Source organism: Garra rufa, chromosome 25 (assembly GCF_049309525.1).
Source record: "Garra rufa chromosome 25, GarRuf1.0, whole genome shotgun sequence".
Classification (NCBI taxonomy): Eukaryota; Metazoa; Chordata; class Actinopteri; order Cypriniformes; family Cyprinidae; genus Garra; species Garra rufa.
In genome coordinates this window covers 31875467-32019645 of record NC_133385.1, presented here as the reverse complement: position 1 = coordinate 32019645, position 144179 = coordinate 31875467, and the positions used below count along the sequence as shown (strand labels likewise).

At 37.8% G+C, this 144179-nt stretch overlaps 6 protein-coding genes across 7 annotated transcripts in view; 3 read left to right on the top strand and 3 right to left on the bottom strand.

Annotated features, from left to right (window-relative positions):
- tnni2a.4 (troponin I type 2a (skeletal, fast), tandem duplicate 4) overlaps positions 1–3827 on the top strand; it is a 4122-nt gene extending 295 nt beyond the window's left edge. Inside the window, exons 1-7 of the mRNA XM_073831973.1 lie at positions 1–107; positions 1079–1111; positions 1209–1245; positions 1325–1453; positions 3096–3185; positions 3295–3471; positions 3582–3827. The exon at positions 1–107 is cut by the window's left edge and continues 295 nt beyond it. Coding sequence (XP_073688074.1) covers positions 1104–1111; positions 1209–1245; positions 1325–1453; positions 3096–3185; positions 3295–3471; positions 3582–3671 — 531 coding nt within the window. The 5' untranslated portion in view covers positions 1–107; positions 1079–1103 and the 3' untranslated portion in view covers positions 3672–3827. The remainder of the gene's footprint in view (positions 108–1078; positions 1112–1208; positions 1246–1324; positions 1454–3095; positions 3186–3294; positions 3472–3581) is intronic.
- Positions 3828–38511: 34684 nt separating this feature from the next.
- On the top strand, positions 38512–96872 carry lsp1a (lymphocyte specific protein 1 a). 2 transcript variants are annotated; one of them, XM_073831430.1, is made up of 13 exons: positions 38512–38711; positions 51986–52132; positions 60619–60991; positions 61083–61222; positions 70032–70290; positions 70376–70516; positions 76559–76602; positions 77783–77864; positions 78153–78293; positions 87707–87805; positions 88762–88854; positions 88945–89053; positions 96020–96872. In XM_073831430.1, the coding sequence occupies exons 1-13, from the start codon at positions 38653–38655 to the stop codon at positions 96034–96036; spliced, it is 1704 nt and encodes a 567-aa protein (XP_073687531.1). In that variant the 5' UTR covers positions 38512–38652; the 3' UTR covers positions 96037–96872. The 2 variants fall into 2 exon arrangements, with proteins under 2 accessions (XP_073687531.1, XP_073687530.1); XM_073831429.1 differs by having other exon boundaries at positions 70029–70290.
- Positions 92609–98454, bottom strand: prr33 (proline rich 33). The gene is made up of 3 exons (XM_073831428.1): positions 98266–98454; positions 97935–97985; positions 92609–95870 (listed from the first exon to the last, which is right to left on the bottom strand). Exon 3 carries the CDS (start codon positions 95854–95856, stop codon positions 92908–92910), a length of 2949 nt encoding a protein of 982 aa, XP_073687529.1. The 5' UTR covers positions 95857–95870; positions 97935–97985; positions 98266–98454; the 3' UTR covers positions 92609–92907.
- A 6838-nt stretch (positions 98455–105292) lies between these two features.
- Positions 105293–116346, top strand: tnnt3a (troponin T type 3a (skeletal, fast)). The gene is made up of 12 exons (XM_073831434.1): positions 105293–105359; positions 106442–106481; positions 106619–106632; positions 110100–110118; positions 110203–110248; positions 110348–110464; positions 110563–110640; positions 113776–113889; positions 113978–114090; positions 114171–114261; positions 115463–115503; positions 116086–116346. The coding sequence occupies exons 2-12, from the start codon at positions 106462–106464 to the stop codon at positions 116120–116122; spliced, it is 690 nt and encodes a 229-aa protein (XP_073687535.1). The 5' UTR covers positions 105293–105359; positions 106442–106461; the 3' UTR covers positions 116123–116346.
- Positions 116347–117903: 1557 nt separating this feature from the next.
- Positions 117904–119925, bottom strand: myod1 (myogenic differentiation 1). The gene is made up of 3 exons (XM_073831733.1): positions 119246–119925; positions 118922–119000; positions 117904–118755 (listed from the first exon to the last, which is right to left on the bottom strand). The coding sequence occupies exons 1-3, from the start codon at positions 119753–119755 to the stop codon at positions 118517–118519; spliced, it is 828 nt and encodes a 275-aa protein (XP_073687834.1). The 5' UTR covers positions 119756–119925; the 3' UTR covers positions 117904–118516.
- Positions 119926–121959: 2034 nt separating this feature from the next.
- LOC141301958 (soma ferritin) lies at positions 121960–129130 on the bottom strand. The gene is made up of 3 exons (XM_073832160.1): positions 128760–129130; positions 126358–126504; positions 121960–123247 (listed from the first exon to the last, which is right to left on the bottom strand). Exons 1-3 carry the CDS (start codon positions 128925–128927, stop codon positions 122954–122956), a joined length of 609 nt encoding a protein of 202 aa, XP_073688261.1. The 5' UTR covers positions 128928–129130; the 3' UTR covers positions 121960–122953.
- Positions 129131–144179: the final 15049 nt, after the last annotated feature.

Sequence of the window (144179 nt, the reverse complement as noted above, 5' to 3'; positions counted from 1 at the left end):
CCATCAGACTTCAACATATATATCCTATTTTCTTTTTTTCTCTCTGGGGCTCACCAGTCTTTCCAGTTCTTCTTCCAAGTGTGTCCTGCCCTCGTCTTCTCTCATAGGTGAGCGTCAATCCAAAAATCTCTCTGTAGATCTCTGAAAAGGATAAAGGACAATCATCGGTGCATGGGTTTGGATCTTTCTTGTTGGTTAGAAACACATTTGCTACATATCTGGCTCTATAGTGCTCTAACTGCTTGGTTTTGCATCCGACATGTGTCTACACTGTAAACATTTTTCACCAGTTTCAACTTAAAAACTTAAGTTTAGCAGCTGCCTTAATATTTTAAGTTAAATCAACTTAAGCCATTTAAATCGACAAGTTATATCAATGCATTTTTATTGTAATAAGTTAAAATGACTTGTAGTTTTAAGCTGATTTAACTTAAAAACTTAAGGCAGCTGCTGAACTTAGGTTTTTAAGTTGAATCTTGTGAAAACTTTTCAGTTTAGACACATATTGTTTATTAATATTCAGATTAATAGATATGCAGATAGAAGTGTGATTTACAATTAGATTGCTATGTTTTAAGTTTTATACTTTTTTAGAGACTTGCTATGGATTTTTGATTTATACATTGACAGAAAGTGATATTTTGTGTTTTGAATATTCATATTCAATTTAAATATTCAATTTAACAGCATTTAAGTACATTTTAATGATATGACAGTCTATCCTGTGTAAAGCACATGACTTGGACTGTTGTTTTTATTAGTCAGATCTGCTTACTAAGTAATGCTTGCAACCAATTTGATATATAATATAAAGATTCAAACACTATAATCTTTAATTGAATTTTAATTGAACACAGCAGCTGTGGTGTCATGTTTAATGACCTTTGGTCTGGTGCTTGAAAAGTCAAGTGTCGAATGAACTTTCCAAGAGGACGCCTTAAGACTGTTAGACTAAATTTAGACTCAGGTGTCTCTGATTGAATGTATTTCTTACCAGAGTTCAGTTTAAAACTAAAGGACTGCTTGTCCTGGGCTGCCTTGTAAATCATATCTAAAGACTAATTTCTCTCCAATCCAGAGTGAGAACACACTAAACCGCCAAGATGTCAGAGTAAGTATTCGAATTTTGATTCAGAATAATGTTCAACATACAGTAAAAACCTGTTTAAATTTGAGTGTTTAACCCTCAACTTGTTCTCATGAAACAGAAAAAAGATGACCTCCAGCCGTAGGCATCATTTGAAGGTAAGTCATGTTTTTTCACCGTCATTGACTACATTTGTATGGTTTATTGAGCTTTTTTTTAATCTGTCTGTGTCAACAGAGCCTGGTGCTCTCAATTGCCTTCGGTCTAAGGGAAGCCGAAGCCAAGCAGCTCGTTATTAATAAGGAGGCTTACATGAGTGAAAACTGCCCTGCTCTTGATCTGCCCGGATCCTCGCAAGATCTGCAGGTGCCAATGCTATATTATTATAATTGTTAAATAATATAATTATTGTATTCATTATCATATCGATATGTGACCCTGGACCACAAAAGCAGTCATAAATGTCCATTTTTTAATAAGCTTTCCATTGATGTACGGTTTGTTAGGATAGGACGATATTTGGCTGAGATACAACTATATGCAAAAGAATCTGAGGGTACAAAAAATCGAAATATTGAGATAACAGTTAAAGTTGTCCAAATGAAGTTCTTAGCAATGCATATTACTAATCAGAAAGTAAGTTTTGATAGATTTACGGTGTGTAATTTACAAGATATATTCACTGAACGTGATCTTTACTTAATATCCTAATGATTTTGGCAGAAAAATTGATCATTTTGACCCATACAATGTATTTTTGGCTATTGCTACAATATACCCATGCTGCTCACAACTGTTTTTTTTTTTTTTTGTAGTTCAGGGTCACATACTATTGTATCATTTTATAAGATTTATATAGTTTCATTTTTTTTCATTGCTTTACTGTTTGAGCTACAGGAAGGCATGCCGTTAATATATTATTAGTAGTAGTATTATAATTATTTTAATGATTTTAATCATTAATATACTTTATTTTAATATAACTGAGATACTATTATAGATTTTATTAATATTTTGAATATTTTCTGTTAATTTTGTGAACGTTTCATTGTGTTTTTGCATAGTTTTTCTTAATATTTATATCAGTTTTAGTTACTTTAGTTAGTACATGAAGTAAAACTAACAAATGTTAAAATAGCTGAAACAAAAAAAATAAAAGTTAACGTTTACTTTATTTTAAGTTACAAAAATGTTAGATAGATAGATAGATAGATAGATAGATAGATAGATAGATAGATAGATAGATAGATAGATAGAGATCATGTCAAAAGTTTACACCCCCCTTTCAGAATCTGCAAAATGTTAACAATTTTACCAAAAGTAAGAGGGATCATACAAAATGCATGTTATTGTTTATTTAGTGCTGACCTGAATAAGATATTTCTCATAAAGGATGTTTACATATAGCCCACAAGAGAAAATAATAGTTGAATATATAAAAAAAAAATGACCCCGTTCAAAAGTTTACAACCCCTTTTTTTTAGTGATAGTTGTTCATTAGTCCCTTGTTTGTCCTGAACAGTTAAACTGCCCGCTGTTCTTCAGAAAAATTCTTTAGGTCCCACAAATTCTTGGGTTTTCCAGCATTTTTGTATATTTGAACCTTTCCAACAATGACTGTATGATTTTGAGATCCATCTTTTCACACGGAGGACAACTCAGGGACTCATATGCAGCTATTACAGAAGGTTCAAACACTCACTGATGCTTCAAAAAAACATGCATTAAGAGCCGGGGGGTGAAAACTTTTTCAAATAATTTTTTGAATTTGAAGATCAGGGTAAATTGAACTTATTTTGCCTTCTGGGAAACATGTAAGTATCTTCTGTAGCCTCTGAAGAAATAAAAAAAATCTATGATATTTTAGGCAAAATAAAAAAATATTCACATCTCCATTTTGTTCAAAAGTTTTCACCCCCCGACTCTTAATGCATGGTTTTTCCTTCTGAATGTAAACTTTGAAGCTCAACTGTATCTGATAATCTATATCATACTGTATGCCTTCCAGGAGCTGTGCAAGAAGCTTCACCAACAGATCGACAAGGTTGATGAGGAGAGATATGACTTGGAGGCAAAGGTTTCCAAGGCAAACAAGGAGGTAAAAACCGCGACAGTTCAGTGATTCATCTGGTTTGTTTCTACAAAGAAACAAAGAAAGAAAATGTTCGGTTCTCTGAGCTTCATTTTGACTCCTAATGTGTTTATAGATTGAGGATCTGAAGATCAAGGTGGTCGACCTTCAGGGCAAGTTCAAGAAGCCTGCACTGAAGAAAGTGCGCATGTCTGCCGACGCTATGCTTCAGGCTCTGCTGGGCTCCAAGCACAAGGTCTCCATGGACCTGAGAGCCAACCTCAAACAAGTCAAGAAGGAGGTCAAAGAGGAGGTGGGTTGCAGATTCAGAACTGTTATCAATTTCATGGGAAAATCTCCAAGTGGAATGTGTCTGGTCTGGATCCTCCTGTGCTCATGTCCGGTGTTTTTGCCTTTCCGCAGTCTGCAGAACAGGTCGGCGACTGGCGTAAGAACATCGAGGATAAGGCTGGTATGGACGGCAGGAAGAAGATGTTTGAGTCCGAGGCTTAAGATGGATTGTGTTTATTCTCTCATATGTCTTAAAAATTCTCTGGCAAACATCTTTCTATCCTGTGAACCTCCCGTTCCAATAAAAACATTTCAAACTTTTTCCACATTGTACATTGTCCCAGTGTTGAATGGAATGGCAATAAAGATTAGTGTATAGATGTGTATTTATCTTTGTGTTTTTGCACTACTGAACAACTAATTATATTACCACATACACTAACGTTAAAGGAGTAGTTCGCTTTCAGAACAAAAATGTACAGATAATGTACTCATCCCCTTGTCATCCAAGATGTTCATGTCTTTCTTTCTTCAGTTGTAAGGAAATTATGTTTTTTGAGTAAAACATTTCAGGATTTCTCTCTCTATAATGGACTTCTATGGTGCCCCCAACTTTGAACTTCCAAAATGCAACTTTAAAGGGCTCTAAACGATCCCAGCCGAGGAAAGAAGGGTCTTATCTAGCAAAACGATCGGTTACTTTCTAAAATATATACTTTTTAAGCAGTTATTTCGTCTCAAACGCTAGCCCTGCCGAGCTAGACAAGACGAGCGCTTGAGATTAAAAAGTATACAAGTTGTAAATGTTTTTAGAAAATAACCCATCATTTCTCTAGATAAGACCCTTCTTTCCTCGGCTGGGTTCATTTAGAGCCCTTTGAAGCTGCATTTCGGAAGTTCAAACTCGGGGGCACCATAGAAGTCCACTATAAGGAGAGAAATCCTGAAATGTTTTCCTCGAAAAACACCATTTCTTTACGACTGAAGAAAGAAAGACTTGAACATCTTGGATGACACGGGGGGTGAGAACATTATCTGTACATTTTTGCTCTCAAAGTGAACTAATCCTAAGATTTTTAAAAATGTGTTTTAAAAAAAAAGTATTTCATGCTCACCAAGGCTGGATTTATTCGATTAAATATACAGTAAAATCAGTAATATTGTGAAATACGATTCGAATTCAAAATAACAGTTTTCTTTTTTAAAATACTGTAAAATGTAATTGATTCCTGTGATCAAAGCTGAATATTCAGCATCATTACTCCAGTCTTGAGTGTCACTTGATCCTTCAGACATCATACTAATACGCTGATTTGCTGCTTTAGATTAAACATGTCTGATTATTATCAATGTTGAAAACAGTTTTAAGCAACTATAGTTTTTTTTTTAAGGGATGGTTCGGAGTAGAATTGACTTCATTGCTATGCACTCCGAAGCCCATGTAAATACCCCATCCGAAGTTTTTTTTACCTTAGTCGAACATTTATGGAGATATTAGAGTTTTTCGAATTGCTTGTTACAGGAGTGAATGGTACATGTGATGTATCTCGTAAATTGCACCACTAAACGTGCAAGTAATCTTACCAAACTTGTAAAGTAGTGTAAATAGGATATTTACTCACAAAACGCTGCATCAGAACATTTGTAAGTCCACCATGAGTGTTTTAAAAACACGTTTTACCCGAGAACTACTAGTCTCAGAAACTACAAGTCGATGTCACTTCCCTGGTTTGAAAAAAGCACGTAAAAGTCCTCCTACTACATCTGTGTGCATGTCAACTTGTAGGAGGACTTTTACGTGCTTTTTTCAAACCAGGGAAGTGACGTCGACGTGTCGCCATTTGTAGTTTTTGAGACTAGTAGGGATCGGCTAAAACGTGTTTTTAAAACACTCATGGTGGACTTACAAATGTTCCGATGCAGCGTTTTGTGAGTACACAACCTATTTACACTACTGTACAAGTTTGGTAAGATTACTTGCACGTTTAGTGGTGCAATTTACGAGATACATCACATGTACCATTCACTCCTGTAACAAGCAATTCGAAAAACTCTAATATCTCCATAAATGTTTGACTAAGGTAAAAAAAAAAAAAACTTCGGATGGGGTATTTACATGGGCTTCGGAGTGCATAGCAATGAAGTCAATTCTACTCCGAACCATCCCTTTAACTTACATTTCTTCATGAGTCTTTGATGAATTGAAAGTTTCATAACATTTATCTAAAATAGAAACATTACAAATGTCTTTACTGTAACTTTCGATCAGTTTAATGCATTAAGAAAATTAAAAAACTTTTGAAAGGCAATGTACATAAAACAAATTTAACATGGCATTTTTGTCTATAATATGTGTTTATATTTAATCAAAGATCTTTAAAAGCATAAAGTAAGATTAACTTTTAACTTTTAAGTTAACTTATACTGAAGTAGTACCACAAGACAATAATAGCATCATATGGTAAAAACCATGGTACTTTTTTAATGAAATGCTACTAAATTAATCCAGTACCACTTTATTTACATGGTCCCCTAAGAATACCATGGTAATACCACAGTACCATGCCCCAAAGAATAAAACATGTTAAACATTTTTTCTTAGTTATGGTGTAAAACATTGATGGCTGAGACAGCTGGGTATTAATATGCATTCATGACTCTTACAAAACGTTTATTTTGCTACAATGGTACTGTGATGATATCAGATGGTAAAACGGTGGAATTTACATTGAATTACCTTTACCACGGTATGGGTTTTATAATGTTTGATTTTGCAGCAGATTATAAATACTTTCATACTTTCAACTTTATGTCAAAAACATGACATACCTCATAATTTCAAAGACCTTCAAAGAGTTTATGCCAGAGTTTATGTGGTTTTAATAATTGAATTTATATTATTTTGAATTTGATAATTGAATTTCTTATAATTTAATTATTATTATCCATAATTTCAACTTTTTAGGACTACTATGACTTTTATCTTCATATTTCAACCTTTTCATCAAATCATCGACTCGAATTTCGGCAGTTTTTCATAATTATAACTTTACGTCATAGTTTCAACTTTGTATCTCAAATTTTGAAAATGTATGTCTGAATTCACCTTTGAAGTAATAATAATTCACTTTTTACCTCATCATTTATTTATTTTTGCAGGTCTATTACAAATTTTACCTCAAAATGTACTTTTTAATCAAATCAGCATTATGTAATTTTGACATCTCATGATTTCAGCTTTGTATCTCAAATTATGTTTATGTCCAAACCGACATTTGAATTTTATCATTGATTTTTTTATCATAATAATATTATTATTATTCATAACTTCAACTTTTTGGGACTACTCTGACTTTTATTTCAAATTCTCACCTTTTTTTTATCAAACCATTATGACTTAGTATTATATCATTTCAACTGTTAGTCATAATTATGGCATAATTGGAACTTATGACTTTCAGAATTTCAACTTTGTATCTCAAATTTTAAAAGTTAATGTCTGAATTGACTTTAGAATTTCATAACTGACTTTTAATCTAATAATTTCAATTTTTATTGTAAAATGTTGACTTTTTAATCAAATCATTATGACTCAGTATTATATAATTTCGACTGTTTGTCATAAACATGATTTATCTCGTGATTTCCACTTTGTATCGACTTTTGTATTTGTATTATTCCTAATTTAAACATTTTGGGACTACTATGACTTTTATCTTAAAATTTAAACCTTTTAATCAGTCTCAGTATTACATAATTTTGACAGTTTGTCATAATTATAACTGTCATAATTTCAACTTTTTGTCATACTTATGACTTCTCTCATAATTTCAATTTTGTATCTCAAATTTTAAAAGTTTAAATCCAAATTGACTTTTGACTTTGAATCCCATAATTGTAATTTTTTGAAGATCTATTACAACTTTCTTGTCAAAATGTAAACTTTTTAATAAATCATTATGACTCTGTATTGTATAATTTTGACAGTTTGTCATAATTATGACTTTTCATCCCATAATTCATCTCGAAACTTTTTGTCATACTTCAACTTTGTAGCTCAAATTTTGAAAGCTAATACCTGAATTGACTTCTGAATTTGATGACTTTTTTATTCCATAATTTAAACTTTTTTGTATATCTATCACGTATATAGCAAAACTTGGCCTTTTTAATCAAATCATTGACTATTATATAATTCAACTGTGTCATAATTATGACTTATTTCATAATTTCACAAGAATTCTCTAAATGATTACAAAAATGTTAAATGTTTGTTATATTATTTAATCATAATATAACAAAGTATGCTTTAGCAGTGGGCTGTGAATATTTCTAGGGTCCTTTGTAAAACCTAACACATTTTAATGAGAACTTCCGGCAAATATTTAGATTTTAACAATAAACTATCAATCTTAATCATCCCAGCTGTTCCTACAAATATATTGGGCTTGATAATGACTTTTAATCTCATAATTAAAACTTTCTGTAGATTACAAGTTTTATCTCAAAATGTTGACTTTTTAATCAAACAATTATGACTCAGTATTATATCATTTCATAATTATTACTTTTTTGTCAAGCATGATTGATCTCACGATTTCAACTTCATATCTCAAATTCTAAGTTTATGTCTAAATTGACATTTAAATTTGATAATTGAATTTTTATCATAATTTCATAATTATTATTCATAGTTTACATTCTTGGGACTACTTTGACTTTTATCTCAAAATGTTAACCTTTTCATCAAATCATTATGACTTAACATTGTATTATTTCGACTGTCAATTATGGCATAATTGGAACTCATGACTTAGAATTTCAACTTTGTATCTTAAATTTGGAAAGTTAAGGTCTGAATTCACTAGAATTTGATAACTGACTTTTAATGTCATCATTTATTTTTTTTGTAAGTCTACAACAACTTTTATTGTAAAATGTAGACTTTTTAGTCAAATCATTATGACTCAATCTTATATCATTCGGACTGTGTCATAATTATGACTTTTCATCTCATCATTTAAACTTTTTGTCAATTATGACAAAGAATTTCAACTATCTCAAATTTTTTAAGTTAATGACTGAATATACTTTTTAGTTTGATCATTGAGTTTTTTTTCATAATTTCAACTTTTAGTAAGTCTATTACTACTTTTATTGTAAAATTTAGACTTTTTAATCAAATCATTAGGACTTAATATTATAGAATATTTCGACTGTTTGTCAATTATGGCATAATTGGAACTTACGGCTTTCAGAATTTCAACTTAGTATCTCAAATTTAGAAAGTTAATGACTGAATTTCCTTTTGAGTCTGATAATTGACTTTTAATCTCATCATTTCAATTTATTGTAAGTCAATTACAACTTTTATTGTAAAATTTGGACTTTTTAATCAAATCATGACGACTCAGTATTATATCATTTCGACTCTCATAATTATGACTTTTCACCTCATAATTTAAACTTTTTGTCAATTATGACTTCTCTCAGAATTTCAACTTAGTATTTCAAATTTTAAGTTAATGACTGAATTTACTTTTTAGTTTGATAATTGACTTTTAATCTCATGATTTAAATTTTTTGACTACTTTTATTGTAAAATGTAGACTTTTTAATCAAATCATTATGACTCTGTATTATCCAATTTTGACAGTTTGCTATAATTTCATCTTTTCATCTCATAATTTAAACTTTTGGTCATATTTATGACTTCGACTTAGTATATCAAATCTTGTATGTATGCAACAATATATCATAATATAACAAAGTATGGTATATGGGTATATTACTATTGTTTTACTTTGTAAAACCTAACACATTTTAATAAGAACTTCCAGCAAATATTTAGATTTCAACAAATAAACAAATCCATCTTAATCCTCCCAGCTGTTCCAACAAATATATTGGGCTTGACCACTTCATTTTTCACGAAGACAACACAGGAACCCTCAGCACTTTCACTACAGGACCCTGAACCATTTCAGGCTTGCACTTTCACACCCAGCCCACCCATCAGCTCCTCTTTCTGCTTCCAGGGCTCTCATCGCCTCCATGTAAGGTCAGGCCGTCCTGGATTTAATAGCTTGTGTGGTCCGGCCATGTTCAGGGACCCTCTTAGATTTCTCCAAGGAGCTCAAGTGTTGAATTGCGAGGAGCTGACTTGCTAAGTATATCTCCTGATCCCACTGCACCAAATGCAAGGAGATGCTAAACTATGTTGAGGGCACATAATTTCCACAGGCACTTAAACAGACACTCTGAAACCTAAAACAAGGGTTATAACATTTGGAAAACTGCCACCATGAGATCTGGTGTCCATTGGGTCCATTTTAACGATCGAATTACAGTTTAAAAACAACACTTGACATACATATTATTATTGTTGAGGTCATTTATTTATTTTACCCCTCTGGATACTGCATTAGAATCAAATGCAACATGGTATGAATGGTAAGAGTCTTCAGGCACTGCTGTGACACATTATTATGTCAGTAATGTCATGACCCATCTGCGGTCTCTGGCCTTTCTCCGTCACATGAACTTATGAGAAACAGCTGCTTTTAACTGGCACTAACAGCCAACATGCACAAGCCAGGGTTTAACACAGGACTATCACAGCTACTGCACTGAAGTTTTACAGTGCTGCAGATTGTTAAGGTCCGTTTACACCAAGGACGATAACTGTAGTGGTAAAGCTTCAATCCACACGGTAATGACAGGTACGGAAATCTAATTCTGCCAAATGAGAAATCAAAGGAGAAGAAAAGTCAACATTTTGAGATGAAAAGATATGGCAAAAATATCATATCACGATTTTATCACGATTCCTTGTCATGTTGGTTTTAGTATTTTGCAAGTCGTCTAAGCAGTACAGACCAACTAATTACCCTATTTTAAAACCAACGCCTTACAAAATATAAAATAAAAAGAATGGCAGATGTTTAGGCCAAAGTGAGGATAAAAATATTTGTCAATATTTTATCTTTGTTATTAATAAATGAGATGTCTCCCTTATTAGGCACACCCAATTCAGGTCTTGCAGTCTCTACTAATGAGCTGATGATTTGAATCAGGTGTATTAGATGAGAGAGACAAGCAAAATGTGCAGGGCAGGGGAGGCTCCAGGACAGGTTTGAAAACCCCTGGTATAGAACTTTCTGGGATTATAACTTTTTTCTCAAACTTTACATTTTTTAATATCATCGTGTTTTTGTCATCAACAAAATTTATCTCATTATTTTGACATTGTATCTTAAATTTTAAGTTTATGTCCAAACTGACTTAAATTTGATAAATTAATTTTTCATCTCATAATTTTAATTTACTGGGACTATTACAACTTTTATCTCAAACTTTAACTTTTAAATCTCATCATGACTCAGTATTATATCGTTTTGAACGTTTGTCATAATTATGATTTTTTTCATCTCATAATTGAAACTTTTGACATAATTATGATTTACCTCATATTTTCGACTTTGGATCTTAAATGTTGTAAGTCTGTGTCCAAATTGACTTTTTATCTCATAATTTTTAATTTTTAAGATTTAATTTTGTCCTTTCACTCATAATTTTAACTCTTTATTCCATGTCATAATTATGAAAGTTTGTCCAAATGTACTTTTAAATTTGATAATTCACTTTTTATTTCATAATTTTAATTTTTGTAGGATTACTACAAAAGGTAAAATTTTAAATCAAATCAATATGACTTGTATAATATTGACTGCTTGTCATAATTATGAATTACATATGAAACTTTTTGTCAATATTTTGACTTAATTCATAATTTCAATTTAGGATCTCAAATATTGCAAGTCTGTCTCCAAATTGATTTTTGAATTTTTTATCTCATAATTTCAACTTTTTAAGATTTAATTTGGTCCTTTTACTCATAATTAACTCTTTATTCCATAATTACAATTTATGTCATTATTATAAAAGTTTATTTCCAAATTGACTTGGATAATTCACTTCTCACATATCATAATTTCATCTCTTTTTAGGACTATTACAAGTTCTACATCTCAAAATGTAATTTTTTTTAATCAAATCACTATGACTCTGACTGACTATGACAGTTTGTCATAATTATGATTTATCAAAATGAATTACTTCAAACATGTTTAAGAAATAAAACATTTTTCTAAATTCAAAACATTCAAAACAGGCCAATCATGAAGCCCTTGTCTGCGTATACAAAACATTCTAACTGTCCATAAAACTAACAGTTCTTAACTACAGCCTAATAATTTTTGATCACCAGATTTTTCTGCAAAAAAAGCAGCTGATGGTGACACCTTCAGGACGAGAGGTGAATATTCATATCCTCTTACGTGAAGCACGCGCATTAAGAATCGATTCGGGGATTTCCCGAATCGATATCGTTGTGTTAAACTGAAGATATTTTTTACCCAGCCCTATTTCCATTACCCTTTAAATTGCACAAATTGGAAATTGAAAATACGCCTAATGGAAACGCATTAATTGCACAAAAACTCGGATATCGGAAAAAAAGTTTTTACACTCGCAAGAGGTGGATTTTCAGGCAATTCGAAAAAGGAATATTTCGCAAAACAGTAATGGAAACATTTTTTTTTTTTTCGCATTTACAGGTCACATTTGATTAAATATAGCCAAAATCCCACAAAAATCATGAGCCATGACTTAAAAATAAGTTTAAGTCGCATAACATCGGTTAATGGAAACGCCGTCATTTCGCAATACTTTTTAATCGACATTTATAAAATATCGCCAAAGTTTTGCGTACATCTGTAATGGAAACGCACCTAGCCAGAGACTGTTTAGAACCGCATCGCATATCGAAGGGGTGGTTGTTGCTGGTAACTGTATGATGACTGAAATCGCGAAATGGCCTTTAACCATTAGTAAACTACAGAACGTTATGTTGCCTAATAAACTCACCATGTTTTCTGAGAGCGCTGCACAGTGCGAGGAAATTTTGCTCTGAAACAGCTTAATGAAAATCATTCATAAATCTGATGAATCAAAAAGTAATACTGAGGTCTTCTTGTTGGTTTCCGCCAAAATAAAAGTCAACATTCTTGTTAGCATTGTAACTTTACTGTTGTTCTGTAAAAAAAAAAAAAAAAAAGAAAAGAAAGTAAGACAAAAGTAATGATAATCATTCCAACAGCTCTATTAATATTAATATTATAACATTCTCCTTTGCTCAGCAAGGCTGCATTTATTTGTACAATAAAAAACGCATGCCTGATTCAAGAAGGGAGAAGGGAGAATATTATTTAACTAACTTACACATTTTTAGTGAAATTGTGCTTTGTTAGTAGGCTATAATGTCTACTAGAATGTAAAAAATGTTCAGTGTTAAGTAAATATTTTTAAATTGTTGTTTTGTAATTGATTTTGTTTTGTAAAAAGCTCATTTTGGCTTTTTTATTTATGCAATGGTGAAAAATATGCAGTGTTTAATTTTGTTCGGCTTTGACCAAGAATTTTTATTTCGGTGCATCCCTAATAAAATAGTTACGTTTTCTTATGAGATCAGAGAAGAACTGGTTCTGCTTTACTTGGTTATTAAAGTGAATGTCACTGGACAAACAAAATGCTCTCAGGTTGAATCACTTAGCTACGAAATGTCAGCAACCACATGCAACCAATTGTCTCACATTTATATTAGAAAATGTAAAAAAATTAGTGTTTAGATTTCACATTTACACTTTAACCTTTGTATACCTTGTAATTTATAACCATGTAATTTAATTCATGCATATATAAATATTTACATGTTATGTTTAAATATTTTTAAATGGTGTATTTCTTTTCTTTCTTTTTAAAAAGAGAACAGATTTTGGATTGCAGATCCAATTGCAAATGAGCAGTAGTGTTGGCTGTGGGTTTCAGTCTAAACTGGACTGCTGGTCAACTCTACCACCATCTGGTCATTCACTGGAAATCCAGTGTCAGAAGTGAATTCATGTTAATACAAAACCTGATTATTCCAAATCTAGAATATTTTTGGGCAGTCTTGAGTGTGCCATCGACCAGGCCATGAGAATGTCATCTTGCATTTTGCTTGTGGATATTGCATTTCTGTTCCCATGGAAAGAAGGACTATTACATCAGCACAACAGGAATGTGCCTGGGTCTCATCTGGTGTTTGTGTATTTGGCCATTAGAGGGCAGATTAAGTCATATATTTGAGTGCTTTCTTTACCACATACAGGAGTCTATACAAGATAGGCAGCAATAGTAACTAAATTTCTACTTAATGTGGTGATATAATTATCAGCAAGATCACATCACTTTACTGTATAGAAAATGTTTTTAACAAAACCATAACATTTTAATATCCATTTGCCAGTTTTCTTCTTTTGCTGCATGCCTTTTGAACATGATATGAAAGCAAATACATTTGTTTCCTCAGACTGAGTCTCAGACTATAAATATGTGTTATGGTTTAAACTTGGGTATCAAAGAATGATAAACACTTGAGGGCATTCAGAAAAGGTCTGAGAAAGGAATGATGGGATTGAGATGTCATGGGACATTTTTAAAACTTATTTAACTTTTCTAAGTCCTATGATGGGAATCCAAGTCATTATTTAACATTTCTTTGCCTGAAGTGGTTAGGTTCAGTTAGCGTTTTTCCAACTGAACAAGCCATTTCAAAAACTCATATTTGAGGCATACACTCTTAAAAATAAAAGTGCCTCACGGCGCCACAGAAGAACGTTTAACATCTAAAGAACCTTTCTTTTCCTGGCGAAAGAAGGTTCTTCAGATTATACAAAGGTAAGAAAGAGATGGTTCTTTGACAGAATGGTTCTTTGTGGAACCAAAAATGGTTCTTCTATGGCATCGCTGTGAAGAACCTTTTAAAGCACCTTTATTTTTAAGAGTGTACAGTCGTGGCCAAAAGTTTTGAGAATGACATAAATATTAGTTTTCACAAAGTTTGCTGCTCAACTGCTTTTAGATCTTTGTTTCAGTTGTTTCTGTGATGTACTGAAATATAATTACAAGCACTTCATACGTTTCAAAGGCTTTTATCGACAATTACATGACATTTATGCAAAGAGTCAGTATTTGCAGTGTTGGCCCTTCTTTTTCAGGACCTCTGCAATTCGACTGGGCATGCTCTCAATCAACTTCTGGGCCAAATCCTGACTGATAGCAACCCATTCTTTCATAATCACTTCTTGGAGTTTGTCAGAATTAGTGGTTTTTTGTTTGTCCACCCGCCTCTTGAGGATTGACCACAAGTTCTCAATGGGATTAAGATCTGGGGAGTTTCCAGGCCATGGACCCAAAATTTCAACATTTTGGTCCCCGAGCCACTTAGTTATCACTTTTGCCTTATGGCACGGTGCTCCATCGTGCTGGAAAATGCATTGTTCTTCACCAAACTGTTGTTGGATTGTTGGAAGAAGTTGCTGTTGGAGGGTGTTTTGGTGCCATTCTTTATTCATGGCTGTGTTTTTGGGCAAAATTGTGAGTGAGCCCACTCCCTCGGATGAGAAGCAACCCCACACATGAATGGTCTCAGGATGCTTTACTGTTGGCATGACACAGGACTGATGGTAGCGTTCACCTTTTCTTCTCCGGACAAGCCTTTTTCCAGATGCCCCAAACAATCGGAAAGAGGCTTCATCGGAGAATATGACTTAGAATATGACCCAGTCCTCAGCAGTCCATTCGCCATACTTTTTGCAGAAGATCAATCTGTCCCTGATGTTTTTTTTGGAGAGAAGTGGCTTCTTTGCTGCCCTTCTTGACACCAGGCCATCTTCCAAAAGTCTTGGCCTCACTGTGCGTGCAGATGCGCTCACACCTGCCTGCTGCCATTTCTGAGCAAGCTCTGCACTGGTGGCACTCCGATCCCGCAGCTGAATCCTTTTTAGGAGACGATCCTGGCGCTTGCTGGACTTTCTTGGACGCCCTGAAGCCTTCTTAACAATGCAGTGGAAAGTTTTTTTCGGGATTAAGTTAATTTTCATGGGAAAGAAGGGCTATGCAATTCATCTGATCACTCTTCATAACATTCTGGAGTATATGCAAATTGATATTATAAAAACTTTTCCAATTTCCAATATTTATGTAATTCTTAAAACTTTTGGCCACGACTGTACATATGTGTAAATTAGAACAAAATGTAATCAAAAACACCTGTGCTTGCCACCTTGTTACGCCAAGAACTAAAACATGTATGTTTCTCATTAAACCTCCTGGATTTGACAATGAATATACCCAGCCTCATGACCTAACATGCTCTCTTCTCGACTTTATAGAGCCAAATATGGTTGTTTTTATTCTCTCACCAAAATTCTGGGTTTTTGAATCGCCAGTTTTCTTACACCGGTTTGGCCTTGGCCTTGATCAGCAAGCGAAAGCCTGTCGTAAACATCCACTGACGTCAACCCCATTTGCACCCAATCGCTCACTTGTAAGAAGTGAACCACATGGCATGTGATTACCCCATTAGAAAAAAGTATCACCTCCGAGCTGTTATCTCAGTCTATTGGTATGTGCTGCATGCTGTTCCTATTCCCAAAACACAGCAGGGTTAACAACCTCTGGAAACTCAATTCTTCATAGCGGGGACAGATTATTGGGGCATTAGTCTGTCAGAACATGACGCTTTGCCTTTTTGCTGTAGAGCTTTATGTTGAGGCAATACTAGAAACAATAAATACATAACAGACTATGAGTGATAAAACATCCAACTAATGAAAACTGGTGCAAAAATTGCTGTTTGAACATTGTTTTTTCACTACTCAATGATTCCCTGAGATAACAGTGAGTATTAAACCATGAATGTAGCTAATTATCTATAACTGAATTATATTAATAACCAACAAAGATTATAATCGACTAGTATCATATAGGAATTTCATTATCAATTACTCGAGTCTGTTTTGTTCTTTGTGAATGGAAAACCACCACTGTACATCACTTTAGTGTGGTAAAAGAGGCATTTTTATGGACAAAACAGCAAACGTTTATGTGAGAAAAGTCACAACGCAAGTTAATCCAAACATGCTTTACATAAAACGCTCAAGTAAACTCATAAAAATATAGTTTAACTTGGCTTACCTTGTCAGGTGCTTTAACAGATGCCAGTGCTGTTTAATGCGTTTGAGAGATGTTTTCCTTGGCGCATTATTCGTGGTTAACTTTTATATCAATATCTGACGATATTAGAAATTCCCGTGAGTATTTACATTTAGCATAATGGTCTCCCTCCCCTGCTGAAAAAACCAGCATATGCTAGTTAGGTATGTTTTGGTGCTGGGATGCTGGTTTTAGCTGGTATATGCTGGTCCTTTGCTGGTTTATGCTGGTCCCTTGCTGGTTTTTGCTGGTTTGTGCTGGTCATGTTGCTGGTTAATGCTGGTCCTTTGCTGGTTTATGCTGGTCCTTGACCAGCAACATGACCAGCATAAACCAGCAAAGGACCAGCATTAACCAGCTAAAACCAGCATCCCAGCACCAAAACATACCTAACCAGCATATGCTGGTTTTTTCAGCAGGGTCACAGTCACACTTCGCGTTGCGCATGCGTGCAAACAAACTTAACGCAATGCGCAACAGTTCAGACTACATTGCGTTACTGTTTTGCCACTTAACCAAACAATACTCGCATATTTTGCTGATTATTGCTTCTGAAAATTATTATCATGTTTTGGGCTGTGTCCTACTAATCGTATGGACCAGGAATTATAGAGAAGAGTGCAAAAACAAAAGTCTGAGGAACAAAAGGCGTTTGTGGTTGGTCAAACTGAACCAGGATTTCCAGGGCAAGATTCTTGACAACATTTAAGAACGTTTGTTCTTATCATTTCCGGTCAGGTAGGCTAGGTGAAATATTAGGCTAATCTTAATTAATACTGCTCATATGTGTCTTTACCACCTATTATTAACTTTGGTTTGTCAAAATATTGCCACTTTTCGGCCTAGTTCTTCTCTATATGATTTAGCAGCTTCCACACGTTTTTCCCATGGTTTAGACAGCATAAATGAGCAGAACAACATATTCAGTAGTACATTAACCGTGCAAGCCATGCTATTGTTGGTAACTGACCAAATTGTGACGAAAGTGCAAACTAAACTTTTTTAATTAAGAGCAAGCTTATACCTCACATCTGGGCCTCATAATTGCAACTTTATAGATTTCTCAGAATTTTAAGGGGAAAAAATTAAGTGCTTCCTTTTCTTTATGCAATCCAGAATGGCAGCATAACTGAAAGCCTGATGCGTATTCATCTCACTTTTGGTGTAAAAGGGCTTTTTTACATTTGCCAAAAATACAATTTTAAAGGTTCCATAGAATGCATTGATAGAATATTTTAAATTGTTCTCTGATTTTTGCAAGGGCAAAAATTCTCTAGAAATGGTTTTACAAGTCCACTTACAACTCTAGAATTTGTCCCTAGAATGAAATGGTCTGTTATTACCTTATATGGAAGGTTCATGAATAATAATAATGAGCTCTGCTCTGATTGGCTGTTTCACAGAGCGGCTCATTTCAGTAGCTTACACATCAGGAAGGAAACACATGGAGGAAAATATATATTGAAACTGCCGTTTTGAATGCATGATAACTTTTTAGTTTCACTTTCGAGATTTGCGATCGCATGTGCTCTGTGTAAAATTATACTACAGCGGCATCCTAAGTTCAATTCTGTGCCGGCTGAGCTACCAAGCAAGCTTTTTATGTCTGGAAAGCGAAACATATATGAGCAATATCACACAAGTAGACTTGACATATGGCTATATATCGGCACGGTTCTGATTCGCCGTAGGTAATCACAGAGTGCCGATATATAGCCATATCTTAAGTCTACTCGTGTAATATTGCATTTATACAACAGTTCGATGGCATGAGTGTGTAAAAGCCCTCTTTTGTGCGAACTACTTCCTTCTGCCACAGATTCAAATCAAAGTTTGATGGTTGGTCAGCTGAGCATAAGCCTCCGTTACTAATTCCAAAACGTCACTTTAGAACTAGTAACGAACGAACGTTGAGTTGTTTCATTGAAAGCCTATTGTATTACTGCATTAAAACCTCACTGTATTGTGTATGAGTATTATGAAAGAGAGAAATGGACTGAGAGAGTGTGATTATACCTACATCTGATGGAGCATTCATTATTCATATTCACGATGATATGACATTAGTTTGAATGTGGTTGCCTCCGCGAAGTGCATTTTAAATCCTTTAACGCACGGCAAGCCGTTGATTATCCCACTTATTCCATGGTTATAGACAAATTAAAACTAGGATTGATATTTGCAGCGCAAAATTTGACTGAATGAATAAAAAGACGGTTATTTTCGTCAGTTATGACACGCGGCTCTAGCATTCTGGCCGCTTCAAAACAGACTCAGAGATTAAATAGTCCGGTAAAATCACATTTATTTGAATGAAATATAGCATTTGTTTCAGTAGATTATCGATCGACCAAGAGAGAGGGTGAAGGCAAGAGAGATGACAGTTGTGTGTGTGCGTAACGTTACCTGCCTGCATGCTGTGCGTCTCTCTCTACAAACAACAATTCATTCAAAAACAGCAGTTTTACCACCCCGTTGCTTAGGAATATAATATAGCGATCTAGTATCTATGCTATTTTAATAAGGATCGCAGGCAAACGCTGACAAGAAGTTTATGTATGTGCGCAGCACAATGCGATCTCCGACCTCTCTCTCTCTCTCTCTCTCTGTGTGTGTTTGCGTGCATCAATTAAAGCAGCGCATTAATATAGAACGGTGATTAAACTGACTTGGAACTACCTGTGCATTAAACGGTTTTACTGCACACCTGCCAGCCAATCAGAATCCAGTATCCAGACATTCCATGGAATAAAAAGCTGTAATCATAACTGTGTACAAAAACGATTACAAGTGCTCACTGTTTTACCTCCTCTAGTGTTCATTTTCTGTTGGAAACTGCAGTGATATGTACTTATTGGTATTTATCTTGCATGAGATCAGGTAAAAAAAAGTTACACAAAAGTAAGTAAGTAATTAATGCATTACTTTCCATAAAAATAACTAAGTATCGCAATTGGTTGTTTGGGAGTAACTCTGATAATGCTGTAATGCATTACCTTTAAAAGTAACTTGCCCCAACTCTATTTAATGCTTAGTGATTTTTTTTCCTTTATTACCCTGTTCATTTTGGTAGGCCTAAGTAAAACTTTTGTTCCAGAGCTGTAAACCAGCAATGTATTTGGTATGAAATTTGTTTGTTATTCAATGATTGTTTAATGATCATTTGGTGTATTTTTCTCATTTATTCATCATGGTGAGAGTATGGCTTTGACAAAAACGTGTGTTTTGCTTGGAGTCTGTAATGGGATTGCAGCACAACGCGATGGCATGGCCTCTGGTTTTCACTCCATTTTAACAGGCTATTAAATTGTCCTGCAGCTTTGTACAAACAAGCTGGAATTTATGGAAAAATAGAGAGCAGCTCTGTTAAATTTGTCATGATATTGGCCCACAAAATCTAAACATAAAGTCCATGATGCATTTTAGGAAGGAGAGATGGTGAAGCAGTAGAGTGGTGTGCTTGTTCAATCCCTGCTTCAGCCCGGCCTCAAGCAAGACACTTAAAGGAGTAGTTGACTTCCAGAACAAACGTTTACAGATCATTTACTCAACCCCTTGTCATCCAAGATGTTCATGTCTTTCTTTCTTCAGTCGATAAGAAATTATGTTTCTTGAGGAAAATATTTCAGAATTTTCTCACATATAGTGAACTTCAATGGTGCCCCCAAGTTTGAACTTCTAAAATGCAGTTTAAAAGGGCTCTAAGGGTCTTATTTATCAAAATGATTGGTCATTTTCGAAAAAACTGACAATTTATATACTTTTTAACCTCAAACGCTTATCTTGTCTATGTCTGTGTTTTTTCCAGTTCAAGACAGTTAGGGTATGTCGAAAAACTCCCATCTCATTTTCTTCCCCAACTTCAAAATCGTCCTACATCGCTACAGAAGTACTGACCCAGTGTTTACAAAGTGAACATGCAAAGAAGATCAAAAGCCCTTTACATAAAAGGTAAAACAGCAATGTAGGACGATTTTGAAGTTGAAGAAGAAAACAAGATGGGAGTTCCCTTCCGGGAACTCGAGCCGCGTCAGGAACGCTATGGGGAACGCCATTGGCGGGCCGCACTCTGAACTGTGTATAACAACCAATGAAATGACGGGGGGTGACGTCACAGGCGCGGTGACGTCACCGACCAGGAAGTATAAAGCACGTGCGTTTGAAGCCGGCGGCAGCTTTTGTCATTCAGCGAGAGCGCTCTGTGTCTGTGTCTGTCTTGCCATTTCTGCTGTTTTTGTGTCCAGTTTGACACACTTTTATTTGAGTAGAATGGCATCTTTACAACCTATTAAGAAAAAGAGTTTGATGGTGGTTAAGCGCCCGCATAGACAGTGTGTCCCTCCCTGCCAACGCTTCATTGTTGGTGGGGATACACACAGTCTATGCGTGGTCTGCTTGGGAGCGGAGCATGCACAGTCAGCCCTCGAAAAGGCTGGCTGTGAGCACTGTGAACGCCTGCCGGTGCGTCTGCTTCGCTCCCGGAAAGCCCTCTTCGAGGAGGGGGCTTTCACTAGCGTGCCCCGTGGGTCTGGCCCCGCTGCCGCCGAGGCGGAGCGGCGGCTGCACTCGTGGGGCTCGCAGCTCGATCTGCTGGAGGGTATGGAGACGGGTGATCCCCTATCTCCGCCCTCACTCAGCGGATCGAGCGATCTCCTCCTGGATGTGGAAGCCCGCGCTGCGGTTTCTTCCCCCCGGGAGGAGGTCCCCGAGTTCCTCTTGTCTTCCTCCGAGGAGGTTGACATTGAAAGTGTTACAGAGGAACCACAACCGCCATCACGCTCGCCTCACTTTGAGGAGCTCGTAGAGGTGCTGACTAATGCGGTAGCCAAATTACACATCACATGGCCCGCAGAACAACAGCAATCACATGAGCCGCAGCGAAGCCGATTAGATGATCGCTTCCTGCGGACAAAGTCAGCACCTCCAAAACGGAGCCTTCCCTTCTTCCCCGATCTCCACCATGAGCTAGCGAGATCGTGGGAAAAGCCATACTCCTCCCGTCTTTTCTCCCCCGCTGAAAATTATGGAAATGTGGGGGGGGGCAGAGGAGAATGGCTATAGGACGATGCCACGGGTTGAACAGACGCTTGCAGGCTATCTGTCACCCGGCTCGGCGTCGTCCTTGAAGGCTCCGTCCTTACCCACCAGGCCCCTTAAAGTCACATCTGGCCTGATGGGTAAGGCATACACGGCAGCAGGTCAAGCAGGGTCTTGCCTTCACACCATGGGCATCCTGCAAGCCTACCAGGCTGACCTGCTGAAGGAGTTCAGCAGCGGCGAGGAAATTAGCGTCACAGAGATGCAAAAAACTGCAGATCTCGCTCTCCGCGCCACCAAGGAGGCCGCCCGTGCTGTTGGGCGGTCTATGGCAGCCCTGGTGGCTGCGGAGAGGCATCTCTGGCTGACCCTGTCCGACGTAAAAGAGAAGGACAGGGTCACGCTTCTGGACGCCCCCCTGCAACCATCTGGCCTCTTTGGTGCTTCGGTTGATACCGTTGTGGCCAGGCACCAGGAGGCCCGCAAGCAGGCGGCGGCGTTCAGAACTTTCCTTCCTCGCCGCGTGTTCTCCTCTGAGGCTGCTGCACCATCTAAGAAGCAGCCTCAGCCGTGTACGAGCTCCCATAGAGAGGCACAAAAGCAGAGCGTTGCCGCCCGTGCTCCCCCGGCCCAGCCTAGGGGACCCGGAAAGCAGCGCTCTAAGTCGGGGGCTTCCAAGACGAAGAGGCCTGACCTGAGGGTCGTCCTCCAGTCAAGGAAGTCCTCGGCTAAGCGGCCCTGACGGTTGTGGTTCAGGGCCGTTGAGGGCAGCCCCTCTCGAGGGGGTTTGCACCGTACCTCCAGGTGCGGGTTTCAGACCCCTTCGTGGCCCTCAGGAGATGAGTCAGCTAACCCTGCCAGTGTTACAGGGCGCGGCTATCTCCCGCGAGCATCCTCTAGCTGGTCCGCCCGGAAACGTAGCGGCCCTGGAGAGTTCGCAACCCCCGCGGGGGTTTTCCGAGGAGCTAATTCCGGCGCTTCCTGCCAGTTCGCTGTTACAGGACTCCGAGTTAGTTCCTCAAGTAAATCCAGACACCAGTCCCGAGAGGCTGGTACCCTTAGTGAACTTTCTGGTTCTTCAGCACAGGAAGTATCTCAGGTTCGCTTTCAGGGGCAAGGCTTACCAAGACAGAGTGCTTCCTTTCGGCCTAGCTCCCTCACCCCGCACTTTCACGAAGTGTGTGGATGCTGCGCTGGCTCCACTGTGACTCCAGGGCATCCGCATACTCAACTAACAGTTAGCGGTTCAGCATCGAGGTGCTGTTCTCGCTCACATGAAAGAGTTAGGGTTGAGACTCAACGCCAAGAAGAATGTGCTTTCTTCACTACAGAGGACCACTTACTTAGGCGTAGTGTGGGATTCGATCTCCACGCAGGCACGCATGTCTCCTGCACGAGTCGATTCCATACTGACCGCAGTGAATGCAGTAAAGCTAGGCCAGTCACTCACTGTCAAACAGTTTCAAGTACTGTTAGGTCTTATAGCAGCCGCTTCCAACGTGATACCTTTTGGACTGCTGCACATGAGACCACTACAGTGGTGGCTCAGGACCAGGGGGTTCTCCCCGAGGGGAAACCCACTCCGCAAGATCAAGGTCACGCGGCGTTGCCTACGTGCCTTGGCCATGTGGAGGAAACCCTGGTTCCTCTCTCAGGGACCGGTACTGGGAGTGCCTGGTCGCCGCATCACGCTAGCGACCGACGCTTTCCTTACCGGTTGGGGAGCGGTCATGCGTGGCCGCTCAGCCCAAGGCCTATGGAACGCCCACCATCTCTCGTGGAACATAAACCGCTTAGAGATGCTGGCAGTACTCCTGGCCCTAAAGAGGTTTCTCCCAGACCTAAGAAACAGACATGTGCTGGTCCGTACAGACAGCACTGCGGTGGTTTACTACATAAACCACCAAGGAGGACTCCGCTCACGCCCCTTATACAAGCTGGCGTACCGGATACTCCTTTGGTCTCAAGAGAAATTCCTCTCCCTGAGAGCAGTCCACATCTCTGGACATCTGAATGTGGGAGCAGACGTCCTGTCGAGGCAGGGGCCGAGGCCCGGGGAATGGATGCTTCACCCAGAGGTGGTGAAGCAGATCTGGAGAGTGTTTGGCCAGGCACAGGTGGACCTGTTTGCGACTCAGGAGATATCGCACTGTCCCCTCTGGTACTCTCTAGTTCCTCCAGCTCCACTGGGGCTGGAGGCCATGGCACAGACGTGGCCGAGGCTGCGTCTGTACGCCTTTCCCCCGATCGCTCTGCTCCCGGGAGTTCTGGAACGGGTCCGTCGGTTTCAAGTGCGGCTGCTACTAGTAGCCCCGTACTGGCCGGCACGAGTATGGTTCTCGGACCTGGTATCTCTCCTAGACGGCTCTCCGTGGGAGATTCCCGTCAGGAGGGACCTCCTGTCTCAGGCTGGGGGCGCAATATGCCACCCCCACCCAGAGAGGTGGAGGTTATGGGTGTGGCCCCTGAGGGGGCACAACTCATAGGAGCGGGTCTCTCAACCGAGGTTGTTGAGACCCTTCTCCAATCCAGAGCTCCCTCTACGAGGAAACTGTATGGCCTTAAGTGGAACTTATTCGCGAGATGGTGCCACGAGCGCCACCTAGACCCAGTCAACTGCCCGGTTGGTACAGTTCTGGAGTTCTTACAGTCTCGCTTATCCGCAGGGCTAGCTCACTCCACACTAAAGGTATACGTGGCGGCCATAAGTGCCTACCACGCCCCTTTAGGTGGCCTCTCAGTAGGTAGAGAGCCCTTGGTCATACGGTTCCTCCGCGGTGCGCTCAGGCTGAGGCCTCGAGTGACACCCAGGGTCCCCACGTGGGACCTCGCTGTGGTGCTAGAAGCTCTCTGCAAGCCTCCATTCGAGCCTATAGAGGAGTCTACGGACCGCGCCCTCACAATTAAGACGGCGCTCCTGTTAGCACTCACCTCCCTCAAGAGAGTAGGCGACCTGCAGGCCCTTTCAGTGGCCCCATCTCATTTAGAGTTTGCCCCAGGGATGGCCAAGGCCTTTCTATATCCCAGGGTCGGGTACGTCCCGAAGGTCCCCTCCCTAGCACCACAGCCAGTAACACTGCAGGCGTTTTATCCTCCTCCGTTCGCGGAGCCGAACCACAGGAAGTTCAATTGCATGTGCCCAGTCAGAGCCTTAGATGCATACGTCCACAGAGCTGCCACGTGGCGTAGAACAGAGCAATTGTTTGTCTGTTACGGCCCCCCAAAGAGAGGGGGCCCGGCCTCAAAGCCCACTATCAGTAGATGGATCATCGATGCCATATCTACAGCGTACGAGTCCTCTGGTCTCCCATCCCCGATGGGACTCAAGGCTCACTCTACTCGAGGTCTGTCGGCCTCGAGGGCTCTGACGGCAGGTGTCCCAATACAAGACATCTGCAATGCTGCGGGTTGGTCCACGCCCCTAACATTCGTTAGGTATTACGAGCTCGACCTCAGAGCCGCTCCAGGCTCGGCTGTACTCTCGGCCTAGTGCGCTAGGCCTAGAGGGTCAGCCACCTCCCTAGCCAGGAGGAGACTTCTCAAGGCGCATTCTTTCTGCGGAAAGAAGAGAAGTCGTTTCGCCACTCATAAGAGATCTGCAAAACTTTACCCCTTTTGTCCGTGCAAGCTAGACAAAAGCCCTTTCAGTCCCTCTTGTCCTGGCAGAACCCCCAGACAAAGGACTAAGACCCCTCGTGAGCCCGAGGGCCGAGGGGTGCCTCTCGCACTGGCTGGCGAACCAGGCAGAGGTCACGGTTCTCGTGTGCCTGAGGGCCGAGAACTGTACAGCCCTCTTGTCCGCGGAATGCTAGACAATGGCTTAATTCTCCTCGTGTTCTGACGCAGGATGCTATCAGACCGAGTGTACTCCGGTCCCTCTGGTTTCTGGCTTCCCCCAGACCAAGGACTAAGACTCCTCGTCTGCCTTCACTGAAGGCCGAGGAGTGCCTCATGCACTGGCTGGCTACCAGGCGGAGGCACCTACTGTCTTCCCCGTGAGCCCGAGGGCCGGGGATTGCAGTGCCCTCTTGTCCGCGTTATGCTAGACAATGGCTTATTCCCTCGCGTCCTGGCGGAGCTCCAGGCCGAGCCTTGGGTCCCTCTTGTCCTGGCTGAACCCCCAGACAAAGGATCACCCTCTCCTCGTGTGCCCGAGGGCCGAGGAGCCTTGAGGTCGAGCTCACCGTCCTCGTGGGTCTGCGGACCGAGGACTTCCCACACCATCTGTCCGCCGAGTGCTAGACAGTGGTCATTCGGTCCCTCTTGTTCTGGCTAACCCCCAGACAAAGGACTAAGACTCTGCGTGTGCCTGAGGGCCGCGGAGTACCTCTCGTTCTGGCTGGCGACCAGACAGAGGAAGACTACCATTCCTCGTGTGCCCGAGGGCCGAGGACTACAGGGCCTTCTTGTCCGCGGAATGCTAGACAAGGGCTCTCTCTTTTTCCACCCTGGTTGAGCAGACACTCGCAGGGCTCGGAAATTATGGGGGCGTTGGTAGTCTCGTTCCCCATAGCGTTCCTGACGCGGCTCGAGTTCCCGGAAGGGAACGTCTCGGGTTACTATTGTAACCTTAGTTCCCTGAGGGAACGAGACGCCGCGTCTCGGACCATAATTCCCGCACCCTGCGGCGCTCGCTTCATTCCTAAGAGCTGCCGCCGGCTTCAAACGCACGTGCTTTATACTTCCTGGTCGGTGACGTCACCGCGCCTGTGACGTCACCCCCCGTCATTTCATTGGTTGTTATACACAGTTCAGAGTGCGGCCCGCCAATGGCGTTCCCCATAGCGTTCCTGACGCGGCGTCTCGTTCCCTCAGGGAACTAAGGTTACAATAGTAACCCGAGACGTTTTTCGACATACCCTAACTGTATTGACCCGGATTACACAGACTACGCATGCGCAACGTAGAGACGAACAAGATGAGCATTTGAAGTTAAAAAGTATATAAACTGTCAATTTGTTTAGAAAAAGTCAGATCGTTTTGCTAGATAAGACCCTTTCTTCCTTAGCTGGGATCGTTTGGAGCCCTTTGAAGCTGCATTTAAAGTGCATTTTGGAAGTTCAAACTCGGGGGCACCATTGAAGTCCACTATATGGAGAAAAATCCTGAAATGTTTTCCTCAAGAAACATAATTTCTTTACGACTGAAGAAAGACATGAACATCTTGGATGACAAGGGGGTGAGTAAATTATCAGTACATTTTTGTTCTGGAAGTGAACTGATCCTTTAACACCAGACTGATTGTCCATATAATAAAAATATACACTTCAAAAAGCTCACTTCAAGTATTAGAGAATCGTCATCTCCTAGTGTTAAAAACATGGTTGTATGGGTAGAGGAACATTTGTGGTGGTGTGCTTTTAATTAATCTATAAATGACTGGCATCAAAACTTGCTGGTTTTATTAGGTTTTATCAATAAACAGTTAACAGCGGATGCCTGTTTTACAATTCTCTACCTTCTATGGTAAAACTCTAGGTACTGTGAATCACAGTTATAGTTGAATTTGAAGTCTTGTGTCACAACAATAACTGAACATAAAAGCTAGTTTTGTTTTTCCGTTGCAGATTTCCAATCCTGATACTTTGACATGGAGTTCTGTTGATGTCATTTTGTGAGTTGTTTCTGAAAATGTAAAAGATTGCAAACTTTTGAAAATGTTGTTGCCAGAATCCTAATCTTACCTAAATGACTAAAAAAATTCATATTATATATGATATCAAAGAAATCATCGGGTTCACTAATATATGATTTCATTAAACTCAAAACAGCGAATGAACCCTTGAGCTCCTACAGGGGGCGCTCAATAGCTCAGAAAACCAAATCCCAAATTTTGTCCCATAAATAATCTAATATTTAAACCTATAAATATCTATAATATATATATATATATACAGTTGAGGTCAAAAGTAGACCTTGCAGAATCTGAAAATGTTAATTATTTTAGCAAAATAAGAGGGATCATTGTACTGACCTGAATAAGATATTTCACTTCAAAGACGTTTACATATAGTCCACAAGAGAAAATAGTTGAATTTATAAAAATGACCCTGTTTAAAAGTAACATAGCAAGGCATCCTTAAAACTGTTACCTGAATGATCCACAGCTGTCTTTTTTGTTTAGTGATAGCTGTTCATGAGTCCCTTGTTTGTCCTGAACAATTAAACTGCCTGCTTTATCTCAGGTCTCACAAATTCTTTGGTTTTTTAGCCTTTTTTTTGCGAATTGGAACTCTTTCCAACAATGACTATGATATCCATCTTTTTACACTGAGGACAACTGAGGGACTCTCAGAAGGTTCAAACGCTCACTGATGCTTCAGAAAGTAGCTTCTGAAGGGCAGTACTAAATGAAAAAATATGATATTAAGGCAAAATAAGAAAAATGTACACATCCTCATTCCGTTCAAAAGTTTTTACCCCCTGGCTCTTAATGCATTGTGCTTCCTTCTGAAGCATCAGTCCGCATTTGAACCTTCTCTGAAAGTTGCATATGAGTCCCTCAGTTGTCCTCAGTGTGAAAAGATGGATCTCGAAATCATACAATCATTGTTGGAAAGAGTTCAAATACACAAAAATGCTAAAAAACCAAAGAATCTGTGAGATCTGAAGGACGTTTCTGAAGAGCAGTAGGCAGTTTAACTGTTCAGGACAAACAAGGGACTTATAAACAACTATCACTGAACAAAACAAAAAAAAGCTGTGGATCATTCAGGTAACAAGTTACAACACAGTATATCGAATCAAGTGTATGTAAACTTTTGAACAGGGTCATTTTTATAAATTTAACTATTATTTTCTCTTGTGGACTATATGTAAACACCTTTCATTTGAAATATCTTATCCGGGTCAGTACTAAATAAAAAATAACATGCATTTTGTATGATCCTTCTTATTTTGGTAAAATAATTACTATTTTGCAGATTCTGCAAGATAATATACGTAACTTTTGACTTATATTTCTCAAACATGCAACAGAAAGCTCTGTTGCAAAATCAAAGAGCTTTGACAGGACTGGACACTTCACAGAGCAGTGCCACAAATCTCTCTGACCTTAGAATTTATGGCAGGACCGGGACCTGTGAGCAATGGAAAAAGTAATATAGTCTCTGAGTCATCTCTTACCCTGAAGACCTCAATTCTTGTCTCATCAGGGCAGGGAGAAAAGCCATTTGTCAAACTCCAGGGGGTTTGTCATTACCCTCTCTCAAAGTAACGCCAGCCATAAAGACCTGATTGATAACCTCCTGCTGAGATGGTTGGTCTTCCTGAAGGTTCACCCACCTCAGTATGATCCTTACCTGAATTTCTCCATCTGTAAGTGAACACAACTGGTCAGACCATATTTTTAATTGGTGTTCCCCAGGGTTATGTTATGGGCCCTATTATATGCTCTCAACTTCAAATTTAAAGCACATGAAGCAACATACTGCTACATAATTATCTCAAAGGATAACTGTAATAAAAATTTGCTGAAAATGTACTTGCCCTCAGGTCATTTAGGATGTAGTTTGTTTCTTCATCAGAACAGATTTGGAGATTTGGAGCATTGCATCAGTTGCTCACCAATGGATCCTCTGCAGTGAATGGGTGCCATCAGAATGAGAGTCCAAACATCTGATAAAAACATCACAATAGTCCACAAGTAATCCACACCGCTCCAGTACATTAATTCAATTCTTGCAAAGTGAAAACATGCATGTTTGAAAGAAACAAATCCAATATTAACGCATTTTAAATGTAAAATGCCAAGATGCATTTTTTTTTCTTCAATTTTTTTTTTTCTATCAGTGTTTTTTAACAAACTTTCCTTTTGACATGTTTATTTTTAATGTCCTATGAGATTAAGTTTAAGAGATATTGAAATTTCAATATGGCTCCAGTGGTCAATCGTTAAAATGTACAAATTTTCAGTGGTCAAAAACCAAATGTGGGTCAGTTTGAAAAAAGATGATACTTCTTTTCTTTTAAAGAGGAATGTCTGAAGAACAAATAATGTTAGAGATGTATCTCTTTTCCTTCTGTTAAGACAACTGCATTGAACATACCGGTCTGAGTAGTATTAAAGATATTGCAATATGATTTTAGATTCTAGTTGTTAATAAACGTTTCTTTTGGAAATTTAATTCAAGGCCCTTCATCAATTCTAATTTCAACATTATTTCTTCTTCACTGAAAATGGGTAATATTCAGAAATCTGGACATGGTGCCTTATTGAGATGCCCATATCTCAGGGAGTGAATGATGTAGGGCCTTGAAAATTAAGATTCCAAAAGAAACATTTATTAACAACTAGAATCTAAAATCGTATTGCAGTATCTTTAATACTTCTTGAGTTATAGGCACGCAAACTTTGGAAAAAGAACATTTATGGCACTTAGACAGGTATGTTCAATGCAGTTGTGTTGACAGAAGGAAAAAAGATACATCTTTAGTTCTGACATTATTTGCTCCTCATTAAAAGAAAATAAGTATCATATTTTTTCAAACTGACCCACATTTGGTTTTTGACCACTGAAAATGTGTACATATTAACAATTTACTCCTGGAGCCATATTAAAATTTCAATATCTCTAGAATCAAATCTCATAGGGCATTGAAAATAAAGATGCCTAAAGGAAAGTTTGTCAAGACCCAATATCTAAAAGGGCAGTAAGATATGTTTAATATTTCTTGAGTTACAGGCATGCAAACTTTGAAGAAAACTTGAAAATTGCTGTTTCCCCATTTGGCACATAAATCAGCAAAGATGGCTCAAGTCAACAGAATTTACTAATAGAGCTACCCATCTCTGTATAAAAATAACATTATGATGCTGCCATCTTTCTGAAGTCATTTTTACCCCCGTTACTTGACTCTGAATCTTAGGTTTTTGCCATTTTGACGTCCCTCTACAAAACAGTGGATTACTCAGTAAATATTCATCCATGACATTTAATTTTTTGGCTTTCATTACTATACATGTCTTTCTTCCCTCAGAAAAAATATTAGCAAAATCAAAAATTTGAGCCGGGGAAGTTTTTGGAAATTTGGTTGATTTGACACGGAATGACCCTAATTTATGTGTTTCTGTGTATTTGAGAGGGCAGGACTGTGTAAGTGGGAGCCAACAGGAATGTGGGTAGTGGCTTGAAACTCTTGCTGTGTGTTTGTGTGAGGGAGTGCAGGACTCTGCATTCCCATGGTGAGTCATAGGTCAGCGCATAGTCCTTCGAGATGACAGGGTCTATTTCCTGTGATCATTAGTATTTTCTTTTTATCTGTGAGTTGAGGCGAGCAAAAAGAGAAAGGGCGAGCGATAAATACCCAGTCAGCCTTTTCTCTAGCGTTCATTTAAACCCACACCACCCCTAGATCAAAAACTATATGATGCTCTATTACAATTATTCAAAAGCAATTTTTTTGAATGCCACACATAAAGTGTTCCTACCTAGAAGACATCACTGAAATTGGTGTCTTGACAAATTGTAGCGCACGCTCTCCCAGGGATGGTTTGTGGTCTAGACTCTAGAGTTGTATCTTGGAGATGGAGGCAGATGGCTGCAGGTGCTGAAGTCTCTAACATACCCTGGGAGGATTATGAAATGCAAAAGTTTCAACACGGCAGTTTATTACTGTCAGACTGCTCTTGGTGTGCTTTAGCTTTACTAAAACCAGACACCATGCTGAGCATGGGGTGTGAGGAAACGTGAATAAGTCCTTGAGTTAATGCATGGAATTAGAGGAATAGTTCACCCAAAAATGAAATTTTACTAAAAATGGGCTCTCTCCCGGGCCATTCAGGATGTGAATGAGTTTGTTTCTTCATCAGAACATACAGTACGTCACAAAAGTGAGTATATCCCTCACATTTCAGCAACCATTTTAGTATATCTTCTCAAGGGACAATACTATAGAAATGAAACTTAGATATATTTTAGAGTAGTCAATGTGCAGCTTGTATAGCAGTATAGATGTACTGTCCTTAACATACATCTATAATTGTCAAAATAGCTGGCAACAAAAGTGAGTACACCCTGAGATTCATCAGACCACAGGACATGGTTCCAGTAATTCATGCTCTTGGACTTGGTTGTCTTCAGCAAACTGTTTGCGGGCTTTCTTGAGAGCCAGCTTCAGATGAGGCTTCCTTCTGAGACGACGCCTATGCAAACCGACTTGTTGCAGTGTGCGGCGTATGATCTGAGCACTGACAAGCTGACCCTCTACTTCTGCAACATTTAAAGCAAAGCTGGCAGCACTCATGCATCTGTTTTTTGAAGTCAGGTTCTGCACCCGACGTACAGAACGAGTGCTCAATTTCGTTGATTGACCCTTGCAAGGCCTGTTCTGAATAGAACCCATCTTGGAAAACCTGTATGACCCTGACCACTGTAGTGTAACTCTGTTTCAGGGTGTTACTGAACCCTTTAATAGCCTTGGCCATCTTTGTGGAGAGCAACAATTCTAATTCTCAAATCCTCAGAGAGTTCTTTGCCATGAGATGCCATGTTGAACATCCAGTGGTCAGTATGAGAGAATTGTACTTAAAGCATCAAATTTGAACTGCTCTAATACAAGATACACAACTGTGTATGGTCCTGTCAAGCAGACAAAAACATAAACATGATGAATAGGACATGTGGCTTTGCATGGTTAAACAACATACTGCTGTTATCACTTAGGATGTACTCACTTTTGTTGCCAGCTATTTTGACAATAATGGCTGTATGTTGAGTTATTGTCAGAGGACAGTAAATATATACTGCTATACAAGCTGCACATTGACTACTCTAAAATATATCCAAGTTTCATTTCAATAGTATTGTCTCTTGAGGAGATATATTAAAATGGCTGCTGAAATGTGAGGGGTGCACTGTATTTGTGAGATACTGTATTTGTAGAAATTTAGCATTGCAGTGGATCCTTTGAGGTGAATGGGTGCTGTCAGACTGAGAGTCCAAACAGCTGATAAAAACATCACAAGTAATCCACACCACTTCAATCCATCAGTTAATGTCTGGTGAAGCGAAAAGCTGTGTTTGTAAGAAACAAATCCACCATTAAGATGTCAAAACATTGTTACCGGCATGCAGCTTTTCACTTGACAGGATGTTAATTGATGGACTAGAGTGGTGTGGATTACTTGTGGATTATTGTGATGTTTTTATCAGATGTTTGGATTCTCATTTTGACAGCACCCATTCACTGCAGACGATCCACTGGTAAACAAGTGAGGTAATGATACATTTCTCCAAATCTGTTCCAGAGAAAGAAACTCATCTACAACTTGAATGGCCAGAGCAAGGCTTCATTTTTGGTAATTTTTTTGTTACAAATTCCAAAAGCTTTTATAGAACATTTCTATAGACAAGAAATTAATATTAAGTTGCAGTACCGCTAGTTAGGTTTTTCGATTTTTGAATTGAAAGAATTGCTGCAACTCACAATAGTGGTATTTCATTTCTGAATTAATCAGTGTTTTTTTAACGACTTGGTTGAATGAATAATACAGTGACTTACTTATACTGTCATATTCCACTTTTGAATGAATCAGTGTTTTTAACTGAATCAGTTGGGTTAATGATTCAGATGTCTCACCCATAAGACACTTGTCATAATTATAACCTGGCACCAGGCGTAACCTGTAGAAAGAATCACTGAAAAATCCCCATCACAAATGCACAGACAATAAATATTTATGTAAATAAATAAAGTAAACTGTGATATATTATACTCAAAATTCGTCATACAGTGGACTACCAGTAAAACTGATACAAATGTGGGACCAAAAATGATTCAGACACTTTGACCTGACCATGTTTTGCTTAAGTGTTTTTTTTTTTACTTTAAATCTAAACAAAATTAAATATTACTTGGTAATTGGTCAACAAAGTATTGATAGTTGTGTAATTATTGTCATACTAACAAATTTTTGGTTGGATGTAATGCATTACATACCTACAAATCAAGGACATCTGACATTATCAAGATGAATTTGTTCTGACACAGAGTTCTTGTCATATTTTATTTCCATTTTCTAAACTATAGCGAAAAACTGTGATATGTGAGAAATGTTAAAGGTCTCTGAATAAATTTTGGTTTGACTGTAGTTGCCTTCTCTAACACAATTCCTAATTCCATTCCTAACTTGTTAAGTAAATTTGTCATCAAATGTAGTTCATACTCAGTGTATCTTTTCACCTCACAGGTTCAACTGAAGGCTGCAAATGATTTGATTTATCTCCTACAACCAGCCTGTGAGCTTCTTTCGTCAGAGTGATTTCATGTTTCATGTAACATGACTCATATTTATGAGTCTGTGAGCTGAACTGTGATTAGCACAGCTGTGCTGGTGTGAGATGGTATTGACATGTTTGACAAGATCTTGGCCGACATCCTGGAACCCATCGTAAGTTTGGTGTCATTCTGTCTGTTGGTTTCTGTTGATGTCACAACATATGTATGCAAATACAGTATTTAATACTGACATGAAAACCAACATCAACCGAAAACAATCTGGAGATTTAAAAGAGTTTTCAGTTACGGTGGGTTCTCAGATGTTTCTCAGCTAACCAGATCCAGCTAATCCAGATTTGAAGTGATTGTTTCTTTCTACTGAAGAGATATTAATCTCACAATATGGAAAGAAAGGCATTCTTTGGAAAGCATGTTGTGTTTAGAGCACAAATTGAGATGTGTTAGTACTGAGTGTGAGATCTTCCTTATGTGCTTTGACTTACTCGCAATCACATTTGCTATCAGATGATTCACACTGAAACTGTCATGGTCTAGACTGCAGAGTTTCCCAACCGGTTTTGTCATTTGTACTGACACGACCCCAGCAGTGAAAACCCAAAAAACTCCTTCATGCAGCAACAAACTAGAAATGGGTCCCTTTCAGTGTTGTTATTGTTAACTGAAACTAAAGTTTTTGTTAATTGGAATAACACTGAAATAACAGATAGATTAGATAGATAGATAGATAGATAGATAGATAGATAGATAGATAGATAGATAGATAGATAGATAGATAGATAGATAGATAGATAGATAGATAGATAGATAGATAGATAGATAGATAGATAGATAGATAGATAGATACTGGATGAATAGATAGATAGATACTGGATGAATGGATAGACAGATAAATAGACAGACAGACAGACAGATAGATAGATACATAGACAGACAGACAGATAGATAGATAGACAGTGGATGAAAGGATAGATAGATAGATAGATAGATAGATAGATAGATAGATAGATAGATAGATAGATAGATAGATAGATAGACAGACAGATAGACAGACAGATAGACAGATAGATAGATAGATAGATAGATAGATAGATAGATAGATAGATAGATAGACAGATAGATAGATAGACAGATAGATAGACAGACAGATAGATAGATAGATAGATAGATAGATAGACAGACAGACAGACAGACAGATAGATAGATAGATAGATAGATAGATAGACAGACAGACAGACAGACAGATAGATAGATAGATAGATAGATAGATAGATAGATAGATAGATAGACAGACAGACAGACAGACAGACAGACAGACAGACAGATAGATAGATAGATAGATAGATAGATAGATAGATAGACAGATAGACAGATAGACAGATAGACAGATAGATAGATAGATAGATAGATAGATAGACAGATAGACAGATAGATAGATAGATAGATAGATAGTGGATGGATGAATGGATAGATAGATACACAGAGAGATAGACCTATTGATATGTCTAGATATATTTATCTATATGTTTTTTGGGGGGGTTAAACTATTCCTTTACAATTATCAACACAATCCCCAAGGCAACTAAATCTGTAACAGAATCTCAAACTGAAAGTTCAGCTGTAACTCAGCTGAAGGACTTCAGTTCTTCCTGATGTCTTTCTCTGTGTGGGCCGGTGGGCCAGTGTTCAAGCGAGGGCCGGACTTGTTAAACAAGGCTCAGTAAAGAGCCGAGGACCGCAGTGCTGAGTGCCGGTATTGTCTGTTGAGAGACCGAAACAGTCTACAGGCCTGAATGCTGTGTAGTTTACCATAGTAACCGGGTTAACGAGGCTGTTGCTTCAATGGATTGAGACAGCCGTGTGTTTATGAGTGTGAATGTGCCTGTGTGTAGTGAAAAATTAGACCAGAGACGGTGTAAACATGTTGATATGGAAATCTGCTTTGAGCAAATGAGAAACAAGCTGATCAGCTTCAATTGCTGAGTCTGAGAATTAAAAGCGGATTGTGTAATTTTTTTCCGGTTGTAATGTCTGTTTAATACGCAGAAAAAACTATAAATAAGCCATTCGTAGGCTGATTTCCTGAAATGTGTAAACACTATGTCTCTGGTGGTTACAAAACATTGCTCTGTTTGTTTGAGAGACCGAACATAACACTGGATAAAGACAGTACGCTTGTTCAATCAATGGAAAAATTACACAATTTACCTTTAATTAAAAGTGACATGTCATGAAAATCTGACTTTTTCCGTGTTATAATCGAGTCCCCAGTGCATCTACCAACCCAGAAAACATGAAAATGGACAACCCAAATAAAGGTCATTTGCATTTAAAAAGACATGCACGAAAACAGCGTGTTTCTGCTTTCACTCAAAATAGGCATTTTCAAAAGTATATAATAAATGATCTGTTGGGTATTTTAAGCTGAAACTTTACAGACACATTCTGGGGATACCTGAGACTTATATTACATCTTGTAAAAAGAGGCGTAATAGGTGCTCTTAAGTATCAGGCAATATTTCATTTTATATAGCACAGAGTTTAATAAGGTAAGTTCTTCAACTTAAAAACTTAAGCTCATCAGCTGCCTTAAAATTTTAAGTTAAATCAACTTCAAAGTACAAGTCATTTTAACTCATTTTATTGTTGTGAGTTGAAATGACTTCTAGTTTTAAGTTGATTTAACTTAAAATTTTAAGGCAGCTGCTAAACTTAAGTTTTTAAGTTGAAACTGGGGAAAACTTTTTACGGGGGAGAAAAAATGTGAAACCTTCTGTGTTCTATTCATATTCTTAGCTTGTCTGCTTTCCTGTGTGCAATATATTTTATTAATAAACTGTGTACCAGATTAAGTCTTTTTTATTACCATCTTCGCCCATTAAAGCCTACCTTAAGCGTTTTCAATAACGGTTTTCTATGGGGGAGAAAAAGCTTAACGTGCCCTTTCTAAACGTCTAAATAAAACTTAATGCTGTAAAGTTTACAGAAAGTGTTTGTCTGAACGCAACTGGTTTTGCCAGGAAACACAGAGTTTCTTGAAGTTTCTTTTGAACACAAAAGTTTTGCTGGAGAATTCCAAAAAATGTACTAATATTTTTTCCTCCCACCCTAAATTTTTTCCACTCTGTAATATTCTGACGACAGTGATGTAAATGACATTTTAAACATTTTGGAATAAAATGGCTGCCATTTTCTATTGCTAAAAGCTATTATCATGTCTAGTATTTATCTTAAATACACACAACTAAATAATATTATCATACGTTTTTGCATAATTTGACAAATTTGCAGCTTGATTGGCACTAAAACAAAATGAAAAAAAAAATCTTTGTTTGAAATTTTGAGTCATTAACGGCATGATTTGCTTCTGTGACAAAATGATTTGGGTTGTCTATAGTTAGTCGCTTTGGATAAAAAAATAAAGCATAAATCACAAATGTAAATGCATGAAGTGCATACATTTGAAGAAAGACCCAATGTAAAAAGTTTTCACCAGTTTCAACTTGAAAACTTAAGTTTAGCAGCTGCCTCAAAATGTTAAGTTAAATCAACTTAAGTAATTTAAACTCAAATTAAATCAACTTATTTTGATTGCAATACGTTAAAATGACTTGTAGTTTTAAGCTGATTTAACTTAAAAACTTAAGGCAGCTGCTGAACTTAAGTTTTTAAGTTGAATCTGGTGAAAACTTTTTACAGTTTGGAGTTGGTAAAATTTTATAATATTTTTAAAGGAAGTCTCTTCTGCTCACTGCTCATTTATTTGACCAAAAATACAATAAAAAAGGATTAACTGCAAAATAATATTACAATTTAAAATAACTGTTTCCTATTTGAATATATTTTAAAACATCATTTATTCCTGTGACGCAAAGCTGAATTTTCAGCATCGTTACTAGTCTTCAGTGTTACATGATCTTTTAGAAATTTTACGTTTATACACTGGAAAAAGTTTTCACCAGTTTCAACTTAAAAACTTAAGTTCAATCAGCTGCCTTAAAATTTTAAGTTAAATCAACTTCAAAGTACAAGTCATTTTAACTCATTTTATTGTCGTGAGTTGAATTTTTTAGTCATTTTATTGTCGTGAGTTGAAATTTTTCTAATATGCTGATTTGCCGATCAAGAAACATTTCATAAATTAAAAACAAACCACTTAATATTTTAATCGAAATATAATTTTCTTTGTAACATAACTTATGTAATGTCTTTACTGTCACTTTTGATCAATTTAATGCATCTTTGCTGAATAAAAATATTAATTTATTTAAAAAACTGACCTCAAACTGTTGAACAATAGTGCTGATTGTCATCATCAAGTATCATTACTGCAGGTAAAGGAGACAAAGAGACAAACAATGGGAAGTATAAAAAGACTTCCTGAAGTTTGTTTGTCACCAATGTAAACACAGTAAAGAAAGACTGAGTTCTGGGTTTGGGACGGGGGTCTTGTGGGGGGCTGGAATCATAGCGTGGGGTGGGGGTATCAACTTACATTTTCCCTTGGGACGGCCACATGACCCTGGAAAAGAGGGAAAAGGAGGGGGAAAAGATGTTAGGTTATGCTCTGAGCTCTCTCAATGAGAACCACATGCGGGAAAGCGGAGAAAAAAAAACAGAGGGAGGAGAGGAGAAGAGAGGAGGAGGGGACAGAGTGTGACTAAAGCCAGTCTCTGAAACCAGACTGAGTGCCGCGTGGATCTCTCCTCAAAAGAGCTGAGCGTCCGAGGACAGAGCGTCAGCGTTTGTGAGGGAGTCTTTGTGAATCAGATTCCACGGAGTACAAAACTTCCGAGAATTCCAAGAGAAGAAGCTCGGGGAAGAAAGAACAATGTCAAGTGCAATCATAAGACGAAGCTCCAGCAAGCAAGGCTTGCAGAACCTCCTGAGGTGAGGAGTTTGTGTGGCAAACTTTCACATCAAATCATTTAATGCTTGCAGATGGGATCTCAGGTGTGTTGATGGATTTGTGTTTTGTTCGCTAATGTCAGTTTCATGGGTAATGCTATAACATGGGTTATTCTTTTTGGAAATGAAGAGGATTCGTGGTAATATTTAATGCACTATATGATGCTACAGCTTATATTTCAGAGTCATGCTGTGTGTTCTTTAAGAACCTGTCATCCTTTGTTATGGGAAGACTTGAACTTTTTGCATTTGGGTGAATATGAATATGTCTGTAAACATTAAGATTTTAAGTTTAACTTTACATATGTGACCCTGGACCACAAAACCAGTCATAAGGTTAAATTTGACAAAACTGAGATGTACACATCATATAAAGCTCAGTAAATAAGCTTTCTATTGATGTATGGTTTGTTAGGATAGGACAATATTTGGATGAGATACATCTATTTGAAATCTGGAATCTGAGGATGCAAAAAAATCAAAAAGACTGAGAAAATCACCTTTAAAGTTGTCCAAATTAGGTTCTTAACAATGCATATTACTAATCAAAAATTACATTTTGATATTTTTACAGTTGGAATTTTACAAAAAATCTTCATGGAACATGAACTTTACTGAATTTCTTAATGATTTTTGGCATAAAAGAAAAATCAAAAATTTTGACCCATGCAATGTATTTTTGGCTATTGCTACAAATATACCCCAGCGACTTAAGACTGGTTTTGTGGTCCAGGGTCACAAATATGAAAGAAACTATATCTTAGGTCCTTTAATCTTCGAGGGGAAAACAAGTCACATTTTTGTCTTTAATAGTTTAATATATATATTTTTGTGGTCAATTAAAAAGTATGAATATTATCCCAATTCAAAAATGTCTTGCATGAGCTCATGAAAGTGTTAAATACTGCTAAAAATAAAAAAAATTGCTAGTAAACTTTACAATAAAACAGGTAAGGATCACACTGAATATGGATGGTTATTTCTGCTAAAAAAAAGTAATTTTAAATATTTATCTCACAGTGTAGACGTTTTTTTGTTAGATATAGACTCATTAATAAGTCAAAAGTTTGAGGAAAAAAGTCAAAACAGAGAAATATATAAAAACGTAATTTTAATATATTGTTTTTTATGTATTTTTATTATAATTTTTTTATCATTTTTATTCATACAATTTGTAAAAAGAAAAAAATTTTTTTTTTTGTCTTTAATAGTTTAATATATTTTTGTAGTGCAACAATATGAATATATAAATTAAAGTTCACAAATTTCTATCATGAGCTTATAAAACTGTTAAATTTAGCTTAATAAATAAATAAATTGCTAGTAAAAAGTAAAGTTGACTATTTATCTCACAGTGTAGACTTTTAGTCAGATATAGTCTCATATATATTATAATTTTATTATAATTATTATAATTATTTTATTTTTCATCATACAATTTGTAAAAAAAAAAAAAGAAAAGAAAAAACACATGTCTTTAATAGTTTAATATATTGTTGTGGTGCAACAATACAAATATATGAATTAAAGTTCACAAATGTCTATGGAGAGCTTATAAAACTGTTAAATTTCTATTTTACTAAAAATAAATAAATAAATTGCTAGTAAACTCAACAATAAATTTTAAAAAAGCAAGTAACACATCAAATATGGAAGCTTATTTCTGCCACAAGATAAAAAAAAAAAAGTTATTTTGACTATTCATCTCACAATTTAGACTTTCTTTTATTCTGGGGAAAAAGTCAGATATAGACTCTGATAATAAGTCAAAAAATCAAACCAGAGAGATTATAACTCAAAATATAGTACTAGAAAAACCTGAAAATCATTATTATTTTTTTATATTTATTATTATTTTTTATTATAATTACTTTTTGATGATTTTTAATTCTAAAATTAAAAAATAAATAGATCATTTTTGTCTTAAATAGTTTAATATATTCCCCCAGTTTACAAATGTCTCTCATGAGCTCATGAAACTGTTACATTTCTATTTTGCTTAAAGAATTGCTCAATGCATAAAAAGAAAGAAAATATGAATATTTGTTTCTGCTACAGGATGAAAAATAAAAATAATTATGGCTATTCATCTCACAATTCACCTTTTTTGGCAGTTCTGAGGAAAACGTCAGATATAGACTCATTAATAATAAATCAAAAATCTGAGGGAAAAAATCAAACCAGAGCGATTTTAACTCAATATATAAACTAGAAAGAATTAAAAAAATAACTATAAAATCTGAAATGCGATCATTTTAAAGCAAAAAGACTGAAATGTTCCTGATAGACATGTTTTACTTAAATAACGTGAAAAAAACAACTTGTGGTTGTTGAGTCTTAAAGAAATAGGCAAATACGTAACAAAATGACCTAACGAAACCTGAAAAATCAATTAATCAGATCAATTAAATATATCTTCTTAAAATACAATGATTCAGTTTTAATACTCTCAGGAATTTGTTGCACCTTCAGGCGCTGTTGTCTTAAAAAAAACAAAAGCTTTGCTGAGAATGTTGTCAAGATTCCAGATGAGAGTTTATTGTTTCTTCCAGAGGTGTTGCGGGATTGTGGACAGACGGCGGGAAAGGGGAAGTTAGGGTTAAGGGCACCCAGACCCCATAATTAAACATGTGACCTGTTGTGACACACATTGATATGAGCGTTTATCTGTTAAGGTGCTGCGAACCCAACTATAATTGTGGTAGAAAACATAAAACTGTAGAGTTTGTTTACAATGAACAATGAAGCAATGTACCAATCCAAAACCCAAAACTAGCCAACTGTGTTTTCCCATAAACACAAACGTTCAGAATTTCGACCAAAAATACTCCAGAAACAGCTTAGTTCAACTAAAACTTCAACTTCAGTCTTTGTTTACCCATTATGTCAACCCTCTATGACTGTCTTTCTCCCGTGGAACATAAAAGGAGTGGTTTAATGAGTAAATGATGACAGATATATAATTTCTTTTCAATATGCATATCAACAACTACGCATCTAGCAAAAAACTAAACAAACAGCATGACCTCTGCGGATGTGTATACAGTATTCGTTTCTGTCTGGACGGGATTTGAGATGGATCAGGTGTGCTTTGTCAAAAATGAACAGGTTGCATTAATGGCAGAGAGGATTTATTTTCCCAAGGCTTTTCAGAGCTGCCAAAAACTGCATTTTCTCACACTCAGCAAGCTGCTTTCTCTATTAACAGACTACATTCATCAGAACCGTTGTGTGGTTTGTTGACACACACCGGATACATCAGTTACAATGCTGTGTATACAGTATTTTGTATACACTTGTCGCATATTTTAAAAACCATTATATTGTCTGCAGATTGTATAGTATACACAGTATGTTAAACTGACACTTACTGCAAAACCAGCAGATGAAAATCATTTTTCCAACAATTTTACACTAATTTTTTACTAAGATTATTGGAGCAGGTTTTACAAGACAGTCTTTCTAATTCAATTTTTTTGTGCGAGTATTTTAATTTGATGTGCAACTAGTTTACTTGCATATGTAAGCTTTTTTTTAACTGCAGGACAAAAAATAAATAAAAGTAATTGCGACTATTTAGCTTAGAGTGTACACTTTTTCCATGCAGTTCTTAGTTTACATTTCAGAAAGTCAAAAATTGGTGATATGAACTATAAGATACATAAATATAAGTAACTCAGAGGAAAAAGTCATTTCAAATTGGGAAATGTTAACTCGAGATATAAACTAGAAAAATCTGTAAAAATAAGAAAAACTGTAAAATCATAATTACGCAATTACAGTTCTTCTGAGAATAAAATTCTGAATTGTGAGATATAAATTTGTAATTGCGAGAAAAAGGTTTGAATTGTGAGATAAAAATCAGCTATTACTTTTATTCCTTGGTGGAAGCAAAAAGAATTAAACAAACAAACAAAAAATTTGAAGAAAAAAAAATCATAGTTCTGAGTTTACAGTATATCTCAGAATTCTGAAAAGTCCAGATTATGAAATATAAATGATAAAAATCTGAAAAAAAAAATTACAAAAACTGTAAAATCATAATTGCGAGTTTCTGCGCAATTACAGTTCTGAGAATTGTGAGATAAAAATTTACTATTATCTTTATTCTGTGATGGAAACAACAACAAAAAACTAAACAAAACAAACAGAAATCTAGAATTGTGAAATGTAAACTTGGAATTATGAGTAAAAACTGATTTAAAAAGACGGAAATTCAGAATTTGAAGGAGAAAAAAATCATAATTCTGAGTTTACAGTACATCTCAGAATTCTGAAAAGTCAAAATTATGAGATATAAATTAGAAAAATCTGAAAAAATAAGAAAAACTGTAAAATCATAATTGCAAGTTTATATCTTGCAATCACAATTCTTCTGAGAAGAAAAGTCTGATTTGTGAGATATAAATTTGCAGCTGCGAGAAAAAAGTTTGAATTTTGAGATAAAAAAAATAGCTATTACCTTTATTCTGTGGTGGAAACAACAACAACAACAACAACAACAACAAAAATAAATAAATAAATAAAATAAAATAAAAATCCAAAATTGTGAAATGTAAAAAGACGGAATTGAAAGACGGAAATTCAGAATTTCAAGGAAAATTTCATAATTCTGAGTTTAATAAGAAAAACTGTAAAATCATAATTGCAATGATAGATATGATTATGATATGATTTTTTGTTTATATTTCGCAATCACAATTCTTCTAAGAGGAAAAGTCTGATTTGTGAGATATAAATTTGCAATTTCAAGGGGAAAAAATCTGAATCATGAGGTAAAAAATTCGCTGTTACCTTTATTTTATTTTACTTTATTTTACTTTTCAAACCAGAAATAAAAAACAGAATTGTGAAAATTAAACTCGGAATTGAAACATGGAAATTCAGACTTTCAAGAAAAAAAAAATCATAATTCTGAGTTTACATCTCACAATTCTAAAAAGAAAAGTCAAATTGATGAAACATAAACTAGACAAATCTGTACAAAAAAATGGTAAAGTCATAATTGCAAGTTTAAATCTCGCAATAGCAAAAAAGAAAAGTCTTATTTGTGAGATATAAATTTACAATTGCGAGGAAAAAAATTAATTCTGAGATAAAAATTAGTTATTACTTTTATTCCGTGGAGGAAACAACAACAACAACCATAATTGTGAAACGTAAACTCGGAACTGAAAGACAAATATTTAGAAATTCAAAGAAAAAAAACATAATTCTAAGTTTATATCTAACAATTCTGAAAAGTAAAAATGATAATTAAAAAAAAAATAGAAAAATCTGAAAAAAAAATTAAGTTCATATGTCACAATCGCAATTCTTCTAGGAAGAAAAGCCTGTTTCATGAGATAAAAATTAGCTATTACTTTGCTGAACAACTCAAAAAAAATCTAAATTGAAAGACAAAAATTCAGAATTGCAAGGAAAATTTCATAATTCTGAGTTTAAATCTTGCAATTCTAAAAGTTGAAATTATGAAATATGAACTAGAAAAGTGTGAAAACATAATTGTGAGTTTATATATCGCAATCACAATTCTTCTGAGACGAAAAGTCTGATTTGTGAGATACAAATTTGCAATTGCGAGAAAAAAGTTTGAATTGTGAAATAAAGATGAGCTATTACCTCGTTGAAACAACAACTCAGAATTCTGAGGGGGAAAAAAATTGGAATTGAAAGACAGAAATTTTTGTTTTGTTCAGTTTTGTTTTTCAGTGTATAACTAAAAAGCAGTGCATTTTTAGTTTTATGGTGTTGATTCTGTGATGTAAAAATTTCACACCATTGTTGTTAACTTGCTCTGGACATTTCTTTCTCATTGTAGTCAAGCCATGACCCCCTGATCCGTGGACTTTACGCGAGCTGCTCTTCTATTTACGATACTCTGATAAGAGCTGCTGGAATGCAGGGGGTTTAGCCGTTTGACTGAAAGGGGGAATAAACTTTACCATCCCTGTGGCAGTGTGCTTTTCCAAAGGTTTCGAAGGTTTTAGGCAGCACAGTAGAATAAACACTGAGGGCACTGTGTTATGTTTAGATAAGCATTACAAGAGTGTTCAGAGAAGTATATGGGGGGTCGGGGTAAGATGTGCCACTGAAGACATTCTCTATAGTAAAATTAAAGCTTATTAGTTCACCAACATATATTTTTACATTTGGATAAATTTGCTTTGACAGTGAAAAGTAAAAAAAATATTTTTTAGCATTAAAAGATATGTTCTAAATCACAGGAAGCTTTATATGATGGGCTAATATGCTCATGTGACAAAAACTGTGCATTGTTTGCTAGATTGAAGATGTGGCACATCTTACCCCACTCTTCTCCATAATGTAAATACATTAAGTTTTTGCACATTTTTAACAGAAAAAGTTAATTATATGCAGTCATTTATAAATCTGTTCTCTCTTTTTGAAGTGCGCTAGGAAATAAACCATTTTTAGAGCTCTCCCATTAAATGACATAATTACAGATATTTCAGTTCTCATGATTCATAACTTTCCACAGCTTAGATCAGTGCTTTGAAATGCCGACAGCCGTTCAGGGGACACTGGGAAACGTATGTGAGGTTTGCAACGATGCGACCACACACTGACAGCAGGAAGATACTAACGTGCCTGGGAAAATAACTCTCCCTCGCTCTTTAAATCTGTCGTTTGGATGACTTCATCCATCTCGCAGAGTCAATAAACCTCACAGCTGCCCTTCAATGCAGATACAAAATGAGAGAGGAGCAAATAACAGCATCTATCAGTTAAATCTCAAAGAGCAGCATATGCTTCCTGGTAAACAAATACAAAACAAGGACTTGCTTCCCTGTCAACGAGACGTTTAGACGGTTTCAGTTAAAAAAGAATGATTTGTTCTTTTATACAAACAGGATCAAAAAAGAGGAAAGTTAAGGTGGTACACCAGAAACTTATTTTTACCTTTCACATTTTAGTCTGAGATGGAAAAACTGAACATGTTAAAATGGTTGTGAGTGTTTTCGCAATTGCAGCTGGCCCCAGTTGCATAAAGGTGTTTTCAACCTCTGGTTGCTGAGGTAAAAATTTTCTCCACAATGCCTAAACCTTCCCTTACCATGGTTTTATTATTGTAAAATTGACTACCATTTGTATAATCACAGTTTTACTACAAATACCATGGTTAAACTACAGTTTACTATGGCTAATATGCATTTACCGTGGTTTAACTATAATAACCATGTTTTTCGGTTTCATCTGTAGTAAAACCATGGTTCATTTTCATAAGGGTTCTTTTTAACTAGCTTATTAACAGGATTGAATGACTTTGCTGAGGTAAATATTGTGGCCTTATGTGTACGCGCAGTATATTAATGGTTTTCCGCGGCTAAAACGCTGAATAGATGATTTTAAGAGAGATTAATACGTATCAGTAAGTTGTACTGCATTTTTAAAACACACTTATGGTCATTCAATGTTTAATTCGCACAATAATTGGTTGTAAAGTCAAGTGGAAGAGATGGTAGGTTCAGATGTCCTTCACGGTGCCTTTTAAAGTGCCCCTATTATGCCTTTTCAAATATGATATTTCATGTAGTGTGTCATGTAGCTGTATGTGAACATAAACTATCTGCAAAGTTGTGACGCCGACAGTGCACTATAAATAAAGTTTTTGTCTATCAAAAAAAGAGTCGGCTCACATTCGCCTAAACGAGTCGTCAGCAATTCGAATCTTTTTTCTGTAACGGCCACACGTCACGAGCTACACATTTGCGTAATGTCCGCCCACATTCAATTTCGCGAACAACTTGCCCGCCCACAAACAGCAGGCCTACCATTTTCACGTGGATTACATCATGTCAAGAAGACGCCCTGCGCTGTGACAGCCTGTGAGAGTGAATTTGTTTTACATGCCCTTCCGAAAGATGAAACTATCAGTGGTTAACATTAATTTTTTCAACACCTCAGCAGTCCAATGCCAATCTTGTGTTGTGTTCGCGTCATTTTACTGATGACTGCTTTTCTAATCTTGGGGAGTAACGTTACAACGCGAGATTCACCAAACGCTTGGTTTTAAAAAATGGATCAGTGCCCAGTTTATTTGGACCGGCTTGCTCCTCTGAACTTCTACCTGTAAGTATGATTAATAATTGATGATTGTATTTTCTAGCGATCGTTCAAAATACGTCTTTGTGTACGTTATGGTGTGTAACAACCCCGCACATGTCTTGGTAACCGGCTAACTTGCGTTTCTGTAGTTCTGTTGTTCAGCTGTGAGTGCAATGTAGTCTAAAAAGTCTTGTGATTGATGCAGCTTGACTGTCTGTCTGCCTTATCAGTTTAAGTAATGATAATGATAAACGATGGCTTAACGCAGTGTTATGGGTTTTACGTTACAGTGTTGAAGTTCACAACGTAGAGGTGTGCCCGGTTCGCTTACAAAAGCAAATTGCAAACACTGTCCACAGTTAACATATGACACCCACTGAGAAACGTCCTGCTCCAGTCGTGCTTGCAAAACAGTTTCTTGTTGATGTGACACTTCAACCGTTTCATCGTCAGACTCTGGCTCGAATTGATAGGGTAAAATCGAGGCTATCTTTTCTATGCATTGACAGGTCTCCGCAGCTGTCATTCAGTTATGCCAATGGGCGTTTCGTTTTGCGCTGTAGCGGTAGACCAATCCAAAAGGACTACACCATCTGACCAATCACAGCAGTGAGGGCTCACGGAAAGGAGGGGTTTAGAGAGACTGATTCTTCGAACTGCTTCACACGAGTCGTTTACGAATCATTTAGAAACGGGGTAAAAATAAATCTAATTTTGGAGAAAACTAAAGTGTTTTTTGAACTTGCATACATGTAAACCTGTTTTAAGAGACTATTACAACAATATTAACTACCTTTAAAATGGCATAATAGGGGCACTTTAAGCATTTATTGCTTGAATTCGATAATAAACGATTTCCACGCGTTGTGTTTATGTAGACATATAGGAATTCCTCACAGTAACATTTACCTGTTCTCTCGATACTTCATGGTTTAACTATAGTAACCATGTTTTTTTGGTTTCATTTGTAGTAAAACCATGGTTAATTTTCATAAGGGTTAGGCTATTTTGTACATATAACTATTTAATAATGATTTCAGGGATATGGTTTACTCTACCGATCTTTTTACTAGTTTATTACCAGAATGACTTTGCTGAGGTAAATAACGTCGACCTGTAAACGCTGAATAGATTATTTTAAGAGAGATTAATACATATTAGTAAATTGTTCTGCATTTTTAAAACACACTTATGTTCATTCAATGTTAAATTTGCAATAATTGGTAATAAGGTCAAGTGGAAGAGATGGTAGGTTCAGATGTGCTTCACAGTGCCTTTTAAACTCGAGGCGCGCAAATTAAAGAGTGCCAAAACGCCATTTATTGCTTGAATTCTATAAACGATTTCCACGCGTTGTGTTTATGTAGAAAAATAGAAATTCATCACAGTAACATTTATCTGTTCTCTCGATACTCCATGGTTTAACTATAGTAACCATGTTTTTTTGGTTTCATTTGTAGTAAAACCATGGTTTAATTTTATAAGGGTTAGGCTATTTTGTACATATAACTATTAACGATTTCAGGGATATGGTTTACTCTACCTATCTTTTTTACTAGCTTATTAACAGGACTGAATGACTTTGCTGAGGTAAATAACGTCGCGTTACCTGTACACGTATACGAATGTTTTTCCTCGGCTAAAACGCTGAATAGATGATTTTAAGAGAGATTAATACATATCAGTAAGTTGTACTGCGTTTTTAAAATACCCTTATGTTTATTCAATGTTTAATTCGCACAATAATTGGTTGTAAAGTCAAGTGGAAGAGATGAAAGTTCAGATGTGCTTCACCGTGCAGTTTAAACTCGAGGCGCGCAAGTTAAAGAGCGCCAAAACGGCATTTATTGCTTGAATTCGATAATAAACGATTTCCACGCGTTTTATGTAGACATATAGAAATTCCTCAAAGTAACATTTACCTGTTTTCTCGATACTCCATATCTCACACAAGACCGACTATGTGCTGCTATATCTCGTCTTCTTTTGAATGAAGGACTTGCACTTGCGTTGTCGCAGTCGGTGCAACCAGTTCTTAAAGGGATAGTTCACCAAAAAATGAAATATCTGGCTGCATCCAAATATCATATGCACTATATAGTAGTATAGAAAACTGGTGTGTGAAAGAGCAGTCTGAATGAATTAATAAAACAGTTGGCAAGAACACTTTACTATACCATGACGCTACGGAAGAGACATTGAATGGTAGTGAAGCGACGCAACTTAAGTTGGTAGGTCACATACAATGACAACATGGCGAATGTGGAAAATTGCTGTCGCTGGTGTAAACAGGGCTTAAAAGGGTAGTTTATCATTCATGTTGTTTCAAACCTGTATGCATTTGTTTCTACTGTGGAATCTAACAATATTTACATACAGTCATACAGCTTTGGAACAAAGGTAAAAATGACAGTAGCTGCATTTCCATTACCCTTCAAATTGCAGAATTGAAAATGGAAACACGTCAATTTACAAAAACTATATATTACAAAAAACTTCTTTCACTTCCATGTGGTGGTTTTTCAGGCAATTCAAAAAAGGAATATTTCGCAAAACTGCAATGGAAGTGGCTTTTCACATTTACAGGTCACCTTGCATACATAAAAGTCACATGATCATTCTTTAGCCTCAAAAAACACCTCATATGTGAGGTATATAAGGGGCTTGCCTTGTTATTAAAGCTTGGATAACCCCTTATTTACAATACACAAGTCTGCAGAGCTAAACACAGCCACTATAGTCAATGCTTGTGTTTATACCAGGCTCATTTCAGCTTTAGAAGCAACCCAGAAACGTCTGCTTCTGTAAAGACATCTCCTACAATTAAAATAAATGGCTAGTGTGGTGGTTGCGACATAAGTAAACCTGCCAACATCCATCACCATGACTTATCACGAGAGGAAAAAATTCAGTTTTAGTCGCATAACATTGGTTAATGGAAACGCCATCATTTCGCAACGTTTTTTTTACCTACGTTTATAAAACATCGCAAAAGTTTTGTGCAAATATGTAATGGAAACACCTAGTGAGTTAAAAATTAGAATTTTTGTTTTTGGGTGAGCAATCACTTTCAGCCTTCCACTAGTAATAACACCCTGTCTGGAGATCATATATCAGACAATTGACATTTACTGAGCAGTTTCACTTTAATAATTAAGGTTAAGAGCTGAAAAGGGAAACTCAGGTCGGAGGTCGACTTCCATGTGACCCATTTGAGACTGACCAATCTAGTTCTGCAAGACCAGGCTTGGCTGTGGTAAATTAGGGCAGGCAACAATGGGGAAAACATTTCCCAATCCGTCAAGCCCTCCAAATCCTTTCAGCCTCAGGGCACCAGGCTGTGGAAGTTTAGTCAACACATTGTCAGGGGAGGTGATACATGCTGAATGTAAGCCAGGCTCGTGTTTTCTTTTCCCTTTCCCCCTCTCTCTCACTTTATTGTTTCCATTTAATTCAGAAATGGGTCTGAGAAACATTTTGTCAGTCAATACGCTCACCATGACTGAAAATCTGTTTTCACTTCCATAACTCTTGGATGAAGGTATTTCCAGACATGAAGGACAAAGAAAAGCAGGCCACATAATCAGACTGATAGTGGTAAATAAATCAGATATTGAATGACATCACTGGTAGAATTGACATCATTCATGTAGCTTCTGCCAACAAAATGAAGTAATCCTGTCTGGGTGATTAACAGCCTATAATAATCAGAGGCACGGGAACTGTGTGTGACACATCAGATCTTGCCATAAGCCCATTGTGAAACTGTATGGTTGGTTTGGTCTTCATAGAAACTGGTTTGTACTTTAAAAAACAGTATTGAGAAGTAAGGACTCTGCTTTGCTGATATTCAAAACATCTTGATTGCAATCTACATTACAACAAATGGGAAATTGGTAACCTTACATTAAGGATAGTTCACCCAAAAATGAAAATCCTGTCATTAATTACTTACTCTAATGTCGTTACAAACCCTTAAGACCTTTGTTTGTCTTCGAAACACAAGTTTAAATATTTTTGATGAAATCCAAGAACTTTTTGACCCTTCATAGACAGCAACACAACTACCATGTTCAAGGCCTAGAAAAGTAGTAAGGGCATTGTTAAAATAGTCCTTTTTGAGCGCAAACAACGACTTTATTGAACAATTTCTTCTCTTAATTCAATGCTGAGGAGAGTGCCATGACATGTGTGTGTGGTTCTGCTGGCACTTGTGGATTTTTGTGTTGTTTTATCAGCTGTTGGACTCTAATTCTGATGATACCCATTTACTGCAGAGGATCCATTGGTGAGCAAGTGATGTTGTGCTAAATTTCACCTTTAAAGATGGTTCTTTGCCCAATAATTTCATTAAAGAGTTTGTAGGGTTCTTGAGTTGCTATCTGCGTCTTTAGCAAGTGTGTTACATTATAGGTTCTTTCTTCTCAACATGTTGGTTTTACCACTATTATTTATAAAGAACTTAAAAATAAGTCTAAAAGGGTTCACCTACGGCATCAGTCTGAAAAAACTTTTTGTTTCTAACTGGAACTTCTTTTAATGTTGATGAATGAGTACTGATCTGTCAACATGCTTTTATGGCCAGCTGTAAAGTCATCGTAGAAACCTCTGACCTGTCCTGAAATTCTTCTGAGGGTCATTGATGACCTGTGTTCACCATTAATTGAACAAGAATCCAGAGTCCCTAAAATAATTTACTCACCCTCATGTCCTTCCAAACCTGTGGGAAGTTCTTGAGAGTAGATATTTTGGAGAATGCTGAGGTCCATCCAACATTCAACCAACGATGGAGGTCCCACCTCCACTGGATGACATTGTCTTCCATTGTATGGACAAAAAAACTACTGAGTATTTTCAAAATATCTTCTTTTGTGGCCTAGATAAGCTAGATAAACACAGAGGTGCTTCATCATCTTGAGTGTGAGTTTGCAGGGTCTTCTCTGTCACTCAAGGACTGGTGGTGTCGAATGCCAGAGCAGATGTTCCACTGGCTCTGAATCTCAAGTAAGGGAGTAAACAAACTATTGTTAGAGATTTCTTGAAAAAGGTCCATGTATCACAGTCAACGGGACTCTTCTGGGCTTGGGCTCATTCATCATTTGACCACGACTCTCACATGGGTCAAGAAAGAAAAATGACTATCTTCTGGTGTAACAATGGACTTGTTCTTGCTTCTCTCCCTGCAGAGTGACGGCTCAGAGAAGTATGGAAGATGCTGAGGAGATCGAGAGAGAAAGGCGACGTCGGGCCCGGGAGGCCTTCCGCAGTCAACAAAGCCTGTCTGGATCTGCTGGTTCCCCTCAGGACAGTGTGAACCCTCCTGAGACTGGCCTGTAAGTGTGAACGCCATAGTATTCTTCGCACTTCACCTGGTTTTTGTTAGGCTTGTTTTGTTGCCTGGCAGATTTCCATCTGAAATATGGAAATACACACTTGCAACATGTCTGGTTCTCATTGCAGCTTTTTCACTGCGACAGAAGGAGAACATCTAAGCAACTAACCCCAGTTAATTTAGTGTTGGGGTCAAATAAAAAAAATATGGAATATGCTGTTTTTTAATGTTTATGACTGTTATAGTGGCAGCTGTGGTCCGATCTCTCTAAAAAATTGCATGCTTGTTTAGAATCACCTTTCGCATGTGCTCACCAGGTTTTGTGAAGTTTTGAGTTTTCGTTTAGGCTTTATAGGCTTTTGGGTACAGTATATATGGACAGGCCCCTTTTCTAAACGACTCCATTATAGCTTCCCATAGGATACATTTCGACATTTTTTTGATAATTATGGACCTAGAGAGTCCAGAGAATTGCACTACAGTGTTTTTTCCAAGATTGACAGCAGTGGTTCTAGAGGCAAAGTCGCTAACATATGATACAATATTGTGCATATGTGTGAAAAACACGTGCAATATACAATCGTTTACGCCCTTGAAAAAATGCAGTATCGCCCCCCATTGGCCATTTTCTTTCAAATTTCTCACAGACCTTTAGGGCCATGAGTCAAACAGGCCCACCAAGTTTTGTTCCAGTCGGCCTCCGTTAATCTTGTGTAATAGGTGTTCAAATTTCAACGGCCAGTGGCGGCTATGTTTTTTGAGATACGCAACTGTCCTTATAGACACTTGTGGCACTTTGGACCAAGAGCGTGCGAACCAATTTTCACATTGATAGGACAAACGGCTGCGTAGTTATGGCCATTTTTTTTTTATTAAAATTTTTTTGTGCCACCATGTGGCCAAGCTCTGCGACTTTTTTTCATGTGACCTCAGCTTCAGCTCTTACATATATACGTTGTGAGTTTGGCGGAGATATTCCGTTTAAAAGTTATAGCCATTTTAGTAAAGGTGGCCCTGCCCCTTTCAAACGTTCTGGCGTCCCTTTGCGACGAAGAGTTGAAAGTTCATCTTTTTTGCCAATTATTGATATTCACTCAACAGAGAACAGACCAAACTTCGTAGAGACTTCAAACTTGAAGGGATAGTAGTACTCAAACCGCCGACAACGTGACCAAGGCTTACCTCAATCGGCCTGACGGGGGTGCTACAATAAACAAAAGCACAAAATGGCTCATAACTCCTAAACCGTGAGTCTCAGGCTTAAGTGTCATGTTGTTGGAATCCTTGGCTCGTGCCAAAACCCACGCCTCAGATTCGGAATTTTCAGGTATTTCGCATTTAAAAAAAAAAAACTACTTTTGCAAACCCATCCTATGTTTTTTGCCTGATCGGAACCAAACCAGTGCAGAAAGATTCTCTGGAAAGTGAATATCAATAATTATCAAAAAAAAAAAAAAAAAATCAACTCACTGTCGCAAAGGGACACCAAACGTTCAAAAGGGGCAGGGCCAAAATTAAAAATGCCTATAACTCCTAAACAGAATGAGATATCTCAGCCAAACTTAGAACACTTAATCAATCTGAGGTCACAGGCAAAAAATCACGGAGTCTGGCCATTTGGTGGCACTACAAGAGGGAAAAAACATAAAAATAGCTATAACCACACAACCATTTGTCCTATCAACACGTGCACGGTCTTGGTCCGAAGTGCCACAAGTGTCTACAAGGACATTTGCGTATCTCAAAAAACATGGCTGCCACTGGCCAATGAAATTTGAGCACCTATTAGACAACTTGGTGGGCCTATGTGACAAGTGGGCCCAAATTTTAAAGAAATCATTGTGAACGGTTGTATGTTGCGTGGTTTTTTGCGTGATATTCATATAATACGATACAACTCTTAACTCCGGACAACTTTGCCTCCAGAACCACTGCTGTCAATCAGATTGGGAAGATGTTAAAAAAAAAAAAAAAAAACACTCAAAACTTCACGAAACATGGTAAGCATATGCGACAGGTGATTCTAAACAAGTATGCAAACAGTCATAAACATTAAAAAACAATATTTCTATGGTATATTACCTGAATTTGCCAAAAATGCTTTTATAGATCATCAGTTTAGGTGGTTACAGGCTTGCCAAATAATGTCTTTTTTTCATATGTGCTTATATGCATTAAAGCACATGAATCCTGGTAATTGCTGCTTGCAGCTATATTTTAAAATTAAACAAAAAAAAAACATACTAAAATATATAAATACTTGATAATTGTATGTATAAATTGGATTTGTAATGTATTGAACCCATTTAGAGATCTGGATGAAAAAAACCTAATGATTCATATCATGTCATTGATCCCGTTACATTTCTTTAAGTGTCAGGATTATGGTTTCAATGTTGGGCTTAGCAAAAGGTCAGTTTAGTTTTCTTTCTCTCTCCTTTTCTCTCAGCTAAACATCCACGTGCATATGTACAGTGGCACAGCTGTTCTCTCATCATTACCTAATCTCTGAAGAATTTTGAGCAAGCATGCCTCTGGAGCAGGGTTTATGTCATATCCCACACCACAGCGCTTTGCTTTTAATCAGAGAAACATCACATCCCACATATTTTATATGTGTGAAGTTAAACACAGCTCTCTGAGTCGACCTGTTTGAAGCAGAAATAGGTCATCTAGGGCCACTTTGTAATTATCCTCGATCAGGGAAGATTTAAAGGCTCACTCTTGGCTTAGAAACACATGAATCATTTTCAAGATTTTTAGATCGGTTTAACACAGAAAGAGGTTTTTAGAAAAGCCTGCAATTGCAGGAGTTTTCAAACTAGTTTCATACAATAAGCTTGGGTATAGTAAGCACTGAGATTTTCAACTGGGCCATTGAATTATATCGACTGATTGTTGATGTCCAGTCGTTATGCTTTGCTTAAAAATCTGTTTAATAATCTTGTGGAATGTGCTTTGCATTCCTTTCCGGCAGCTCCCGGGCAGATGAAATAGATTTTAATTCAAGGCTTCTCAATGAGGGTGTCAGTAAAAACGGTTTCTTTTATCGGTGTTTTGAACTTGAGTGCAGGTGTGTGTGTTTAAACCTTTCGTGAACTCCTTGAACAATCCCTTACACTAATTTACACTTGTAACAATAGTTAGCGTCCATTCAAGTAGTGTATATGGGTCTGTGATGAGGTAATGTTTATTTAAGGTGAGATTGCAGGTGAATAGGTCAAAAAACAAACTAACTAATAGTTATCACCTTACTTACCCAGATAATTGATTACATTGATAATTGCAAACATTTTTTTTGTATTACAAGTTTTCTAAAATGTTAGGTTTAAATATTCAAATGAGGCATTATTTAATGAAATATGCACTAATTTGCATACATTTCTAGTACAAAAATCTAAACACTGGATGAAGTCAGTTTCGAAATTCTTGTTTAATTTTTTTGACATATGTGACCCTGGACCACAAAACCAGTCTTAAGTCGCTGGGGTATGTTTGTAGCAATAGCCAAAAATACATTGTATGGGTCAAAATTATTGATTTTTCTTTTATGCCAAAAATCATTAGGAAATTAAGTAAAGTTCATGTTCCATGAAGATTTTTTGTAAAATCCCTACTGTAAACATATTAAAATGTAATTTTTGATTAGTAATATGCATTGTTAAGAACTTAATTTGGACAACTTTAAAGGTGATTTTCTCAGTATTTTGATTTTTTGCACCCTCAGATTCCAGATTTTCAAATAGTTGTATCTCGGCCAAATATTGTCCTATCCTAACAAACCATATATAAATAGAAAGCTTATTTATTGAGCTTTATATGATGTATACATCTCAGTTTTGTAAAATTTAACCTTATGACTGGTTTTGTGGTCCAGGGTCACATATTAGAGTCAAAGGTTTTTACAGAGGGAATTTGGGGTATCTCATTATCTCATAAAAAACTTAGACAGGAAACACTATATTTTTTTATCATGATTTGGGGAATAAAATGTTATGTAAAATCAAGCAACTTATATATGAACAAATCCCTCTGTAAAAACCTTCAGGACATAGACAGGAATAAAAATGTAAAGTTTGGTGTGTGTAAGCGCTACTGAAGTGGAGATTTATGCCTCAGTGAAGGAGCAAATTTTTTGAGAAAACCTTTAAAGCCTTAAAATTATGCATTGTAATTAAAATCTATTGATAAAGTGCTATAAAGTAAAGACTTAACAGTGTTTTTTGGATGTTTTCTTCCCACACTTTATGAAATCCCAGAAAGTCCAAAATCTCAAACTTGATAGGTGCATGAAAAAACAGTGTTTTTGCCTGCAGTGTCTCCACTTAAATAAGTTTCTTAAAATATCAGACAATTTGACCTTTCATGACAAGGCAAGATTAGTTCAGGGTGTAAAATGTCATTTGGTGCGACTTCCCATAAATGTAATGATATTTAAGAATTAGTAATCCAAGCAGTGTTGCCAAGTTCTCAGTTTTGCCATGGAATTTGGCAAATTTTAAACTATTGCTGTGTTTTTTTGTTTGTTTTGTTTGTGTTTTTAGTCATCCCCACCCCACCCCGTCCTGTCCTGTCCTGTCCTGTCCCGTCCCAATAGTTTTGTTACACAGACCTGGCAACCCTGAAACCGATACATAAAAAATACATATTAGCAAATTTTAGGCAAATTTTCACTGAAAAAATAGGCAGTGTTGGAGAGTAACTTAGTTGGAGAGTAATTCAATTTAATTTAATTACAAAATAAAAAAAACTCACCATGAAAGAGCTGAAAGATTAGAGATCGAAAAACAAGCTGAAACAGCATGCTTGCAATTGCGTTTTTACATTACATTCGCTTTTGTTAATACTATCGGGTAGGTGTAGTGCAGATGGTACGTTGTTTTAAAATGTTACATTTATAGTGACATTTCAAGTCAGAACTACAGTGACACATACAAAACCAACATCACATAAAACGTACCATATTTTCGTTTACATGACAGTTTGTGTTTCGTGTTTTGCAAAAAATTAAATTCCCACAAGTATGTTTTCGTCATGAGATCAGATTGTTTGCATCTGAATATTTTCACACGCATATTTTTTTTTAAGATTAACTGTTTTTTTTTTCAAAGCATTTTTCGATGCCAGTGTTTCCTGTCTTAGCTATGCAAAGATTTGATATCCAAAACAGTATCATAGCCATTAAACTATATCTTGTTATGATTTTAAATCTGTTTTATAGAACGATTTTGAAGTAAGGAGCTAAAGTCTTACATTTTACATTTTTTTTTTATAATCTTAATTCAAGGGATGAACGATTTTGAGAAGTCTGACAGTAATGAGTGCCAAATCATACTGTAAGGTTAACCCTGCAAGGTTTAAATGTTTCAAAACGATTAACAGTTAAAAACATTTGTTAGAAATTTTGGAAAAGTAATCAAAAAGCAATTAAATGTAATCAGTTACATTAATAAAACATTTGAAACAGTTAATTTATTACATAATATGGTAACTTGTAATCTGTAACCTATTACATTTCCTTCCTAACCTATTACACTGAATATTTTTCCCAATACTGTCAATAGTACGAAGCCTTTGTAATGACATATAAAAAATATGTTGTTCTTTCCCACATCTTTAATTAAGTTAATTTGCTCGTTTTAGTTAAATTGTGGCCATGTTGTACTCATTTGTTCCCTCATTCCCAACAAATTTTGTACAATGTGGCCATGATTTCCTAAAATGAGGGAAATAGTTATTAAGTCACTGCAACAAATTATATTTTGTGGCCACAACTGAAATGAGGGAACAACTAGTAAATTGTGGCCAAAATTTACAAAAACAACAATACTAATTCCTAAATTGTGTCCAGTATATAAATATCTGTACAATAACTTTGTGTCACGTTCAAACCAATCTGCTTTCTATTAGTCAACCTGGTGAACCAACATGACAAACTTTAGCCCTTCGCGAAATCTGTGTGGGCAAATTACTAATTGCGTAGATTCTTATTGAACTGACTGGATTTTTCCCATGCCCGAAAATTCGCAAAACAAATATTTATGTGACACATTATATCAAAGGCCTGCAGAGGGCGATTGTTTTTACACTTCACTGCATGATCTAATCCTTGTTTAATATTGACTAAACAACATTCAATTCAACATCAGAATGTTTTAAACTCACATTGAGGGTTTGAGCTTTTATTTTGAAAACACAACGAATAAGTAGCATATTAAGAAAGATAATGATGTATAGAGTGCTTTCACAACACGTCATCAATCGGCCATATTGGTGGCACTGAACGTAAACAGTGCCACTGATCCGAATGAAACTCGCAAATGTAGCTGATTATTCCTGCTGAAAATGGTCAATTATTGTCATGTTTTGGGCTGTACTAATCGGTCAGACCGGGAAAATTTTTTGGAGTACTATAGACTGCCAAAAGTTATAACAAATCAAGGAGAAGAGTGGAAAAAACTGTGGTTGGCCAAACTGAACCAGGATTTCCAGGGCAAGAATCTTGACAACATTCGTGTTTGTTCTTATCATTTCCAGTCAGGTAGCTGAAATACTAGGCCAATATCTTAATAATCCTGCTTATACGAATCTTAACCACCTACTAACTTTAGTTTGTCAAAATATTGCGCTCTTTCCTGCTTACTAAGTCTTTCTCGAGATGATTTAGCAGCTTCTACGTGTTTTTTCCATGGTGCAACGTTAGTGCAAACCCTCTATTCTCCTGTGTTTGCGTAGGTTTAGAAATGATTTACCTTACAAATTATGTGAAAGAGCATTATGCAACCTCAGTGGCATTTCATCAAAATCCTCTGGTTGCCCCTGGCAAACGAAAGAAAACAACAACAAACTAGCACCTGTCAGATCGTCACAAGCACCTCTGCTCACATCTGTTTTGCGAGAAGCGCGTTTGAAGTCGGCCTCTCGTGTTAATAAGCTGGCACAGTGACTTCAGCGCATAGTTTCTCTCGTCAAAGTACCACCATCACAGGTGTGTGGGCCCATATGCTGCTTTCACTGACTGGAGCCGTTCATGCCTGACTGACTCTTAACTTGCCAGATTCCCCATGAATGTGATTATATAGGTCTGCCTCTCATTCCTCTAAAAACGTGCAATGTCTCACTCCAAAGTAATGGAGTCTGAATCATATTTAAAGAGAAGTCAGGGGCCTCATTTGATCCTAAATTCCATGGATTTCAGCCTATGTTAAAAGTGACGAACAGATTGGGATTTATAAAGGCAAAAACTGACATGTACAGTTGAAGTCAAAAGTTATTTTAAATTATTTAACCAAAATAAGAGGGATCATACAAAATGCATGTTTTTTTTTTATTTAGTATTGACCTGAATAAGATATTTTACATAAAAGATGTTTACATATAGTCCACAAGAGAAAATAATAGTTGAATTTATAAAAATTACTCTGTTCAAAAGTTTACATACACTTGATTCTTAATACTGAGTTGTTACCTGAATGATCCACAGATGTGTTTTTTTAGTTAGTGATAGTTGTTCATGAGTCCCTGGTTTGTCCTGAACAGTTAAACTGCCTGCTGTTCTTCAGAAAAGTCTTTCAGGTCCCACAATTTCTTTGGTTTTTCAGTATTTTTGTGTATTTGAACATTTTCCAACAATGACTGGATGATTTTGAGATTTTGAGGACAACCTAGGGCCTCATATGCAACTATTACAGAAGGTTCAAACACTCACTGATGTTTTAGAAGGAAAAATGATGCAAAACTTCTGAACAGAATGAAGATTTGTCGTTTTTTTTTTTTTTTTTTTGTACCGCCCTTTAAAAGCTACTGAAGATACTTACATGTTCCCCAGAAGACAAAATAAGATAAATTTACCCTGACCTTCAAATTCAAAAAATTTGCCCTTGGCTCTTAATGCATAGTTTTTTCTTCTCAAACATAAGTGAGCATTTGAAACTTCCGTAATAGTTGCATATGGGTCTCTCAGTTGTCCTCAGTGTGAAAAGATGGATCTCAAAATCACACAGTAATTGTTGGAAAGGGTTCAAATACACAAAAATGCTGAAAAACTAAGGAATTTGTGGGGCCTGAAGGATTTTTCTGAAGAACAGGGGGCAGTTTAACTGTTCAGGACAAACAAGGGACTCATAAACAACTATCACTAACCAAAAAAACAGCTGTGGATCATTCAGGTAACAGCTCAGTATTAAGAATCAAGTGTATGTAAACTTTTGAACAGGATCATTTTTATAAATTTAACTATTATTTTCTCTTGTGGACTATATGTAAACATCTTTTATGTGAAATATCTTATTCAGGTCAGTACTAAATAAAAAAATAACATGCATTTTGTATGATCCTTTTAATTGTGGTAAAGTTCTGGCAAGCTTCAATTCTTAATTTCCCACTTGAGCACCACAGCTCATGCTCTAACTGCTAAGCCATGGCTCATATAAGATCATATTTACTTATAAGTGTGTTGTTGTTGTTGTTGTTGTTGTTGTTTTTCAGCTATGAAAGTGAATTCAAACCTAGCAGTCCTATTGCTGTGGATGAGGATGAAGGTTTCAGCGACTGGTCCCAGAAGCTGGAACGGAGAACACGGTCCAAAATGGAAGAGAACGGCAGTGGAGAAGAGTTACAGCAAGAGGAGAAAGACAAAGAGAGATCTAGACAAAGTGAGAAAAGCAGCTTCAAGACTTCCATACAGTACCAGCAAATACAGGACAGGGAGGATGAAGAGAAGAGGCCAGAGACGAGGAGGAGTGCTGAGAGACGTATGGAGATCAGTGAGAGGGTGAGCAGTCCAAAACCAGAGGAATGGCGTGACGACATGAGAGACTGTAAAAGACAACAGGAAATCAAACCACAGATGGAGAACAAGGTGGCATGAGAATTAGTACAGTATAATATCAGAAGTACAGTACATCATTTCACGTATGTTATTATGTCTAAATCAATGCCGTCACTCACAGGTGAAAGAGGAGAAGAAGGAGGTGAAGGTGTCGTACACGTCCAAAGTCTTCCTACAGCAAGAAAGAACGCCTAACGGCAATGGCGTGGCAGCTGCAGAGGAAATGACATCACATCTGGTCAAAACCAAAAGATCACCCAGGTAAGTTGTTTTTAAACACTTTCTCACTCTAAGGTTTTTGGGTAAATCTTGTGAAGCCATTGAATAAAAAATAAAAAAGTTATTGCGACCTTACTTCTCAGATTTGTTAGATATAAACTCGCAATTGTGTGTTATCAAGTCCGAATTGTGTAATATAAACTCGAGTTCTGAGAAATTAAGTCACTTTTTTTTCTTGAGATATCTCTCGCAATTACGAGTTTATATCTCACACTTTTTCTCAGAATTGTAAGATATGAACTTAGAATATGAGTATTAAATATGTTGTAATTTCTGACTTTATTTCTCAGAACTGTGACTTTATTTCTCAGAATTGCCAGTTTATATCTCACAATTCTGACTTTATAACTCACAATTGCGTGTTTATATCTTAATTCTGACTTTATTTCTCAGACTTCTGAGTACCAAGTCAGATTTGTGAGTTTATATTTCTCAGAATTGTGACTTTATTTCTCAGAATTGCAAGTTTTGTCTCGCAATTTTGACTTTATAACTCGCGACTGCGAGTTTAAATCATGCAATTCTGAGAAAAAAGTCAGATTTGTGAGTTTCTAGCTCACAATTCTGACTTTCACAATTCTGACTGTGATTTTTTTTCTCTAAATTGTTGGATATAAACTCACAATTGTGAGTGAAGTCAGAATTGTGTAATATAAACGCAATTCTGAGAAATTAAGTCACAAATGCGAGTTTATGTCTTGCAATTCAGACTTTTTTTTAAAACTAAATTCTGACATTTTTCTCGCAATTGCGTGTTATAAAGTCAGAATTGCTAGATATAAACTTGCAATTCGGAGAAAAAAGTCCTAGTTGCGAGATATAGTCACAATTCTGAGAAAAAAGTAGCAATTGCAAGTTTATATCATGCAATTCTGAGAAAAAGGTCAGATTTGTGAGTTTATATCTTGCAATTCTGACTTAATTTCTCAGAATTGTGAGCTTGTATCATACAATTCTGACTTTATAACTTGCATTTGTGAGTTTATATCAATTCTGAGAAAAAAGTCAGATTTGTGAGTTTCTGTCTCACAATTTTGACTTTTACAATTCTGACTGTGATTTTTTTCTCTCAAAATTGTTAAATATAAATTCGGAATTGTGAGTTAAGTCAGAATTGCGTGATATAAAGAAATTAAGTCACTTTTTTCTCGTCTCACAATTTTTTTTTTTTTTTTTACAAAATTCTGACATTTTTCTCAGAATTGTAAGATACAAACTCACAATTGTGTGTTATAAAGTCAGAATTGCCGTTCTGAGAAAATAGTCACAATTGCAAGATATAGTCACAATTCTGAGAAAAAAGTTGCAATTGCGAGTTTATATCATGCAATTCTGAGAAAAAAGTCAGATTTGTGAGTTTCTAGCTCACAATTCTGACTTTCACAATTCTGACTGTGATTTTTTTTCTCTAAATTGTTGGATATAAACTCGCAATTGTGAGTGAAGTCAGAATTGTGTAATATAAACGCAATTCTGAGAAATTAAGTCACAAATGCGAGTTTATGTCTTGCAATTCAGACTTTTTTTTAAACTAAATCCTGACATTTTTCTCGCAATTGCGTGTTATAAAGTCAGAATTGCTAGATATAAACTTGCAATTCGGAGAAAAAAGTCCTAGTTGCGAGATATAGTCACAATTCGGAGAAAAAAGTTGCAATTGCAAGTTTATATCATGCAATTCTGAGAAAAAGGTCAGATTTGTGAGTTTATTTCTCAGAATTGTGTCTTTATTTCTCAGAATTGCAAGTTTGTCTTGCAATTTTGACTTTAAGACTCAAAATTGCGAGTTTATAGCACGCAATTCTGACTTAATTTCTCAGAATTGTGAGCTTGTATCTTACAATTCTGACTTTATAACTTGCATTTGTGAGTTTATATCAATTCTGAGAAAAAAGTCAGATTTGTGAGTTTCTATCTCACAATTTTGACTTTTACAATTCTGATTGTGATTTTTTTCTCTCAAAATTGTTAAATATAAATTCGGAATTGTGAGTTAAGTCAGAATTGCGTGATATAAAGAAATTAAGTCACTTTTTTCTCGTCTCACAAATTTTTTTTTTTTTTACAAAATTCTGAGATTTTTCTCAGAATTGTAAGATACAAACTCACAATTGTGTGTTATAAAGTCAGAATTGCCGTTCTGAGAAAATAGTCACAATTGCGAGATATAGTCACAATTCTGAGAAAAAAGCAATTGCGAGTTTATATCATGTAATTCTGAGGAAAAAGTCAGATTTGTGAGTTTATATCTCGCAATTCTGACTTTATTTCTTAGAATTGTGACTTCATTTTTTAGAATTGCACGTTTGTTTCTCAGAATTGCAAGTTTGTCTTGCAATTCTTATAACATGTAACTGTGAGTTTATATCACATAATTCTAACATTATAACTCACAATTGTGAGTTTATATCACATAATTCTGACTTAATTTCTCAGAATTGTGTTTATATCTCACAATTCTGACTTTATAACTCACAACTGTGTTTATATCACATAATTCTGTCCTAACTTCTCAGAATTATGAGCTTATATTTTTATAACTTGCTTTTGCAAGTTTATATCAATTCTGAGAAAAAAAAAAGTCAGATTTGTGAGTTTATATCTTGCAATTCTGACTTTATTTCTCAGAATTGTGACATTATTTCTCAGAATTTGCACGTTTGTCTCGCAATTTTGACTTTAAGACATGCGACTGCAAATTTATATCGGACAATTCTGAGAAAAATGTCAGAATTACGATATAAAAACACAATAAAAAAGTCAGAATGGTGAGATAAAAAGTCGCAATTACCTTTTTATTTTTTATTCAGTGGCGGAAATGGGCTTCTATACTTTACTGCCACTTTTTGTCAATAAAATGCATCATTGCTGAATAAAAGTTAAATAAATAAAGTGTAAATAAATAAACGTTTTTATATATTCTTATTGACTATTTTTTTTTTTAAATACATCTTGTTAAATAGTCAAAAAAAGGGGAAATGTATGTATTGACAAAATAATTGTTTTGTTGACAGTTATTATATTTTTGATTAAGCAATGATTTAGCTTGACTAACATTTTAAGTTGTCTTTAGGGGGAAAAAAGAAGAAGAAAAAAGTAGAATTTGGTCTTGGTAATTTTAGAGGCTTAGGTCATGTGTTATAAACATGACCTAATATTGTTGCTGTCACACCCTCTGCACGTTCCCTCAGCCCCAATCACCACGATCCTCCACCAACCAGCCAATCACCACCACAGCACACCCGTGAACCATCACCAGAATACTAATCACCGTCACCTGCACCAGCAATCACCACACCCTTTATATACCTACCTCTGCCACTCACTCATCGGCTGGTATCGAAGTTGCATGGATGCTTCTCTGTGGATCTTCTCTCCCTCCTGTTGTCTCTCCTGTGCTCCTCGTGGATTCTTCCGATGTTCTCCTGTGCTCCTCGTGGATTGCTCTGATGTTCTCCTGTGATACACGTTAATCGTGTTAAAGGGAAGTGACTATTGCTAACGCTATGATCCTTATGAACTTGAACTCACCTGTTGTGTTTGTTTGAAGATTTGACCACAGAGACCTTATTTCACCCGATTGCACGTGTGTTGTACTGTGCACGTTTGTTAATAAATACCTTGAAAGATACTCACCTTCTCCCTTTGTGTGTGGTCGTGACAGGATACCAGCCCAAAAGTAATAACACACCACGTCACTCATGGAGGCGAGCGCCGCTATCACAGAAGATACCCCCGACTCCTTTTCGGATATGGTAAACGTCCTTCGTCAATCTCTACCGGCTGCTCCAACGACGATTTCCAACACGCCCCTCTCTCGCCCCATGAACTATTCCGGAGACCCGGGTGGTTGCAATGGTTTCCTCCTGCAATGTTCCCTCTATATCGAAGCCAACGCACACCAGTTTCCAAACGAAAGTTCTAAAATATATTTTATGATTTCCCTCCTCACTGGGCAGGCACTTCAATGGGCGGATGCACTCTGGAATTCACGGAGCGATGCATTAATCTCCTATAATGCTTTCGTTGCCCACTTCAAGGACGTGTTTGGAGCTGCTCTCACTCCCCTTTCCGTGCACGACGAACTGATTACTCTGAATCAAGGTACGTCCAATATTCATGATTACACCCTGCGCTTCCGCTCTCTAGCGGCCACCAGTGGTTGGAACCAAGTCGCTCTCCTAGCAGCCTACCGTAAGGGGCTTAAACCCCAGATCCGTAAGCATATGGTCATTTACGATGACGACGTACCGCTGGAAACCTTTATTAAGAAGGCAGTAGGCATTTCTCAACATCTCTCAGCGTGTCCTTCTACAAAGTCTGTACCCAGCTTCCCTCCACTCCGAACATCGTCACCCCAACGAGATGCGGAAGAGCCTATGATTACTGACTCCTATCGCCTGGATCCCGCGGAGAGGAAACGACGAATTAATAATCGTCTATGCCTATATTGTGGAGAAGCCTCTCACTTCATCAGTGCCTGTCCAGTCCGCCCGCCTCGTCCAATGGTGAGTACCGTATCTATTACTCCGGCCATGTCTCTCTTACCCCATATTACCGCTGAACTAATAGTAAACTCTCGCACTCTCCCCATCTATGTGCTCGTGGATTCCGGAGCGGCTGGCAATTTTGTTTCATCACACTTCATTGCTAAACATCGAATTCCCACCGTTCAAAATGAGGTCACCTACCAAATTACCACAATCCAAAACTCACCATTGGGCGATGGTAAGATATCTCGCCGGACCAGAAAAGTGACCCTCGTCTCCCAACACAACCACCGGGAACATCTGACCCTCCTAGTACTCCCGCGAGCCAACGTGGATGTCATCCTGGGCAGACCATGGCTCATTAAGCACCAACCCCGCATAGATTGGAGCACAGGAGAGGTCCTGGAGTGGGGCGCAACGTGTGAGGACCACGGCTACCATCCTTCCTCGTCAGATACAGAGTCTCCATACCGTCCTATCCCTCTGCACGCCACCACCATAGAGAGCCCTGCCACTCAATCCGCCACCGCCATTCCCCCCGTCTATCAGTCTTTCACCGATGTCTTCAGCAAGGAACGGGCCACACAACTACCACCGCACCGGCCCTGGGACTGTAGTATCGACCTGCTGCCAGGCGCCAAACTACCCCACGGGAAGATCTACCCCCTCTCACGTCCTGAGCAGGAAGCCATGGAGAATTACATCCAGGAGGCTCTCCAACAGGGGTTCATCAGACCTTCCACGTCCCCAGCAGCATCCAGTTTCTTCTTCGTCCCCAAGAAGGATGGTGGGCTCAGACCTTGCATTGACTACCGGGTGCTCAACGACGCCACGGTGAAATTCGCCTATCCACTTCCTCTAGTGCCAGCTGCCTTGGAGGAACTACGGGAAGCCCGTGTCTTCACCAAACTCGACCTCCGCAGTGCATACAACCTGATCCGTATCCGAGAAGGAGATGAGTGGAAGACCGCCTTCATCACCCCCACCGGTCACTATGAATATCAGGTGATGCCCTATGGCCTGGCTAACAGTCCTTCCGTATTTCAGAATTTCATGAACGAAATCTTCCGCGACTACCTCCATCGATTCGTAATCATCTACATTGACGATATCCTCATTTACTCACGTAACCTAAAAGAACATCAAGACCACGTCCGTCAGGTTCTCCAACGCCTCCGTGAGTACCAACTCTATCTAAAATTAGAAAAATGTGAATTCCATCAGCCCACCATCTCCTTTCTCGGATACGTGATCACTGCGGAGGGAGTTCACATGGAAGCCGGCAAGGTGGACGCAGTGGCCAAGTGGGCGGAGCCCAGGACGGTGAAGGAGCTTCAGCGTTTCTTAGGCTTCGCTAACTTCTACCGACGCTTTATAAAGAACTATAGCCTCCTATCGGCTCCACTCACTTCCCTCTTAAAGGGAGGTCGCCGGGTACTACAGTGGACTCCAGAGGCTCAGCAAGCCTTCGACCGTCTAAAGCTAATGTTCACCACCGCTCCCATCCTCAAGCACCCCGACCCTTCAAGGCCCTTCGTGGTGGAGGTAGATGCGGCGGACGTGGGCGTAGGAGCCGTGCTGTCCCAGTGGTCTGATGAACCCCGATCCCTCCATCCGTGTGCGTACTATTCCAAAAAACTCACCCCAGCTGAGCAGAATTATGGAATTGGAGACCGCGAACTGCTGGCCATAAAGCTCGCCCTCGAAGAGTGGCGGCACTGGTTGGAAGGAGCCCAGTTCCCCTTCACCGTAATAACCGACCACAAGAACCTCCAGTACATTCAGAACGCCAAGAGACTAAATGCCCGCCAAGCTCGCTGGTCATTATTCTTTGCCCGATTCAATTTCCACATTACTTACCAACCCGGCCACAAAAACACCAAAGCAGACGCCCTATCACGTATGCACTCACCTGAACCTACCTCTGACGATCCTGATCCAATTCTACCCCCATCTGTCTTTCTCGCACCCATACTATGGCAGCTGGATGAAGATATACGGGCCGCCACCTTCGAGGAACCTGCACCACCGGAGCTTCCCCCGGGTCGTGTCTATGTCCCAAGCCGTCTCAGACCCCTTCTGCTGGATAGTACGCACACGTCCCCCGGCTCAGGACATCCTGGCAGCAGGCGAACCCTCTCGCTCCTCCAGCAGAAATATTGGTGGCCCAACATGAGCAGGGAAGTGGAACGGTACGTCCAAGGATGTTCGGTCTGCGCCGTCAACACAACCCCACGCCGCTTACCCGAAGGTAAATTACAACCGTTACCTATTCCCCGCCGACCCTGGACACACTTGGGCATTGACTTCGCCACAGACCTGCCCCCCTCTCAGGGTTACACCACAATTTTAGTGGTAGTCGATCGATTCTCGAAAGCTTGCAAATTAATACCTCTCAAAGGTCTCCCCACAGCACTAGAAACCGCAGAGGCACTATTCCACAATGTATTCCGGAACTTCGGACTCCCAGAAGACATCGTGTCCGATCGGGGACCCCAATTCATTTCCAGGGTCTGGCGGGCCTTCTTCCAACTTCTGGGTACCACAGTCAGCCTGTCATCCGGATATCACCCTCAAACGAACGGGCAGACCGAACGGAAAATACAGGAAATCTCCCGCTACCTTCGGACGTACTGTTCCCAACATCAAAACACCTGGAGCCAGTATCTACCGTGGGCTGAGTATGCGCAAAATTCCCTCCGTCAAACCTCAACTGGTCTAACCCCATTCCAATGCATTCTAGGTTATCAACCAGCTCTGTTTCCATGGACTGGAGAGTCCTCCGAGGTGCCCGCGGTAGATCACTGGTTCCGAGAGAGCGAGAGGGTGTGGGACTCAGCGCACGTCCATCTCCAGCGGGCAGTACGGAGGCATACGGAACATGCCAACCGCCGTAGGTTACCCAACCCAGTTTACCTCCCCGGGGACCAGGTATGGTTGTCCACTCGAGACATACGCCTCCGGCTGCCCAGTAGGAAGCTGAGTCCCCGCTACATAGGGCCCTTCACCGTGCACTCACAGATCAACCCTGTCACCTACCGTCTAAACCTACCTCCACATTACAGAATCGCCCCCTCGTTTCACGTTTCCCTACTCAAGCGCCACACTGAACCCCTGTTCCCTTCCTCCACAGAGTCGGAGTCACCTCCTCCTCCCGACCCGCCAGAGATCCTTGGAGATAACATCTACCAAGTCCAAGAAATCCTAGACTCCCGGCGGCGGAACGGCCAGCTCCAGTACCTAGTGGACTGGGAGGGGTTCGGACCCGAGGAGAGATCGTGGATACCCCGTGACGACATCCTGGACCCGACTCTCCTCGAGGAATTCCACCGCCAACATCCCGAACGCCCAGCTCCCAGAGGTCGTGGTCGTCCCCGTCGCCGTTCTTGGGTGCCAGGAGTCACCCGTGGAGGAGGGGGTGATGTCACACCCTCTGCACGTTCCCTCAGCCCCAATCACCACGATCCTCCACCAACCAGCCAATCACCACCACAGCACACCCGTGAACCATCACCAGAATACTAATCACCGTCACCTGCACCAGCAATCACCACACCCTTTATATACCTACCTCTGCCACTCACTCATCGGCTGGTATCGAAGTTGCATGGATGCTTCTCTGTGGATCTTCTCTCCCTCCTGTTGTCTCTCCTGTGCTCCTCGTGGATTCTTCCGATGTTCTCCTGTGCTCCTCGTGGATTGCTCTGATGTTCTCCTGTGATACACGTTAATCGTGTTAAAGGGAAGTGACTATTGCTAACGCTATGATCCTTATGAACTTGAACTCACCTGTTGTGTTTGTTTGAAGATTTGACCACAGAGACCTTATTTCACCCGATTGCACGTGTGTTGTACTGTGCACGTTTGTTAATAAATACCTTGAAAGATACTCACCTTCTCCCTTTGTGTGTGGTCGTGACAGTTGCTGCCAAAAAAGTTGTGCCAGAAAGTTTAGAAAAAGGCTGTTAAGGGAGCTAGTGAATATCTAGTCTCATATATCCAGACCTTTAACTAATACCATAAGATCTGGCCCATTTTACTGCTTATTCTGGCCAAGAACTGTCCACTTCGACAGAAAGTCTGACTAACAAGTAAACTGACCAACCACAAATTGTTTTAGTTTTTATGTCCTATTAAAGTTAATCTGACGTGTATTCATAATAGACTGTGTGGAAAAATAATAATCTCAGGAAAAATCCAATAGTCCAACAGTAATAATTACTGATTGTTTCATAGAAATAGAAACCGACATGCCATCTGAGACTAACCCCATTTTCCTATTCTCCACTCTTCTCCAGCAGAACTGTAGATGTAGATCAGACCTTTGACACTAAGAAGGACATGCACGCTGGTTTGGAGACCGAGCTGAAGCTGGAGAAGATCAGACGTAGCCATCAGGAAAAAGAGAACCAGGAGATGGAGCAGCTACGGCAGCGTCAGGCCGAAGCTGAGCTGGAGCTGGAGGAACTAAAGAAGAAGAGAGAAGAGCGACGCAAAACTCGTGAAGAGGAGGAGCGAAGAAGAGAGGAAGAAGAACAGGAGAAACTAGCCAGAAAAGAGGTGGCTGAGTTGATTCGGTTATGGGAATGTTAAACTGTAACAGTCGTGGAACATTGTTTGAGGTCAATTGTATTAATAATTACAGGAGGACAAGAGACAGATGAAGGAAGACATTGAGAGGAGGAGGATGGAAGCAGCAGAGAAGAGAATGAAGAATCTCAACATCACTTCCACAGATGGCGATGATCCATTTAACACGCTAAACCCCATAAGTCCAACTTTCAAGGTAACTATACATACTACAGTGTCTTGCGAAATTATTCATACCCCTTCATTTTTTTTCATATTTTGTTATGTTGCTGCCTTATGTTAAACTACTTTAAATTACTTTTTCCCCCCACATCAATCTACACTCCCTACTCCATAATGGCAAAGCAAAAAATAGGTTTTTAACATTTGTGCGAATTTATTAAAAATAAAAAAACTGAAAAGATCCCATTGCATAAGTATTCATACCCATTTCTGGGACGCTCGAAATTTAGCTCAGGAGCATTCATATTGCTTCTAGATGTTACTACACTTCAAGTGGAGTTAAACGGTGGCAAATTCATTTGAATGAGTATGATTTAGAAAGGCACACACCTCTCAGAAAAGGTCTAACAGCTGAAAATGCATATCAGAGCAAAAAGCAATTCCTGAGGTCAAGATAACTGCCTGTAGAGCTCAGAGACAGACTTACGTTAAGGCAATGATCTAAGGAAGAGTTCAGAAAAAAATCTGCTGCATTGAAGGTTCACAGAAGCATTATCCATAATGGAAGACGACTGGAACAACTAGGACTCTAGAAAATGTCTGCAAGCCCCCATCCAAGCTGACAGAGCTTGAGAGGTGAAAAGGTGAGGCAAAGAATGGCAGATAATTGCCAAATGCAGATGTGCAAAGCTTGTCACATCATACCCAAAAAGACTTGAGGCTGTAAAGGTGCTTCAACTATGTACTGAGTTAAGGGTATGAATACTTATGCAATGTACTTATTTCAGTGTTTTATTTTTAATAAATTTGTAAAATTTGCAAATCTGGTTTTTGCTTTGTCATTATTATGGTGTATGGAGTGTAAATTGATGTGGGGAAAAACTAAGCAGTTTAACATAATGCTGCAACAAAACAAAATGTGAAAAAAAATGAAGGCGTATGAATACTTTTGCAAGGCACTGTATATATCTGCATAAATATTCTCAACCTTAATCTCATAATATAGTTAGTAGATGCTTTTGGATGGTATTGCCATGGAACTTTAACAAACACCATGATGCTGAATGATAACCATATTTGTTCATATGGTTCTTGGTTCTTCAAGGTTCCACAAGAAAATGGTAATTCCATGATACACTCTTAAAAATAAAGGTTCTTTTTTGGAATCTATGGAACCTTTGGAATCCAACATCCATGGAACCTTTCCATTCCACAAAAGATTCAAATTTTTTAAATCTTAATAATGAAGGTTCCAAAAGGGGGTTTTAAAAATGATGGCACAGACAAACCATTTTGGTTTCCCAAAGAACCTTTCAGTGAACAGTTCTTTAAAGGACCATTTTTTCTCAGTGCAAAGAACATTTTAAAACTCTAAAGAACCCTTTCCACTTTCCAACATTTAAAGGTTCCATAGATGTTAAACTTTCTTCATGGTACCATCAATGCCAATAAGGTACCTCTATTTTTAAGAGTGCACGAGAAACGTTCTTCTAAGAACTGTTAACAGGAAGGTTATTCGGGCAACCAAAATGGATCTTCTATTGCATCACTGTGAAACATCTGGAAACTTTTATTTTAACTTTTTTTTTTTTTTTTTTAAAAGGGGACTTTTTTGTACAACCTAGAAATGTTGTAGTGCCATCGCTCACAAATGAGCATTTCTCAGAATTATGACAAATAATCTTCTTCTTTTTTTTCAGAACACAAGCTCCATTTTATTTTGTAAGTTGCTTGTGCTTGTTGTGCTGTGAACATACCCACATGTTTGCAGTGTATAAGTGGTTGAACACAATTTTTTAGTCAAGTAACATGCATGCATCTTCGCATATTGGTCTTCACATAAGGATTGCAGGAATATTGCAGGTTCAGAACAAATTAACATGTTTTTGAGAATAACATAAAATAATTATGATCTGTAATTTTGTAAAAACGCAGAAATACAAGATGGTAATTAGGTAGCATGTCATTAGAACCTCACTTTGCAACTTGGAATGTTCTTTTTTAATTGGTTTAATTTATGTTTAGGGCATGTTTTTATTTATTTAGTTTAACTACCAAAAGTGCTTGATGAGTGTAATTTGTTTAATTGCAGCACTTGCTTTACAGTGTGTAAAAACAGCTGTGGTTTTACATAAGCACTTATTATCTTGTAAAAATTAACTCTGACTCATTTTTCCATTTCTCGACATCTCGACATTTCTCCATTTCGTTGAGTGATTTCTTCAGTTTCGGACAGAGCTGATTAGATAAACCTCTTCAATTAATGGAAAAACACGACATTCTGTGATTACTGAGCATTTGCATAGACACATTCATTAAAAGATTAGTACACATAAATAGAATTTCCTGATAATTTACTCACTCCCATGTCATCCAAGATGTTTTGACGAAGGTTTTTGAGGAAAAGATTCCAGGATTTTTCTCCATATAGTGGACTTTAATGGGGAGAAATAAAAATGTATATACTTTTTAACTACAAATGCTTGTCTTGCACTATCTCTGCAACACATGTCCATGTAATCACGCATTATGTAATCAGCTTGGAAAGGCCATGTGCGGTTAGTTCTTTGTCTTTGTACTCTGGTTCAAAGAGGTAGGGTAGGGAAAACTCCATCTCATTTTCTCCTCAAACTTCAAAGTCGTCTGACGTAGTTTTACCTTTTTTTGTAAAGGGCGTTTGACTTTTTGCAAATTCATTTTGTAAACACTGGGTTGGTACTTCCACATACGTCACATATGACTTTTGAGCATTTGTGGTTAAATTAAGCAATTTATTTATTTTTATTTTTTTAGAAAATGAGCAATCGTTTCGCTAGATAAGACCCTTATTCCTTGGCTGGGATTGTGTAGAGCCCTTTGAAGCTGCATTGAAACTTGGACCTTCAACCCATTGATCCCCATTGAAATCCACTATATGGAGAAAAATCCTGGAATGTTTTCCTCAAAAACCTTCATTTCTTTTTGACTGAAGAAAGAAAGACATGAACATCTTGGATGTATCAGGAAATTTTTATTCTGAAAGTGAACTAACCCTTTAATGGACAGGCTTAAATTTCCTAAAAACATATCAAAAATGGTAACACCATAATGGTAGATTAATAACCAGTGGTGTTTAAGCCACAACAACAAACAATCAAACCCCTAATTGTAGCATTAGGCCAGAGACCAGAGTATTGGAGACACTTGTGGAATAGGCAACCAGCAAGAAACCAACCAAAACATCTTAACAACTGTTTAGCGATGCCCTGGCAACTACACAGCTTTAATGGATTGAGGTTTGCATGGGCAAAAGTTCTGCAGACTCAAAGGGGATTTGTCTCTAGTCAAATCTTACCAGCATAAATAAAGTAAAAGTACTCAGACCATCGGTGACTCAGTCTAAACACAAACTGTAGGTCACAAGCCTAGCAAAGCTGGAATTTATAGCACGACTGACTTTTATCCACTGGTATCCAAGATCAACCCACAAAGATTGAGAACATAGTGTGAGGAGCACAAAACCTGGACCCCTGTACAAAGAAAAAACAAGTAATAAAACACCATCTTCCTGTATTAAATGGTCTGAAGTGACCATATCTGAACATCTTGAACCTGAATGTTCTTGAGGACAAAGCAGATGTACACAACCTAAACTTACAAACAACAGGAGGTGTTTCTTCTCGAGTTGTGCAATTCCTCTCAAGAGTGCACACTGCAAATCAAGCCCTAGCCCTGCTATTGAGTTTATTATACTAGTATAAGTTTAGGTGGTTTTGTTATTGTGTCAATTCCTGCTATGATATAGTATTTTATCTACTCAAAATATAAAATCGACTATACGACTGATAGTGGCTCAATACAACCTTTTTTGAAAACCAAGACATAATCGACACATATTTCTTTTGAAATAGCTGGTCAAATTAGCAACATTGGTAACTTTTTTTTGCCCTTTAACAGACTCTCAATCGCACAGATTCCTATTTACTGTGGATCGCACGCAAAATTTCGCCAAACAACAAAAGTGCATGGTACTTTTGCCGTAACATTTAAAATGTTACGTATTAGGTGGAAATTCGCAGTCTGTGTTTTGGGGAATCTGAGTTTTCCAGTGCTTGTCTGTGTATTTACGCAAGAAACAGCAGTGATTGACAGTTGAAAGTACATTCTCAGTGAGCAGAGGTTAAAAAGCCAGCGGGCCCAACGGCAACACAAGGGATCCTTTTGTGAGCCTGAAACAGGAGCCTGTTAACATGTACTTGGTTAGTCCTAGGAAGTGAGAAAATACTCGAACAGAACTACAGTATGGATTTCTCTAATTATTACAAATCCTCAAGGATGTCATATTTACACCTGCACTCATCCATTCTGCCTCATTCTTCATTCAGCAAAATTGATCAAAATGACATGCTGACCCTATAGAACCTTCTGAAGAATCTAAAGATAATCTAGAGAAGAATCTAGAAAGTTTTTAGTTTTTGCAAAAATTACTATTAATTCTGTTAACTCTGTTTTGTTGTTCAAAACATGGATTACTTTTTTTGTCCTAAGGCAAAAGAATGGATATTTTTTAGATTTTTTACTCACGTCTTGTCGATATATTGAGTTTGGAATGACCACCTTCCTCCTAAAATGACAAAAAAAAGACCAAAAAATATCATAAAAGTTGTCTATTGCTCTGATACTTTTACATTTTTTTATAGATTTTTTTTAAAATTATGAGATGGATCTCATAATTAAAAAATAAAAATAAAAATAATATATATATATATATATATATATATATATAATTTATTTATTTTTTTACATGAGTGTCTTTAAAAAATGGAGTGTCTGAGTGTCTTTAGAAACCTTCTTATGTGCGAAACTACTTCCTTCCGCCACGGATTCGAATCTCAGTTTGACAGTTAAACAGCTGAGCCCAAGCATCCGTTACTAATTCCAAAACGTCACTTTAGAACTAGTAACGAAGGAACGCTGAATTGCTTTATTTAAAGCTTATTGTATTACTGTTTTAAAAGCTCACTGTATTATGTATAGTATTATAAGAGATAGAGATGGACTGAGTGAGTGTGATTACCTGCATCTGATACAGCATTCATTCTTCAGCTCAATCTCATATTCACAATAAAACATTAGTTTTAATGTCCACCGAAGAAAGCGTTATCTTTGTCATACTATCCTTTCATCTGTTAAGGGTAATTTTTCTATGACAGCGCTGCTCAGTGAATTTGTTGGCTGCGTCTTACAATTTAAAATCTTATTTATTAAATAATAATATTTAACAAACAACAACAACCATGATAAAAGTTTCTAGCCAATTCGGTTAAAAAGTACAAAGGCAGCGCTCTGATATACAGCATTGAAGTTACATAAAATATAACGTGATGAGATTTTGCCCACAGCCCAAACTATTTGCTCTGGAACAAATAATAGATTAATAAGACCAAAGACCCGTTAGAATTAAACAAATTATATCTCATGTTTAACCACTGTAGAGACATCAGAGCCAGTGGCAAATTTCAGAAGATCTGGCCAAGGTAAGGCTATGAGCACGGAACAGCCACTGGCAACCTGGAGCCCACATCTCCGAAAACATTGAAGCAAATTTTCAGATTGACAACAAACCGCATATAGAAAAGACAACAAACCGCACACAAAAACACTATTATTTTTTAAATGATGGTAGATTTGGGCGTCCACCATAACACTTACTGTGAGAAATACTGCAAGGACCAGAAATAACTGGTGTATTTTATTTTATTTTTTTGCTGTATGCGATATTACTATATTTCATCTTTGTTTCATCTATTCACTAATATTTTTTCCCCCACGAGTGAATTCAGTTGAGAGCTGCTGTGACTGGTTCATGCAGCGAGTTGTTGTGAATCAGTCCAGTTCAACCAGATCAATCAATTCACTTTAAAGAATAAGTTCAAAAGAGCTATTCATTAATTAGTCTGATTCTTAAGTTCAACTCACTGACTCAGTGATCCAGTCATAGCAGTTTTCGAGGTTACAACTTACTGGCGGGCTAACAACCTTTAATTAAATATGACATCACTGCTGAACTTTTTTTTTATTATTATTATTATTCCAGATCACAGAGAGAACAGAATCCTTGAATCGATCATTAAAGAAGAGGTGAGTTCATTCATCAACATAAAATTAGTAACAAGACTTTCTCTACGTGACATTCTTGGCTTCAGTGAGTTTGCTATAAATGGCAGATTCTTGACAAAAACTTACAAGTATGTTGGCAAACTGGCTGTTGTCTGAAAGTAAATATTGACATAGGTGGCATAGGTCACTGTAATACTTTGTTAGTCCATCACCTTGTCAGCAATGATTTATGGGTCGGCTAACTTTTACCAGATGTGGAGTGTATGCTTTTTCTTACGATGTTATGGTGAATTGAAATAATAATTATCACCATATACATAATGTTATATCTTATTTTTTACTTTGTTTCATGTTAAATGGTTGTAACTGGTTTAATATGTAAATATTATGTATATTGTTAGAATATATGGTAGCCTTATACACATCATAAGAACATATGTGACCCTGGACCACAAAACCAGTCTTAAGTCGCTGGGGTATATTTGTAGCAATAGCCAAAAATACATTGCATGGGTCAAAATGTTTGATTTTTCTTTTATGCCAAAAATCATTAGGAAATTAAGTAAAGATCATGTTCCAGGAAGATTTATTGTAAAATTCCTACTGTAAATATATCAAAATGTAATTTTTGATTTGTAAAATGCATTGTTAAGAACCTAATTTGGACAACTTTAAAGGTGATTTTCTCAGTATTTTGATTTTTTTGCACCCTCAGATTCCTGATTTTCAAATAGATGTATCTCGGTCAAATATTGTTCTATCCTAACAAACTATGCATCAATAGAAAGCTTATTTATATGATGTATAAATCTCAGTTTTGTAAAATTTTATCTTATGACTGGTTTTGTGGTCCAGGGTCACATATTGTTAATGCATTTTGCATGTGTTCATGTCAGTATAATTTATATATTATATCTGTAGTATTTATTAATATTTTGAATTATATTTTCAGTTTTATTTGAATTTGTTTGACTGATTTTGTATTCATTTTTTATATTTCTATATACTTTATTTCTAAATGCTATATGGTTTATGTCAGTTTTAGTAATTTTAGTAGTTCCAACTTAACTTTTATTGGTTTTACTTTTACTATGTATATTTCATTTTATTTTGGCTTTATTTCAATAACATTTTTTAAACGTTTATAAGCTTTTTTTTTTAAACATGCACTTATCGAGTTTTTTTCTTCTTCCTGAAACAGTAACAGTTTCAAGAAGACCCAGAGACCTGTACTCCTGCCCAAGATTGATGACAAACTGGAACAATACACCCATGCAATCGAGGTTCATTTAACAGCCTTTTATTTTGCTATTATGTATTATAGTCAAAATGTGTACAATAAATCCTTGTTTTAGTATCTAAAGCTTGGTTTAAGAACTCTTAGTCAAACCATTATTTCAAGATGCCTGTCTCTGACAGCATTTGAATAAATGGATCAGATGGTTTATATTTAGAATAAGTAAATGGGATTTTTTCATACCTCCTCCGGAGACAGTCTATTGTTACATTTGCATTTTCTTTACAAACAATTTATCACTCTGGCTCACTGAGACTGTCCTAATGTGTTGCAGATCTCATCTAAAGAAGCAAAGATGACTAAAGCAGCAGCAGTGGACATGCCCAGTGTCTCTGCCCCTGTGGCCTCCAAAAAAAACATGTTTGAAGCAGGAGAAGCCTGGAGTCCAAGCAGCCCAAAAGGAACACCTATGAAGGTCAGAAGTTACTCAAAAAATTAGAGATTTTAAATATTGTACTGGTTGTTCTCACAGTTTAATTTAAGGGCACTGCAGCTTTCAAAGACGATAAAATCGTAAAAATGGTCCATGCTCTGTACTTCAACTATGTATGGGAGTAATAGTAGAGGAAGTATTCAGGAAAATGTCAAACTAATAAGAAATCAGCTGTTTCATAGCAGACCTTTTAAATATTATGAAGGAAAACAGTGATGTCAGGGCACTTCTATTATTGCTTTGAATGAGTCTCAGATTGTGCAAGTATTGAGGTCACGAGGCCCAGCGTTGCAGCGGCGGCAGCGTGAGATAGGTCATGTAGTCATGTAGTGTGGAACAACATCTGCTCTTTACACTTTCACATTCAGACACACCCACACTATTGGCTTGCCACAGTCTGACGCACTTAAACAACTTTCAATGGTAAGCCGTTGTGTAGGAATTCTTGTGAAATGTTCGATAATCAGTCATAACCTTATGAATTTTGCTTCACCGCTTCACCAACATACTAAGTCAAAACTAAAATTATTCAGTTTTGATATATACAGTTGAAGGCAAAAGTTTACATACACCTTGTTACCAAAATAGGAGGGTTCACAGAAAATGCATGTAATTTTTTTATTTAGTACTGACCTGAATAAGATATTTCACATAGAAGATGTTTACACATAGTCCACATGAAAAAATAATAGTTGAATTTATAAAAATGACCCTGTTCAAAAGTTTACATACTCTTGATTCTTAATACTGAGTTGTTACCTGAGTGATCCACAGCTGTGTTTTTTTTGTTTAGTGATAGTTGTTCATGAGTCCCTTGTTTGACCTGAACAGTTAAACTGATTGCTGTCCTTTAGAAAAGTCCTACAGGTCCCATAGATTCTTTGGTTTTTCAGCATTTTTGTGTATTTGAACCCTTTCCAACAATGACTGTATGATTTTGAGATCCAACTTTTCACACTGAAGACAACTGAGGGACTCATATGCAACTATTAGAGAAGGTTCAAATGCTCGCTAATGCTCCAGAAGGAAAAACGATGCATTAAGAGCCGGGGGTGAAAAATTTTGAATGGAATGAGGATGTGTACTTTTTTTCTTTTTTTGCCTAAGTGTAATTTTTATTTTATTTAGTACAACCCTTCAGAAGCTACAGAATATACTTACATTTCCCCCAGAAGACTAAATAAGTTCAATTTGCTCTGATCTTCAATTCAAAAAGTAAAAGTTTTCTCTTCAAAAAGTCAATTAAAAAAGTTTGCTCTTATATATGCATAATTTTTCATTCTGGAGCATCAGTGAACATTTGAACCTTCTGTAATAGTTGCATATGAGTCCCTCAGTTGTCCTCAGTGTGAAAAGATAGATCTCAAAATCATAAAGTCATGGGTGGAAATACACAAGAATGCAGAAAAACCAAAGAATTTGTGGGACCTGAAGGATTTTTCTGAAGAACAGCAGGCAGTTCATTACAAACAAGGGACTCATTAATAACTATCACAGCTGTGGATCATTCGGGTAACAACACAGTATTAAGAATCAAGTGTATGTAAACTTTTGAACGGTGTTATTTTTATAAATTCAACTATTATTTTCTCTTGTGGACTATATGTAAATGTCTTTTATGTGAAACATCTTATTCAGGCCAGTACTAAATCAAAAATAACATGCATTTTGTATGATCCCTCTTATTTTGGTGAAATAATTAACATTTTGCAGATTCTGCAAGGTGTACAGTTCCCCTTCGGGAACGTCGAGCTGCGTCACTCCGCTTTGGGAACGCCTCCAGCGTGCCCAAGCTCTGAATCACGTGTGAAATCAGTCCAATAGAGAGTTACGTATGACGTCACGGACGGGGTGACGTCAGGAGCCAGGAAGCTATAAAGCACATGCGGTGAATGCAGCCGGCAGCTTCTGTCTTTCAGTCGCGCTCTGTGTGAATTGTTTGTCTGTTAACACTGTTTTTGAGGCCAGTTTGCTTCACTTTTATTTGAGTGTTAACATAGATAGAGATGGGCGATAGCAAGCGTTTTAAGAAGTGTATTCCTCCGTGCCAACGTTACATCACGGCCGAGGATACACACGCTATGTGTGTTGCTTGCTTGGGAGTGAGGCATGCCCAGTCAGCCTTTGAGGAGGCTGACTGTGTGCATTGTTTGCGGCTTCCCCTCCGCACGCTTCGCTCCCGGAGGGCTCTTTTTGAGGAAGGAGCCCTCACCAGCGTTCCTCGCGGATCAGGTCCCGCTTCGGCTGAGGCTGAGCGGCGCCTGCATTCGTGGGGATCGCAACTGGATCTGGTATCGAGTTTGGAGACGGGCGAGCCCCTTTCTCCATCCTCCTCTGCCAGATCCATGCCTCTCTCTGGCGTAGAAGCCCGCTCGTCGGTTTCTTCTCGCCAGGAGGAGCACTCGCCGCTGCGTCTATCTTCCTCTGAGGAGGGAGATATGGATGTAGGCGAGCAGGCTGGAACCACGCCCGCCCAGCCACTCGAGTACGAGGAGTTAATGGAGGTGATCACCCGTGCTGTTGCCAAGCTCAACATCAGCTGGCCAGACGTGGTGACTGGTGAGCAGAAACCGACAAAGTTAAATGAGCGGTTTCTGCGCCCAAAAGCCCCACCTCCACGCCGAGGTCTGCCATTTTTCCCCGACCTCCACACTGAGGTGTCGAAGTCGTGGGGAAAGCCATTTTCGGCCCGTGTTCACGCTCAGTCTGCCTTCACATATTCCAACGTGGTGGGGGCTCGTGAGCACGGTTACGGGACGATGCCTCAAATCGAACAGACGCTTTCTAGCTATCTGTCCCCGAGTTCAGCATCGTCCCTAAAGACCTCGGCACTCCCCAGCAAGCCTTTAAGAACAACATCTTCCTTGCTGGGGAAGGGCTACTCGGCAGCAGGTCAGGCCACAGCCTGCCTTCACACCATGGCAGTGCTGCAGGCATACCAGGCTGACCTGTTGAAAGAGTTTGATGAGGGCGAGGACGGGGCGGCGGTCGATGTCAGCGAGCTGCGTCGTACCGCCGACCTTGCTCTGCGAGCCACCAAGGAGACCGCCCGTGCCATTGGGCGGTCTATGGCAGCCATGGTGGTCGCAGAGAGACACCTCTGGTTGACCCTGTCGGATATGAGAGACCACGACAGGGCCGTCCTGCTTGATGCCCCGCTTGTGCAGTCTGGCCTGTTCGGCGACGCGGTTCCCTCCGTCGTCGACAGGTTTCAGCAGGCTCGTCAACAAGCGGCGGCATTCCAGAGGTTTCTTCCTCGCCGCTCGAGCTCTGGGGCTGCTGGACGGGAGCAGCCCCGCCCGAGTGCCCGCTCCTCGTACCGAGAGGAACAAAAGCGGAGCGTTGCTACGCGGACTCCTCCTCGACATCAGGGGTCCCGTAGGCGCTCTAAGTCGGGGGCTTCTAAGCCTAAGGACGACCTGAGGGCCGTCCTTCAGGCGAAGAGGTCCTCGGCAAAGAAGCCCTGACGCCAGTGGCTCTGGGCTTCAGAGGGCAGGCCCCCCTGGGCTAGTAACATCTCCCCAGTGCCCTCTGGAGATCCGTTTGCTAACCCTGCCACCTCAGGTGCTTCAGGGCGCAGCGGTCTCCCGCGGTTTGTCCCCCCTGCATCCGCCCGTTCGCGTAGCGGGACAGGGGGACTCGCAAGCTCTAGTACCACCAGAGGTCAGCCTCGAGAGGCTGATTCCCTTAGTAAAGCATTTGGCAGCGTGGCAACTTCTGCCAAACGTGTCTCAATGGGTCCTGCAAACAGTAAAAAGAGGTTACAAAATTCAGTTCGGCGCTCGGCCGCCGCCCTTTCAGGGGATCACCACTACGGTCGTGGCCCCTCAGCAGGCTCTGGTGTTGGAACAAGAAGTAGAAACCCTTCTGAGGAAGGAGGCCATCGAGGTGGTCCCTCCTCATCTTACAGAGAGCGGCTTTTACAGCCGCTACTTCATAGTTCCAAAGAAGGATGGAGGGTTACGTCCTATTCTAGATCTCAGGCTGCTCAATCACGCAGTGCTGAGACTCAAATTCAAGATGCTTACTATAAAGCAAGTCATCTCTCAAATCAGGTCCGAGGACTGGTTTGTCACGATAGACCTCAAGGACGCTTATTTCCATATCTCCATCCTTCCACAACACAGGAAGTTCCTCAGGTTCGCTTTTGGGGGCAAAGCTTACCAATACAGAGTTCTTCCTTTCGGTCTAGCACTCTCACCCCGGACTTTCACCAAGTGTGTAGATGCTGCGCTGGCTCCTCTGCGACTCCAGGGCATCCGCATATTAAACTACATAGACGACTGGCTCATACTAGCGAAGTCGAGAGAACTGGCGGTTCGACATCGAGATGTCGTTCTCGCCCATATGAAGTCTCTGGGGTTAAGACTGAACGCCAAGAAAAGTGTTCTTTCTCCAGTTCAGAGAACCACTTATCTCGGTGTAGTCTGGGATTCAACCACGATGCGGGCACAAATGTCTCCCGCTCGGGTAAAGTCAATCCTCCATGCAGTCATGAGAGTCAAAGAAGGCCGATCACTCACTGTAAAGCAGTTTCAAGTACTGCTCGGTCTCATGGCAGCTGCGTCCAACGTGATCCCTTTTGGCCTGCTGCATATGAGACCATTACAGTGGTGGCTCAGAACCAAAGGGTTCTCCCCGAGGGGCAACCCATTCCGTTTGATCAAGGTCACGCGGCGCTGCCTTCGTGCCCTGAACATTTGGAAGAAAGTTTGGTTTCTGTCCCAAGGCCCGGTGCTGGGAACTCCTTGTCGTCGTGTAACACTAACGACAGATGCTTCGCCCACCGGGTGGGGAGCGGTCATGAGTGGCCACTCAGCCCAAGGTCTGTGGAGCGAGCACCATCTCAATTGGCACATCAATTGCCTGGAAATGCGTGCTGTGTTTTTAGCTCTAAAACACTTCCTACCAGACCTCACAGGGCACCACGTGTTAGTTCGCACCGACAACACATCAGTGGTCGCCTACATCAATCATCAGGGAGGTCTGCGTTCGCGCCCCTTGAACAAGCTGGCGCGCCAGATCCTCCTGTGGTCCCAAGGGAAGCTCCTCTCACTCAGAGCAGTTTATATCCCTGGACATCTCAATGTGGGAGCAGACGTCCTGTCGAGACAGGGGCTGAGGCCCGGGGAATGGAGACTCCACCCAGACGTGGTGGAAGTCCTCTGGAAGAAGTTTGGGAAAGCCCAAGTGGATCTTTTTGCGAGCCAGGAGACAACACATTGTCCCCTTTGGTTCTCTCTGTGTCATCCAGCTCCCCTGGGTCTGGATGCTATGGTACAGGCGTGGCCGAGGCTTCGCCTGTACGCATTTCCCCCGATCGCTCTGCTCCCGGGAGTTCTGGAAAGAGTGCGCCAGGACGGGATTCGCCTCCTGCTGGTGGCCCCGTTCTGGCCGGGTCGAGCCTGGTTCTCAGACCTGAGGTCTCTCCTAGACGGCCCGCCATGGGAAATCCCAGTCAGGAGAGATCTCCTCTCACAGGCAGGAGGGGCAATTCTGCACCCTCGCCCAGAGTTGTGGAAACTGTGGGCGTGGCCCCTGAGGGGGCACGACTCCTAGATTCCGGTCTCTCGACTGAGGTCGTTGAGACCATCCTTCAATCCAGAGCTCCCTCTACGAGAAAGACGTACACCAGGAAGTGGAATATGTTTGTCGCCTGGTGCAGGCAGCACCAAATCGAACCAGTTCACTGCCCGTTGGCTTCAGTGCTGGACTTCTTGCAAGCCCGCCTCTCGGCTGGCAATGCTCATTCTACTTTGAAGGGCTACGTGGCGGCCATAGATGCCTTCCACGCTCCCTTCGGTACTACTTCCCTTGGAAGACTTCCCCTGGTGTCACGATTTCTCCGTGGTGCACTGAGGCTGAGGCCCCCGTTGCGCTCACGTGTCCCTACGTGGGACCTGGCCGTGGTACTTGAGGCTCTTTGCAACCCTCCGTTTGAGCCTATGGAAGCAATTTCGGACAGGTTGTTGTCCTTTAAGACTGCCTTTCTGCTGGCGATCTCCTCTCTCAAGAGAGTGGGTGATCTACAGGCCCTTTCAGTGGCCCCCTCCTTTATCGACTTTGCCCCTGGAATGGTCAAAGCGTTTCTGCACCCTAAGCCGGGCTACTTACCCAAGGTGCCGTCAGCAGTGCCACGGCCCGTAGTGCTTCAGGCCTTCTGTCCTCCCCCATACACGGAGCCGGAACAGCAGAAGCTTAACTGTATGTGTCCAGTGCGAGCACTGGACACATATGTCCACAGAGCTGCCCTGTGGAGGAAGACGGACCAATTATTTGTGTGTTTTGGTCCTCACAATAGAGGTCTTCCAGCTTCTAAGCTGACTCTAAGTCGGTGGATTACGGATGCCATCTCAACTGCTTACAAGTCCTCTGGTCTTCCCTCTCCTTTGGAAGCCAAGGCGCACTCGACCCGCAAAGTTGCGGCGTCCAAAGCATTCATGTCAGGGGTCCCCCTGCAAGATATCTGTAACGCTGCGGGATGGTCCACGCCGCTTACATTTGCCAGGTTCTACGAACTGGATCTCCCCTATACTCCGGGCTCTATGGCCCTCCTCTCTGACGCTCCCTCTACGAGCAGAGCTGTCTAATTGTGTTTTACTCCAGCAGACTCCTCATGCTTGATAGCAACAACTACACTGGGCTACTTTCGCCCTTCCCAACGGGGGCTGGAGATATCATCTTAGGCTACTTTCGCCTTTTAAATACGGGCTACTTTCGCCCTCTACCCCGGGCTACTTTCGCCCTTTTCGCCACGGGCTACTTTCGTCCGTTGGCAAGTGAGACCCTCGTTTCACTCGGGCCACTTTGGCCCTTCAGACAAGCTGACACTATCTGCTCTGGGCTACTTCCGCCCATATATTCAGGTGGGCTAAGGCCCCCTCTTCTACCAGGGGCTACTGTCACCCCCTTTTAACACGGGCTACTGTCGCCCTCTACCTCGGGCTACTTCCGCCCTATTTCCAGCACGGCTGAGGCCGCAGTGTCATGCTTGGCAGCATTTATACTCTGGGCTACTTTCGCCCCTTACTCTGGGCTACTTTCGCCCTTTTCCACGGGCTACTTTCGCCCGCTTGCGAGTGAGGCTGAGGCCCTCGCATCACTCGGGCTACTTCCGCCCTGCTGATATCCATTCACGGCTGAGGCCGCTTTATGCTTGAGAGCAACTATACTCAGGGCTACTTTCGCCCCTTTTTTTGACGGGAGAGGCTGAGGCCTTCGCTCCATTCGGGCTACTTTCGCCCTTCTTCTAAGACGGCTAGGGCCGCACATTACTCAGGGCTACTTTCGCCCTTCTTTCATGGGCTACTTTCGCCCTTCTCTCTCCACCCGCTCCACACAGAGCAGGGCTTGGAATTCTGGCGGCGTGGGCATATCGTTCCCAAAGCGGAGTGACGCAGCTCGACGTTCCCGAAGGGGAACGCCTCGGGTTTCGTATGAAACCCTAGTTCCTCTAGGGAACGAGACGCTGCGTCGCTTACCACAATTCTGGCATCCCTGCAGCGCTCCTGGTGGCAGAAGCTGCCGGCTGCATTCACCGCATGTGCTTTATAGCTTCCTGGCTCCTGACGTCACCCCGTCCGTGACGTCATACGTAACTCTCTATTGGACTGATTTCACACGTGATTCAGAGCGTGGGCACGCTGGAGGCGTTCCCAAAGCGGAGTGACGCAGCGTCTCGTTCCCTAGAGGAACTAGGGTTTCATACGAAACCCGAGGCGGTCCTTCTCAAAAAATTAGCATATTGTGATAAAGTTCATTATTTTCTGTAATGTACTGATGAACATTAGACTTTCATATATTTTAGATTCATTACACACAACTGAAGTAGTTCAAGCCTTTTATTGTTTTAATATTGATGATTTTGGCATACAGCTCATGAAAACCCAAAATTCCTATCTCAAAAAATTAGCATATTTCATCCGACCAATAAAAGAAAAGTGTTTTTAATACAAAAAAAGTCAACCTTCAAATAATTATGTTCAGTTATGCACTCAATACTTGGTCGGGAATCCTTTTGCAGAAATGACTGCTTCAATGCGGCGTGGCATGGAGGCAATCAGCTTGTGGCACTGCTGAGGTGTTATGGAGGCCCAGGATGCTTCGATAGCGGCCTTAAGCTCCTCCAGAGTGTTGGGTCTTGCGTCTCTCAACTTTCTCTTCACAATATCCCACAGATTCTCTATGGGGTTCAGGTCAGGAGAGTTGGCAGGCCAATTGAGCACAGTAATACCATGGTCAGTAAACCATTTACCAGTGGTTTTGGCACTGTGAGCAGGTGCCAGGTCGAGCTGAAAAATGAAATCTTCATCTCCATAAAGCTTTTCAGCAGATGGAAGCACGAAGTGCTCCAAAATCTCCTGATAGCTAGCTGCATTGACCCTGCCCTTGATAAAACACAGTGGACCAACACCAGCAGCTGACATGGCACCCCAGACCATCACTGACTGTGGGTACTTGACACTGGACTTCAGGCATTTTGGTATTTCTCTCTCCCCAGTCTTCCTCCAGACTCTGGCACCTTGATTTCCGAATGACATGCAAAATTTGCTTTCATCCGAAAAAAGTACTTTGGACCACTGAGCAACAGTCCAGTGCTGCTTCTCTGTAGCCCAGGTCAGGTGCTTCTGCCGCTGTTTCTGATTCAAAAGTGGCTTGACCTGGGGAATGCGGCACCTGTAGCCCATTTCCTGCACACGCCTGTACACGGTGGCTCTGGATGTTTCTACTCCAGACTCAGTCCACTGCTTCCGCAGGTCCCCCAAGGTCTGGAATCGGTCCTTCTCCACAATCTTCCTCAGGGTCCGGTCACCTCTTCTCGTTGTGCAGCGTTTTCTGCAACACTTTTTCCTTCCCACAGACTTCCCACTGAGGTGCCTTGATACAGCACTCTGGGAACAGCCTATTCGTTCAGAAATTTCTTTCTGTGTCTTACCCTTTTGCTTGAGGGTGTCAATGATGGCCTTCTGGACAGCAGTCAGGTCGGCAGTCTTACCCATGATTGCGGTTTTGAGTAATGAACCAGGATGGGAGTTTTTAAAAGCCTCAGGAATCTTTTGCAGGTGTTTAGAGTTAATTAGTTGATTCAGATGATTAGGTTAATAGCTCGTTTAGAGAACCTTTTCATGATATGCTAATTTTTTGAGATTTTGAGGTTTTCATGAGCTGTATGCCAAAATCATCAATATTAAAACAATAAAAGGCTTGAACTACTTCAGTTGTGTGTAATGAATCTAAAATATATGAAAGTCTAATGTTTATCAGTACATTACAGAAAATAATGAACTTTATCACAATATGCTAATTTTTTGAGAAGGACCTGCATGTAAACTTTTGACTTCAACTGTATGTGATTCTGTAAGTGTTCTCATTTAGAAACGGTTTTATATTTTTAGGATGCAGACTGTGTGAAAGTGGGTGTAGCAAACCTGATCAACCATTGGGTGAAAGGAAGTCCAGAAGGCGGGAACAGAAACTCCCCTTCCACACCATCTGTAAGTCTATTAATGAACCTTGGAAATGTTTAAGATGGTAACCAATGTGTTGGGCAGAGTTACATGTATTTGTCCCATGATGAAATAGAATCGGAATAGAGATTTTTTTTTTTTTGAAAGACTGAGCCGTTTCAATGTGGAAATGAGTATATACAGTAAAATAACAAAGAGGTACATTTATGTTGCCCCCTTTTGGCAGAATGAGCTACTGCAACTTTACATATTTTCCCTTATTTTCACCAAATCCAGTTAATCAATCATCATGTCCAGAAAAACAGCAATGATCTTTGATGTGGATGTGTGGTTTCTAATGTTAGTGGTTAAGGCCTGAAGAAAAAAACCTTAAGATCATTACATCCAGATGTAATGAACATTGTTTGTATCAAACGTAAGAGCTTTGGAAGACAGTCTACATGATTGCATTTTAACTTTGGATGCTAGATTATGACACCTGGTTTATGTCAAACAAATAGATCACCCAAAGTCATTTACTCACCCTCATGTGATTCCATTATTTTCTTCTGTGGAAAACAAAAGGAGTAATTCTGAAGACTGAAATGGTTTCTTTTCCATGCAATTGAAATGATTGAGGACTGATGCTTTCAACTTTCTAAAAGGACAAAAAAAGCACCATAAAACACATTTTACACAACTTATATGCCAAGTCTTCTGTGAGAAACAGAGCATTTTTAACCATTTTTCATGGAAAATCTTAATATAACCCATAGCTTGCCTCATTAATTAAAGTTTATGAGAAAGTAGCCATGCCCAAGTTTCAACGAGTCTGTTTCGTTTTACATCGCCCTTAATATCAAAGAATCAACTAAATGACTCAATGATCTGGTCAGTCTGTCAGTGAATAATGAGGTCAACTGTTCAGCAGATATTGGCAGTACAACAGCAGATTTAGAAGAATAAAGTCATTTTAAACAATGCTTTCAAATGTTAATTTCCAGGATGTTAAACCTGGAGATGTTCTTCAGAAGAAGAACATGTGGGAAATTATTGGAGAAGGTTCTGCAGCCGAGAGGTCAGGACTGGGAGGAAAGGTAAATATTCACATAAAAAGCTGAAAATGATTGGTTGAGAATGAATCTCTCGCTTAATACGTCTTCTTCTACTCACCTTTTATATTTTAGGGCTCCTCCTCAGGTAAACAGTACAAGTTTGTTGTGACAGGCCATGGAAAATACGAGAAGATTTCCAAGACTGGTGATCATTACAGTGCCTACCCGAATGGAAAATCAGGTGAGACGCTTTCTTTTGTTTTACATAATTTAAAGCTAATAAAACTAAGAAGGCGTTTTAGTGTCAAAAAAAAAATAAAAATAAAAAATAAAAAATTACGAGATTAAAGTTATAATATTTAGAAAATAAAGTAAAAAAATATGAGAATAAAGTCAAAATTACGAGAATAAAGTTGAAGTGTTTTGAGAATAAAGTCGAAATGTTTTGAGAATAAAGGCAAAATATTGTGAGAATGAAGTCAAAATTATGAGAATAAAGTTGAAATATTTCGAGAATAATGTCAAAATAACAAAAATAAAGTTGACGTGTTTCGAGAATGAAGTCAAAATGTTTCGAGAATAAAGGCAAAATATTTTGAGAATGAAGTCAAAATTATGAGAATAAAGTCTAAATATTTGAGAATAAAGACTAAATTATGAGAATAAAGTCAAAATTACAAGAATGAAGTCGAAGTGTTTCGAGAATAAAGTCAAAATGTTTAGAGAATAAAGTCAAAATGTTTCGAGAATAAAGGCAAAATATTTTGAGAATAAGTTAAAATAATGAGAATAAAGTCGAAATGTTTCGAAAATAAAGTCAAAATTACAAAAATATAGTCAACGTGTTTCGAGAATAAAGTCGAAATGTTTCGAGAATAAAGGCAAAATATTTTGAGAATAAAGTCAAAATGTTTAGAGAATAAAGTCAAAATGTTTTGAGAATAAAGGCAAAATATTTTAAGAATAAGTCAAAATAATGAGAATAAAGTCGAAATGTTTTGAAAATAAAATCAAAATTACAAAAATATAGTCAACGTGTTTCGAGGAGAAAGTCAAAATGTTTTGAGAATAGTCTAAATATTTTGAGAATGAAGTCAAAATTATGAGAATAAAGTCTAAATATTTGAGAATAGTCAAAATTACAAGAATGAAGTCGAAGTGTTTCGAGAATAAAGTCAAAATGTTTAGAGAATAAAGTCAAAATGTTTCGAGAATAAAGGCAAAATATTTTGAGAATAAGTCAAAATAATGAGAATAAAGTCGAAATGTTTCGAAAATAAAATCAAAATTACAAAAATATAGTCAACGTGTTTCGAGGAGAAAGTCAAAATGTTTTGAGAATAAAGGCAAAATATTTTGAGAATGAAGTCAAAATTATGAGAATAAAGGCAAATATTTTGAGAATGAAGTAAAAATTATGAGAATAAAGTCGAAGTGTTTCGAGAGTAAAGTCAAAATGTTTAGAGAATAAATTCGAAATATTTCGAAAATTAAGTAAATTATGAGAATAAAGTTGAAATGTTTAGAGAATTAAGTCAGAATTATGAGAATAAAGTCAAAATGCTTCGAGAATAAAGTCAAATTGTTTCGAGAATAGAGTCAAAATGTTTAGAGAATAAAGTCAAAATTATGAGAATTTGTAGCAATTACGAGATAAAGTTATATTTTGAGAGTACATTCTAGCCTAAGTATTTACTTTAATACTTCAATCTTAGTAAAGTTAAAATAGTAGTACATCTCATAATTGGTACAACTTAATTCTCGTAATTTTGACTTTATTCTCAAAATATTTTGACTTCATTTTCATAATTTTTACTTTATTCTTGAAATATTTAGACTTTGTTCTGATATTTTGACTTTTTTTTCTCAAAATATCTAAACTTTTTTCTCGTAGTTTTTCGACTTTATTCTTGTAATTTCGACTTTATTCTCAAAATATTATGACTTAGAGCATAAATACTCTTTGAACAACTTGGAAAAGACACAAAAACCCAAACTGACTCACATAATTCCCTGTGTCTTATGAGATATTAAGAGTCTTAAGACATACTGAAATCATCTCACTTATGTAATTGTTCTAAATCAAAATGTTCTTGAAATAATAATATCACATAAAAAGTTAAGATGATATCTCAAGTAAACTTTGGAGAGCTAATATCATTTGAAGTAGGCTATATCTGAAAACCCTAGAAAATTATTTTACAAACAAACCACAGCAAGCTGCAAACACAATGCAAATGTTTTCATTCAATGGCTACTGTCATAAAAGTCATACAAAACATTCTCTCTCAAAACAGGTGTTTTATTAAAAAATATATATAAAATAACATTAAACCTAGTACAGTGCACCTTAGAATGCAAAGCAGTATACACAACAGCATCAGTAAAGAGAAAATGTTCTTGGTTTCTGCAACAAAAGAGCAACATGCAAAAAAGGCCAAGCCTACAAACTTAACATTACCTAAGCCTGAAATGAAAACATGCATGAGTTGGAGTTGACAATTAGCCTTCACTGTTATTCACTTAATTGCACTGAAGCAAACAGAGCATTTATATTTGAGCCCATTTTAAGGCTCCATCAGTGAAAGCTCTTTGTCAACACTAAACACCAAGTAGAGCAGCAGAGCAGTGTGCGCCATGCCTTGCTTTCAGTACTAATAAGGCTTAGAACAAATTTCCAAAACTTAGCATACTTACTGTATACATCTCTTTCTTATACTATATCTTATTTCTTTCTTCCATAGTTCACCCGTTTCACTTGCCCACCCACCTTTTAACTCGCACTCAGTTGTCCCTGCACCTTCAAAATCATACAATAGCAATTTATCCCTCAACACCATGTTTTCTTGTATATATCCTCACAAATTTGTTTTACGCCCATTAAGCACCATAGAATACTGGTTGTGGAGAAATTTTGCTGAGAAAAAGGTGTGGTGTATTTTATTGTAATTTTAAAAAAGAATACCATAAAGTAACTTGAATGGATAGTTTACTTGAAAATGAAAAGTACCCCACGATTTACTCACCCTCAAGCCATACTAGGTGTATATGACTTTCTTTTTCAGGACGAATACAATTGGAGTTATATTAAAAAATGTCCTGGCTCTTACAAGCTTTATAATGGCAGTGAGGAGAGGTTGAGATGTTGAAGCCTAAAAAATTTGCCTGTTTTTTATTAATAGTACTCCACACTGCTCTGAGGGGTTCATAAATGCCTTCTGAAGTGAATCAATGTGTTTGTGTAAGAAAAATATCCATATTTAAAACTTTGCTCTCTTGAATACACGTATGGCAGTTAGCGGAAGCTAGAGATTACAGTCTATAAAGTTTAAATGAATGATTTTCTGACACAAATGCATTGATTCACTTCTGAAGGCCTTTATTAACCTTTTTTTTTTATAATGGATGACTGAACTTTGTTGGTCTTCAAAATCACATCTTCCATTCACTGCCATTATAAGGCTTGGAAAAGCCAGAGTATTTTTTAATACAACTCTGATTGTGTTCGTATGAAAGTCATATAGTCCTAGGATGGCTTGAGGGTGAGTAAATCATAGGGTAATTTTCGTTTTTCCTATTCCTTTAAAATAATAATAATAAAAAAAACCTGCATATATTTTACATTTCCACATCCAAAGACAATCTTTTTGCTTAGATGTTCTGTCTTGGAGCAGGCTTGAATGATATCTCTTTTCTCTTTTTCTTTTTTTGGCGAAGATATTCAGGGATGTAAGTTTCATCAAAATATTACCATATTTAACATGCTTATAAAAAATGTCGAGATGAGCTTTGAAAGTCTTAGGCAATAAACTTTAATTTAAAAGCTTCAAAAGATATGATTTGTTCTTTATTCAATATTCTATTTAGCTTAAATGGTTAATGCCAATTGACAAGTAGGCAATTACCTACTGCAAATAAGTTATTGTGCATTTTACAGATAGTATTTTTTGTTTACTTGCCAGTTGACCTGTTAGAAAGTTATAAAAGCATATGTAAAGAAATGGACTGGATGATAAACAGAACTCTACCATCGCAATGAAAGCTAACAACAACCTTGCCCATTATTTATATGTTACCCAGTCAGACATCAGTGATTTAAAAAACACTGAAGCCTCTGGCTGTTCTATTAAAGTCTTTTGGTTCTTCTTCTTTATTTTTGCGGCCTATGAGTCCCATTTCAAAAACTGTTGCAATCTTTGTCGCTGGTCGCGAAGCTGCCTCTTTTAGTCGCCTGGCATCAAACCGCGGGCTGTACAGGAGAACTGGCAAACGATGCGCAAATGTGGGAATCTCTTGTGACGTCTTCTGTTCTGCCTCCATCTTCTTTTGCTCCTCAGTTTTATTGGCTTCAATTTGTTGCATTATACTCTCTTTGGTTGAGAACATTTGGAAGAGGACAGCATCCCACATTTTTGTTGCCCTTGGGGAGTCTCTACTGTCCTCGCTCTCACTAGGCTTAGCTTCGGCTTCAGACTTATTTTGCATTTCACTTACATTTTGATCAGCGCTGGCAGGGACATCTTTATTTGACGTGGGATCTGCCTCTGGAAACTTGGGCTCCTCTGCTTCAACCACCATATGTTTCTTAAGGCGAGACCAGCCACTGAGTTTCGACTTCATGCCTTTTGGTTTCTGCATCATCTTCAAGAGAGGCTCTGCAGTTGGGGAGGAGCCTTCCTCACCCTTCTCCGTCTTTTTCACTGCAGACTTGATCTCCTGTTGGGGACTAGGTTTTGCCTCCACTTTGTCAACCTTTTCAGGTTCAGCGCCCTTTATTTCAAGGTCCTTTTGGTCTTCTTTTGGTTTAGCCAGTGGCTTAACCACATCTTTAACCTCTCCTTTTTCAGGAGGTTTTTCAGAAGAAGCAGCTTCAAGCTTCTGCTTCTTAATTCTCTCTAACAAAGACATTTTTGCCTCTGTTGGCTTCTCTGGTACTTTGGTTGTTTCGGGTTTACCTTCTGGCACCTTTGGAGGTGCTGGCTTTCCCACATCTTGGCCAGATAATGGCACAGCCTTACTTTCAGGTTTCGGAGTTACCTTCACAGCTGGAGGGGTTGGTGTCATTTGGGAAAGTCTGGGAGATCCATAAGTTGGAGTTCTGACTCTTGGTGTCACTGTGCTTACTGTCTTTGCTTTTTCTTCTGATGGTGGTGTGTCAGCGACAGATACCACAATAGTTGGAATTTTAACATCAGGAATTTTTGCTTTTAATTCTGGCACAGTTGGCTTGGGAATGTCCCTTACGGAGTTAGCTTCTGGCTCAGATGCTGCCTTTGGAACCTTTAGAGGTGGAGCCACCTGGACGTCAACTTGTTCTTTAGGCTTTACCTCAGACTTGTCATTTGTCATGGTCACAGTTTCATCCGGTTGAGGTACTACTGGTTCCTGTTTTGGAAGGTTAGTTGCCTCTACACTTGGAAGGGCAGTTGGTGTAGAAATGCTAAAACTGGGTGTGTAACTCTTTATTCCTCCATGGGCAACATATTCAGCGGGAGTCAATCCATAATATGCTGGTTTGGATTTAGGTGCTGTTGGTGTTTTGGGTCTTTGACCTACAAATGTAGGGACTCTAGATAACGGTTTTTGATACCCAACTGAAGATAAACTAGGCTGTGCAGGTTCAGTCTTGAGTGTTGTTGGGGTTTCAGCCTTTGGCTGCTCATTTGCTTTAAGGTTTGGGCTTTCCTGTGTTTGGGTCTTTGGCTTTGATGACTCAAGTTTTGACAGGTTTTCTGTGGTCTTATCCAGCTTTTCTTGTAAGGGTTCAGTTGATTTGACATCTATGTCCCCATTTTGTAATATTTCTGAATGACTGGTGTCATTCACTTGGTTTGCTATTTTATGCATTTCATCTTGTGGACCAGTCAAACTTGAGGTTGGCGTTTTGGATCTTCTGCCCTCCATGTGCACAGGAGATACAGCAAATAAAAGTGGGTTTGGTCTTGAAATCTCAATTACAGATACTCTAACACGTGACACACGATCTGAGGGTGTCTTGGGTCGCCCTGTAAATGTTTTTGGTGAGGTAAAGTCATATGTAGGTGTCTTTACTCTTGTTGGTGTTGTAGCCTCCTTTGCCTCGAGTGTTGGAGTTGTATCCTGTTTTGTCTCAGGTGTCGGTGTTGTGTTTTGCTTAGTCTCTGAAGGAGTACTGACCCTTTTGATGTCAGAAGATGGAATTGTCTCTTTCTTGACTTCAGAAGTTGGTGTTTGGCTTTTCTTAATTTCTGAAGTTGGGGTAATCCTCTTGACTTCAAATGTTGGAGTTGAAACCCTTCTGATCTCTCTGGTTGGTGTTCTGTCTCTCCTTATTTCAGATGTTGGAGTCACTATCCTCCTAACCTCAAATGTTGGTGTTGGGCCTCTCAATAACTCTGCAGTAGGTGTTTTACTCCTTGTTGGTGATGCATGAGGTGTTCTCACACTTATAGTCTTTGCTGTGTAATTGGTGATTTGAGGAACTTCAAACAATGGTTTTGCTGTTCTAGAAACATTCAAAATGGTTGGCTGAGGGCTTAGAGATTTAGAGGTTACATGAGTGGTAAGATTTGAGCTGACCTCCACTCTTTGTGAAGTTTGTAGAATAGTGACCGGAGCAGTAGCAAGTCCTGGTACTGGTGAAGCTGTGTATGGAAATGCTGTAGACAGGTTTTGGGGAGCTGCATATGGTTGTGGTGAAAACCTTGCCGTCTTGCCGTAAGTGAATCCTCTGTGATGAGGATAAGGAGACGATACATGCTGATACAGTGGTCGGACATTGAAGCGTGGGTGTACCGTGCCAATGTAGAAAGGTGTCTCTGGAGTCTTAGGAGGAGTTGAGTGATCACTGTGCTCCAGGTCAGGGCTCGCTTCATTTACTGGAGAGAGGCTTGAGCGGAAGGGGACCGATGGTTGTGAGGCCTGGGCTGCAGCTTTTTTCTTCGCCGTCTTTTTGAGGAGTTTCTGGAGCCGGACATTTTCTTTCCCAGGTTTGGGAAGCAAAGGTGGGGGGTACTGCTGGGAAAGCAGGCCTGCCTGGGCAGCGTTGCCAATATTGACAGCCATTAAATCTTCAGCCCCTGAAACAAATAAATAACAGATAGTGTGTACTTTAAACACGACAATGATGAATGTTCTTGCTATTAATAGTAAAAAAAAGGTGCAAACCATTCCAAAAATGGGCAAAAACGCTTTGTTCACTAATATTGTTGTTTTCTCTCTTTTTCAGGTGAATTTTTCCAGTGATCGCTTGTGAGGAGTTCAGCAATAATTCAGCAATAACATCTTTCCTGATTCACCAAGAACACATATATACATTAACATATATGTATTACAATATTTCAAAAAAAATTTCAAAACATAAGGAAAAAACAATTACACTACATTGTATGTCCTTTAGTGTTATTCTTTTTTTAAGATTTATGTTCCATTTCAACTGTTCTAATGGCATGGCTTTGCGACGTCTTTCTACAATGTATTTGTCGCATACACAATGTAAAAAGCAAACTTATTCTCAAAAATCTGACAGAATATAAAGTCATAGTTTCTTTTCTTTTTCCTCAGTATTTTCTGCAGTATTTGTGCTGACATTATGCCATCTTCTAACAATGTATGAGTATGAACTGAATGTGAATGTCGAATCAAAGTTTTGATTTTTGTCAATTGTTTTTATATTAATTATCTATGCTATTTTTATACCATGACGCATTGTTACATTTATTGAATAGTAGATGAACAGTAGAATAATCCAAAAACATGTTCCAAAATTCCTGCAAATGATTCTTATGCATTTTAAGCCACAACCAATCTTTTAACAGTTAAATTTTAGTACAAATATGACATTGATATTCTTACCTCTCTGCTCTTGTTCTCGCATAATTGACAACACTTTTTGGTTTTCAAGAAAACACTGGAATTACTCCATTATCATATTTATAATATTAATATAAACATGTTTGTTTAGTTATGAGCATTTTGCTGCCCAGTGGTATTGAGAAAATGGTTGGTTAAAATAAGAATGTCATTTATAGGCCATTGCAACTTTTATTTTCAATAAATTTGATATTTTGTATGATTCTTAATTTGGATTTCGACTGCTTGTTCTCAATGTAAAATGGAAATATCAGAATAGTTATCACCTGATACAATGTCTCAGTTAATGGCAGTAAACTTCCACAACACATCTAGGATAGCTCCTTGGCCTAATTTTAGGGTGAAAGCAAATGAGCAAGTCATCTGCTCCATGTCACAGAGTGTGGTGCCACTTTCCACCCTCATCATAAACCAATGCCAAAAGATCTGGAGGCCGTCACTGCTTTAGCCATAGGTGGGGCAGCTACATTAAATTACATAATAAATCACTGAAAATTTACTACCAATCAGATTCAGTGGTTTCTGTTGACGCACAACCTAAGATCGTATATCACAGCTTCTAAGTTTTTCATACTGTATTGATGCATAATGTATTGATATATTTATTAGAGATTAAGATAATAGATATCTTCATGATTGAGCCGTATGGACCTTTCCTGGCTCATTTATGCAATAATATAAATATAAAGAAAGCAATTTTGGAAAAGCATACATATAAGAATAAATCTCTCTAAATTCAGCTACATTTATGCTTAAAAAATGCCACTGGAGAAAGAAAAAAATCAGTATATATTCTTCCAAAACAAGTTTTAGTATAAGCACTTTTTCATCTTATTTTAGGAATATTTAGATGTTTGACTACAAAATACAACAACTGACTACAAACTAAATCTAGTTGACTTAGGAACTATTTTCGAAAGTATAAAATACTGAGCAAAATTACTTTATTGTGTTCATATAACACAACCTTTTTGCAATACTGCAAATGTGGGCCACCTGTAAAAGCTTGTAAAAGAAGCCTCCAGCCCTGAGTGACACGAAGAGCCATATGAGAGGAGGTCATCCTTTTAAGGCCCTGGTAGGCTGGGCAGTTTGGAAAATTTCCAAGATGTAAGTTCAAAAGAGGAAAGGGCAAGAATAGCAAAGCGGTAAAATCATGCACTGCATAATTGCTTCTAAGCAACCACCTGGTGAAAAAAGTCATTGTACATGTAAAAGATACATGCTCTGTGGTGATACGCACACGCATGTGCTCAAAAAAGATAACTTACCAAGAGATGACTGTGACAGAAGACAGTTGAAGACACTTCAGACAAGGTCCCCTGTAAATATAAACATGCATGATTTATTATACATGTTGTTTAAAATAAGCAACTGCATTTGAATAAAAATACTGATTAAAAAAAATATAATTATTATTAATTTTAGCTTAACAGTGTTACATTACAATCCTTGTTGCACTTGTCAAGCTAGCCTGCAACAAACTGCTGAAGCCTTTTCCCAAAGGACAGCCATGGCATGCACTTCCACACTAGGCATTCATATAATAATAACCAGAAGACAAAAATATCACACTTCAAGCAGATTTTTCTGGTTTTATACCTGTTTGTCTGCTGTTCAGGGGTGTCCGGCGGCTGCCTGCTTGTCCCAGCTTGGACTGTCAGAACGGGAGACTCATGTTGAGTTCAACTATTCCCCCTTCCTTCAAATGGAAGGCACAGGCTCCATAGCAGTCCAAAAATAAAACCCTGAGTCCGTTACTCAGAATGCATGGCGAGTGGTGACGGTGTAGAGGGAACCGTCAGCGAAGCAGGGGGGATCCAGGTCACCTTAGATATCACCAAGTGTCCCCCTCCCCCATGACACCAGATACACACCCTTATTCACACAATCTATAAGTACAGCGCCCCCTACAGTCAAGAAGTAGCAGTTGTTTCTTGTTGTCCAACTCTTTAAAGTAGACATTCATCAAATTTGTCAAACAGGATATTAAAAAAAACATTTCATGTTGATTGCAAATGAGCACAACGTGTGATTACACTTGGATGAAACTTAATCCTGTAACCTAACTAAATACAATTCCTTCTCAAAAAATTAGCATATTGTGATAAAGTTCATTATTTTCTGTAATGTACTGATAAACATTAGACTTTCATATATTTTAGATTCATTACACACAACTGAAGTAGTTCAAGCCTTTTATTGTTTTAATATTGATGATTTTGGCATACAGCTCATGAAAACCCAAAATTCCTATCTCAAAAAATTAGCATATCATGAAAAGGTTCTCTAAACGAGCTATTAACCTAATCATCTGAATCAACTAATTAACTCTAAACACCTGCAAAAGATTCCAGAGGCTTTTAAAAACTCCCAGCCTGGTTCATTACTCAAAACCGCAATCATGGGTAAGACTGCCGACCTGACTGCTGTTCCCAGAGTGCTGTATCAAGGCACCTCTGTGGGAAGGAAAAAGTGTGGCAGAAAACGCTGCACAACGAGAAGAGGTGACCGGACCCTGAGGAAGATTGTGGAGAAGGACCGATTCCAGACCTTGGGGGACCTGCGGAAGCAGTGGACTGAGTCTGGAGTAGAAACATCCAGAGCCACCGTGTACAGGCGTGTGCAGGAAATGGGCTACAGGTGCCGCATTCCCCAGGTCAAGCCACTTTTGAATCAGAAACAGCGGCAGAAGTGCCTGACCTGGACTATAGAGAAGCAGCACTGGACTGTTGCTCAGTGGTCCAAAGTACTTTTTTCAGATGAAAGCAAATTTTGCATGTCATTCAGAAATCAAGGTGCCAGAGTCTGGAGGAAGACTGGGGAGAGGGAAATGCCAAAATGCCTGAAGTCCAGTGTCAAGTACCCACAGTCAGTGATGGTCTGGGGTGCCATGTCAGCTGCTGGTGTTGGTCCACTGTGTTTTATCAAGGGCAGGGTCAATGCAGCTAGCTATCAGGAGATTTTGGAGAGCTTCATGCTTCCATCTGCTGAAAAGCTTTATGGAGATGAAGATTTCATTTTTCAGCACGACCTGGCACCTGCTCACAGTGCCAAAACCACTGGTAAATGGTTTACTGACCATGGTATTACTGTGCTCAATTGGCCTGCCATCTCTCCTGACCTGAACCCCATAGAGAATCTGTGGGATATTGTGAAGAGAAAGTTGAGAGACCCAAGACCCAACACTCTGGATGAGCTTAAGGCCGCTATCGAAGCATCCTGGGCCTCCATAACACCTCAGCATTGCCACAGGCTGATTGCCTCCATGCCACGCCGCATTGAAGCAGTCATTTCTGCAAAAGGATTCCCGACCAAGTATTGAGTGCATAACTGAACATAATTATTTGAAGGTTGACTTTTTTTGTATTAAAAACACTTTTCTTTTATTGGTCGGATGAAATATGCTAATTTTTTGAGATAGGAATTTTGGGTTTTCATGAGCTGTATGCCAAAATCATCAATATTAAAACAATAAAAGGCTTGAACTACTTCAGTTGTGTTTAATGAATCTAAAATATATGAAAGTCTAATGTTTATCAGTACATTACAGAAAATAATGAACTTTATCACAATATGCTAATTTTTTGAGAAGGACCTGTATTTACGGAAGCCTTGGACGAAGAGTAATGGTTAGTATAAAAAGCCATCTGATTTGATTACAGCAAAAGAGCTCCTGTGTTGAATTACAAACGTCAATCTTTCGGGCATCTTTGTACCTGGGACCACGAAACCAGTCATAAGGGTCAAGTTTTTGATTTATAGATAATCTGAAAGCTGCATAAACAAAGCTTTCCACTGTTTGTTAGGATAGAACAATATTTGGATGAGATACAACTATTTGAAAACCTGGAGTCTGAGGGTGCAAAAAAAATCTGAATATTGAGAAAAATGCTTTTAAAGTTGTCCAAATGAAGTTCTTAGCAATGCATATTACTAATCAAAAAAAAGTTGATATATTTACAGTAGGAAAATTACTAAATATCTTCATGAAACACTTTACTTAATATCCTAATGATTTTTGACATGAAAGAAAAATTTATAATTTTGACCCATACAAAATATTTTTAGCTATTGCTACAAATATACCTGTGCTACTTATGACTGGTTTTGTGGTCCAGGGTCACATTTGATGAAGCTGACATTTACACTTTTTATGTTATAAACAAGAAAACCATGAAACACAAATTGCGGTGTGTATATGCGGTGTGGTGAAATGCACCAATCCTGTACTGTATGCAAAGTGATGTAAAAAGTTTCACCAGCTCACCAGTGTTATTTACATTTTTAAATATACTATTTAATATAATTAATGATTATTTATGCATTTTTATTGGTACATCAATGAATGTGCATCAACAACAGAGAATAAAGTTGAGTAACAAAGTCACATCTAATTATTGAATGGCATTTTAATTCAATTATAGACATGTATTTCTCTATTATCAACCTCATGTATTATCAACATTTACAATGAGAAAAGGAAACTCTATCTGTATGAAACACTTCCACCAGTTGGAGTACAACAACATAATTTCAAAAAATCAAACATAGTTTCATATCACTGAAGACTTCCTAACACAACATATGAGGACTTGGGAGTGAGCCCTGGAGAACACCCACAAAACTTTTTCTGATGCATCTACCCATGTTGAAAATCCCACTCACATTCATCCCATTCATAATATGTGTTAATTGTGCTTATGTAGTACCACTAGTGTTGTTTTTGGCGGCCGATTTTAGTTTTAGTTTTAGTCTAGTCTTTGTGTGAAGCTGTCATTTTAGTTTTTATTAGTTTTAGTCACGTTCATACTCTTTTTAGTCAAGTTTTAGTCGACTAAAAGTCTGAGCATTTTAGTCTTATTTTAGTCAGAATTACCCATGACTATTTTCGTCTAGTTTTAGTCGACGAAAACTGATGACATTTTAGTCTAGTTTTAGTCGATGAAAACTGATGACATTTAGTCAATTTTTAGTCAATGAAAATTGTATTTTAGTCTATTTTTAGTAATGCAATTTTATTTAACCCAGTCAATATAGTATAAGTACCTAGTAGTATAGACGAAATTAAAGTTTTCTTTAGCCAAACCCATTTCAAACAAGATTATTATATTATTGTTACCTTATAAGCTCAAGAATACATCCATTCCAGACATGGAAGATGCTCTAATTTGAAATGACAACATTTATTTTACCTACCAAACATGTTAGAAGTACACACATAGATTGAAATAAAATAAATAAAATAGCATCACATGACAATGCCAGAAAAAAAATATATATTCAAGTTTAACAAACGTGACTGCTTCTTATTCTGATTCAAAAAACACAACCCCCTTGCACAGGTTTCAAGTGTCCTTCACTTTTTTATTAAGAACAAATCATAATACAAATAAATGTACATGTGTAGTTTTGTGCATGTTCATTTTGTAGTGATACCCGCTTCGAAAGCACTTCTAATTAATAATAATATTAGTCAATTTAACAATATTCCTAATGTACTTTGATCATCTATGGCTACACAAATCATGCTTGTACTTTTAAAAGTTTATTTACAGATTAATTAATTTGTGTAAGTAAAATATTTCTTATGGTTTTCGTAGCACAAATTGATTCATTTTATGAAACTGTCAAAAAAATCGCTTTGACATCTGGGACGCTAAAGAAACGTTTTCCACCTTTGACCACAAGATGTCATTAGTGTACAACGTGTTGAAAAGCTTCGAGTAATGAAGCTTTTTGCGATACAGTTGAGGGGAACACTTTGGTGCTTCGAAAAGCTTCATTTTCCCATCATTATTAAAAAGTAGGAAAAAATGTGTGTCGTTTCTTCTTTTTCTCCCAAAGACGAACCACAGCTGACCAGCCATCGGTCCGTTTCTCTGTGTCAGACTTAACTTTGTCTGTAGTCGTCTTCTATCTAGAATAGATAATGCCGCGGGTGGGGCTTGAGAAAGTGACGTCGCCTGCGGTTTAGTCTAGAAGGGATACAGCTCTGGCTACTGGCCATGCGCACATCAATCTAAAGTTATAACATTTCGTTTCGTCTCGTTTTCGTCACCGAAAATGAAGAGACATTTTAGCATAGTTTTTATTTTGTAAACCACATTTAGTCTCGTTTTTATTCGTCAACGATATTGCATTATACATTTTATTATAGTCATCGTCACATGACCAGCATTTTCGTTTAGTCTCGTCTCGTTTTTGTCACGTGATAAAGGTTCGTTGACGACTATATTTAGTCATAATTTTCGTTGACGAAAGCAACACTAAGTACCACAGCAAATTAGGGATGCACCGAAATGAAAATTCTTGGCTGAAACCGTAAACCGAAAAAGAGGAATCCAAGGCCGAAAACCGAAACACCGAATTATGCCAATTATTAGTACCATTGCATTTATGGCTATGACTGTGTACTAATTTTATTAAAATCAAGGCATTGCAATTGCATAAATTAATATTGAAGTTTCAAAGAATAAATCAGTTATATTAATTTAAATTATTTCAGTTATATTATTCAATTATTATCAATCAAGTATTATATTACTTAAATAACATATACTTTACTGCCTTTGTTTAAATTGTTAAAATTTTTATAACACATTATCTTGTGGATCCATCAGTTCACATTTACAACTCTGTGTTTCTCTTCCAGCAGGAGGCGCTGTCAGAATGGTACACAAAGCAGAGCAGCAAATGACTTTGAAACGTGCAGCGCTCATATTTATTCAATGGATAGCCTTTTCAAGTTTCATCAAATTAAGAGCTTTAAGTCTTTCAAAAAACAACCCTTACACAATAGTAGGGGACTAAATTAATATCAGCATATGAAGTATAATCGTCTCTCATTGTCTCTGAGAGGATGCATGTCAGATGCTGAAAGCACTGTCAGTTTTTACTTTCACTTTAACATACTGCGCAGTTTTCACGTTGCTTGTGTGATATCCATTGGCTCACCTCCATGGTTTAAAACATAAATATTTATAAAAAATACAGTATATAGAAAAGACATATCTTTCAAATATTGTGACGTAACACCAACGTAAAGCCATTGTTTTTCACACACTGAAAGCCACATCTGTCTGCGCAATGCGCCGATCTCTGCTCTCATCACTGGCGGCACGCACGACTGCAGACACACCCCCTCTTGAAATTTCGGCATTACAAGTTTTGCAAATCGCTATCCGTGGGTCTTTCTCAGATATACTGAAATACGTCCACACCGCAGAAGTGTTGCTTCAGACAATACGTGCAGGCAGCGGTTTCTGTTTGCGTCAACATACTGTTTCGGCCGTGTTGTTTCGGTGATAAAAGTCTTTCTGTGGCCGAATATTCGGTGCATCCCTACAGCAAATATAGCAACACTGTCTTGACCCGCTCCTCCAAACATACACCTATGTTACATTTTCTCAAACCCGCCTCCTTCTCCTTATTCAGAGCCTGCTAGACATTTACAATAAGAAAAGGAAGCTGTATGTGTATGAAACACCTCCACCAGTTGGAGTATAAATCATATCATTTCATTTCCATCATTTCCTAATGCAACATAAGCAGACTTGGGAGCAAGCCCTGGGGAACACCCACAAACTTTGTCTGAAGCATCCATTTATTATTTCGAAAATAACACCAAAAGGCAAGCTGATCACACTTACATTCATCTCATTCAGAAAATGTGTTAATTGTGCTTGCGTAGTACCACAGCAAATATAGCAACTGTGTCTCAACCCGCTCCTCTAAACATACGCCTCTGTTACATTTTCTCAAACCTTCCTCCTTCTCTCTATTCAGAGCCTGCTAAACATTTTTAAAATGAGAAAAGGAAACTGTATTTGTATGAAACACTTCCCCAAGTTGTAGTACAACTTATATCATTTCAGTTTCATATCACTGAGGAGTTCCTAACTCAACATAAACAGACTTATGAGCAAGCCCTGGGGAACACCCACAAACTTTGTCTGAAGCATCTATTTATTATTTAGAAAATAACACCAAAAGGCAAGCTGATCACACTCACATTCATCCCATTCAGAAAATGTGTTAATTGTGCTTACGTAGTACCACAGCAAATATAGCAACAGTGTCTCAACCCGCTCCTCTAAACATACGCCTCTGTTACATTTTCTCAAACCTTCCTCCTTCTCTCTATTCAGAGCCTGCTAAACATTTTAACAATGAGAAAGGGAAGCTGCATCTGTATGAAACACTGCCACCAGTTGTAGTACAACTCATTTCATTTGACAGTTTCATATCACCGAGGGCTTCCTAACACAACATAAGCGGACTTGGGAGCGAGCCCTGGGGAACACCCACAAAACTTTTATGTGAAGCATCGATTCATGTTGAAAAAAACCACCAAAAGGCAAGCGGATCACACTCACATTCTTCCCATTCAGAAAATATGTTAATTGTGCTTACGTAGTACCACAGCAAATATAGCAACAGTGTCTCAACCCGCTCCTCCAAACATATGCCTCTGTTACATTTTCTCAAACCCTCGTCCATCTCCTTATTCAGAGCCTGGGCCAAGATCTGGACCTTCCCTTCTTAACCCTTCCCACTACGGAATCTCCACCAATGAGAGATTTTGATAGATCAAGTGTCACTATAACAGAAAGACTTTTTCATGCCTGCATGTTTGCTGAACTTTACAGCCAGTCTCCGTCAGCAGGGAGCTCACTTCTTTCAGCTTTTCTGAGGTAAGAGTGAAAAAGGGCATGAGTGCACGAGTGCAGCGGGTTGTTAAAATTGTGTAAGGGTGTAAAGACAATTTGTAAAAATTAATGTGTGAACTCAACAGGTTTCATATTGTGCAATGTATTTAATTTCATAAAAAGAAAAAATGGTCAATTATTGTCTCCAATTTTACATATAAAAAAAATAAAGCCTGGTACCTTTAAAATTACATCTACATTTAACTTACTTTAAGCTGTCTGAATGACATAATCTATTCAATCTATATTATCTAAAAATTCTATGTCCAAATATAGAAAAAAACTTGAGCTGGAACTTGGAAACTGGATCCTGAACAATGTTTGGGCCTATTAAGTGCAGCTGTCTTGTCCAAGTCAAATTCTTTTTAACCTGAGAAGTTTGTAGGGATTGCTAACATTCATTTCCTGATTATTATTCAAAAGTTAACAATTGATTTTTATATTTTGAATAATAAAACACTTTAATTATTTCATATTTTATAGAAGTTTGTATTAATTCTGTACAATGTATCTGAGTTCTGCAATATATAAAGAAATTATCCACTTATGAAGATGTTCTAAAGGAAAGTACCTGTGTTTTGATCTTTTCAACATTTCCGACAAAGCCGTGAATCTATTAGTCAAAGTGGAAAACAAACTTCCACATAAATCTGAGTTTGAGCAAGGGCGTTTCTCATTTATCATGTGTCAGCCAGTTCACAGGTCAGCTAATAATAAAATTTGGTCTAAGCTTAGCTAAAATGACTTCACACTTGCGAGAAACTCAAGAGTGGAAAAACAGCAACTACTATGAATAAAAACGTAATTGTTGCCTTAAAAGTAATGCATATTCTACTAACATAACTTTAGAATAAGTATTTGCTACGCTACATTCCTAGTCCTCATTGACAATCTTGATTATTTAATTTGGCAAAAGTCCCATTAGTTCAGCAGGTCAAGAGGGGAAAGGGAAGAGATAGTTTAATGACAGTTTTATGAATCACTATATGTATGTATGTATTCATTACACTCTTTGCAGAATTGGCTTGAGTTTTTGATTTGTACATTATTTTTTCATTTTCTTTCAGTCTCAAGGTCCACTATCACCATGTCAGACACAGAGGAATAGTAAGTATCATAAAGCTTGTCATTTTGTAATCCAGTTGAGTTTTAAAACATGCTTTTCTATCCATATTGAACTGAATTTGTATGAAATACACTAACCAGGCGTAATCAGACTTCTGTTTCTTATTTGTTTTTTACAGCGAGCATTACGAGGGTAAGTAGAATCGTTCAATGATTTCTTGTCAAATCTTTTTTGTTTTTAAACTCTAAACAATGTAAATATTTGTGCTGTGTCAGTTCATCATTTCGCCCTATGGTCTTTGTTCTTGTAAGAACATGGTGAAAGTAGGCAATCACAATGGGACATTGTGTACCCTAGTAAAAAAGTAATAGATTTAAAATGCAGTTATTTTGTATAAGTATAGTTTAAGTCTAATCACATATTTATTGACATATCGCTCAAGACTTTATTTAGAGTACTACTGTACTTGTGCACAATGCACATTTTTAATATTAAGCCTACAATATGTTTTAATGTCACTATTGATGAGGATTGTATGATTTTTAAATAATATCAGTCTTTAAATGCAAAATATTTGAAGTCTACCTAAAGTATACTTGCAATAGTTCCACTTTAGCACAGTCAGATATACTTAAGTATATCTTTAGTTGGATTTCAGCACTATTAAAGCACAATTAGCCTGCATTAAGTACAAAATTAGTTGTTCCAATTTAGCAGACTTTAAATATACCAGTTTAGTATAATAAAGTACAATTGCAGGGTACTTATAGCAAGTACGTAATATGTATATGTATTTGTAGGATACTTAGCATGGAATGACTGTATTTTAAATACATTTTAGTATATATATATTTTACTAAGACTTAGGGTAGACTTAAATGTAATAATTGAGCAATCCATGATACTGCTTGCACTGGTGATAAATTAATTTCTAAAATCATTATTGTGTAAATGCAGCTTTCATTTGTAATTGTAATGTAATTTACAATGTCAATGTAATTTAGATTACTCTTTTTATGTAATGTAATCTGACTACTTTTTAGAGTACTTTTTAGATTACTTTTTATCAAACCTTTTTGAATTCTACCATTAAATGTCATAAAACATTACCATATCTGGGTAGTAACTGATTACATGTAATCTGGATTACGTAATCAGATTAAAGAAAAAATTAAGTAGTTGTAATTACATTAAATTACATTTTTAAATACTTGTAATCAGACTACAGTTACTTTTTTATAGATTACATAATATTTATACAATAGCAATAAATCATTTATTTGTTAAATGCTTTCTAATTCCTCTTTTCCTCTCTTTCTAAATTTGCCTACTGCTTATTTACACTCAGAAAGTCTTCCAGTTTTGTGGACATTTACACACAGACTAGTCATCAGTCAGGTGGCGATACAGCATTTGACCATTGGTTTTACAAAAATCATTTCAGGTTTCAGTGTTTCAACATTGCATCGACTACTGATGAACATTAATTTTATTTGAATTATCACTCTGTATGTTATTTAACCATGTTTCAAGCCAATCAAAATATTTACATGCTTATAACTTTGGGTGTGGTCGACTTTTTTTTCACACGACTCCTGAATCCTTGCAGAGTCCATTGATACCAAACATGCCAGGTTTTGCCTTATAGTTTGTGCAAAGTTGTATTTTAGCATTTGCCAATATCTTAGAAACCGTTACTCCTACCAACATGAAACCACCGTAAAAAATTCCGAAACATAACGTACCGGCTATATGCTAAGCCCAATTGGCAAAATTTTGATTGTAAGTGGCAAAAAAATGCAAACAAAGTCAGCCACCAGTCATTTTTTCTCTTCTCATATAGAAAAATGTCTATATCTCCAACACAAAATGAGATTTTCACCAATTTTGTCACCAATTTTGTATTTGTACACTCTAAGGACACAAAGATCTGGGATTGTGCCTCTTGGTGGCACTATAATTGAACAAAACATGAAATTTCTATTGAACACAATAGAGTATTATGATATAAAATGCAACATTTTTACCAATGCATTGGTGTACCATTACAAAACTTTGCATGCACCATTGAGACCATGACCTGAAAGCATTCAAAACGTTTTGAGACAGTGCCACCTTGTGGTCAAAAGTGATAACCGATTATATTGTACTACTAGTGGTTGCTTTTATTTTTCACCTATTTTGAATCTAAAAAAGTAAATTAAAAGTAATCTAAAAGTAGTCTGATTATATTACCTAAAATGTGTAATGTAATGGCTTATGTACTAACCGTAACGGATTACAATTTGTAAGTAATCTACCCAGCTCTGAACATTACATTAGTGAGTAGTGAATAGTGAGCTGATAAAAACCTAATAACTAATTCAATCACAAAAATGTAAAATAAAAGCAATTGAAACACTTGTACATTACCAATACAAATATTTTATTTGTTTACCTGCAAGTCAGTGTGCCCATTAACCAACATCAGAGAGCTGTAAACTTGTGAATGAGTTGTTAAAATGTAAAAATATTAACTTCCTCAGCAATATTTCAAGTAACTATTTTATTTTAAGGGGTGACAAAAACGTTTGGGAATCCCTGCATTGAACGCACATTAATAAACAAGAAAACAACGACACGCCAAAAGTCTTTCAAGTTTAAAATATTATACGATTAATCCAAAATAATGTGTTTACTGTGTAAATTTTATTATATACACACACACACACACACACACACACACACACACACACACAAATGCATGTATTTAAGAAAATATGTTGTTTATATATTAAATATATATAATATAAATATATCTAAAATATATATATATATATATATATATATATATATATATATATATATATATATATATATATATATATGTAAATATTTTCAAAATAAACTGTATGTGTTTCTTTATATAATAAATACACACGCACACACACACACACATTATGTACACAAAAACGTTAATTTGGGATGTGATTAATTGTAATTATAATTATAATTATAATTGAAACACTATTCATTTTATAAACAACAAAAATGTATAAATAAATGTCAAAATATATTCATGTGAAATAAATCAAAAAATAAATACAATAAAACATTAAAAAGGGAGGTATTTCTTTTAAAAAAATGTTTTCGTTGCCAGATTCAGTTCCTTAGTATTAAAGTTGCTAATAATATCCATTCTGTTCTTGCCTTCTGTTCTTGTTTAATGCTTGCTGTCATTAAAGATGAAGGTATGTTGATTACAGATGTATTCCACTTTATTTTGTTTGAAGGGACAGCTGTGTCCCTTGTTTTAGTTGTCTGCAGTCTCCTCCTAGTGGACAACATTAATATGCCACACTAATCCAAAAATATATACAAACTAACCATAGTCCGCACAAATCTGGCCAATAATCTATTCACAGATTAGGCTTTGTAATCAAATGGGTAAAAGAGTACTAAATAATAACTACTCTGCACCTGTTTCTTGAGTTTGAGTTTTCTGAGTTGACTCTATTATTAATGTATTAATTAATGGAATTTCCTTTCCTTACAATATTGTTAACATGACAAATACTAATTTTGTGAATGCAGTGCTATACCAATTCAACTGTATTGCCCTGTGTGGATTTTTCCTATAACCCAATAACATAATTGTCTCCTATTTACTCCTAATACAGAAGAGAAGCCAAAGTTTAAGTAAGTAGCCATATTTGCATATTACAGTGAAGAAAATAGATTTTATTTTAAGATATATTGCTCATTTTAATTCTTTCACTATAGGCCATCAGCACCCAAGATCCCAGATGGTGAGAAAGTGGACTTTGATGTAAGAGTTCACATATCTAAGGGAGTCTTTTAAATACACATAAGCTGTGTATTTGTGAATAAGATAAGACAAAATTGTTTCTCGTGTGTCTCAACGCAGGACATTCAGAAGAAACGTCAGAACAAGGATACTCATGAGCTGCAGGGCCTCATCGATGCTCACTTTGAGCAAAGGAAGAAGGAGGAGCAGGAACTGATCGCCCTCAAGGAGAGAATGGTAAGGGAACGACACCCGAGAAATAAAACGTTAGCCTAACCTGATCTTCTTCAGAATAAGCAGCAGTAAATGAAAATGTGTTTTCTGCCTCTGAACAGGAGAAGCGCCGAGCTGAGAGGGCAGAGCAGCAGAGGATCCGAACTGAGAAGGATAAGGAGCGCCAGGCTAGACGTGAGGTGTGTATCACTGACCCTACGAATCTAGTAGTGTTCATTAAAAAAAGTAGGGCTACAGAACAATAATCGCGATTAATCGCATTCCAAATAAAAGTTGGTGATTATTCGTGATTAATTGTTTTGCAACCATAGACTGTAAAAAATATGGACGTAGGATCCGTGACGTCACCCGTAGGATTCTGAAGCGCTATTTTGAAGCCTAAAGTGGGCGGGAGTCGGCCGTCGCCATCTTGGAATTGCGTCACCGCGCGTCACTCCCGGATAATCAAAAATGGGCAAAAAGGCGGGACGTGGGTGGAGCTTGTTGCTGAAACCACGCCCACCTAGCGCGACAGTGGTAACAGCAGCGGCAATCCCCCTGTCACTCAAGTGACCACGCCCTTAATTATGCAGAACTTTAAGGCTTAATATAACTTAAACGGATGAGTTATAAAAAAATTCACCCCCCTCACAGTTGACATGAAGGGCAAAACTAGCTATATAGACCAAAACCATTTTTTGAACCAGGCTGTAAACATACTTTTTTCTGCTGTAAAGTTGGGCATTTTAACATGGGGAGTCAATGGGACTGACTCCCTTCTGCAGCCAGTCTCTAGCGGCCAGTCGATGAATTGCAGTTTAAGTCACTTCCGTGTTGGTTTCAATAGAGAGAGCGGGAGGTTGCCCCTTGTTTGCAACCCTAAAAAATATATTTATATATGCATAATAAAGTTTTACACATAGTTATATATACATTATATATATATATATATATATATATATATATATTAGATATAACATTTTCCCTTAATATATACTGTACATATATGTGTGTGTGTATATATACATGTATATATAAATACACACACACACACACACATATATATACAAAAAAGTTTAAAAAATATTTGTATGTCTATATATTTATACTTGTATCATTTTTATTATATAAACAAATATTTTATATATAAATCTACCATATTTTTAAAATATGTGTGTGTGTATTTATACACATAGTAAATATACACAGAACACACAAATAGTATGTAAACATAAACTTTTATTTTGTATGCGATAAATCGTTTTACAGCCCTAACCAATTATGTATAAAAATAAATATTTTATATATAAATCTAACATTTTATTTTTTCTTAATATGTGTATTTATATATACATAATATAAACAGTACAGACATATTTAGTATGTAAACATAATTTTTTATTTTGAATGCGATTAATCGCGATTCATCATTTTGCAGCCCTTTTATATTTTATATACAAATCTAACATATTTTATTTTTTCTTAATGTATGCATATGTGTGTATTTATATATACATAATATAGACAGGGCACACACACACACACACACACACACATATAGTATGTAAACATACACTTATTTTAAATGCGATTGTAAATTATAAATATTTTTTTATACAAATCTAACAAATTTTATTTAATTTCTTAATATAAATGTGTGTGTATTTCTATATACATAATATACACAGTACACACACGCATATAGTATGCAAACATAAACTTTTTGTTATTTTGAATGCGATTAATCACGATTAACCATTTTGCAGCCCTAAAAATGTATATATAAATATTTTATATATAAATCAGGCATATTTTTCCTTAAAGTATGTGTGTATTTACATAATTCATAATAAATATAAACAGTACACACACATATAGTATGTAAACAATAAACATAAACTGTTATTTTGAATGCGATTAATCGCAATTAATCATTTTGTAGCCTTAAATTATATACAAATATAAATATTTTATATAGAATTCTAACATATTTTTGCTTAATATATACATGTTTGACTGTATTTATATATACATAATAAATATACACAGTACACACACACACAGTATGCAAACATAAACTGTCATTTTGAAAGCGATTAATCGTTTTTTCAACCCTAAGAAATTATATACAAATATAAATATTTTATATTTAACATATTTTTCCTTAATATATACATGTGTGACTGTATTTATATATACATAATAAATGCACATATAGTATGCAAACATTAACTTGTATTTTGAATGCGATTAATTTGAGAATAATTGTTTTGCAGCCCTAAAAAAAAAAGTTTAAAAAGAAGTGAAAAAGTTAATTGAAGATATAGTTTAAAAATAAACATTTTACCAAAATCTATATTTTCTTCAACATAAAAAGAAGAGAAAAAAATATTCTTTAAAAAGGCTAGACAAGTTTTCATGTTTGGGGTTGCCAGATGTCAGTAATTAGAGCTTTTCTCTGCAACCTGGCAACCATGAGCACACTGAATTTTTTGGGTTTTGTTTTAACTTTTTTTTGTTTTAACTTTATCTTCTTTGTTTTAACTTTAGCCACTTAAAAACCGTGAGCACATGAAAAAAAAATTATCTTACCAAACTGGCAACCACAAGAACACGAAAAAGGATGGATCTTGATTATATTGCTTACAGTTGTGTTTGCTGAATAAACGACAGTACAAAGTCTTTTTTTGTTGTTGTTGTTTTAATAGAAAAGAAACTCACATAAATTGGAATTAATGAAATTCATATTAGGACTGTTTAGTTTTAGCATCTGAGAGAAGCTTTTGAGCTTTAGTTTTCATAATGTACTGTTAAGTGTGTTAATTTATATGATGATTTAATAAATCAGGAAACTAAATGAGTAAATGAATAAAATTCACAAATTATTTGTCAACCAAAATTTGACGAAACAAAAAAAAAGTATAGGTTGAGGACTAAGACTAATAATGCTTTTAAACGATTAATCGTGATTAATTGCATTCAAAATAAGCTTTTGTTTATATATGTGTGTGTACTGTGTATATTTATTATGTATACATAAATGCAAACACATACAGTATATATTTTGACAGTATTTACATGTATTCAAATGTATATATTTTTATTCATATAATTAATATTATATATAAATATATTTAATATATAAACATAACATTTTTCTTAAATATATCTATGCGTATGTGTATTTATATATACATAATAAATATTCACAGTACACACACATATATTATGTAAACATAAACTGTTATTTTGGATGCGATTAATCGTGATTAATCTAAAAAAAAGTCTAGAAAGAGTATCTTTTGTTAAAAACACTGTCTTTGCTGACTCTTCAGGAGGAGAGGAGAAGGAAAGAAGAGGAAGATGCCAAGAAGAAGGCAGAGGAAGATGCCAAGAAGAAGTCAGCTCTGTCTGGAATGGGCTCCAACTACAGCAGCCATCTGCAGAGGGTCAGCTCTACTACAAACACTTCAAATCAACTGAGGAGTATGGGTTGAAACAACTGTGACTGAAACCCTATGTTCTGTTGTCCTTCAGGCCGATGCCAAGAAAGGAGGCAAGAAACAAACAGAGAGAGAGAAGAAGAAGAAGATCTTGGCTGAGAGACGCAAACCACTCAATGTTGACCATCTTAGTGAGGACAAACTGAGGTGAGTTATACTCCAAACTGTTGAAGTGACCATGTTAACTGTCAGGATGGTCTTGCTTACTTATGTCTCGTGGACTTCAGGGACAAAGCACAGGAGCTGTTTGAATGGATTAAAACCCTGGAGGCTGAGAAATTTGAGCACATGGAGAGGCTGAAGAGACAGAAGTATGAGGTGAGAGGATGAATAGTGAAATAAGAGGACAGGAAGTGCCTTGTGAAATTATTCATACCCCTTCATTTTTTTCACATTTTGTTATGTTGCTGCCTTATGTTAAACTACTTTAAATTACTTTTTTCCCACATCAATCTACACTCCCTACTCCATAATGGCAAAGCAAAAAATAGGTTTTTAACATTTGTGCAAATTTATTAAAAATAAAACACTGAAAGATCCCGTTGCATAAGTATTCATACCCTTTTCTGGGACACTCGTAATTTAGCTCAGGAGCATTCATATTGCTTCTAGATGTTACTACACTTGGAGTGGAGTTAAACTGTGGCGGTTCATTTGAATGAGTATGATTTAGAAAGGCACACACCTCTCAGAAAAGGTCTAACAGCTGAAAATGCATATCAGAGCAAAAACCAAGTCCTGAGGTCAAGATAACTGCCTGTAGAGCTCAGTGACAGACTTACGTTAAGGCAATGATCTAGGGAAGAGTTCAGAAAAAAATCTGCTGCGTTGAAGGTTCACAGAAGCATTATCCATAATGGAAGACGATTGGAACAACTAGGACTCTAGAAAATGTCTGCCAGCCCCCATCCAAGCTGACAGAGCTTGAGAGGTGAAAAGGTGAGGCAAAGAATGGCAGATAATTGCCAAATGCAGATGTACAAAGCTTGTCACATCAGACCCAAAAAGACTTGAGGCTGCAAAGGTGCTTCAACTATGTACTGAGTTAAGGGTATGAATACTTATGCAATGTACTTATTTCAGTGTTTTATTTTTAATAAAATAGTAAAATTAGCACATCTGGTTTTTGCTTTGTCATTATTATGGTGTATGGAGTATAAATTTTACACATTTTTTAAAAATAAAATACTGAAATAAGTACATTGCATAATTATTCATCCCAGAAAAGGGTGTGAATACTTATGCAATGGGATCTTTTCAGTTTTTTATTTTTAATAAATTCGCACAAATTCTAAAAAACTATTTTTGCTTTGCCATTATGGAGTAGGGAGTGTAGATTGATGTGGGAAAAAAGTAATTTAAAGTAGTTTAACATAAGGCAGCAACATAACAAAATGTGAAAAAAAATGAAGGGGTATGAATAATTTCGCAAGGCACTGTACATATGCCACTGTCATAACCAGTATATGAGTCTTTGAGGTTATTTAGAGATAACCAATAAATCTATTATCTTCTTTAGGTTACTACACTGCGCCGGAGAGTGGAGGAACTCGGCAAATTGTAAGTTGCAGGTTTACTCAATGTTATGGCGCCCTCTGCTGTGCATGGCCTGTGTATATATATATATATATATATATATATATATATATATGACTGCTGTAGTGCACTGAGAAGTGTAATATGATAATATACACTATCAGTCAAAAGGTTTTGGACAGTAAGATTTTTGATGTTTTTTAAAATTAGTCTCTTTTGCTCACCAAATTTATTTGATCCAAAGTACTAAAAAAAAAGTAATTTTTAGCATCATTACACATTTACACACTAGTCACATGATCCTTCAGAAATCATTTTAATATTTTGATTTGCTTCTCAAAAAACACAGTACAGTCAATATACTTTTGGTTTATTTTAGTTATTTTGGATTCAAATTTGATTACAGCTGACAAAAACATATCATTATGATACTGTGACATAAGTGAAGCATGGTTTTGAACAACCTGGTATGTGCATGCTGTGGTGCGAAATGTAAATATAGTAATAGATAGATAGATAGATAGATAGATAGATAGATAGATAGATAGATAGATACTATTAATTAAAACAATGCTAACCTGTTGTTTCTTCACTTCTGCACTGCAGCAGCAAGAAGGGCGCCGCCGCTCGTCGCAGAAAGTAAATGCGTCGTCCTGCAGGCCAAGACCACCACAATGATGATGGACAAGATACACCACTCGATCTGTGCTGACTACACAGGTCTCCGTAGTTGTTGATCAACCCACTCTTCCTCGTCTTGGACTGTTATTTAGTTCCTTTTATGTCATGTAAATAAAGTGTGACTTAAAGCCTTTGTCAGTAGCTACTTATTCCTATTGAAACATCAATAAAATCGTTGTTTTTAGACATTGTCATGCAAGACCGTTTTTTTTGTAGTTTACCAGGGGATAATAATGTTCCAGGTTCAATATAAATTAAGCTGTATTGATACTGCATCTGAAAAAAATGCTGTAGATTAGGCCTCTGATCCAACTCGCCAAAATACCAACTCGCGTTAAATTCGCGGGTTTTATGCATCAGGATAAACGTTAAAATACGCTGTTTCTGAATGTTGTACCGCTGTTTTGTATAACCACGAGAATTAAACATCATAAGCGATGAAACTTGTGAGATAAAATCGTATTTTTACCTTATTTCTTGCAGATTTTATTCCACTTTCAAATCCTGTCACAGCGGTAAACCGTAACTTTCGAGTGACAGGCGGAAGGACACCAAGTGACTGACTTCACTTTAGTGAAATCTATAACATGTCGCGCGTTTCCAGAAGTTCATCCGCCTTCGGCTATAGTTCCAACAATTCCAATTTTCTAGCTCAAATAGCAATTAATATAAGTGTTTTAACAAAATTATGAGCTTCTCATGAATTAATTAAATCATTAATCCGACTTATAATAGCCTAAAGACAAATTTAACACTCTGAGGAACGAGTGGAAAACAAATTGTGGTAACGGACAGTCACAGATCCTGTTAATAAGCTTAACTTTTGTTTAATAAATGTGGCAGAAAGTTCCTAGATCTGCCATATATGAATTTCTTCTTCTAAATGCATGGTTTATAAAATATCTTTACAAACCACATATTGAGCATGCATGCGGCGTGCAACAGCACGTGATAATACACAATTTGATAATTAGTTAGCAACAACAATAGCCTATGATGTGAACATTTTGCAAATATATTAGGCTATATGTTGACTTGTTCTATTGGGTGACTGTATTTGATCTATGAAGTTAAGTACACAAGATGGTGCTGTTGCTGTTTCGTGTCTGTGTTCCATTATCACATTTTTTTAAAGACGTGGGGAAAACATTAAGATGATGATTATGATAAAACATTCGATGTTAAATAATTCATCTGTTATTTTAAAAATAGTAGCCAATTACTTCAGTTTTTATTAACAATATCAAACATTTTCCTGTAGTGGAAGTTTGTAGGCGAAATAATTCGATATTTGCATAAATTCATAATTGAATGAAGCCTACACGAATCAAAGTTTATAGATTATGGGTCTATTCTACTTTTCACTCGTTATCGAATCGGATTAATGTGAAGCCAAGTTTTTACCCCGTTCCATAAACGGCTATTTGCTTTTAGCTATTTTGATTGAGATGGTCCACTAGACTAGAACCAAATAACTTGGGGAAGCTTCGAGGAAAAACACAGAATTGTTCCAACTCTAAGTTAGTTCGTTAGAAAAGGACAACATGTAAACATTTAAAATATTATTTATAGCCAAACGGGTAATTTCTCTTTGTTATGAAAACTTTTTTTTTTGTATTGAATGAATTCTACCATGATGACTTTCAGAACAACAGCCTTGTTTTCAGTCCCGCTAAAGCAGTTTTGTTTGAAATTAATATTCCATAGTGTCGCATAGAATAAATCAAAACATTCCATCCAATGTTTGAGTATAAATAGTTATATTTTTATTAATCCGACATTCACTCGTTTAAGAAGTATAAATATAAAGTTGAACACAAGACACAACAAGCTAGTGTTTCAAACAGGCATCATTAAATACAATAATATGTTTGTTCGTCTCCGTCGCTTTAACAAAACAGATCTTATTTACACATGTACAAAAGTGGTCCTACTTTTCGTATCTGGATTACGATTCTCTCGCAAATAATTAGGAAATAAAAGGTGGTGGTGACAGAAAATATATTCACAAAGGGAAAGAAAAAATATGGTCACATTTTCACGTGGATACAATAATATAAATAAGCGTAGTTAAGAAACTCACTTCTGCTGATCTGCTGAGCCATTTTCATAAAGGAATTCATTTTCCACAGCATAAAAATAGATAGAAGAAATAGAAGAAAGAAAGAAAGAAAGAAAGAAAGAAAGAAAGAAAGAAAGAAAGAAAGAAAGAAAGAAAGAAAGAATTCGTTCCTACAGTTTCCAGCGGTGGATCGAAACAGTCTTTCTTTTGTCGTTAAGATCGGATTCGCCATTTTTTCTGCTGAATGTTTTTCAATTTTGTCCTTTTCAAATTGTTTTGCAATGTTGGGGATCTTTAAAGCACTTGGTAGATGGGATCCTGAGCCTGCTGTTGAGGGCAGTTGGTCGGGGACGGTGCGGGGGCCCCGGTATCGCTCAGGACAGACCCCTCCAGCGGAGAACACGGGCTTCCTTCTTGCCCCTCCGGTACCGACAGCACGGGACACGCGGGGGTCTCTGTGGAAATTCGCTCCACGATGCTGGACAGACAATCCAAGCTCGACACCACTGAGTTTTTAGTATTCCGTGCGTCAGCTGTAAAGAAATAAATAACACATTTTAATATGAATTCAAACTGGATTTAATGTGAACTTAATAATATTATGATTTCTATTAAAAAACGAACTTTGAGTCACTTAATCTTTGTTTAGTTAATTATCTATTTATTTAGTACAATGACAGTTTTCAAATCATGACCTACCATTTGGCGTGTCGTTGAAGTAAGAGCTGTCATAACGGTTCAGTCTTCTGGACTGACATGTAGGACCCATGAAATCCATCTAGAAAATGCAAAAAGTAAATTAGTTAGCAAACTTTATAAATGTGACGTTATCATTCTAAAAAGATTGCACGCTACCAAATTATAATTTGGTATTGCCAATTATTCTTTGCCAAGTTTAAAACCATTTATGAATGAACGAACGAATGAATGAATGACTAAATTAATGTACAATAAACGAGAAACTATATTAAATAATATGATGACGATAATCTCGAGCGATAATATATAAAACGAACTTCTCACCATGCCGTCAGAGCAGTTGGATCTCGGACTGGAGGCATCGGAGTCTCCACTGTAATGTTCCAGAACAGGGTAGTAGTTGTCCTCTTGACTTCTTAGCAGCGCTTGGAGAGACTCAATGTAACTAATGGCGTTTCTCAGAATCTCCACTTTGGGCAGCCTCTGGTTGGGGTTGGTGGACGTGCATCTCTTGAGGGTCTCGAAAGCATCGTTGACTTTGCTGAGTCTTCTCCTCTCCCTCATGGTGGCGGCTTTGCGGCGGTCGGCGTTGGTGGTTTTCCTCTTGCAGGCTTTGCATGCCCACAGCAGGCACCTGCCGGCCTGATGATGCCCGCTGGGCGCCCTGACGTGCTCGTCCTCGATGTGGTGATGCTCGTCGGGCTTGAGCAGGCTCACGTGGACGAGCCTGGGGTCCAGGTCTTCAAAGAAGTGCATGTCGTTGGTGTTGAAGCAAGGGTCGTCGTAGAAATCATCAGCTGATGGGATGGGGAAGGGAATATCCGACAACTCCATCTTTATGTGTTATAGGGTAAAAAACAATTGGATAGGCTTATACTTGAATGCTTCCCAAGTAGTAAAGTTTTTAAGGATTTAGGAATATTAAGACAAATTCCTTCCGATCCTGATACAATATTGCTCTAGTCAACCTTTACAAATCGCAGATCCTGGAAAGGTTTCTTTGCTTGTACCCTTCAGGTACTTGTTGCTGGTGAGAGATCACGGCCTGGTTATATTCAGCTCAGCCGGTCGGGGGCGTGTCCTACAGAAGACAGTTTGACCAATGAACGAGTGAGAGAGAGAGAGAGAGAGAGGGCGTGGTTTTGACGGCCTGGCACTTCGGCTAATGACGGGGCCATAAAAATGTTAAAATGATGGATTAATTTATAAATAATGGTAAAAGTTGCTCTTATTGCTTTGCTTTGTTAAGTTTAGTATGTATATTTGATTGAAATAACTTGTGTGATTATTTGTCATCAAGTCAAAGAGTTTGGCTTAGAATTAACTTCTTCCTGAATGTTCCCAAGAAACATTTGAGAAAGGACTCACCTTTTATGTTTCAGTGTATCTTTCAGCTATCATTTGTTGATTAATAAGTAGCCTACATAACTTACTAGTACTTACTATGATAAGACGATAAACAACAGTTCATTAATACCCTAACAGAACAGAAAAAAAAGCTGTTAGCCTAACGTTTTGTTTTGGTTTCCAGTGCTACATGCATAAGATGTTCATAGTGTTCAATCGAAAATCTCAAACGAACACGAGTGATAACTCAAAATATCGTTGAAATACATTGAAATGCGTGCACATGTTTATAGCAGCTTAGGCTTAAATGTAGCCTATTGAATAGATGCTCATTTGTTCAAAACTGAGGGGAAAAACGCACACTAAATATTTTTTTGCATTAGATCAGTTGTAAAACATTGGAACTCTGCAACACTCAAACATACTGTTCATTTGCTTTAATTAGGCCTATGAAACACGCAAACGTACGCACAACAAGGACAGATTGCAAATGTTTTCTTTTCTTTTATTTTTTTCCCATTGTGCACTTTGTATATTTATTACAGGAGAATCAATTATCTAAAGTTCATTTCTTGCACGATCTAAAGTTCATGATGGGGCTCATTTTATTTAGCGTTTCTTACAATAGTTGATAGACGCACAATAGTCCAACAATAGGGGGCGTTAAAGAGCCAGATGAGAGTTAAAAACTACTTTTCTGTTTGAATAGCCCCAAATGTGTGTGTGAGAGAGATAGAGAAAGCGAGTATGTGTGTGTGTTAGAGAGAGAGATAGAGAGAAAGCGAGTATGTGTGTGTGTTTGTGTATGTGTACCTACTTAACCTTATTTTGGGGACAAATTTTACCCAAGAGTGAGCAAAACCTGACAAAATTGCTAAAAAATCTCTCTGGGTATGTCCTGATTTGTAAAACTGGTTCAAAAAATAAAGTAAACAAAGTTGTTTGAAATTGTTAAAATGCAGAACGTTTTCTGTTAGGGTTTAGGTTAGAAAAAGTATAACTATCTGTATATAAAAACAATAGAAGTCTATGCAATGACCCCATTTTAGCTAAGTAAACATTTGTGTTTGTGTGTGTTCCTCATTCTCTCTTATTCGTACGTTTTACCTCAACACAGGCTGCTAAATATTGCAACTTTTCAACATATATTCTAAGATTTTATGATCAAAAGTCTACAATAATAACACCTCCCAGATAGCATACATCTGCAAGATGTCTGTTAAAGATCTCTTGATCTGGAAAGCATCTGCTGTGTACAAACATCTGGCAGATGTCTGTAAGATATCAGTTTTACCTACATTCTGATTGAAGAACATCTTAAAGACATCTAATAGACATCTATTTGACATCTGATAGGAAACGTCCAATAGACGTATTGCAGATGAGAAAACTATGTCTTTCAGATGTCTTGCAGATGTAAATAGATGTCTCCGAGATGTACGTGTGCTATCAGGGTTATAGCACACGTACATCGCGGGGACGTCTATTTGACGTCTGCATTTACATCTAAAAGACGTTTGTACACAGAAGATGCTTCAGGAGATTTTTAACAGACATCTTGCAGACGTACGTGTGCTATCTGGAAACTCATTTGTCACATAACTTGACAATTACATGAACAAAATCATATTTTACTGCATTTCTTTTACGGTAACTTCTTATGCTATAAAGAAAAAACACCCAACGGCATATAAAATGTGGACAGTGTTTATTAAAATCAGTGCAGGATAATATTCAAAAGTCAAAACCTAAAAAGACAAGGTAAAATATAATGAAATGCAGTCAAATCTCCCCCCCAAAAAATACAAATATATAATTTTCATTTGAAATAATGCTTGCCAAACAAAGACATGCTAATGTAAAATATATATTTACTTTTTTGCTTACACAAAAAATAGGCAATAGGTTTTATTAAAAAAAAAAAAATACAATTCTCACACACAAGATAAACAGGCCAATGCAGTGTTCCCTATACTGTATAAATGTGATACACTAATTAAAAAAACTGTTACTGAAAAACATCTTGATTTTACTGGAATGACATTAAAATAATATCTACAACTGGAGTGACTTGTTACATACAAAACTGGCACTATTGTGAGTGCATGTCTGCACTTTATTTTCCCACTTGGACCAATATATAATCTGTCTCCATGTATTCTAAAAAAAAAAAAGTAGGTGTAGGATTTACATTTTCAGTCTAGGAAATTTCACAAATAATTACAAAGAAATGGCGAGTAACACACTGAATTAAACATGACATTTTAAAGCTTTGAAAAACTGAAATAGTATATTATATGTGACTCTGGACCACGAAACAATACAGCTATTTGAAAATTGGAAATCTAAGAGTGCAAAAAATCTACATATTGAGAAAATTGCCTTTAAAGTTGTCCAAATGAAGTTCTTGGCAAAGCATATTACTAATCAAAAATTAAGTTTTGATATATTTACGGTAATAAATTGACAAAATATCTTCATGGAACATGATCTTTACTTAATATCCTAATGATTTTTGGCATAAAAGAAAAAACGGTAATTTTAACCCATACAATGTTTTTTTTTGGCTATTGCTACAAATATACCTGTGCTACTTAAGACTGCTTTTGTGATCCAGAGTCACATATAGTAAATAACACTTGTTGCACTGCAAACATGGTTCCCAATGGACCACAAAGAGGAAGTCTAAGCATTCGTCAGCGTCTCCTGTAGCCGGTCGATAAGATACTCGCCGAAGCCACCGGCGCAGTCATTGGTGCAGCCCGCTCTGCGCGCGCTGGTCAAGAGGTCACTGACGAGCTTGACCTTTGGGACGAGGGGCTGAATGAACTGACTTTTGATTACACTGGCAGTGTGTGGATCTCCGTACTCATGCGCCAGCTGATTCAGCTCCAGCATGACGCTCATCTCCTCCTTCCACTGGTTGAGCATGATCTCCAAAGCAGGAAGGATGGCACAAACCTCTTCAGTGCCTGGCCTCTGTAAATGTTGCATATTGAAAGTTAAATACAGAATTATTCAGTTCTGGATGCTGATTGGTCAGTGCACTCTTCTGAAATGTAATAGCCCCCTACAGGCGCTTGGACTTCACAGGCGCATGTGAGGGAAGCCCGTGATTCCCCCACATGTGAGGAAGTCTGTGTCAAGTGTGCCATTTGGGACAGGGCTGATATAGCTTGGCCTTGAGTGGCGTTGAGGTTACATGTGATTTTCTTATTTAAAATTTGTCTAATTGGCTATTCATCATGGTGAAAACACTGCAAATCATGGGGCCAGTGATGATAAAAGTGTCCAAGATGAAGCAAATCTTTTGCCAAGTACTTTGAAATGTACCTTTTATATTCATGTTGGTTTCATATGGTTACGTTTTTTTTTTTACTTTTTAAAGAAAAGCACTTTACAATAAGGTTCATTAGTTAACATGAACTAAAAATGAACAATACTTCTAATGTTAAAGGAGTGGTTCACTTTCAGAACAAAAATTTACAGATAATGTACTCACCCCCTTGTCATCCAAGAGGTTCATGTCTTTCTTTCTTTAGTCGTAAGGAAATTATGTTTCTTGAGGAAAACATTTCAGGATTTCTCTCCATATAATGGACTTCTATGGTGCCCCCGAGTTTGAACTTTCAAAATGCAGCTTCAAAGGGCTCTAAACGATCCCAGCAGAGAAAAGAAGGCTCTTATCTAGCAAAACGATGAGTTATTTTCTAAAAAAAACAAACAAAAAAAAATTTATATACTCTTTAACCTCAAATGCTCTTCTTTTCTAGCTCTGCAAGACGAGTGTTTGAGATTAAAAAGTATATAAATTTTTAAATGTTTTCAGAAAATAACCGATCGTTTTACTAGATAAGACCCTTCTTCCTCGGCTGGGATCGTTTAGAGCCCTTTGAACTGCATTTAAACTGCATTTTGGAAGTTCAAACTCAGGGGCACCATAGAAGTCCATTATATGGAGAGAAATCCTGAAATGTTTTCCTCAAAAAAACACCATTTTGTTATGACTGAAGAAAGAAAGACATGAACATCTTGGATGACAAGGGGGTGAGTACATTATCTGTAAATTTTTGATCTGAAAGCGAACTACTCCTTTAATTTCAGCATTTACTAATACATTATTAACATTAGTTAATGCACATTGAACTAACATGAACAAACAATGAACGACTGTATTTTTTTAACTAACATTACCGACGTTTATAAATAGTGTAATAAATGAGTTTTTTTCGTGGTTTGCTTATGTTATTTAATACACTAACTAATGTTAACAATTGACACTTTATTGTAAAGTGTTGCCGAAAGGTCTAATTTGAATCACTATAAAAATGTCATGCGGTGTTACCATCAAATAAAAAGCAACATTTTTCTAACATCTTGAATACATGTAAGTTTGCTCAATCACTATTTGAAAACACTTTTGAATAAATTATTATTATTATTATTTTTTTTAAAATATCATTACGTTCTTGTGAGTCGCACTAAAATGATTTGATATTTTATAAAGATTTTTTAGTAATAATAAGAATAATAAATAAATAAAGTTATTTTTTCTCTAAATTAATGAACTTAAACTACTTAAAAAGTGGTTTCTTTCACATATTAATTTTTTAAATTATGTCATTTTCTTTATGATATAACAGGACATTTCAGTTCCGTAAGTTCAGGACATTCAGTTCAGTAAGACATTTGAAAAATTAAATTAATGTTTTTATTCTGTGAGGATGCATCAATTGATCAAAAATGGCAGTAAAGCCATGTTACAGAAGATTCCTATTTAAAATAAAAGCTGTTCTTGTGAACTTTAAATTAAAAGAATTTTCTGTTTTCAGCACGGATATTAATACAAAATATCAGACCCTGGATCACAAAGCCAGTCATGAGGGTCAATTTTTGAAAATTGAGAATAAATAAGCTTTCCATTGATGTATGGTTTGGTAGGATAGGACAATGTTTGGCTGAGATACAACTATTTGTAAATCTGGAATCTGAGAAAATTACATTTAATATTGTCCAAATGAAGTTCTTCTAAAACGGTGTTTTAATACATTTAAGGTAGGAAATTTATTCTTTAATCTTTACTAAATAGATTTTTGGCGTAAAAGATTTTGACACAATGTATGTTTGGCTATTGCTACAAATATAGTGCTATTTAAGACTGGTTTTATGGCCCAGGGTCACATATTTCAGTATTATCAGCATATTAGAATGATTTCTTAACAACCATGTGACTCTGAAGACTGGAGTAAAGTGCTGAAAATTCAGCTTTGCGTCACAGGAATAAATGATATTTTCCAATATATTCACATAGAAAACATTTATTGTAAATTGTAATAATATTTCACAATATTAATGTTGTTTTTTCTAACAAATAAATGCAAACATAAATCTTTTAAATGCATTTTTGAACAAATTATCATTTAAATAATGTAAGTAAAAAATTAAACAGCTCAAAATGGATCAACCAACAAAAATAAATCAACTTTTAATTGAGCTACAATTAACTAACACAGCACACGGTTGTGTCCGAGTGTGTCCGACCATCGCCCAGCACGGATGAGCGGATAACAAGGTGTTCAAAATCGCTGCTGATGGACCCTCACCAGCCCCAGTCCGGATCAATTTTACACGAGTCATAAAATCAGGGAAGGGTGGGAAGTAAAAAAAAAATAGAAAGGAGAGAAGAGAGGACGCAGTGTAAAGTGACAGCAGTGCGAGTGCCATGGAATCCATCTGGAACTACAATTAATGCACTGTCCTTCCGCCTTCACATTAATCTCGGCAATTTTCCGGAACACGGGGGAAACGTATACCCTAACAGGCATTAAAGGGGAGATCTCTGCAAAACCCCCCGCTGGTTTACCCCCATCGCTCTCTTTCTCTCTGCCCTCCATCCCCCTCAAGAGCTGCTGCCCCATGCATACAGACATGAGTCAAAGAGAGAAGTTTTTTTGGAAAAAACAGGTAAATGATCATGAGTAAACATGATTTTAAATGAATAAGATGCCTTTTTTGTTTCATAACTGGGTGATATTACTTGGCAAGTCTTGTGGTGGTGCTCTGGTTAACTGGTTAGACGAGTGAGTTACCTGGATGTTCTTATTGCAGTATGTTCCTCCTCGCTGGGACAGATACTCCAGCATTGCCTCTGCCCGCTCGAGTTCCTTCTCTGATTCCTGATGAAAATATGCAGACACTCTGGGTAAAGCCAGATCACTCTGCTCAAAGATTTTGGCCTGAAACACAGAACGGCAGACAGATCTGATTTAGAGAAAACAAACCGGAAAATGATTTTGCTAACCTCAGTTTCCTGTATGTTTTCTATAAGTGAAGAAAAGGGGTCAGAGTGTTTTTTTCTTTCTTTCTATTGATTTCAAACATAAAAAAAACAATAATAATTATAATAACAAATGTGATTATGGTCTATGAATACACATTAGCCCCTGATTTCAGCCTTTAAATCTACTCTAAAGACTTCTGAGTTTCACTTTTAACTTTGTGTTTTTCTCTAGTTATTATTATTATTATTTTATTATTATTACAATGTATTGTTATATTGTAAGGCACTTGATCATTCTTGGTTGTTTTATAAACAAACATTTCTTGGTTGATATTTATTAAAAATCTGTTACAGTAACACTGACATTTGGAAAAAGAAGTAGCAAAATACTTTATTATTGTTAATAATATCATGTCATGTGCCATTTTGTTGTCATGCACTCTTAAAAATAAAGGTGCTTGAAAAGGTTCTTCACTGCGATGCCACAGAAGAACCATTTTGGGTTCCACAAAGAACCATTCAGTCAAAGGTTCTTTATATAACCATCTTTTTCTTACCTTTTTATAATCTAAAGAACCTTCTTTTGCCACAAAGAACCTTTCGTGAAACAGAAAGGTTCTTCAGATGTTAAAGGTTCTTTATGGAACCATTTAGACAAAAAAGGTTCTCCTATGGCATCGTGAAGCACCTTTATTTTTAAGAGTGTGTGACAAGAACTAATAGTGAGGACCACTTTAGACCCCCATGAATTTGTTGAGAGTGTTTTTTGATATTCATGATTTATTATCTTTGTAAAACAAAAATTATAATGAAAATGTTGATTAATTTTTTTAAACAAACAAACAAACAAACAGCAATTCAGCTGTGTACTTTCCGGTATGACGCAAGCAAAGTGTTTTAGTTGGCCAACTTTGGATATTCCATTTGATATTTCGTGTATATTTAGTTGAAAATGATAAAAGCGTTTTTTTAAATCCAACATGAATGCAAAAATTTCTAAGGACTTATTTAAAATTAGTACTCAAAAGTTTTTGAACAGTAAGATTTTTAATGTTTTTTAAAATGTCTCTTCTGCTCACCATGTCTGTATTTATTTGATCCAAAATACAGCAAAAGCAGTAATATTGTAAAATATTTTTACTATTTCAAATAACTGCTTTCTATTTGAATACATTTTAAAATGTTATTTGTTCGTGTGATTTCAAAGCTGAATTTTTAGCATCATTGCTCCAGTCTTCAGTGTCTCATGATCCTTCAGAAATCATTCTAATATTCTGATTAGCTCTTCAAGAAACGTTTTTATTATTATTATTATTATTATGATTATGATTATTATTATTATTATCATCAATATTTAGTTGAGTAGATTTTTTCAGGATTCTTTGATGAACAAAACGATCCAAAGATCAGCATTTATCTAAAATAAAAAGCTTATGTAACATTATACACTAACAAAAGCTAGGAGTTTATTTTTTAATTGGAAAAGAAATGATAGAAATCAATACTTTTATTTAGCAAGGATGCTTTGAATTGATCAAAAGTGATGCTAGTAAAGACATTTACAATGTTATAAGAAAAATCTATTCCAGATATATGCTGTTCTTTAGAACTATCTATTCGTCAAAAAAACCTGAAAAAATTCTTCTCAGCTGTTTTCAACATAACAATAATAATAATAATATTAATAAATGTTTTTGAGCAGCAAACCAGAATATTAGAAATGATCATGTGACTGGAGTAATGATGCTTAAACTTCAGCTTTGAAATCAAAGCAATAAATTACATTTTAAAATATATTCAAATAGAAAGCAGCTATTTGGAATAGTACAAATATTTCACAATATTGCTTTGCTGTATTTTGGATCAAACAAATGCAGGCTTGGTGAGCAGAAGACTTCTTTAAAAACATTTAAAATGTACTGAAGATTACTCCGACATTGTTTTTCATATACCCAATAATGTTTTAATAAAACAGCGATACAGTGATAAAATGTGGGGTGGAGTCTGCTGTACGGTAGGCTGGCAACAACCCATGTACAGTCGATTATCTACACTTTCCCATACAACACAGTTTGGCATACAACTCTATAAATATAAATCTTTATAAAACAACTCAGTAAATCAAAGCAGTAATTCTCCAACACTGCTACACCGATGATTTGTGGTGCTATAGCCCATAACTTCGCATCATGTTTACAGTAAAGTTCTTACCAGCGCTTCCAGTCTGTAAGAGCCCTCCATAAGCAGAGTAGTAACTCCACACAGACTTTCCTCCACAACAATCGGGAAGTTTTGCCTCGCAAGACTCCCAGCAGAAGGTAAATGTGTTTTACACAAGGGAAGGCAAGTTTTAATTCGCTTTACTCTCGGTTCCGACATGTTTACGCTATAACGGCCATCAATACTGAACGTCAATACTGTCCTCGCTTTGTATGTCCTCACATGACTTACGTCGTACGTCGTATTTCCGTATTAAGAAATAAATGAACTAACTTAATGTTGAAATAGTGATGAAGCAATATTCAAAGTCGACGGCTGCTGGATAAACGTAGATGCAGGAGGACGAAACATATGCAAACGTTTCCCGTTCATTCTGTCAAGTTCATCCGGTATTATGTGGGTGGATGCATGAGTGAGTAACCAGCTCTAACATGTAATTACTATGGTTTTACTGTTAATGATGCTAAATCATCACGAATGACTGGATCTACTTATTATAGGATTATTTTATAACAATTTCCCTGCTGAACAGCCTAAACAGGTTTGCTGGTATGAGCTGCCCTTGTGAAAGACTAATGTAGGCTACTTAAAATCTTAAGTGCTGTACTTGCAGATAATATAATATTAATTGAATAAAAGATTATTTAAGTGTGCTTAAAGTTAATTTTCATGACTAACACACTCCAGTAGGCTACGTTTTTTTAAAAGTGTACTTTGTTACAATGTTAAATTCAAAGTTTTACTAAATAAAAATTTTACTTCTAAATAATTATAATGTTTCAATAATATTTTGCTATGCTTAACAGTACACTTATTTTGATGTGTTGGCAAACATACTAAAGCACATGTAAAGTACTTGATAATAAACTGTAGTGTTATGGTAACAATTTTTTAATGTATTAAACTGCAACCTTATGTTTACAAATCTATAATTACAAATATATTCAAACATATGACTTATAGAAATTACATTAGAGTATATTATGGTTAACCATAAATGCTATGTTTAAAGTACACTTTAAACATACTTCAAAGACTATAAAAGTAATTATGAAATTACATATAAAGATGAACTTCACTATTCTCATTTAGAATGTTAATTAAAACAATATAGTTATAATCCCTTATTCATTCATTCATTCATTCATCCATCCATTATATTCACCGACCATCCAATTTTACTGGATTTTTTTTGCCACTTTAACTATATTGTTATTATTTGCTAGCATCAGATGTGACCTTTTTTTCAAACTCTGTCTAAAATAGAAGATGCCTTAGAAGACGCCAAAAAGTGTCAAGTACAGTTGAAGTCAAAAGTTTACACACACCTTGCAGAATCTGCAAAATGTTAATTCTTTTACAAAAATAAGAGGGATCATACAAAATGCATATTGCTTTTTATTTAGTAACCACCTGAATAAGATATTTCACATAAAATACATTTACATGAAGTCCACAAGAGAAAATAATAGTTAAATTTATAAAAATTACCTTGTTCAAAAGTTTATCTATTTTTTAGGTGATAGTTGTTCATGAGTCCCTGGTTTGTCCTGAACAGTTCAACTGCCTGCTGTTCTTCAGAAAAGTCCTTCAGGTCCCACAAATTCTTTGGTTTTCCAGCATTTTTTGTGTATTTGAACCCTTTCCAACAATGACTGTATGATTTTGAGATCCATCTTTTCACACTGAGGACAACTGAGGACCTCATATGCAACTATTACAGAAGGTTTAAACGCTCACTGGTGCTCCAGAGGGAAACACGATGCATTGAGAGTCGGGGTGAAATTTTTTGAAAAGAATGGAGATGCGTGCAGTACATTTTTCTTATTTTATTTTTTTCATTTAGTACTGCCCTTCAGAAGCTATACTGCCCTACAAAGCAAAAAGGCAGTAACTGCATTTTTGGTCAAAAATTAGTTATTATCATTTTCATGACATTCAAGGCATCCTTTGTTATGTGACAAAATATCTTATCTCAAATGTGTGTGATTTTGCGGCATCCTCATGGGACGGTTTTAACATTGGATAACAGGCTGGATGACAGGATAACTTTAAAGTCATTTTTCTCAGTTCTGCACTCGGCGTAGTTACTGCCTTTTTGCTTTGTAGGGCAGTATAGAAGATACTTACATGTTTCCCAGAAGACAAAATAAGTTAAATTACCCTGATCTTCAAATTCAAAAATTTTTAATGCATCGTGTTTTCTTCTGAAACATCAGTGAGCGTTTAAACCTTCTGTAATAGTTGCATATAAGTCCATCAGTTGTCCTCACTGTGAAAAGATGGATCTCAAAAGCATACAGTGATTGTTGTAAAGGATTCAAATACACAAATATGTGGAAAAAACAAAGAATTTGTAGGACCTAAAGGATTTTTCTGAAGAAAAGCGGGCAGTTTAACTGTTCAGGACAAACAAGGGACTCATGAACAACTATCACTAAACATAAAAACAACACAGTATTAATAATCAACTTTTGAACGAGGTAATTTTTATGATTTTTATTTTTATTATTCTTTCTTGTGGACTATATGTAAACATCTGTTATGTGAAATATCTTATTCAGGTCAGCACTAAATAGAAAACAACATGCATTTTGTATGATCCCTCTTACTTTGGTAAAATCATTAACATTTTGCAGATTCTGCATGGTGTATGTAAACTTTTGACTTCAACTTTATATGTAATAACACTCTCCTTTTCGACTCAAAGCAAGTGATTTGCTTGTCCTTTGGGGTGTTCGCTGTGTCCCCCCTGCCCTCTTCCCTGGTGGACCCATCTCTTGTTTCATCAGTGGCCCGTGTCATTGTGCGGATGACGGACACGAGGGACTGGGAGATCCCCGGGGGCCTGTTGGATCTGGATGGAAGAAAGGGGAACACTCAGCGTACGTCCAGCATTGGGTCAACAGGACCTGCACTCTTGACTTGACCTCTGCACCTCTCAGACACATATACAATGACCTGAGCTGAACTTAAGTGTAACAAATTACAGACACACACACACACACACACACACACATACACTCTAGGCGAACAGACCTGGATCAGGGTAGATTTCAGTTTAAATTGGGAATTAAGGTTGCGAACGTGACCCACATTTCTGAGTCATTGTAGGTCACAGCCTGTGGCTCTTGTACATGGTGGTGGGTATGTGTTGTGTGCCCTGAGATAACGATGCAACAGAGCTGTCATACATTTGGGCAGCTTGCTGTAGACCTCCTTCAAGGATACCACCTGCCTTTTGTCCATGTTTTGTCTTTGTCTGTGAGTTTCTTAGTGCAGCTGTCCAGAAACACTCAAAACTTTCGGTCTTGTTCCTGGTTTTGTTTCTCGTCTCACCTGAAATATTCTCCAAACATTCTTCAAATGTTGTTTGTTTTGACTACTATTAATACACTTCCAAAATCCAGTGACAACAATGTCTGACTTGATTTAAAATTCATATAATTTGTTTTAGGTTTTAGCCCTGCTGATTTAAACAAAAAAGTAATTATTTAAACCATAGTCACAGTTCTGATTCACCACAAAATCAAAGGCAAAAAACTGTATACATATAATTTTTTGAAAGAAGTCTCTTATGACTTTTTTTTCTTTTTTTCTGCCTTTATTTTTGTAATATTGTAAAATATTATTACAGTTTAGCTAGCTGTTTTCTGTTTTAAAATGTAATTTATTCCTGATGGCAAATCAAAATTCTTTTTTTTTTTCTCTAGGATATTCTGATGAATAGAAAGTTCAAAATAACATCATTTATTTGAAATAGAATAAGAATAGAGATGAAATAGAATTAGAATGTTAGAACATAATTAGAATAGAAATACTACCTTTTATCCAGAATATTTTGATGAATAGAAAGTTAAAAATAACATAATTTATTTGAAATAGAATTAGAATAGACATGAAATAGAATTAGAATGTTAGAATAGAATTATTGCAACAGTGCAAACACAAGGCAAATGACAAGAGACATAAGGAGACATGTGACATTATCTCCCCCTCCCGGTAGGCGCGTCTCGCGCCGTGATAGAAACACCAGGGAGGGGGGGCGGGCGCTCTGGAGGCCTTTACGGGGCAGGACCTTGCTGGGTTGGGAAGGCCTCCAGGGCGGAACAGGAAGCCATGGCGGGTCAGGCGGCCACGGCCGGACAGGCAATTCGGGTGGCTATGGCGGGTCCGGCGGCCACGGCCGGACAGGCAGTTCGTGTGGCCATGGCGGGTCAGGCGGCCACGGCCGGACAGGCAGTTCGTGTGGCCATGGCGGATCAGGCGGCCACGGCCGGACAGGCAGTTCGTGTGGCCATGGCGGGTCAGGCGGCCACGGCCGGACAGGCAGTTCGTGTGGCCATGGCGGGTCAGGCGGCCACGGCCGGACAGGCAGTTCGTGTGGCCATGGCGGATCAGGCGGCCACGGCCGGACAGGCAGTTCGTGTGGCCATGGCGGGTCAGGCGGCCACGGCCGGACAGGCAGTTCGTGTGGCCATGGCGGGTCAGGCGGCCACGGCCGGACAGGCAGTTCGTGTGGCCGTGGTAGGGCGGCCCCCGTGGCCTTGGCCTCAGTCCTCGGCCCGGCCACGTTGGCTAGGGGTATATATTCGTGTGGCCGTGGTAGGGCGGCCCCCGTGGCCTTGGCCTCAGTCCTCGGCCCGGCCACGTTGGCTAGGGGTATATAGCGCCCCCCCCAAAATTTTCTTTGGGGAATTCAGGGGTTTGGCAGGACTGTTTGACAGAGTGGGCTCTGTAAGGCTGGACAGGACCAGCGGAGGCTTTGGAAGGCTGGGCTGGGCCAGCGGAGGCTCTGGAAGGCTGGGCTGGACCCGCTGAGGCTCTGGACGGCTGGACGGGACCAGCGAAGGCTCTGAACGGCTGGACGGGACCAGCGAAGGCTCTGGACGGCTGGACGGGACCAGCGAAGGCTCTGGAAGGCTGGATTGCACCAGTGGAGAGTCTGGAGGACTGGACGTAACCAGCGAAGGCTCTGGAAGGCTGGATTGCACCAGCGGAGGCTCTGGACGGCGCTCTTGAGGAGCGGGCTCTGGACGGCGCTCTTGAGGAGCGGGCTCTGGACGGCGCTCTTGAGGAGCGGGCTCTGGACGGGCGGTCACTGGAGGGCGCTCTGGCGGCGCAGTCACTGGAGGGCGCTCTGGCGGCGCAGTCACTGGAGGGCGCTCTGGCGGCGCAGTCACTGGAGGGCTGGGCGGAACCAGCGGAGATTCAGAAGAGAGGATAGGGGCCGTGAACTCCATAGGGAGAGCCATATCCATAATATTAATTTCATCCCTTTTGGTCGGAGACTCAGGAACATCGGCCATTTTGGCCGGGAAAACAGGAACATCTGCCATCTTGACAGGGAACTCAGGAACATCGGCTATTTTGGCCGGGAAAACAGGAATATCTGCCATCTTGACAGGGAACTCAGGAACATCGGCTATTTTGGCCGGGAAAACAGGAACATCGGCCATCTTGACAGGGAACTCAGGAACAACGGCCATCTTGGCCAGGGATTCAGGCTTGACGGCCTTCTTGGCCGGGAACTCAGGATTTATGGCCACCTTGACAGGAATAACAGGAACATCGGCCATCCTGGCCGGGAAAACAGGAACATCGGCCATCTTGGCCGGAATATCAGGAACATCGGCCATCCTGGCCGGGAAATCAGGAACTGCGGCCATCCTGGCCGGGGAATCAGGAACTGCGGCCATCTTGGGAGCTGGTGTGGCAGCCATCTTGTGAACGGGTGTGGTGGCCATCTTGTGAGCTGGCATGGCCGTCCGTACTGACCTCAACGGTGGGTCTAGTAGGCTGGCCATCAGGCGTGCCGACTCCTGCGTGGCAGCCATTTTGTGAGCTGGTGTGGCAGCAGTCATCGGAGCAATGCTGAGGCAGGCCATGGAGCTTTGGAGGGTTGCCGGATGTTCAGGGTGAGGCAGGCGGTCTGAACTGTTGGACCGGTATGTAGAGGCTATTGGCGTTGGGTGAGCTGGTGCGAGGCATTGTGCTTCTGAGGGAGTTGGATGTTGGACTGAACAGGAATACTCTATTGGCTCCATCTTAAAGGTGGAGCCGTTTAAATAGAGAATTATGCTAACCAACTCGAAAAACGGAACATCATGGACAGAGAGATTACAACGAATAACATCCTTATCCAACCCCAGCAGAAACACAATGCCAATAGAGGGATCGGGCAAGCTCACCCGATGATAGAGCTCAATAAAATCCTCCACATACCGCTCCAACTCCCGACCGCTCTGCCTCAAGTTCCACAGGCGTTCGTCAGCATTGCAGTTTTGGTCGGTCATTCTGTCACAGCCGGTGCAGGATTGACGAGGCGAAAGTCAAAGTCAAATAACGAATACTTTTAATCTTGATTTCCAAGGAAGAGACAGGGGATTTCCACACACACTGAACACATGAAATGACCGACAAAGGACTCAACTCAAAGACTGACTTATAAAGCAAACTAATCAAGCTACACAGGTGAAAACGATAATGACTTAACAAGGACTAATCCAAATCATACAAACTGACAGGGGGAGACAGAAGGAGAAACCAAATCTCAACAGTGCAAACACAAGGCAAATGACAAGAGACATAAGGAGACATGTGACAATAATATTCTGATGAATAGAAAGTTCAAAATAACATCATTTATTTGACATGGCATTAGAATAGACATGAAATAGAATTAGAATGTTAGAATAGAATTAGAATAGAAATAGAAATTCTACCTTTTATCCAGAATATTCTGATGAACATTAAGTTCAAAATAACATAATTTATTTTAAAAAAATTAGAATAGACATGAAATAGAATTAGAAAGTTAGAATAGAATTAGAATAGAAATAGAAATACTACCTTTTATTCTGATGAATAGTAAGTTAAAAATAACATAATTTATTTGAAATAGAATTAGAATGTTAGAACAGAATTAGAATAGAAATAGAAATACTACCTTTTATCCAGACTATTCTGATGAATAGTAAGTTAAAAATAACATAGTTTATTTGAAATAGAATTAGAATAGACATGAAATAGAATTAGAATGTTAGAACAGAATTAGAATAGAAATAGAAATACTATCTTTTATCCAGAATATTCTGATGAATAGAAAGTTCAAAATAACATCATTTATTTGACATGTCATTAGAATAGACATGAAATAGAATTAGAATGTTAGAATAGAATTAGAATAGAAATATAAATACTATCTTTTATCCAGAATATTCTGATGAATAGTAAGTTAAAAATAACATAATTTATTTGAAATAGAATTAGAATAGACATGAAATAGAATTAGAATGTTAGAACAGAATTAGAATAGAAATAGAAATACTATCTTTTATCCAGAATATTCTGATGAATATAAAGTTCAAAATAACATAATATGACATTTATTCAAAAATAGAATCTTAAATGATTTTTTAAATGTCTTTACTGTCTCCTGATCATTTCAATGCTTCTTTACAAAGTCAAGATAATACATTATAATGCATGCCACATTGTAGAATTGGGGCTTCACTTTCTTTCTATATGCATATATAATTTTTTAAAAGTGTTTTAATTTTCTTTCTTATGTGATATTTATCCTAAAATTAAGTTTTGCTTATGTTTGTATACTGTGTATTCTCTGGACTTATTATACAATGCAATTATCCACCCAGTATTATCACATGGAATATTAATTTTCAGCAGCCATTTCAATATAAAACACACACGCACGCACGCACGCACGCACGCACACACACACACACACACACACATATTTACATGCATAGGCTTACAAATGCTGTCCTGATGCTTGTTGGTGATGGGACGAGTGCTTTCCACACCTGCTTTGAGCTGTAAAGATGGTGAACTGCCCTGACGAGACATTTTTACAACAACCCTGACTCTGTGTTTGGACAGGCCCAGCGCGAGATTACATTACCAATGGATTACACAACGGACAATGAGTGGACAGAGGGTTCTGCTGGACATGTGGGCTCGACCGTGTTGCAGCATTACAGGGATTATAGCCCCAAAAACAGATTTATGAATATGTCATCCAGGAGTCAGTCAGAGTCGCTGTTTGTCTTGCCTAACTTCAGCTCTGTAGGCTTAAAGGGACGAGGCCTCGAGCTGCAGTGTCTGGTCTTGTTAAAGACCAGCAGTATTGTCTTTACTTATTGATAGTCTAGAGTGGCTCATGCTGGCTAGACGTCTCCCCCTTCATGTTACCCAAACGCAGTAGAAGCTTAACTGTTTAACCCAAAGGGATATCATTTTCTGTCCGAGGAAAGGACGATTCACGCATCCTTTAATGAAGGATTGTGCAGCGGAGCTAAACTGTTTTATAGCTTCTTATTCTTGATTATTATTATATTATACAATTAAACATATATGTTGTAGTGTTAGTGTATATATGCTGATTTGGTGCTCAAGAAACATTTATTACTAGAATTTGTTTTCTTTAGTATTTTTTGTTGTTTGCAAAAAAAGTAATTAATTAAAATTATTACTATTATTAAAAAAGCATAGTTTCATTGAATTGATCAAAGTGACAGTAAAGACATGTATAATGTTACAAAAGTTACAAACGTAAATGTTTTATGAACCACACTTTCCAAAAAAATGATGATAATAATACCAACCATTATTAATAATTGAGCAGCAAATCAGCATATTAAATTGAAAATTCAATGGCAACACAGGAATAAATTACATTTTAAATATATTCAAATCCGTTATTTTAAATTGTAATAATATTTCACAGTATTACTGTTTTTTCTCAAATACAATATATTTTAAAATATATATTTCAATAGAAAACATTTATTATTAAATTGTAATAACATTTCACAGTAGTACTGTTTTTCATCAAATTAATTACATTTTAAAATATATTCAAATAGAAGACAGTTATTTTAAATTATAATATTTCACAGTATTACAGTTTTTGATTAAATAAATTACATTTTAAAATATATTCAAATAGAAAAAAGTTATTTTAAACTTTAATATTTCACATTATTACAGTTTTTAATGAAATAAATTACATTTTAATATTTAAATAGAAAACAGTTCATTTAAATTGATAATATTAATTAATAATATTTCACAGTTTTACTGTTTTGATCATTTTTATTTATATATATTTTAATAGAAAACAGTTATTTAAAATTCTGAAAATATTTCACAGTACTTTTTTTGATCAAATAAATTAAGTTTTAAAATATATATTTAAATATAAACATTTAATTTGTAATTGTAATAATATTTCACAGTATTACTGTTTTTCTAATCAAATAAATTGCTTTTTAAAATATATTTAAATAGAAAACAATTATTTTAAATTATAATATTTCACAGTATTACTGTTTGAATAAATAAATTAAATTTTAAAATATATTCAATTAGAAAAATGTTTTTTAAATTGTAATAATATTTCACAGTATTAATGTTTTTTGATGAAATAAATAATATTTTAAAATATACACTACCGTTCAAAAGTTTGGGGTCAGTATCACAAGGAGGGTCAGAGACGTGCGGATCCATTCGCAGCATTTATTAGAGACAAAACAAACACACAGGGGTAGGCAGAAATCGTAGTCAAAAAACATGCAGAAAGGTCGGGGCTGGCAGCGAGAATCAAACATGGGAGGGAGTCCACGAATCACACACACGGGAAAACAAACACGGGAAGAAACGCTCAGAATTACGACCATGAGGAACGATAAGACTTCGCAAGGAAGCTGTGTGTGTGAGTGGCATATAAGCTGTCCGTGTGATGAGCTGCAGGTGTGTGTGTGTGAATGAGCTGCAGGTGTGAGCAGTGATCAGTGCAGTGAGAAACAGGGAGCAGGTGAATGCAGTGATTAGTGCAGTGGCTTGTGGGGAATGAAGTCCATGATGTGTAGTGCAAGAGTTAATGACAGGACGACTCGATTCGTGACAGAGCCCCCCCCCAAGGAGTGGCTTCCAGACGCTCTAACCACCTAATGAAACCGGAGGGTGGTGGAGCGGAGGCGGAACAGGGGGAGGGATGGAGGGCCAGGTCCATGTGGGGGTAATGGAGCTATGGACTGAGGCGGAGCCGACGGAGGGAGAAGCCATGGTGGAGGAAGGGTTGGCTCCTCCATGGGGCCGACCGACGGAGGTGGAGCCGGTGGAGCCCGAGGCAGAACCGGAGAGTCGATGGTCCTGGGCGACACAGAGGATCCGGAGGGCCAAGGCGGAACCCAAGGCTCTGGCGAACAAGGCGGAGATGGAGGTCCAGAGGTACACGGCGGAGCCGGAGCGACAGAGGACCGAGGCTGTGCCCGCGGGAGGGAGGAGGTCCACAGAGCCGGTAGGACGGAGCGACGAGGCGCAGCCGGAGGAGTAGAGTCCAGAGGCGAAGGTGGGGCGACGACTGACCAGGGCGGAGCCGGAGGGACGATGGAGCCCGGTGGAGCTGGTGGACCGACGGCCGACAGCGGAGACGAGGGAGCAGAGAGCCGGGGTGGAGCCGCAGGGTCGGAGGGCCGAGGCGGAGTCCAGGACTCTGAGGCTGGAGGCGATGGTGAGGGATCGTCCAGCCAGGACACCGATGGAGACTGGCAGTCCCACGGCAAGTCCTCTGCATCAAAGGTGGGTTGTGGGTGAGCAGAGGGACTGTCAGGAGACAGAGGTGGTGGGACTGGAGCAGTAGGGAGGGTGGGTGGGAAACTAGACAGTCCATACATGGCCTCCGTGGCCAGAACAGGGCAGACAGGAATCTCAGGAAGGCTAGACGTAACCAGCGGAGGCTCTGGACGACTGGGCTGAACCAGCGGAGGTTCTGGACAACTGGACGGAACCAGCGGAGGCTCTGGAAGGCTGGACGGAACCAGCGGAGGCTCTGGAAGGCTGGGCGGAACCAGCAGAGGCTCTGGACGACTGGACGGAACCAGCGGAGGCTCTGGACGACTGGACGGAACCAGCGGAGGCTCTGGTCGACTGGACGGAACCAGCGGAGGCTCTGGAAGGCTGGGCGGAACCAGCAGAGGCTCTGGACGACTGGACGGAACCAGCGGAGGCTCTGGACGACTGGACTGAACCAGCGGAGGCACTGGACGACTGGACTGAACCAGCGGAGGCACTGGACGACTGGACTGAACCAGCGGAGGCACTGGACGACTGGACTGAACCAGCGGAGGCACTGGACGACTGGACTGAACCAGCGGAGGCACTGGACGACTGGACTGAACCAGCGGAGGCACTGGACGACTGGACTGAACCAGCGGAGGCACTGGGAGGCTGGACGGGAGACCAGCTGCTCGAACCGACAGCAGCGGTGGGTCCTCCACACTAGACATCAACCACCTTGAGACAGAATTGACCTGATGAAGTGCAGATGTAGCGACCATCTTGGCGACAGGCCCCGGCGTGGCAGCCATCTTGTGAGCAGACTCTGGAAGGGCAGCCATCTCGTGCGGTGGCTCAGGGCATAGTCCATAAAGTCCTTTAAACTACAATTGAACCTCCCCTCAGGGAACCATGATTTAATGGGCTCATTCAGTCCAAAACGGAATAACTCCTTAAGCATAACTTCATCATAAAACGGTACTTCCTTGGACAACTCACAAAACTGGTGAACATATTCATCAATGGGTAGATATCCTGTCGCAGATTAAGTAGCTGGTTGACTGGGTCCATGTTTGCGCTGGTGGTGGGATAAGGCTGCTGGATCCTGGTGCGGCAAAGTCTTCTGTCACAAGGAGGGTCAGAGACGTGCGGATCCATTCGCAGCATTTATTAGAGACAAAACAAACACACAGGGGCAGGCAGAAATCTTAGTCAAAAAACATGCAGAAAGGTCGGGGCTGGCAGCGAGAATCAAACATGGGAGGGAGTCCAGGAATCACACACACGGGAAAACAAACACGGGAAGAAACGCTCAGAATTACGACCATGAGGAACGATAAGACTTTGCCAGGAAGCTGTGTGTGTGAGTGGCATATAAGCTGTCCGTGTGATGAGCTGCAGGTGTGTGTGTGTGAATGAGCTGCAGGTGTGAGCAGTGATCAGTGCAGTGAGAATCAGGGAGCAGGTGAATGCAGTGATTAGTGCAGTGGCTTGTGGGGAATGAAGTCCATGATGTGTAGTGCAAGAGTTAATGACAGGACGACTCGATTCGTGACAGTCAGTACATTTTTATTTATTTATTAAATTTTTTTTAAAGAAATTAATACTTTTATTCACCAAGGATGTATTAAGTTAATAATTAAAAGTTTATTAAAAGTTAATAATAAATAATTTACATTGTTATAAAATATTTATATTTTGAATAAACACTGTACTTTATTCATGAAAGAATCCTCAAAAAAAAAAATCACAGGTTCCAAAAATATTTGGCAGCACAACTGTTGATATCATCCAACATTGATCATTCTAATAATAAATCAGCATATTAGAATGATTTCTGAAGAATCATGTGACACTGAAGACTGGAGTAACAGCTGATAAAAATTCAGCTTTTCATCACAGGAATAAATTCTATTTTAAAGTATGTTAAAATAAAAAACATTATTTTATATTGTAAAAACATTTTGCAATATTACAGTTTTTTTCTGTATTTTTAATCAAATAAATGCAGCCTTGATGAGCATAAGAGACTTCTTTAAAGACTATTACAAGTCTTACTGACCCCAAACTTTTGAACGGTAGTGTATATTTAAATAGAAAGTGTTTATTTTAAAATTTAATAATATTTCACAGTGCTACTGCTATTTTAAAATATATTCCAATAGGAAAAACATATTTTAAATTGTAATAATATTTATGTATAAATATATAAAATATATATAGTATTTTTTGATCATTTTTATTTATATAAATAAAAAGAAAATATATTCAATTTATTGTTTTAGACAATATGGAGCGCATTAAACATCATATTACATCAATCAGTTAATGAAAAGCTAATAATTAATTAAATCATAAAACTGTCCAATTAAAATAAATCAGAATTAAACTAACACTTAAAAATGCAGAATATTATACCTGCCATTACTTAATCAAGTAATAAATTAAAAGGTACCTTTAGTCTAAATACAAGTAATCGGTTACTGCCCAGCACTGTATATATGTTTGCAAAGTAGAAAGTATATATTTTATTGAATAATGCATACTATAAACATACTATAATACTATTATGTACCAAAAATACAACTAGTTTTGTTCCACCATCCCTAATCCTCCCACGGTAATTACGGGATGTCCTTTCCGAAGTATTCCTCTTTAGATGTCTGGAAGGGCTGCCCAGTTGGGTCATTACGCCAGCTATGTAAATCCGACCCCATTTATCAATTACAGTCTAAATTGTTAAAGGATATTGTCTCATATTTCTAATACATTCTTAAAAAATCACCCAAGTGTTTGATTTCAGATTAATGAGGGCGTCTGCTCCTTTATAGTTTACCATCTCATTTGTGGAGCTATTTTTGCGGTTGTTGATCCTGCGCATCAGGGAGTGTGTGTGTAAATTCATACCACATCAGCGTCGGAATGTGGCCTTTTGCTTTTAATGCCCGTCTCTCATCGCACGACTCAAAATATAAGAAGTAACTCCCACTCATCTGAGACTCGGGAATTTGTCACAGTGCCTTGGCACTTGTTTTTAACAGAGAAGACACATTAACACTTTGGACGTGACGTATATTTGTGGCTTTATTTTGTTACGGACTAAATTCAAGAGTGTGAAAATGCAGATTTGTTGTTACACTATTGGCTTTATTTAAACATTTGATGGTCCTGCTTTATATTAGGTTTCTTTAAATACTATGTACTTAATAATAAAATAATAAGTTGTTAGATATGATGTACCTATTGTGTTCATGTTGAAATGTAAAACACTTCTGCTGCTATTGAAGTAAAATATGGGTGAGGTTAGCATTGTAATTATAGATATTACTAGATAAATTAATTACAGATGTAATTACAGGATGGCATTTTTAAATATATATGCAATTCGTAAATTATATCAAATATTAGTTTAAATGTAAGTACATAGTATTTAAGGACACTTAAAAAATAAAATGGGTCTCACTTTCCTAAACTCGTCATATAGTGAGAAAAAATTCATAAAAAAACGTTAAAAGATGGACCCAAGCTATATCAAGCAACCAAAATATTAATAAAACAGTACATGTTTGGATAATCTGGATTATGTAGTCAGATTCCAAATAATTTAGATTATGTATTTATTTATTTTAGTCATAGTTCATATTTTTACTTAAAAAGGCTTTAAATTAGATCAATATTTGGTCAGTTATGTAAATAAATAATAATTATTAATTAATATTAAAAGTAATATTATTAGTAGCAACAAATTCATTTAATCTGTATTATGTAATCAGATTCCAAAAATTAAGAATTTATCATTTGATTACATTTATTTATTTATTTATTTTAGTCATAGTTTTTATATTTAACTTAGAAAGGCTTTAACTTTGGTCATTATTTTGTCAGTTATATTACTGAATAATAATAATTAAATATTATTAGTAATATTAAAGTAATATTATTAATAGCAACCGATTACATGTAATCTGTATTATGTAATCAGGTTCCAAAAATTAACAATTTATAAGGCTTTAACTTTGGTCATTATAATATTAGTTATATATTTGGTTTAGTCCTCGTTTGTGTAATCACCGTCACCTGTGTTTAATCATGAGTTACCCTTTATAAGTCTGTCTTTGAGTTCAGTGTATGGTCGGTCCTTAACGTTATTTTGATGTGTGTGAAAGCCCTTTGTGTTCCTGCCTGTTCCAGCCTTGTTCATCTTGGAGAATTCTATTAAATATATTGTTGATTGTTTATCTCGTCTATCGTCTCGTCTCGTTCTGCACGCACCCGTGACAGAAGGACCGACCGCAACAGTTTACCCGGCACCTTTCCCTGCGTTTCTTTTCCGTTTTTTGTATCAGTGTTTATTTTATTTATTTATTTATTTTTTCTCCCCGTCATGGATGATCCTAGTGTCCTCATCATCCTCCTGAAGCAGGGGAACCGCTCTCTCGAGGACCACACCAGAGACTTCATATTCCTCGCCCCGTTAACGCAGTTGTGGAGTATAACATGCCTGATTTAATAGACTTTTTCTCTGAACCTCTGGATTACATAAATTTCCCACCCACCCGCCCTCTTCTGTCTGAATCTGCCTGGTCCCCGCTGGTTCCGCCCAGCCGTCCTGAGTCCCCGCTGGTTCCGCCCAGCCGTCCTGAGTCCCCGCTGGTTCCGCCCAGCCGCCCAAAGTCTCCCAGGTCATCAGTCAGTCCCCTTGCTCGCCCTCAGCCCACCATCTCTGCAGTGGGCTCACCACAGGGATGCCAGCTTACATCGGTGGCATGGCTGGAGGATCCCTCAGCTCCGCCTCCAGCCTCCGAGACCAGATCTCCACCTCGGCCCTCC

What these genes read in the sequence shown, in the direction of transcription:
- lsp1a (XM_073831429.1), top strand. Translation starts at nt 38,653, where the DNA reads ATGTCAAGTGCAATCATAAGACGAAGCTCCAGCAAGCAAGGCTTGCAG. An exon ending in GGCTTGCAGAACCTCCTGAG is followed by an intron (nt 38,712 to 51,985) that starts GTGAGGAGTTTG and finishes CTCTCCCTGCAG; the next exon opens with AGTGACGGCTCAGAGAAGTA. An exon ending in CAAAAGGAACACCTATGAAG is followed by an intron (nt 78,294 to 87,706) that starts GTCAGAAGTTAC and finishes TTATATTTTTAG; the next exon opens with GATGCAGACTGTGTGAAAGT.
- prr33 (XM_073831428.1), bottom strand. Translation starts at nt 95,856, where the DNA reads ATGGCTGTCAATATTGGCAACGCTGCCCAGGCAGGCCTGCTTTCCCAG.
- tnnt3a (XM_073831434.1), top strand. Translation starts at nt 106,462, where the DNA reads ATGTCAGACACAGAGGAATA. An exon ending in TGAAGAGACAGAAGTATGAG is followed by an intron (nt 114,262 to 115,462) that starts GTGAGAGGATGA and finishes TATCTTCTTTAG; the next exon opens with GTTACTACACTGCGCCGGAG. An exon ending in GTGGAGGAACTCGGCAAATT is followed by an intron (nt 115,504 to 116,085) that starts GTAAGTTGCAGG and finishes TCTGCACTGCAG; the next exon opens with CAGCAAGAAGGGCGCCGCCG.
- myod1 (XM_073831733.1), bottom strand. Translation starts at nt 119,755, where the DNA reads ATGGAGTTGTCGGATATTCCCTTCCCCATCCCATCAGCTGATGATTTC. An exon ending in CCAACTGCTCTGACGGCATG is followed by an intron (nt 119,001 to 119,245) that starts GTGAGAAGTTCG and finishes TGCATTTTCTAG; the next exon opens with ATGGATTTCATGGGTCCTAC. An exon ending in CTTCAACGACACGCCAAATG is followed by an intron (nt 118,756 to 118,921) that starts GTAGGTCATGAT and finishes ATTTCTTTACAG; the next exon opens with CTGACGCACGGAATACTAAA.
- LOC141301958 (XM_073832160.1), bottom strand. Translation starts at nt 128,927, where the DNA reads ATGTCGGAACCGAGAGTAAAGCGAATTAAAACTTGCCTTCCCTTGTGT. An exon ending in CTTACAGACTGGAAGCGCTG is followed by an intron (nt 126,505 to 128,759) that starts GTAAGAACTTTA and finishes TCTGTGTTTCAG; the next exon opens with GCCAAAATCTTTGAGCAGAG. An exon ending in ACTGCAATAAGAACATCCAG is followed by an intron (nt 123,248 to 126,357) that starts GTAACTCACTCG and finishes CAACATTTACAG; the next exon opens with AGGCCAGGCACTGAAGAGGT.